Source organism: Schistocerca nitens, chromosome 6 (genome assembly GCF_023898315.1).
Source record: "Schistocerca nitens isolate TAMUIC-IGC-003100 chromosome 6, iqSchNite1.1, whole genome shotgun sequence".
NCBI classification, from domain to species: Eukaryota; Metazoa; Arthropoda; class Insecta; order Orthoptera; family Acrididae; genus Schistocerca; species Schistocerca nitens.
This window is the reverse complement of record NC_064619.1, coordinates 96,532,873-96,677,051: the sequence shown is the minus strand read 5'-3', so window position 1 is coordinate 96,677,051 and position 144,179 is coordinate 96,532,873.

Below are 144,179 nucleotides of genomic sequence, written 5' to 3'. Positions count from 1 at the left end.
AGTCAACGGGCCTGATGGTGGCGTAATATATCGCCGAAATTTATAGCCCTATAAACCAAAAATTCGGACATTTAGACTGTTGAAAGATTTTTGATTTGCTAATTAAAACAGTTGTGGGCTAGATTGTCTCAGAATAGAAGATAACAGCGTTGGGACACCTTGCCATTCCATTCAGTACATGTTTTGTAGCCAGCAGGGCTACAACATCATACTGATAATTGAGCTCATATTACAATATTTCTGTAAAGGTAATTACATTTCGTAATCCCTGAAATACAATGAAGAGCCAAAGAAACTGGTACACTTGCTTAATATCGTACAGGGCCGCCACGAGCACGCAGAAACGACGCAACAAGACGTGGCATGGACTCGACTACTGTCTGAATTAGACCGGAGGGAACTGACACCACGAATCCTGTAGGGCTGTCCATAAATCCGTAAAGGTACGAAGGGGTGGAGATCTCTTCTGAACACGTTGCATGTTCATGGCTGGGGAGTTTGGCGGCCAGCGGAAGTATTTAATCTCAGAAGAGGTTTCCTGGAGAAACTCAGTAGCAGTTCTGTACGTGTGGGGTATCGCATTGTCCTGCTGTAATTGACGACGTCCATTGGAATGCACAATGGATACGAATGGATGTAGGTGATCATACAGGATGCTTACGTACGTGTTAACTGTCAGAGTTGTATCTAGACGTGTGAAAGGTCCCATGTCAGTACTGCTGCCCCACACCGTTACAGAGCCTTAACCAGCTTGAACAGTCCTCTGCTGACATGTAGGGTCCATGGATTGATGAGATGCTCTCCATACCCGTACACGTCCATCCGCAAGATACAATTTGAAACGAGATTCGTCCGACAATCCGACCAGGCAACATGTTTCCAGTCATCAACAGTCCCATGTGGCTGTGGACTGGCCCAAGCGAGGCGTAAAGTTTAGTATCGTGCAGTCATGAAGAGTACACGACTGGGCCTTGGTCTCCAAAAGCCCATATCGACAATGTTTCGTTGAATGGCTCGCACGCTTACACTTTTCGATGACCCAGAATTGAAATGTGCAGCATTTTGCTGAATCGTTGCACTTCTTTCACGTTGAACGAATCTCTTCAGTAGTCGATTTCCAAGTTCTTGCAGGATCCGTTTCCGGCCGCAGTGATGTCGGAGATTTGATGTTTTACCGCGTTCCTGATTTTCACGGTACACTCATGAATTGGTCGTACGGGAAAACCCGATTTCATCGCTACATCTAAGATACTGTGTCCCATCGCTCGTGCGCCGACTATAACACCATGTTCAAAGTCAATTAAATCTTAATAACCTGCCGTCTTAGCAGCAGTAACCGATCTAACAATGGCACCAGAAACTTGTCTTATATAAAGGTTCCATCAGCAGCGCCGTATTCTGCCTGTTTACTTATCACTTGTATTTGAACACGCATGCCTATACCCATTTCTTTGGCCCTTCGGTGTTTAATCGAAAACCCTTTAAGCCTGTGAAGTTCCATTTCATTACCTCCTCCCCTTCAGAATCGTTCGTTCTCTTAAAAGAGAGCTAAATCATCGCTACATTCGGTATAGGACCTGAGCGAGATTTCGCCGAGACCTGGAGCTTTCTTCAGTTTTAGCAATTTCTGTTGCTTCTCATCATTACTAGAACTAATATCTATATCACTCATCTTAGCAACGATATGAGAATTAAACTGGGGTTATATGGGAAAATTTTCTTTTACAAAGGAACATTGGAAACTGAGATCAGCGTTTCTGCTTTTGCATTTTAAGCCTCAGTTTTGGAAATCAAGCAAGCTGTGACCTTTGCTCCTTGTTTGTAGGAATATGAATGGATCTCCAAGTGCTACATCTGATGACTGTAAAGCCCCTGGTAATCCAGCCACGGCTAGGACACAAAAACTTAAATGATAAAGCCGGTGACCTCTCAGATACGCAGCCCGCCGTAAATCAAGGACTAAATGAATTGTCTATGGCGCTATTTGTGAAGATCATTATTTACTTCTAACAAATAAAGTAACGTGAATGCCAAATAAATTATTTATTTGTTGAGAATGTTTTAACAAAACTGGTGCTACTAAGCAAATCGGAAATTAAGCTCTTGTTATTGCGTAATTTGTTGTGTTGTTGTGGTCTTCAGTCCTGAGACTGGTTTGATGCAGCTCTCCATGCTACTCTATCCTGTGCAAGCTTCTTCATCTCCCAGTACCTACTGCAACCTACATCCTTCTGAATCTGCTTAGTGTATTGATCTCTTGGTCTCCCTCTACGATTTTTACCCTCCACGCTGCCCTCCAATGCTAAATTTGTGATCCCTTGATGCCTCAAAACATGTCCTACCAACCGATCCCTTCTTCTAGTCAAGTTGTGCCACAAACTTCTCTTCTCTCCAATCCTATTCAATACCTCCTCATTAGTTACGTGATCTACCCACCTTATCTTCAGCATTCTTCTGTAGCACCACATTTCGAAAGCTTCTATTCTCTTCTTGTCCAAACTAGTTATCGTCCATGTCTCACTTCCATACATGGCTACACTCCATACAAATACTTTCAGAAACGACTTCCTGACACTTAAGTCTATACTCGATGTTAACAAATTTCTCTTCTTGAGAAACGCTTTCCTTGCCATTGCCAGTCTACATTTTATATCCTCTCTACTTCGACCATCATCGGTTATTTTACTCCCTAAATAGCAAAACTCCTTTACTACTTTAAGTGTCTCATTTCCTAATCTAATTCCCTCAGCATCACCCAACTTAATTTGACTACATTCCATTATCCTCGTTTTGCTTTTGTTGATGTTCATCTTATATCCCCCTTTCAAGACACTGTCCATTCCGTTCAACTGCTCTTCCAAGTCCTTTGCTGTCTCTGACAGGATTACAATGTCATCGGCGAACCTCAAAGTTTTTACTTCTTCTCCATGAATTTTAATACCTACTCCGAATTTTTCTTTTGTTTCCTTTACTGCTTGCTCAATATACAGATTGAATAACATCGGGGAGAGGCTACAACCCTGTCTCACTCCTTTCCCAACCACTGCTTCCCTTTCATGCCCCTCGACTCTTATAACTGCCATCTGGTTTCTGTACAAATTGTAAATAGCCTTTCGCTCCCTGTATTTTACCCCTGCCACCTTCAGAATTTGAAAGAGAGTATTCCAGTCAACATTGTCAAAAGCTTTCTCTAAGTCTACAAATGCTAGAAACGTAGGTTTGCCTTTTCTTAATCTTTCTTCCAAGATAAGTCGTAAGGTCAGTATTGCCTCACGTGTTCCAACATTCCTACGGAATCCAAACTGATCTTCCCCGAGGTCAGCTTCTACCAGTTTTTCCATTCGTCTGTAAAGAATTCGCGTTAGTATTTTGCAGCTGTGACTTATTAAACTGATAGTTCGGTAATTTTCACATCTGTCAGCACCTGCTTTCTTTGGGATTGGAATTATTATATTCTTCTTGAAGTCTGAGGGTATTTCGCCTGTCTCATACATCGTGCTCACCAGATGGTAGAGTTTTGTCATGACTGGCTCTCCCGAGGCCATCAGTAGTTCTAGTGGAATGTTGTCTACTCCCGGGGCCTTGTTTCGACTCAGGTCTTTCAGTGCTCTGTCAAACTCTTCACGCAGTATCATATCTCCCATTTCGTCTTCATCTACATCCTCTTCCATTTCCATAATATTGTCCTCAAGAACATCTCCCTTGTATAAACCCTCTATATACTCCTTCCACCTTTCTACCTTCCCTTCTTTGCTTAGAACTGGGTTTCCATCTGAGCTCTTGATATTCATACAAGTGGTTCTCTTCTCTCCAAAGGTCTCTTTAATTTTCCTGTAGGCAGTATCTATCTTACCCCTAGTGAGACAAGCCTCTACATCCTTACATTTGTCCTCTAGCCATCCCTGCTTAGCCATTTTGCACTTCCTGTCGATCTCATTTTTGAGACGTTTGTATTCCTTTTTGCCTGCTTCATTTACTGCATTTTTATATTTTCTCCTTTCATCAATTAAATTCAATATTTCTTCTGTTACCCAAGGATTTCTATTAGCCCTCGTCTTTTTACCTACTTGATCGTCTGCTGCCTTCACTATTTCATCCCTCAGAGCTACCCATTCTTCTTCTACTGTATTTCTTTCCCCCATTCCTGTCAATTGTTCCCTTATGCTCTCCCTGAAACTCTCTACAACCTCTGGTTCTTTCAGTTTATCCAGGTCCCATCTCCTTAAATTCCCACCTTTTTGCAGTTTCTTCAGTTTCAATCTGCAGTTCATAACCAATAGATTGTGATCAGAATCCACATCTGCCCCAGGAAATGTCTTACAATTTAAAACCTGGTTCCTAAATCTCTGTCTTACCATTATATAATCTATCTGAAACCTGTCAGTATCTCCTGGCTTCTTCCATGTATACAGCCTCCTTTCATGATTCTTGAACCAAGTGTTAGCTATGATTAAGTTATGCTCTGTGCAAAATTCTACAAGGCGGCTTCCTCTTTCATTCCTTCCCCCCAATCCATATTCACCTACTATGTTTCCTTCTCTCCCTTTTCCTACTGACGAATTCCAGTCACCCATGACTATTAAATTTTCGTCTCCCTTCACTACCTGAATAATTTCTTTTATCTCGTCATACATTTCATCTATTTCTTCATCATCTGCAGAGCTAGTTGGCATATAAACTTGTACTACTATAGTAGGCATGGGCTTTGTGTCTATGTGTAATTTAATAACAATTTATCTGGTATTGACTTACAGGATATTTTTGCTCATTTCCTGATACCATAATGTAATTTACCTATGATTTTCGTATTAAAGTAATAGAAAGTACCTCCCCGTTTAATCAGTATTTCTATACTTTAGTAATCACTTACAAATCAAATGGTTGTGCCACGTCTCTCAGTCTTATTGTGCAGATACATACTGAACATTCAGAATGTAATTCAAGGATTTTTGCACATGGAGTGTCACTTAATATTATAACTTAACTCATCCTTTTGGTTAATATCATGAGTAAAAAGCTCTAAAAGTGATTCAGACGTTAGCAGGAGGCGCAAATTGAGTGTTAAGTCAAACAGAGTTCAGCTCAGTCCCAATTAGAAAGGTGACGTAATTAGAACGTTATTACTTACGCTTAACACGTAAAGGAATCAACAGAATTTTATTTATTTAATTGCCTTCCCTGAAACGTAATTAAACTCACCTTCATTATCACTTAAAACTTGGTCATAACTGAGTTAATTCCCTGCATACAATAAAAAGAAGAGTCGCTGCATGGGGATTGTGGCATTGCGCCTGATGAAAATTAACGGTCTACGTTATTGCGCACAAAACTTTGACATTAAAAGTCTGTTAAAATTAATTTAAATAAAAGAGAAGCAGGAAAACATGTTAATTCTGAAACAGGCTTTCATTGTTTTTCGAGTTAAGTGGTAGCAAAATTAAATTAAAAATTAATTTGCTCTGCCCCTTTACTCTACCAGAATTTCGCTTTCTCTATCTGATGTTTCTTTGATACAAATGGTGTATGTATGATTTAACAAAACAGCAGTCACGAGTGAAAGTCTTATCCACAAAATTTTATCGTATGGGTTTTGAAAGTAGTTTTTGTTCGTGTTTGTGTTTCGTTCCAATAGGTTTGATGCAACACCGTTTTTGAATATTTCATCACCAACAAAGTTTTGTTGAAAGCTGCTGAATGTAAAACATGTGACTGCTACAACTTTTTGAACAGTTGAAAACTGGTTTAAGGAGTTTAATCTTGTTGTTCTTTTCTTGAACCTGCTTCAAGCCATGCGCGAAAGGGAAACTACAGAAGAAAATGGAATAGTGAGCAATACTATACTTGTGTATTAGCAGTTAAAGTTGTACGTACTCGTGGTTGGAGAGGTTAAGTACGAGAAAGCTTTGTGTGCAATCAAAACAATGGATAGCAGTGGACAGTTCTACCGTAAATATAGTCCCATCAAAAATCCAGAGAATTGGCTTATCGAGAAAAGTGCTTTGGAAGTAGGAAAATTATGCGCTTTGGGCATTAATTCTTAGAATATCCAGTCAAATTACCACAGACACCACATTATCAACATCCAACTATCCACATATTACGAAAAAAGATGTGTCTGGGATACCTTTCAAAATGCAGAGTTATTTTCTGCACATTGGCCTGTTTAGAACGCCGAACATGAAAACAAAAAATGACAAAGCTAATAGCGTCTAATTACCTCGAACTATGTCGACAAAGAGTTTAATTTCGATCCTCTTAACTCAGTGTCCCCTTGCTAGCTGGTGCAGTACTGACAGACTCATTTGGCTACGATACACGGACAGTTGTAGATAAAAACTGTATTACTGAGAGATGAAACCAGTCGTTCGAAATAAACTGATGTGTAGAAATGTAAACATACAATTAGAAATCTGTTACCCTTTAGAATGGCGAAAAAAGGTAGTCTCAAGTCCACAGTTGCTGAATTCTTACGAGAGAGTAGTTTCAGAAAGGCGCTCCTAACAGTCATATCATGCACCGAAAGTTTGTGAACATTAATCTTGGTCGTACAGTACATGTACAAAAGTGCATGCTTACTTTAAAAATAGAAGTTCGTTGCGCCTGGTGTTCAAAAGAGAAAAATTGGTGAGACAACATGTCAAGTCGAAAGGTCACAGGCAACCACTTCGCTGCCAGCTGACGTTTCACTTCTAAGTATTATGTCTTTTCATTAACTTAGTTGAGTATAAGGAATGGAAAGTTGACGCATTGCCTAAGTTGGAATAATTGTAGCTTCGTCGGGGGAAAAAGAATATTTGGGCTTTGCGAAAATTGCTTCAGAACGCCTGACATCGAGAGACATAAACATTGTACTTCGTAATTTACTCTTCCGCCATAGAAAGCGACTCTTAATATTCTTTCTTAATGTACTTGCTTGCTTGTTTGATTTATAAACGACGTCTCACAAACAGCAGATACTGGTGAATGGGAAGATTTCCAAGATGTGTTGACACAGTACCACATCATCGGCTATTAGAATACGATCAAGCGGAGTACCTCCGCCGATATGTGGTTTGATTGATGAACAGAACTCAGTACGCTATAGTTGATAGTGAATGCTCCAAAGAAACGAAGTTAGTACGGGGTGTTCAAAAGAGAAAGTTTAATAGAACTATCCCGGTGTTTGGCACATAGCGGTTGAGCCCCTCTGTGGCAAACACATCGTGATGACAAGTGGCAAATGGGGCACATGATGTTTGGGGAGAGAGGGGTGTGATGTTAAGGGCAGGCTGCCGGATGAGTCAGTATCATTCCGACAGTGGTGACGGAATTATGAATTATTGGCCGCCCGTAGTGGAAGTCGAATTGTGCAAAGTGCTGAACTTCGATAGGCAGGACTTCTCGCAAACGCTAAATGTGAGATAGGTTGAGGACTGAGTATTAGGTTTCTTTAACAGTTTTGAAATTACAATTGTAATTCTCACAGTTAAGGGCATTCTGTGATCTAGGTCCCACGTCTCTGATAGTTTCGGCGGTTTGCGTGGGGGCTCTGAGCTACCAATTTTGCCACAGTTGTGTGTGCCGAGTTTAGAAGTGGTTAGGAGTGACAAAAGTAACGCGAAGAAGGGTCTACATCGAAAGCACGTAGTTCCATCCAGCAGCGGTATCTTCAACGGCGATTCATCGTGCAGCAGCAGTTGCAGTACCACAGCAGTGGCTACGAGATCTTCAGCGTCGGCTTCAACTGCGTCATCGGCAGCAATATCGTGGCAGAAGGATCCAGCCCGACCAAGCTACGTACCTGCACTGACGGCGAGTTTATGTATAATGCTGTCGTTCAATCGCCAGTAGAAGAGGCACTAATATTAAGCAGTCGGCCAGTTTGTGCCGGTAGGAAAATACTAGCGAGCCGCTTAGCCCGAAATCGGGGTGCGAAAGCGTGAATTTTGTAGGGAAAATAGTCAGAAATCATGCAAGAGAGATGGATTTGGGGGAGACGTGACGTCGCTGTTAGTGCAGATGATAAGAGGATTGGGATACAAAACAGATTGTGTTAAAACCGATATGCTTGACGTAAATTTAAAAATTAATTCTGTTAATATGGGTGACCTAAATCTAAAAATTGATTCGGTTCAATCCGAAATAGCTTCGCTTATGGAAGACGAAGTACGTAAAATTGCTAATGGTTCAAATGGCTCTGAGCACTATGGGACTTAACTTCTGAGGTCATCAGTCCCCTAGAACTTAGAACTACTTAAACCTAACTAACCTAAGGACAACACACACATCCATGCCCGAGGCAGGATTTAAACCTGCGACCGTAGCGGTCGCACGGTTCCAGACTGCAGCTCCCAGAACCGCTCGGCCACTTCGGCCGGCTTGCTAATGGAATCGAGGAATTGATAGACGGAAAACTGAAAACCATTCGGGATGAAATAGACAAAATTTCTGATGAAATTTGGATACTTGGCTCTAAGGTAGATCAAGCGGAGAAAAATTTCAGTGATAATGTGGAGAAGATGCAGGCAGATCTGGGAGGCAACGTAAGAAATTGTATGAGTAGGCAAGATGCTCTAATGGCTGAGATGACAGAGGCTCTTAGCAACTTATCCTTTCAAATTGGTAAAGGGGAGAAAGAAGTAATAAAATATAGGAACAAGTATAATCTGGCATTAAAACTGAAAATAGTGAAGTTACAGAGTAAATCAGTGAAATAAAAAGCGAAATGAATTCTTTAGCTGCATATCAAACCTCTACAGTGGTCACTGTTCCGTGGAAGAACTAGGGATCGGGCAAATGTGTTGTAGACGACAGGAAATATCACTCACTAAATTTTCTAGAAAAATACAATGACACGTTATTAAAAAAGGGGGAATTTCCCACGAGGCGAAGATATAATTCGTGAAAAGACTTTAGGAAGGTGCTCCATAATCGTTGGCAAATATACACATTGATACTTTCACTACCTACGAAGTATTTGAAAACAAGTTATGGAGTGAAGCGAAGCAAATGCGACTCCAAAATGAGTTCCTGAATGGGCCAAAATTTAAACACGGGAACAGGTCGATGCGAGAATTTTGTAAACGTGAACTTGTGAGATTAATGCACGTGAGAGCTCCATTGAGAGTGATTCCTGAAATTACGACCTTGAAACGGGGTTGCCGGAAAATTTGCCACGGGATCAAGAACATTGTCCTAGCAACTCAATAGACGAATATTTGAACTTGTGTAGAAAAATTAAAATGGGTGTTGAAATTTAAACCGCAAAGTAAGCAGACAGCCGGCCTAAGTGGCGGTGCGGTTAAAGGCGCTGCAATCTGGAACCGCACGACCGCTACGGTCGCAGGTTCGAATCCTGCCTCGGGCATTGATGTTTGTGATGTCCTTAGGTTAGTTAGGTTTAACTAGTTCTAAGCTCTAGGGGACTAATGACCTCAGCAGTTGAGTCCCATAGTGCTCAGAGCCATTTGAACCATTTGTAAGCAGACAAATAGTTTTCACAGTGGAGATTGCGGGCTTTCAAAAATAATAAATTAAATGAAGTGAGGTGGCACTCAAATACGTACTCTCAGACTCAGAGTTGCAATATTAAAAGTTTTGGCTTGTTTCGTTGCCTAGGTTCAAAAAATTGTTCAAATGGCTCTGAGCACTATGGGACTTTACATCTGTGGTCATCAGTCCCAGAGAACTAAGAACTACTAAAACCTAACTAACCTAAGGACATCACACACATCAATGCCCGAGGCAGGATTCGAACCTGCGACTGTAGCAGTCACGCGGTTCCGGACTGAGCGCCTAGAACCGCTACGTTGTCTAGGGGCTGGGATACGTAGTTATCGCATTGCAAGCCAAGTACTGGTGATTCTACAGTATACGATAAGAATACACACATGAATCGATTGGTCGAAGGTTTTCATCACTAGACAGTTGCTAATTATGAATGTAACATATAAATTTATAAATGAAAGGCTGCAGTTAAATAAAATCTGCAGGTACTATCTTGACGACTTTAAATGATGAATACCATAGTAGAGGTACTTTTGAGACTGCGGTATATTTCTGCCAAACACTTATTGGTGTCGATGGTCCAGCAATAAAATAAAATATAAGTTGAATAACTGGTAAACAATAGATTCCTTCTGCACATAATTAGTTATGAACGACAACAGCTCATGAGATATTCACTTCTAAACGCACAAATGGTTCTGAGCACTATGGGACTTAACATCTATGGTCATCAGTCCCCTAGAACTTACAACTATTTAAACCTAACTAACCTAAGGATATCACACAACACCCAGTCATCACGAGGCAGAAAAAATCCTTGACTCCGCCGGGAATCGGACCACGGAACCCGGGCGTGGGAAGCGAGAACGCTACCGCACGACCACGAGCTGCGGACTTCAAACGCACACTATGTCTTCACTGTAGAAGCCACGGAAATCTCACAAGTGCGCAAGTCGGCACTCCAAAGTATTTCTATCCGTCCTGACCACGCACAAACCGCTCCACACTCTCCAAGTCCCTCCACGACTCAGCGTCCGTCGCGCAGTCGCGTCCAGCACTTTCCGTGTCCTGTGCCATACTCTCCAACAGCTCAAATAGTTCAAATGTCTCTGAGCACTATGGGACTTAAAATCTATGGTCATCAGTCCCCTAGAACTTAGAACTACTTAAACCTAACTAACCTAAGGACAGCACACAACACCCAGCCATCACGAGGCAGAGAAAATCCCTGACCCCGCCGGGAATCGAACCCGGGAACCCGGGCGTTGGAAGCGACAACGCTACCGCACGATCACGAGATGCGGGCTCTCCAACAGCCGCACTTCCTTTACCCCCTTCCATTCACTTCGGTACTCGCCTCCCTTAGGAACAAGCGCTATGATTGGCCAGAGCGCTCCCTCCATATCTCCAAACCAATGTACACTCACAAACATATTTAAACACTTACGAAATACTAGATTTACATTTAAAATATTGGAAACTGAATAAATATTCCTACAGGTGGACCATAAACCCGCTCTAACACCCATTATTAAATACATAAAGAAATTAACTGAACGTATATCAAAGGGATAGAATAAAAGGTAGGCCAGTAGCCTAATGTCTCTGTGCTTTTTAAAACACAGTAAATATTTAACTAATTTCTTCATGAATACGATATATCGGATATAAACAAAGACATAAACGAATAAATATATATTTATAAGCATGCTGCAACCGTTTTTCCTTGTAACTGTGGAGCACTTATGGCCGGACGCGATTGATAGTAACCGGTCACTTTGACCTCCAATAACTCCTGTACTATTGAAGTTACATGCCTACAATTCATACGAATTTAGGTTTACACCAACAGCTTTCTGAAGACCCGTCCATCGACGAAATCGGATGCAGCGTTTAGATTTTGTAAATTTGTTGGTGGGCATTATTTGTATAATTTACAGTCAGATACTAAACTTTAAACTAATAAAGGTATTGCAAATCTGATAACACTATGAGAATCGTCATGCAAATAATGGTAATGTACATGTTTCTTTTTGAGCTATCAGAATTCATTTGGATACTATTAATTTCTATACGAACTGTGAAGTTGGGCCTAGTGGCCGAGTGGTTCTAGGCGCTTCAGTCTGGAACCGCGTGACCGCTACGGTCGCAGGTTTGAATCCTGCCTCGCATATGGATGTGTGTGATGTCCTTAGGTTAGTTACGTTTAAGTAGTTCTAAGATCTAGGAGACCGATGACTTCAGAAGTTAAGTCCCACAGTGCTCAGATCCATTCGAACCATTTTCGAACTGTGAAATGTCTGCCACTAAGGTTTCATGAAGTCCGCCATCTTTGGCTCTCCCGGTGTACAAGTCTCTTTCATCGACACATCGTCACCAAGGAATCCTCAGCCACGTGCTTGCTGGACCACGCGCTGGGCCTAACCCTGTGGCTCAGCTCACGTTCTGCACCACGTGGCCGCTGCCGTACCCCGGCTTTCCGAGCGGCCCGTGCGGCCACGTCAATTCCGAACTTAAATTATTTCCAGGGCGCCACAACTCGCCAGTTACCTCACACACTTCCACTTGTTAACATTCTGGCTAGCCATAATGTTACGAAGAAGCACCCTTGAGTTCACACAAGTACATATAAAACAAATTCTCGTATAAAACAAATTCTCGTAACACATGTTCGATCTGAAACAGTAGCTATTTGCAGGTAGTTGTGGTTGCGGCAGAAAAAATGAGCATGTTAAGGGGAGCCTGAGATGGTCAAATCCAAAAAATTACAATTTTATTTTAGCTCCCGAAAATTAATTGGAACATTCCTCTTTAATGTAAACTTTGAATTATTGTTCTACTTGCCCTAGAAGCTGAGTTATTACCATTTTCCCCCACGCCTGCAGAGGAAATGGGCGGCCGCTGAATGCATCTAACGCCCTCTCGTGACTTCCTGGCGAACTGCTTGGGATTTTCTTGGCCTGTTACGCATACAGCGCCTTATGTTACGCATACAGCGAGTGTGCAATGGTTGGCTACATTGTTTTCTGTGCAAATATTACCCGTATTTCCTTACAGCTTACTCCTATTTTCCTCAGAATTTCGAACATCTTGCTCCATTTAATATTGTCGTACACTTTGGTTCTGTTACGATGCCACGTTTTAGTAACCGTGTATACAAGAAGAGGAAGAACGTAGGGAAAAGAAAATTAACACTAATGTCAAGTTGCGATACTACAATGAATAAGAGCGCGGAACATCGTCTCTTTGCTGTTTACCGTTTCGAATTAGTTCAGTGTTGCGCCTGTTGTTGGTAGTATTATACTTCTTGTGTAAAGCGGGTAATATGCAGTATGTACAAGAATCAGGAGGGAACAAGAAAACCAATGTTTCATGACTTAGCACAGCCAGAATTGTTACACAAATGTCTACAAGGAAAGACGCAGAATCCTAATGAGAGCTCGGTCAGGAACCGCGCGACTGCTACGGTCGCAGGTTCGAATCCTGCCTCGGGCATGGATGTGTGTGATGTCCTTAGGTTAGTTAGGTTTTTAGTAGTTCTAAGTTCTAGGGGACTTATGACCACAGATGTTGAGTCCCATAGTGCTCAGAGCCATTTGAACCATTTTCATAATGAGAGCGTAAAGAATTTGATTTGGAAAGTGATTCCTAAAAGGGTGTTTGTGAGCATAAAAACACTGCACTTTGGCATTTATGATGCAATAGCAACCTACAACCAAGGGAACAGTGTGAAGTGTGAAGTTCTGAAGGCATTAGGATTTACAGCTGGAGTGAACACTGTACGAGCACTAAGAAATATTGACAGAGAAAGGATAAGAGGAGCAGAAAGAAGAGAAAGGCATATGAAGTATGATGGAACAACAGGCCAGAAAAGAAGACGGAAGAGGAAGCTTTTGGAGGATGAAGACGAAGACCCTGATAATCCATCCTATAGTGCAGGAATGTATCGAGAAACTTTGATAGCCATTTCCCGTAAATTAGAATTTTTCGAATATAAGGAACATTTTCTCAAACTCCACTCAAGCTAGAGAGATGAAATTTTTATACAGGACTCCTAGTGGTCAAACTTACATTGTAACACAGCCATTTGGCAATATGTTCAGTAGTTTCATTTCAGTTTAATTATAAACCAATTATTTGCAAAAAAATTTGGGGCATTAATAAAAAAAAATAATTGGAAGGAAACTAGAAAAGGTACTCCAAAATCCTTCTCTCATAACTGCAATACTAAACCACTGTATATGTAAAAAAAATTCAAATTTTTCTATTTGGTGTTTATTCACAAATGTTCCTCAAACTTAGTGATTTTAACATGGGCAGCATAGGCACCTCCGGCTCCCCTTAAGGACTATAAAATTTTTAGTAGTGAAGATAATGTATGCTGGAAACATAACTATAGCTTTTGTATTGCGACTGTTATTAATTACTGATTATTTAATGAAGTTACTTATTAGTGTGGGAGAAGGGGTGCGTGAGAAATAATGTAGTAAATGAATATCACCTTGTCTGTTAACTGTGTGTACGTTCCGTGAGAACTGTGGATGTACAGAGTGTGGATCATAGCCTCTGTAGGTGAACAAGCCAGACCATGGTACGACAATTCACTGATTTAAAGAAGGAGTTATTTAGATATTTGTGATATTTCTAATTTTTTCTTCTTTAATAATGCTCATGAAGGCTATTAGCTTGTCATTGGTTTTATAATAAAAGACGAGGGATTTCACAGTTTAATAGTGATATCGGATTGGCTACGATGTATATCATCCAATCTGAGGACAATACATTCTTGCTTATTTAGTAGCCTAAAGAATAGTTTTATAGAGGCGAGACGAAGTTCGGAGGTCAGCCCTTGTGATGTTCAGACGCGTGTATTAGGAGCTCTGAATAAATGTGATGATTTTGCGAAATTAAACTTTACTGTGGAGTGGCAAAAGTTTAACGCAAACGTGTGTGAAACACGAGCTGGCGACACTTCTATTTTTATGTGTAAACTGTGGCTTTTGAATTAACTAAAATATGTGGCGTATTGTGCTAGACGGGACCATGAGCTGAACGTTGAAAGGGATCGAGTTGTGGAGTAATTGCGCGCACTTTCTGCCACAGACAGTCAATCCATTTTGTAACCTTTTTGGATAACTGGTTCGGCTAGATACTGTAAGTTGGCTATTACGAGTGACTGTGATCACATGTGTGTTTTGAATCTGTAACTTAAAATTAAAACGGACTTGGCGGTACTTTTGTATAAAACAAATAACAATATATTAAACATTTCACTCACAGACTGTGTATTTTAATTGCTCAGTTAACCTGATACTAGACATCATTTTATGGAAGCTGTAGAACCGTGTTGTGCGGATAAATACTGCTAGAGCTCTCTCTAACTGACGAAATAACTCATTTTCTAACGGCCAGGCGTGTGGACTGGACTGCAGAAGAAGAAATTCGCCAAAGGTGCGGGACATTATTTCTGTAGGACGAATATCTGACAGCGCTGTTGCAACTTGTACTGAAGTTACAGAGACTGGAAAATACTCAAGTCGATATGTAAAATTTCAGAAGAGGATCATATGTAATGAATTAAAAATAAAATTGAATAATACTTTTTATATATTTGAAAATAAATGTAAAGATCTTGGTTGTATACCTATCCGCTGTACCGGGTAGCCACGGCAAATAGGAGCAGGTGCCAGTAACACCAAATGACTTCAAGACATCGTATACTTAAATATGACGTAAGCAGCTTATCAGCATGATCAGCACCAGTATCCAATTGCTCGCTGGTGATATATCTTCTGTCTGCAGCAAACTGTCAATGTTGGATGATTGTAAGGAAACAGACGGTTGTTCCAGGTGGTGTAATGAATCTCTTAAAATGTGGATAAAAGCAAGATTACACTTGTAATAAAGTATTATTGTGAACAACTTGAGCGTCACATCGAACAAAGATCTAGGGCCAAAACCAAGGAAGGATGTGAAATAGGACGCACACTTAAAATCAGTATTAAGGAATGCGAATGGAATAATTAGATTTGGTGGAAGGGTTCTGGGAAAGTACAGTGTATCTTTAAAAGAAATCGTGTTCAAAACGTTTACGTGACAAATTATGCCCATCTAGAAAGTAGGCTTTCGGTAAATTTAGAGATCTACATCTACATCCATACTCCGCAAGCCACCTGACCGTGTGTGGCGGAGGTTACCTTGAGTACCTCTATCGGTTCTCCCTTCTATTCCAGTCTCGTATTGTACGTGGAAACAAAGATTGTGGGTATGCCTCTGAGTGAGCTCTAATCTCTCTGATTTTATCCTCATGGTCTGTTCACGAGATATACGTAGGAGGTAGCAACATACTGCTTCACTCCTCGGTGAAGGTATGTTCTCGAAACTTCAACAAAAGCCCGTACCGAGCTACTGAGCGCCTCTCTTGCAGAGTCTTCCACTGGAGTTTATCTACCATCTCCGTAACGCTTTCGGGATTACTAAATGATCCTGTAACGAAGCTCGCTGCTCTCCTTTGGATCTTCTCTACCAACCCTATCTGGTACGGATCCCACACCGGTGAGCAGTATTCAAGCAGTGGGCGAAGAAGTGTACTGTAACATTCTTCCCCTGTCGACCTGTGCTTTGTCTTTATGTATTTCAAAGGAACGAGATTAACTGCCGTGCCCGTAGAACGTGGCCGGGTACTTCACCGGCCGAAGAATCTACTACTGTACAGCTACATTATTGATGAGAAAAAACAGCTGGAAACAGTATCTACGGTAAAATGCCAAGGAGCTACGTTCTAGAGCGACGTTCTGTGGAATGACCACATAAAACAAATGATGGGGAAAGGAGAGACCAGACTCAGATTCATAGGATGAATCTAAAGGAAATGTAACTCACCCACGAAGTAGTGGCCTATGAGGCCCTTGTTCGACCGACTCTCAAGTACTGTTTATCTATCTGGTATCCGTAGCAGCTAGGAATGATAGAACCAATTAGGACTGATAGAAGACATAGAAAAGATCCAACGAAGAGCGGTGTCTTTCGTCACGGGCTTGTGTAGCCAGAGCGATAGCGTTACAGAGATTCTCAACAAACTCCATTGGCATACGTTACAAGAGAGCCGTGGGGAATCACGGAGAGATTTATTATTGAAATTTCGAGACAGAACTTTCCGGGAAGAGTTGGACAATATGATACTTCCCTCCACATACATCTCGCATAATGACCACGAAGAGAAAATTTGAGAAATTAAAGCCATTACGGAGGCTTAAGGACAATCATTCTTCCCACAAGCTATTCGCAAGTGGAACAGGGTTGAAGGGCTCAGTTAGTGGCACAAAACATACTCTCCGCCACACACCATTAGTTCAGTTACGGAATATGATGTAAATGTAGAAGAGTGTCGGTCGCGCTCACTCTTCAATCGTAGGCTGGATACAGTTGGGACATTTGCGCAGGTGCTACATTGCCGTGTGAGTCTATGTCGTGCCAGACCTGGAAACTTCTGCTTGGTGCCTTCTACTTTCTGGCGGTTCCTGCAGTCCAGGCCTGGATGCTGACACTGCGAAGCGCCTTAAGAAGCCAGTTAGCCTAAGTGGATCAATTTCTTGCACACGACTTAGACTGTTATGAAACTGATATTCTAGGACGATCGCTGAGGAAAAAATTATTTGGTAAGAGAGTCATGCTAATAGTTTTTTGCCGCCCTCATCGGAAAACTGGTCAGAAACATGCTCGTACTGATGCTTAACATGATTGACATATCATTTGTGTATTTGTGAGTTTTATTTAATGTGAGTGATGATGTTCCGTATCTTTCTATGGGGCGGAATGATAACTGATACATTGTATTAAATCTTTCCAATTATTACCTCAACTGGGAACCATTTACGTTCAATTGATTTTCTTAAGGTGCATCATAATTTCGGGAGTGCAAGTGCAGAATTTAATGGCTGTAGCACTTAACCGTTATTATGTAGTGGGTAGATGTTTTAAGACATGTGTCGGGCATCTCCTGTATTTTGATTGCCAGATTTTATCACTTGTTTGAACTCGCGTTTTAACTTTCTAAATGCTCAGTATAATGGTGTGTCTTTCTTTCAGTTTATAGCCCGCATTGTATGTTAATTATTACTACATTCCAATGATGCAGTGGGCTGGTATCGCAACCGCCAGTGAATCAGTAGTACCTCGTTAATTTTCTGAATTAAAAGTACTTTAATTAAACCCGTTATTAAAAGTTCTTTTTAGTTTATTAATCCTAAAAATGTCATTTAACTCGAATGAAGTATTATTAAATGTGTACGTATGTTATTGAAGAATTTGTGTGGTTGTTCTCTTAGGTCTAAGACTAAGCTTATAAACACTTCTAATGACACTTTACCACTTCCCTGTTCCCTACATGCTACCAGCATTAGAAGGAGTCTTGGTGACCATTCTGCTGACACAAACGCATAACACGTTTAGGCATTAAACGAATAAGTCGAATGCGAGTAGGGGGGCAGTTACAGAGTACAGTCGTTGTTTTCGAGACGAGCTCAGTTCTCGAATGGAATATTACAGAATATAACTAATATTTGTGTGCAGTACGTTTTATAGTGCTATTCTGGCTTTCTTGCAGGGTACATATGTGTATGCAATCACTGTGGAATTATTTCAGCCAAAATTTGTGAAATACTTTGTTGGTTTCATTTCATGAAGTATAGCACTTTAAAAATCACATGAACAGAAACTGTGTGTCTCGAAGTTGTATTGGTCCTTCACAAGGACATATTTGGTTCCAATACTGACAGCACAAGGATGTTCAAGAGCGAAATGTGTCTAGGAAGAGGGTAGTGGTATCAGCGGGTAGATTTCAGTCACATTAATAATTTCTGGAAATTCGTTGGAAACACAGAATTTATTTCCAGAATGAGATTTTCACTCTGCAGCGGAGTGTGCGCTGATATGAAACTTCCTGGCAGATTAAAACTGTGTGCCCGACCGAGACTCGAACACGGGACCTTTGCCTTTCGCGGGCAAGTGCTCTACGAACATTCCCCAGGCTGTGGCTAAGCCATGTCTCCGCAATATCCTTTCTTTCAGGAGTGCTAGTTCTGCAAGGTTCGCAGGAGAGCTTCTGTAAAGTTTGGAAGGTAGGAGACGAGATACTGGCAGAAGCTGTGAGGCCGGGCGTGAGTCGTGCTTCGGTAGCTCAGTTGGTAGAGCACTTGCCCGCGAAAGGCAAAGGTCCCGAGTTCGAGTCTCGGTCGGGCACACAGTTTTAATCTGCCAGGAAGTTTCACAAAATTTATTCATCGTAACTTATGATACTTTCTTTTTGTTTGTAGGCTGATGACATTCAGTATGGAGAAATCAGTCATGAGTATGGAAATACGTAGACGATGTTCCTGTCATCCTGTTCGGTCTCTTACCACAGTCTTAGTTTACATCATTCCAGTAGTCATATGTATCGTCTAGTTAGACATAAATCACCACATTCTTCCTTACTCCTATTGCCGTATCTGTCGTCACTAACGCGGTGAGCGACAGATTATGGGTAGATATTTTCAAGCTACCGCATTGCACTTAGATGTTTTGAGGTAGAGCATAATTCCAGAATGTGATTGATGGTCAAAGACTTCCGTCGTAAGAAGTCTCCCTCATTCTGCCAACGGCCTTGTCAAATAAGGCGAACGAACGGAAAGAGATTCCGGGAAATCACTTGCCTCTGGGGTGAGAAACTGCCCCTAAGGGCGGAAGACTCGGCAATGATCAACGGTATGAAGATGCACAAACAGTAGAAACCACTGTATTCAAGACCCATAACGTGTATCCACAGGACACGTGGCTTGTGCCAAGGTGATCTGTCCGTTGTCAAAAGATTCTAGAACAGTCTCCCATTAGGTTCTACGGAAAAAGAACTGCCAAGTTGGAAGTGACCATGAGAAAAAGACTGAATAACCAAAAAACGGATAACGTTCTACGAATTGAGGCGTGGAATGTCAGATGTCTGAACGTTTTAGGGAAGCTAGAAATTCTGAAAAAAGAGATTCTAATGCACCATCTAGATAAATTTGGGGTCGGTGATGTGAAATTAAATGAAGAGAAGGATTTGTAAACAGATGAGTATATGGCAGATAATGATATAACGGAGTTGGATTCTGTATATATAGGAAGGTAGTGCAGATAGTGAGTTATTATGAACAGTTCAGGGATAGTGTGGTTGTCATCAGAACTGACAGCAAACCTAAACTGACAACGATAGTTCAGGTATACATGCAGACATCGCAAGCTGAAGATGAAGAGACAGAGGAGGTATATGAGGATATTGAAGAGGTAATTCAGTTTGTAATGGGAGCGGAAAATCTATTAGTCACGGAGACTGCAATGCGGTTGTTGGGAAGGTGCAGAAGTCAGTGCTTACAGGAGAATATAGGCTACGAATTAGGAATGAAAGAGGAGAAAGGCTGTGTGAGTTCTGTGTTAAATCTCAGGCTAGCAATAGCGAATACACTGTTCGAGAACCACAAGGGGCGCAGGAAAGTGGAAAGTGCCGGAAGATACGAGAAGATTTCAATTAGATTGCATTGTAGTCAGACGGAGATTTCAAAATCAGATACTGGATCCCAAGGTGTACCCAGGAGCAGATATATACTCGGATCACAAGTTAGTAGTAATGAAGAGTAGGCTGAAGTTCAAGAGGGTAGTCAGGAGGATTCAATACGCAAAGAAGTGGCGTACGGAAGAACTAAGGAACGCTGAGATACGCTTGTAGTTCTCTAAGGCTACAAACACGACAGTAAGGAGTAGTTCAATAGGTAGTTCAGTTGAAGAGGAATGGAAATCTCTAAAAAGAGCAATCACAGGAGTTGGATAGAAAAACTCAGATACAAAGTAAGGAACTGAGAAGGAACCATAGGTACCAGAACAAATGTTTCATTTTGTCAATGAAAGGAGAAAATACATAAATGTTTAGGGAAATTCAGTAATACAGAGATACAGGTCGCTGAGGAATGAAGTAAATAGGAAGTGCGGGGAAGCTAAGGCAAAATGGCAGCGTGAAGCACGTGAAGATGTCGAAAAAGAAAAGATTGTTGGAAGAACTCACTCAGCACATAGGAAAAGCAACTTAGGTAAAGTTAAAAGAAAGGATGGTAACAGAAAAGCTGTAATGGGATACCATTGTTAAATACAGGGGAGAGAGCGGATAGGAGGCAAAGAGTACATTGAAGGCCTCTAAGAGGGGGATGATTGGATGATGTGAAGAATGAAGAAACAAGAGTCAGCACAGAAAAGGTGTCTGGTACTAGAATCAAAATTTAAATGACCTTTGGAGATCAAATAAGGCCATTGGAATAGATAACAATCCATTAGAATTTTTGAAAACATGGGGAAAGTGGCACCAAATCGACTGTTGATTTTGGTGTGCAGAATGTGTGAGTCTGGCGGTATAACATCTGACTTTCGGCAAAAAAACATTATCCACGCAGTTCAGAAGACTGCAAGAGATTACATGAGGGAGAATCACCTCAGTCAGCTTAACAACTCGTGCACCCAAGTTGCTGACAAAAGTAATATACGAATAAATGAAAGAGATAATTGACAATCCGTCAGATGACTATCAGTTTGGCTTTAGGAAAGATAAATGCACCAGGCATGCATTTATAACGCTGCGGTTGATAATGGAAGCAAGATAAAAGAAAAATCAATAGACTTCCATAGGATTTGTCGACCTGGAAGAAGCGTTCGGCAGTGTAATAAAGCGCAATATGTTAGAAATTCTGAGGAAAACAGGGGCAAGCTATAGTGATAGACGTGTAGTATACAACATATGAAAATGAAAAAAGGGAGTTATAAGAGTGGAAGACCAAGATCTTAGTGCTCGCATTAAAAAGGATGTAAGACAGGGATGTATTCTTTCGCTCTTACTGCTCAGTCTATACATTGAAGAAGCAATGATGGAAATAATTGCAACGTTCAAGGGAGGAATTAAAATTCGAGGTGAAAGGATATCAATGAATGGTTCGCTGATGACATTTGTACCGTCAGTGTATGTGAAGAAGAACCACAGGATCCGCTGAATGGAATGAACGGACTTTTGAGTAAAGGATATGAATCGAGGATAAATTTAAGAAAACGAATGTAATGGGATAAAGGAGAAACGAGGCGAGAAACTTAACATCAGGATTGATGGTCAAGGAATAGAAGAAGTTAACGTATTCCTCTACCTAAGCAGTAAAATAACCAATGGCGGACGGAGCAAGGAGGACATCAAAAGCAGAGTAGCACTGGCTAGGCATTACTGGCCAAGAGAAGTTTACTAGTATCGAACATAGGCCTTAATTTGAGGAATAAATTTATGAGAATGTATGTACGGGTACAGCATTTTATGATAGTGAAATACGGACTGCGAGAAAACCAGAACAGAAGAGATGCAAAGGATTTGAGATGTGGTGAATTCATAAGCTAAGGTAAGGTCAGGAATGTAGAGATTCTCCAATGATTCGGTGAGGAAAGGATTAGATAGGGTGCTTCCGCAAGAGCGTGCTAAATTTAAACTGGAATAGAGGGTGCTCCACTGAACAATTTGATACTGGGAACTTCGGCTCGCAGAAGCCAGCTTAAGAAGATACTTCACGTTACATTTTTGCACTCTCTTGCGGGAGCATACTGTGGGGACAGGATGTCAGAACATTTGTTAACACATGAGAGAATAACTTCCATGGTACTAGATGGAGCTGTAGAGGATAAAAACTGTAGAGGAAGAATGGACTGGGATACATACAGCAAACAGTTAAGGACGTAGGTTGCAAGTGCTACTGTGAGTTGAAGAGGTTGGCACGGGAGGGGAATTAGTGGCGTGCCGCGTCAAACCAGTCTGAAGACAGATAACTCAAAAAAGGAAAAAGAAATGAACATATTCGTCAAATAGGTCCGAAAACGTTAACCACCTCTCGCAACTAAAACTTATCGTGTGCCGCGTAATAGATAAAAATATCGATTTTCTTAATCCAGTAGGTGAATTCACAAAACAATCATTTGGAGGAGCCAAATCCAGACCGAGGCAGCCTGATCCTATCCAGCGAAATCAGTGCAGAGACGACTCTTTTCATTCGGTTGGCGCAAATACCTCTCTCCAAGGGGAATTACGCCACGTCTGGGAGCGTCCAGGAAGAACCTAAGAAGTCTCCATATTTTCGTAGACTGGTAAATAGATAGGACTACGCGCACCCTAGGCCTTGCTTCACCGCTCACAGCTCTTCAAAGCTATTTATTCGAGTGGACCTTTGTAAAATTTTTGTGGAGAAATCTTCTTATAACGTAATGTGATAAGTGATCAGGCACACGGTTACTTGCTCATTTTGTGTGGTGCCTAATTGACTGTGATCTAAGCGTCTTTTGAGTGATAATGTTTTTACTTTTATGAAAATACCTAAAACAACATATGATGAAGTAATTTTTTTTCCAGTTGTCTTATATAAATGGTCCGGGAACTGATGAGGATTGCTGATTATAAAGATTCGCTGTGTATGAATTTTCAACATGCTGTTATCAGTGACTTTAAATGTCACATCATTTGATCAATGCTGACGTAGTTATTTTTGTGTGTTGTGACGCTCTAACTGTTTTGGTGTGAGTCCACAACCTTTATTGAGTTTAATGTATCATCATACACAGGTTTCTGCGCATCCACTCCGCCAAGAATGTACGATTGGGTACATGTCAGACGAACCTGTAGGCGATGGACGTTGTGGGATCATTCTTTCTTCAAATCTATGCTAGGATATGCCTCGCCACATATGACATGGCCTTGATCTGTTGATATAGAGGATGTCACAGGAGGAATGTTCAGTACTGAGGGATAAGACAGTAACAATCATTCGAAGCAGTGATGACTCTAAAACACGTGCATTGAGAAGTATGAACACTTCTTCATTTTAAACATGGGCCCTGAAAAGCACCTTAAGAGTAATGAATACTCGTTCAGTAGAAGAGATGTATTTCACAGTAGTGAAGACAAAAAAGTGCTGATTTCTCTCGGGCTAAGCATTTTGTATCCCGTGTTTACTAGACTCTTTTGCTTCGAATGATCGTTCCTGTCCTATCCCTGTGTACTGACGATTCCTTTTGCGACGCCCTACGTAACAGGGTATTAGGAGTATGACTGATGATATTTCTATTAGTGACTGAGGGCAGTGTATTAAACAACATTATGCCAGTATTTACTTCATCTGCAGACTAAAAATTACTAGTGTCTTTTTAGGTTGGATAGTATCTCCAAATACCCGTTGCAACAGAAAGCCACTAATGAGTGTGTGAATTCCTAAGGGACCAAACTGCTGAGGTCATCGGTTCCTAGACTTCCACACTACTTAAGCTAACTTATGCTAACAAGAGCACACCCACCCATGCTCCCGGGAAGACTCGAACCACGCGGCCACTCCGCGCGGCGCCATTAGTGGGTGTTTTCACGTGGGCAGCGGTTTAGATGTTGAAATGTAGATGTGTGGACGCATAATGGTTAGTCTATACCGTAGTCCACTTAGTGGTGCAGTTACTACAGGTACTAATTTACGCGAAATGTCCTTGGAAGGACTGTTACAAATAGAAAAGAAGCTAGGGCTATACTTGCGGATATCCACAAAAGTGACAAGACATTGCTGTTTAGCTACAAACAATATTGTGTTTGCTAAAGAATTCATTGGTTCTTATACAAGAAAATAAAATAAAGTTTTCATAATATACTCTTTGTGAGACATTCACAAGTGTTAAAAAATTTTTCATGATGAGTAATGTATTCTTATTGGAATATTTACCATATTAAGCAGACGTAAATAACATCGAGCTGAAAAGTATGTAAAGTAATTCTTAAATCTGAAATTATGGAAAGTAGTAAATCCACACTTCGATTTCCTCTGAAAGGTGTAATACCACTGAACTTAAAAACATGTGTTTCGAATGAAGGAAGGAAAGATTTGGTTTAACGTCCTATTGATATCGAGGTCATTAGAGACGGATGTTTCGAAGGAAAATGTAGCTAAAAAGTCTTCATCAGTACAAAGCTGTTTTCAAACAGTGTGAAATATGAAAGTGTTATGGGACTGATCTTTCCTAAAATTTATTTTTCAAACAATAATTAAACCAAATGTCTTTACTAATACAAAGCTAGTATTAAGCAGCGTAGAACAACACTTCTCACGATTTCTCCTGACAGAGTACAATGTAGAACGACTTTACTTCTTCAGGTAGGTAGGTCAACATTGACAACAGATCTTTCTTCTTTTCGTCAGTGATAGTACTCCAACACTTCAGAACAAGTATTTTACCTTTCTGTGTACCTGTCAGGTCTTTCCTCTTTCCAAGACATGAAAGTTTCTCCAGTCCTCTGTAGCCCTGAAAGTTGTTTCCATTAAAACTTTTCCAGGATACGTCGTATCTGCTTGGAAGCAGGAGGCTTTTGCTATATACATTTCGTTAAATGAAGCACATTTAGTATCATGGATGGACGACATGTCAGGCGAATGGGCAGGCCATGGAAGCAGTGGTACCCGTCGTTCTCTGACAAAGGCCTGCACATTTATCGCCCTATGTTTGTGCGCGTTGTCCTGTTGAAATATGACACGTGAAGTAACCTGCGGTAGAGGCAATGCTTCGTGCTGTAAAACATTCCTGGTGTAGTGGTAGCCGTTCAGTTTGCCTTTAAGACGTAGGCTTTTGCTATATACATTTCGTTAAATGAAGCACATTTAGTATCATGGATGGACGACATGTCAGGCGAATGGGCAGGCCATGGAAGCAGTGGTACCCGTCGTTCTCTGACAAAGGCCTGCACATTTATCGCCCTATGTTTGTGCGCGTTGTCCTGTTGAAATATGACACGTGAAGTAACCTGCGGTAGAGGCAATGCTTCGTGCTGTAAAACATTCCTGGTGTAGTGGTAGCCGTTCAGTTTGCCTTTAAGACGTAGGAGGCGATATCGGGTGATAGGCAAAGGAGACCCAAACCGTTACACTTTGCGTTTGCCCGCTATGCCGCTCAACAATACGGTCGGCCAGATTACGCTCACCACCGTGGCGCCCAACACGTTTGCAGCCATCACTGTGGTACAAGGTGAAGCTTTCTCCGAAAACACTACAGTTCGCCACTCAGCAAGCCAGTGCTGGTATTCAAGTATCTATTGCAGTCTGCGGTTTTGGTGCGTTTTCGTCAGTCGAAGCCGACGCAATGGCATACATACCATCAGTTCATCCCGCAGAAGACAGCGTCGAACCATCGATGCAGACATGTCCACACCCGTTGCAGTGCTCCAACGACGAAGCTGTTCTGTCCGTTACGGCCAAGCTGACACTCTAAACTCAGCTAGCGCTGTGGTCACATTGTATAATATGGTACCAGCGCTGAGTCACTTTTTACAAACAGTAGTGTATTTCGTTACTTCCTCTGTTAGCAATACATTCATACCATAAACACATATAGGAAGTGTGGATGTCGCGTAAGGTGATGCAGAAGTTAAAACAGATTAATTGGCGGCGACGAAACATCTCAGAATTAGTATGGCGACAAAGATTACTTGCTGCAGCCCCATAGGATTAGTAGATAGTACATATTTCACTTGGAGGAAGAGAAAATGTGCCTTTCACCTTGTTTGTATCACCCTCTGCTTTGTGTGAGCAATTCTGGAGGCAGTTTTGAATGGCCCTTTGTGGACTTTTCCCTCGAATTTCGCATATGAGTTTGTCGCAATTATCACAGATGACTACACTGGGGCGACGGAATTTCACTTGAGGAAAACGTTTTTTGAAGACCTTCTTATGGTGTTTGTATCCAAGTTTGTTGTTTGGAAATATTTCATTAAAAAACAATTTACATTGAGTGGATATTCAAGTCTGGACTTACTTTAGCCGTTAAGGAATGGCTTGCTTCCTTTGGAAGCAAATTAATGTGATTTTTCACTCTGCACTCGTCATAAACTGTATACTTAGATGGTGCATTAGGTTTCTTGTTGTCATTGTATTTTATAGTAACCTGTTTCTTTTTAGAAAATATGACTTCTGTTGCTTTGAGACCTACATCATACATGATCATGAACGGATTGTTCCAATTTTGAATCATGTTACCTTTCCGATTTGCGGCACTGTACACCGCAATATCTGTCGCCTGCTGGTATCTCTACTCTCGTTGGAAAGCTTACGGTGTCTGTGGACCTCTTCGAGGGACACATGTTGCATACGATCTAGCTTACAGAGTTAAATGCAAGCACGCACATTTACAACTTTCTCGAGGTGTACGCATTGGAATTTGCATTTACATATTTCCCGCGAATATAAATTATCAGTGATAATATTAGTGTGGAGCTTAACACCTTACAAGACGTCATTAATGCTAACGCCGTTTCAACTCGAAGATGACGAAAAGGAATAGAGAGAGGAAAATGGCTTTGGCTTAAAGCACTTTCTGACGAAAAATCATGATTATGAACATTTTGGAACTCAACACGTTTGAAAATTTTACTCTGCAGTAATTGGGCTGAAAATGAAGTGAATACATATATAACGTTATTCAGCACCCTGCCCTCACTCTTCAAGAGAAATATAAAGAGAGAGAAGTAGGCGAGGGGTGTGGAGGGGGGGTGGAGAGGGGGGAGCAAGACGGAATAAAACTCTTGTGAACAATATTATGGAGAGAGCAGAGGAAGTTCTATGTAAATATGTTTCATGTAAATGTACAAATATTCATAGTAAAGTGTATGTAGGAAATTCTTTGTTTTCAATCAAAAGTACGAATACATTACGTTTTTGTTGTGGTCTTCAGTCAAAAGACTGGTTTGCTGCAGCTCTCCATGCTACTCTATCCTACGAAAGCCTCTTCACCTCCGAGCAAGTACTGCTACTTACATCCTACTGAATCTGCTTGCTATATTCATCTCTTGGTCTTCCTCTACGACTTTTACCCCCCATCCCCCCCCCCCCCCCCGCTGCTTGCTTCCAATACTAAATTGGTGATTTCTTGATGCCTCAGAAAGCGTCCTACCAACCGATCCCTTCTTCTAGGCAGGCTGTGCCACAAATTTCTCTTCTTCACAATTCTAAACTGTACCTCTTCATTAGTTAGGTGATCTCCAATTTAATCTTGAGCACTCTGCTGTAGCACCACATTTCGAAAGCTTGTGTTCTCTTCTTGTCTAAAATATTAATCGTACATGTTTCATTTCCATACATGTCTACAAACCATAAAAATAGTTCCACAAACGACTTCCTAACACTTAAATCTATATTGGATGTTAACAAATTTCTCTTCTTCAGAAAATACTTTCTCTTCATTCCCATTCGACATTTTAAATCCTCTCTACTTCTACCATCATCAGCATTTTGCTCCCCAAATAGCAAAACTCATCTATTGCTTTAAGTGCCTTGTTTCCTAATCTAATTCTCTCAGCATCACCTGGTTTAATTCGACTACATTAAATTATTCTTTTGCTTTTGTTGATGATCATCTTACATCCTCTTTTAAAGGCACTGTCTATTCCGTTCAACTGCTCTTCCAAGTCCTTTGCTGCCTCTGACAGAATTAAAATCGCATCGGCGAAAACTTACAGTTTTTATTTCTTCTCCCAGGAGTTTAATTTCTTCTCCAAATTTTTCTTTCGTTAACATCGGGGAAATGCTACAGCTCTGCCTCGCTCCCTGCTCATCCACCGCTTCCTTTTCGCACCCCTCGACTCTTGTAACTGCCGTTTGGTTTCCGTACAAATTATAAATACCGTTCATTGTACCCTTACAACCATAGGAATTTGAAAGAGGTTATTCCAATCAATACTGACAAAACCTTTCTCTAAGTCTACAAATGCTATGAACGAAGATCTGTCATTCTTTAAGCTAACGTGTATGAGAAGCCGTAGGATCAGTATTGCCTCGCGTGTTCCTACATTTCTCCTGAACCCTTACTCATATTCCCCGAGGTCGCCTTCTACCAGTTTCTCCATTCTTCTGTAAAACATTCTTGTTAGTATTTTGCAACCATGACTTATTAAAAAGATAGTTCGGTAATTTCACACCTGTTACCACATACTTACTTCGGAACTGTATTTATTGTATTCTTCTTGAAGTATGAGGGTATTTCACTGTCTCATACTCCTTGCTCACCAGTAGAACAGTTTTGTCATCCACAGGACACGTGGCCTGTAACTGAAAATTTTTAATGATGATCTCACCCTTGGCAAAAGAATCCGGATTAGACTCCAGTTCGGATCTCTGTCAAGGGACTGCTCAAGCGGGAGGTGATCACGAGTAAAATATTGAATAATTAGCTAAAGGATAAAATCAACAGCAGCAGAAAATGGTGAAGCGGGAGTAGGATACGCTATTAATAGGAAGGTAGGACAGGAGAGTGAGTTTAGTGATAACGCTGTTCTCGTCAGAATCTATAGGATGCCAACACCGACCACTATGGTTCAAGTATACAGGACGATGTCTCAAGCAGAAGATGAAGGTTTTGACTAGCTCTAACGGCATCTTTCCTCCTCCCGGGGCTATGTTTCGACTTAAGACTTGATTTGTCAAATTCTTCGCTTAATATAATATCTTCGTTCTCATCTTCATCTTCAATTTCCGTAATATTGCCCTCAAGTACATCTCCTTTGAATTGTGCCTCTATATGCCCCTTCCACCTTTTTGCCTTCCCTTCTTTGTTAGTACTGGTTTTCAATCTGAGCTCTTGATATTCGTATGGATGGTTCTCTTTTCTCCAAAGCTTTCTTTAATTTTTCTGTAGGCAGCATATATCTTACCCCTACTGATATATCCTTCTACATCCTTATATTTGTCCTCTAGCCATTCCCGCTTAGCCACTTTGCACTTCCTGTCGATTTAATTTATTAGACGTTTGTATTCACTTTCGCCTGCTTTATTAATTACATTTTTGTATTTTCTCCTTCCATTGATGAAATTCAATATCTTTCATGTCACTCAAAGATGTCTACTAGTCCTCGTCTTTTTATCTACTTATTGCTTTCCTGCCTTCACTATTTCATCTCTCAAAGCTACCCACTCTTCTTCTACTGTATTCCTTTCCCCTGTTCTTGTCAATCGTTCCCTGATGGTGCCTCTGAACTATCTGCTACCCTAGGTTCTTGCGGTTTACCCAGGTCCTGTCTCTCCAAACTCCTATCTTTTTGCAGTTTGTTCGGTTTTAATCTCCAGTTCATAACCAATAAATTGTGGTCAGAATCCACACCTGCCCCTGGAAATGTGATACAATTTAAAACCTGGATCCTAAATCTATCTTACCTTTGCATAATCAATCTGAAACCTTTCAGTGTCTCCATGTCTCTTTCAAGTATACAGAATTCTTTCGTGATTCTTAAACCAAGTGTTAGCTATGATTAAATTATTCTGTGTGCAATATTCTACCAGGTGGCTTCCTCTTTCATTCCTTTCCTCCAGTCCATATTCACCTACTACTTTTTCTTCTCTTCCTTTTCCTGTTGTGAGACAGCGGTATATAGAATGAGGCACAGCTGCAGCTCGCCGCAGTTGTTAGGAGTGCTGACGCGAAATGGAACCAGCCAGTAAATTCCTACGCCGACTGCCTTCGGCTCAAAGGCCCGCCGGCTGTCCGAAACCACTTCCAGTGCACCGTACTAAGCCGATGGCGCATGCGTGAATTTTGGCTTCAGTCGAGTGTAGAGTGTGAGTGAGTGTACGTGTACCTGTGTGTATGTGTGTGTTCCTTTTAGCGCGCCTGCACACACGTCGGAGGGGACCAGCTGCCGGCGCCTCGGAGCCCGCCACGCCCACGCGGAGGCTTGCCGCTTTCCGCAAAGTGCTCTCTCTCTCTAGGGGCGGCAGCCCGTTGAGTGTAAAGTCAAATAGAAACACGTCCGCCGCTCACCACGCGCGTAAAGCGACGGTAGTTGTAAGGGAGTGAAAGTAAATTGCACTTGTGAATACTGAAAATGGAACCTGCTGAAGGGAAAGGAACTCGACAACTGAAACTGTATCGTGTATTCTGTTGACTTACAATTTACAGAGTGAACACAAATTCTACACTTATTAAAATATTTCGGGCTATTATGCCGTGGTCGGCTAAAATTCTAATTGAAACCCAACGTTTCGGTCCCATCTGTGGTGGCTATCTTCAATGGGGTTGTAGCTTCTTCGAAGGCCCGTTGCATACCCTGACTGACTACAGTAAAATTCAGTTTCCGCATGTATGCGCACAAAGGCGTGACGTCACATGATCTGCAAATTCGAGAGGGACTGGGCCACGTCAGTTGCAGTCGTACACTATTGCTATCACCCTATGACGGAAAACTGGTATTTATCTTCTTCAGCACTGGCATCCAGATACCATTCAGCTTGACACATTTCTCTGGCCGTTAAAATTACTGAACTGTTTAGTAATTTCTGTTGCCTCTCTGAATAGTTATTCGTACTACCCGCTTGTGATTGTCGGTACCAGAACCTGAGGAAGCAGAGGGTGTTGCACTCTCGGTTCAGCAGACAATGCGCATATGACGAGAGACAAAGGTTAGTAGTCATTCGTACATCTATGTCGGAAGCATACAACTACCAGCGTCATACCTTAGCAAAAGTTCTGGCCGAGAAATTGAGAAAATTCTGATTCTAAGTAAATTCGCGAAGCAGGTCTAAGGCTGCCATTCTGTCACTCCTTGATCTTACTGGGATGGCAGTAGAGAAAGTAAAACGAAAGACGAAGATTTAAATTTTGCCTTTCAGATATCGTTCACACAGGAGAGTGATACAAACATACCGTCGTTTGATGATCGCTCACAGTCCAGTATGGACGACACAGTAATAAGCATCCTACGCGTAGAGAAACAACTGAAAGAGCTGAGAACAAATAAGAAGTCAGATACAGATCGAGTCCCATTTTGGTTTAAAAAGAGTACCGTACATCATTGGCCCCCTACATAGCTTGCATTTATGGCGATTAGCTCGCCGTGTGTAATGACCAAAGCGACTGGACAGAAATGCATGTGACTCTCCTTCAAGTAACGAGGATAAGAACAGACTTGAGAAATTTCAGACCAGTATCCTTGACAACGGTTTGCTGCAGAATTTTATATCATATTCTTAGTTCGAATACACTAAATTTCCTAGAGGGCAAAATTTTTGTGCCGACGGATCAGCGGGGTTCCCAAAAGCATCGCTCGTGCCAAACTCAGCTTGCCCTTTCCTTACATGACATACAGTGAACTTCGAATGAAGGGCAATAGGCAGATTGTATATTTCTAGATTCCCGAAAAGCATTTGACACGGTAAGCCACTGTAGATTGTCAACGATGGATGTTACGTACCATAGTGCTCAGAGCCATTTGAACCATATAACCGACATTTGACTATATGATATGCTTTGTTACACGATCTAGATTTCAGCCTATTTTCAGTTGCTGCATCTGCAATAAATCAATACACAATCGAAGTACGAACACCCGATATTAGGGCAAAAATTTAATTAATGTACACATAACGTGTCCCATTTAACAAATATTTTCAGTTATATAAACCTGACGCACCGCAAGTAAAAGTGAGAACATTATTGTGACGTGTTAACGGCCTGGCAACTTGCGAGGCTTATTAACGGGATAAGGCTGTGAAAGTAAGGGACGAGAGAGGCAATTCAGACGTTACGGCTAATAATGGAAGCAAGGCCAAAGAAAAATCAAGACACTGTCATAGAATTTGTCGACCTGGAAAAAGCGTTCGACAATATAAAATGGTGCAAGCTGTTCGAGATTCTGAAAAAAAGTAGGGGTAAGCTATAGGGAGAGACGGGTCATATACAATACGTACAATAAACAAGAGGGAATAATAAGAGTGGACGATCAAGAACGAAGTGCTCGTACTAAGAAGGGTGTAAGACAAGGCTGTAGCCATTCGCCCCTACTCTTCAATCTGTACATCGAGGAAGCAATGATGGAAATAAAAGAAAGGTTCAGGAGTGGAATTAAAATACAAGGTGAAAGGATATCAATGGTACGATTCGATGATGACATTGCTATCCTGAGTGAAAGTGAAGAAGAATTAAATGACCTGCTGAACGGAATGAACAGTCTAATGAGTACACAGTATGGTTTGAGAGTAAATCGGAGAAAGACGAAGGTAATGAGAAGTAGTAGAAATGAGAACAGCGAGAAACTTACCATCAGGATTGATGGTCACGAAGTCAGTGAAGTTAAGGAATTCTGCTACCTAGGCAGTAAAATAACCAATGACGGACGGAGCAAGGAGGACATCAAAAGCAGACTCGCTATGGCAAAAAAAAGGCATTTCTGGCCAAGAGAAGTCTACTAATATCAAATACCGGCCTTAATTTGAGGAAGAAATTTCTGAGGATGTACGTCTGGAGTACAGCATTGTATGGTAGTGAAACATGGACTGTGGGAAAACCAGAACAGAAGAGAATCGAAGCATATGAGATGTGGTGCTATAGACGAATGTTGAAAATTAGGGGGACTGATAAGGTAAGGAATGAGGAGGTTCTACGAAGAATCGGAGAGGAAAGGAATATGTGGAAAACACTGATAAGGAGAAGGGACAGGATGATAGGACATCTGCTAAGACATGAGGGAATGACTTCCATGGTACTAGAGGGAGCTGTAGAGGACAAAAACTGTAGAGGAAGGCAGAGATTGGAATACGTCAAGCAAATAATTGAGGACGTAGGTTGCAAGTGCTACTCTGAGATGAAGAGGTTCGCACAGGAAAGGAATTCGTGGCGGGCCGCATCAAACCAGTCAGTAGACTGATGACAAAAAAAAAAAAAAAAAAAAAAAAAAGAGGGCTGTGAAATAAAGCGAATGTCCAAATATTATAGGTCTGCACTTAGTTTCACTGTGTCTAAGCAGCAACCAACAAAAGCATAAGTGAAACTATAGCTAAAGATCGTTACAGAGACATGATAACACCAAGTAATGTAGGTTAGGAAACCGCGGTATAGGCCGCATTCCGATCGGCTGCACTTTGGAATACGCGCTCCACCAGCCACGCCACTGCGTTGCCCGCAGCAGCCACCGCGGCATGAGGGCGCTGTCACGAACGCTTGCGCCGCTGCCAAAGATACACAAGCATCCCCTCTATGGAACTAAAGCGGTGGGACTACTTAAGTTTAAACATCGATACCCGGAGCTCATTTTGTGTGATTCCCAACTCGTAACATTTACATACTTTAACACCAGTCAGGCTCGTCATCTATGGGATACTTGGGGGTTGTTTGGGGAAGGAGACCAGACAGCGCGGTCATCGGTCTCATCGGATTAGGGAAGGACGGGGATGGAAGTCGGCCGTGCCCTTTGAAAGGAATCATCCCGGCATTTGCCTGGAGAGATTTAGGGAAATTACGGAAAACCTAAATCAGGATGGCCGGACGCGGAATTGAACCGTCGTCCTCCCGAATGTGAGTCCAGTGTCTAACCACTGCGCCACCTCGCTCATTCGTCTATGGGATAGTCACTGTATTGAAGACTAAACTATAAACCATTGTATCGGTGTATATTTTTACTTTCAAATGTACTGTTAGCAACTGAGCTTCAACTAAGCACGCAAATTTATGTACTACTTCTACTATTCGATATTAGCGCTAGAATAAATTAATTCTCTGTCCACGAAACGCTGCTGTTCCTCGCCCCTTCATCCACTACTCCACCAGACAGCTTTCAATGGACAGGGGCCAGGTAGCAGAACTGCTTGTTTAACGAGCTGGTTACGTTTTCTTGGCAATAGGTATGATATGCAATTGTTTACATTGTATGGCCTGCAAAGTTCTTGATATACGCTGTCGTAATTTAAGAGATACTAGAAGTTCAATCGTATGATATCGTAATTTTTTTTATATATGGTCCGTTATAAAATTAAATAATTCTAAATATAGTTAACGATAACTTCATTGTACAAAATAATGAGTATAATCATCGTTAAAAGTTGCAACCCCATTCACTCAAAAGCTTTAAAGGCTCTCATAAAAGATCAAGTATTCAGGAAGACAATAGGGAAAAAGTGTGGAAGGTGGCACAGTATACAAGGATAAAGTCCAGACTGGACTTAACAGAAATAAATCATAAGTAAGGGACACGGAAGGGGTGGAGTGTTGTGGGTGATGTGAGAGGGGCCGCCGTAGTGTGGGGTAGTGTGGTTTAGTAGGTGGAGAGAAGGGTGGAAAAGGAGGAAACCAATTCAGCCAATGTTAACAGTGTTACCCGTATATACAATCTATAATGCAATATTATTCAACTATGTGTTGAAGAGAAAAGATAAGCTTCTTATTGTTCGAGGGCTAACAACTGCAATGAAGGTACTAAAACTTGGAAACATAAAATGTATGGGACAAGTATCAAGGGCAACATTTACTTTTCAAATAAAGTTTCACACACACCACACACACACACACACACACACACACACACACACACACACACAAACACACACACACACAAACACACACACACGCATTCGTATGTATATTATATATTCTGTTATTGTCCTTTTCAGAGAGGTCCATAAATCTTTATGGCAGTGTCTACAATACCAGAGACCTTTATTCATGTCCCTCCATGTCGCAGTACTTCTGCATCTTTCTCTGCCAAATTGTGATCCGAGTGTAATCTGCCACTGGGTACATATTACAATCCAATATCTGATTTCGTAACGTCTGACTGACCATGAAATCTTTCTGTGGCTCCAGGACTTTTACACGTATATCTCCTCCTCTTGTGATTTGTGATTGTTGAACAGACTTTACGCTATTACCAGCTGAAGTTTACTGCTGAACTTTATTAGTCTTTATCCTTCTCTTTCCTAGTACCAAGCCCATATTGCACTGCAACCCTTTGTTATTAGATTTTGATCTAACTTTACAAACTGAACTAAACTTTCATTATCCTCATATCATTTCTCCATCTCTTCATCTTCTGATTGAGACATCGTCCTGTATACTTGAACCATAGTGGTCGGTGTTGGCATCCTATAGATTCTGACGAGAACAGCGTTATCACTAAACTCACTCTCCTGTCCTACCTTCCTATTAATAGCGTATCCTACTCCCGCTTCACCATTTTCTGCTGCTGTTGATTTTATCCTTTAGCTAATTATTCAATATTTTACTCGTGATCACCTCCCGCTTGAGCAGTCCCTTGACAGAGATCCGAACTGGAGTCTAATCCGGATTCTTTTGCCAAGGGTGAGATCATCATTAAAAATTTTCAGTTACAGGCCACGTGTCCTGTGGATACACATTACGCGTCTTTAATGCTGTGGTTTCCCTTGCCATCTGCATATTCGTGCCGCGATCAAGGCTGACTCTTTCACCTTAAGAGGCAGTGTCCTACCGCAAAGGATAGAGAGTACTATGAGGTTCTGTCCGCTCCTCCGCCCTCTCTCACAAGGCCATTGGCCGAATGAAGATGACTTCTTATGCTGGAAGTCTTCGGTCGCCTTTGCTGATGATTTTCATTCGAAATTTAAGCCGTGGCAGGACTAGAACCCGGGACCGAGGACTTTTTCATTTCAACTCAAAGATGCTACTCCTAGACTTCGAATTTAAAGACAGCGACAAGATTTCTGAGATCATTCAGGGATAACTTCTAAATGTTTTGGTATGAGGAACCGTGGTCTCCGGTGGCTGATTACAGGATTCTTGTCTCACCTCCTTTTGTCTTTTTTGTGATCTAACCTTCACAACCGTTAAAAGACCTTCAGAGCTGAATCACATTAACATTCGAAATGTAGTGATGCAACAATCCTCTTAACCGTGGTATGATAAAGTGTTCATTACTGTTGTCAGCTGCGATATTCGCGTGTAAAATGAACAAGTTGGTTTCCAAGGAAGAGACACGATGCATGTCGTCGATATTTGCACTCTTGTGTATACATTTTCAGTGTAGTACGGGTATAAAGATGTATTTGGTTAAGAAATGAACCGAAATGTATTACACTGTAACGAGGCACACGTTACCACGTGTTTCTTAGCCAAAATACGCAAAAAATATCTCTGAATATATTCCAAAATTATGTTTGTGGAGTCCGCAGCTCGTGGTCGTGCGGTAGCGTTCTCGCTTCCCACACATGGGTTCCCGGGTTCGATTCCCGGCGGGGTCAGGTATTTTCTCTGCCTCGTGATGACTGGGTGTTGTGTGATGTCCTTAGGTTAGTTAGGTTTAAGTAAGACCTGAGTTTCTCCTGGCGTATACAACTAAAAAAAATAGGTGTAAGTAGTTCTAAGTTCTAGGGGACTGATGACCATAGATGTTAAGTCCCATAGTGCTCAGAGCCATTTGAACCATTTTTATGTTTATGGACTTCAAGTTCATCCTGCTTACAACAAGAGAGCAGGACACACACGCACAGCTAGACTTCCACAACACTTTCAGGACCTACATACCGCGCACTTACACTCAGATGCTACAGTTTGGGCATAGAGGCGACGAAAAACGTGTCGAATGTCAAAGAGGACGAACATTATCGACGCTATCTGGACGTATTGTTACATTTCGTTAAAACATGTTGCCAATAAGGTAAGCTAAACGAGACGCCATTTCTCACGTTAAATTCGTGCTCATTTCCCGTACGGACTTCTGGATCATAACGGCTGCAACTGTTTCCAGCTGCAATTCATTTATTTCAAGATATGACATCTTGGTCACTTTCCTCATAACAACTTTCTCTAGCTAAAATCTCCCTCTTGTCGTGAAGTTATAACACCGCTATATGCCGTTCACCTAAATCCGATGAACATTAAGACCACGTACCTTGCGTCTGGGTTTCGTATTTGCTTATAAACCAGTACTATGAATGGGACAGGCATAAACTGTTTAACTATCGGTGTGGCTATATCAGGTAATAATTACTATGTTGTAATTGTACAATAGTTATTCATCGAATAATTCTGAAACTAGATGCAACAAGATTCTTTTAACTACTACACATAGTACATATTCCATTATCTCTATAGAACCACACCACAGAGTTTCTTTAAAAGCACCACAATAACAACTTAGACTCTGGTTTACCAACAGTATGAATGTTGTCACTGATTAGTACGTGATCTTACATTGAAACCTAGTTCATCAGACAAACAATAATAACATCAGTTTATCACTCGTAATTGCTTTGAAAAAATAGTTAAGTCCATTCAACATTATTACTATTAACAGATAACTGATTGTTTATCGACTACGACTTGTGCCCGTTATTTATGAATGTCACTCTCTGTAGATAACTAGGAATATTCTTTCTGTTTTCGGCTGAAATGACAGTTCGTAAAACAGATAAACATATAATTTCAATAAAGAGAAGTTACATACTTCTGATAATTCTCGTCCATCAGCTAGCTCTCAATCATATACAGTAAACGACTGTAAGATTACTCTTGCCAGTGCCAAAGCATCAGCAACGTAACCAGTACTATCATCCGCTATTACAAACAGTGTGAACTTTGAACTGCTTGACCTCTCGAACTTAAGGAAGCCAAATAAGCAAAGCAGACGAAGCAGACAAAGAAATGAAAAATAATCGTATTACCACAGCTTATGATGTACTGAACGAACTACTTTCGTTATGTTATCATTTGTGTCATGGTACTTATCCCCCTTTGTAGTGGCACTTCACAAAATATTTTACATACATTTACTTACTCTTGTTATCCTTACTACATTTGGAAAATGTCATTATCGTTATATGTAAGATATTGTTCTCATATTCGGACATAGACATATATGCCCACATAGCTCATTAACTATAGTAAATAACAATACCTAAAGAGTACTGATTGCCAATCAGTATTTTTCAGTTCATTGTTTCTGTACCCTCGTCCCTGTCTTTCTCTTACGGTTCTTCTTCGTAATCCTAGGGCCTTCGAATTGTATTGCAACATACTACTCCTTCGATAAACTCTTCAAAATTAATGAAAACGTTTTATAAAAGGGAGACGGATAACCGAAAAATCACCGTCTGGCACTCCTGACTGTTCGTTAACATAAACAGCCACATGTGTAATTGTCTCATTAATGTCACGTCACGTTTAATGTGCAATCCGACATGTAATATATACTTTATTCACTGTCAGACGTAAATACTGCTATTTTTGTCGCTGACGATGGTGACGGCGTAGATATTGGAATTCGGTTTTCAAATCTGGCCTCGCTTGCGCGATATTCACCAAATACAAATTAAATCCCCTATCTCGACTCTCATATACGTGGCTACATTGTGAAAGTTCAATTAGCATGACAAGAGATTGTATGATCACTACACCAGCAGAACAAAGACTGATTTGTTGAGGTCACAGCTACACAGAATGTGTTTGCTTACATTTAGCACAGCTGTTCGTTTACGGCAATGGTCCTCCTCAAAGCTGGCGCTAATCTGCCTTCCCTCATTTCAATATTTCATCAAGTTATATACTTACTGTCTCTCAAAGGGTATTTTTCGATGAGACAGAAATAAGTATATCATTCCATTAAATATAACAATGTGTATGCCATAATTCGCCAGCTGTAAACATTATAACAACTTCTGTATGTCATTAAATCTTCATGTTGTCCAGTTCAACTATGTCTGTCTCTCGATATATATTATTATTCTAGATAAATTTTAGGTGGCCATTTTAACTGCCAAACATATTCTATAGCCAATAGGCTACGTACTTGCTACTTTGGTGCATGAATGTTTTCTACATTTTTTAAGTTCACTACAGATAGTATTTTAATGGCACAGAGAATGGGAAAAATAAAGAAGTTCGCATGTACATATCTGAAGCATTCCAGCTTTTAAAATATTTCTATACTACAACCGACGAAACAAAAATACAGACAGTTTTTACTGAAAATTATATTCCGCGAGCATTGCCAAATGTGCTATGTAAAAAAATTCAGGGAGCTCTGAAGTGGCAGGGACGTAGAGTTGTCGTGGCCTGTACGAAAATCATTAAAGCTGATGGTTCAGTTATCTGGGGAAGACATTTTCATAAAACTGAAAAAAACCTTGTATTATTCTCACAAGGTTGGTTGGCGGATTCGGGAGAGGCGAGCAAACAGAGAGATCATCGGCGCCATTGGTAAGGGATGGATGGGGAAGAAAGTCGGCTGTGCCCTTTCGAAAGAACCATCCCGATATTTGTCTGAATCGATTTAGGGTAATCACGGGATGGCCGGACGTGGGTTTGAACCGTCGTCCTCACCAATGTGAGTCCAACGCACTGACCACTGCACCACCTCACTCGGTTTTTCAGAAGGAAGAAAAACGGATTTCTCTGCTTCATACTAAAAGGCTAGATAACAAGATCTAGATTTTCGTCAGAAGATGGAAACACCAGGACTTAAGTGACAAGTCATCATCGAAGTTATAGAACGAAATTTATGGACATGAATTAAAAATTAGTTGTAAATTCGCAAGTATAGAAAAAGCTTTTCTAATAGTTTTACCAAAAACTGTTCTAACAAAATTCAAATATAATGAAGCGATTCAGTGTATGTTAGTTTACTGAAAAATAGTATGTCAGTCGGGTAGCTTGTAAAACCGAAAATGCAGATAAAATACCTTCTGCACCATGGAAAATTTTTTGCCGTTCAATATCTGTTGATAACTTCTACTGTCCTTAGAATTTAGTATCTGTAACCTTTATTGCAGAGGCTGTATCTACCATGTGATGGAGATAATAGTGTGTTTATTTATGGCTGTATATAACCGATTGTTGTTATAACGTAAATACTGTAAATTGCTGGCTAATGTTGCTGTCGTCTTCAATCCTGAGACTGGTTTGATGCAGCTCTCCATGCTACTCTATCCTGTGCAAGCTTCTTCATCTCCCAGTACCTACTGCAGCCTACATCCTTCTGAATCTGCTTAGTGTATTCATCTCTTGGTCTTCCTCTACGATTTATACCCTCCACGCTTCTCTCCAATGCTAAATTTGTGATCCCTTGATGCCTCAAAACATGTCCTACCAACCGATCCCTTCTTCTAGTCAAGTTGTGCCACAAGCTCCTTTTCTCCCCAATTCTATTCAATACCTCCTCATTAGTTATGTGATCTACCCATCTAATCTTCAGCATTCTTCTGTAGCACCATATTTCGAAAGCTTCTATTCTCTTCTTGTCTAAACTATTTATCGTCCACGTTTCACTTCCATACATGGCTACACTCCATACAAATACTTTCAGAAATGACTTCCTGACATTTAAATCTACACTCGATGTTAACAAATTTCTCTTCTTGAGAAACGCTTGCCTTGCCATTGCTAGTCTACATTTTATAACCTCTCCACTTCGACCACAATCAGTAATTTTGCTCCCCAAATAGCAAAACATCTTTACTACTTTAAGTGTCTCATTTCCTAATCTAATTGCCTTAGCATCACCCGACTTCATTCGACTACATTCCATTATCCTCGTTTTGTTTTTGTTGATGTTCATCTTTTACCTTCCTTTCACGACACAGTCCATTCCGTTCAACTGCTCTACCAGGTCCTTTGCTGTCTCTGACAGAATTACAATGTCATCGACGAACCTCAAAGTTTTTATTTCTTCTCCACGGATTTTAACTCCTACACCGAACTTTTCTTTTGCTTCCTTTACTGCTTGCTCAGTATACAGATTGAATAACATCGAGGATAGGCTGCAACCCTGTCTCACTCCCTTCCCAAGCACTGCTTCCCTTTCGTGTCCCTCGACTCTTATAACTGCCATCTGGTTTCTGTACAAATTGTAAATAGCCTTTCGCTCTCTGTATGTTACCCCTGCCACCTTCATAATTTGAAAGAGAGTATTGCAATCAACATTATCAAAAGCTTTCTCTAAGTCTACAAATGCTAGAAACGTAGGTTTGCCTTTCCTTAATCTTTCTTCTAAGATAAGTTGTTGGGTCAGTAATGCCTCACGTGTTCCAACATTTCTACGGAATCCAAACTGATTTTCCCCGAGGTCGGCTTCTATCAGTTTTTCCATTCGTCTGTAAATAATTCGCGTTAGTATTTTGCAGTTGTGACTTATTAAACTGATAGTTCTGTAATTTTCACATCTGTCAACACCTGCTTTTTTGGGATTGAGATTATTACATTCTTCTTGAAGTCCGATGGTATTTCGCGTGTCACATACATCTTGCTCACCAGATGGTAGAGTTTTGTCAGGAATGGCTCTCCCAAGGCTGTCAGTAGTTCTAATGGAATGTTGTCTACTCCGGGCGCCTTGTTTCGACTCAGGCTAATAGCCAAGGAAAATTTATTTAAATGTATCGATAACAACGACGAAATTGCAGTAGCCATGCCGTTGTTAATCCTTGCGTGTGGAGAGTCTGTGTCGCACTGCGACCAGAGAGGAAACAGAGCAGCTTGAATCATGAAGGAGTGCTGAAGTGTTCGTCTGGCGCTCCCGCAGACTCGGTGTGCTGCTATGATACCGCCATCGTGTGCGCATCTACTTCTTTAAGCCGCGAGAATTGAGAGCACAGTAGGAGTGGATAGAGGGAGGAAGCTGCAGTTCTACGTATTGCCTGTCCCATAATTATCCGTGGGTCTGGGCACGACTCGCGGTTCTCAACCAGCAGCAACAACAGTAGCAGCTCAGCCTTGTCGTCGGCTACATACTTCGTCATCCTCAAAGCTACAACACCGTAAGGTTGATAAGTGACAAAATATAATTAACTTTGTAGAGGCACTACCCCGTGGCATTTCTTTCAGAATGTATGACTAATGTGCATAATAACCTGTAGAAGTTAAAGCCTGTGGGGCACATGTGTCGTCATTGTCCTCACACATTTTTAAAAAGTATGGTCGCTTACCTTTCCATGTAATCACCGAGTGTCGTAAAAATATTAAAATTGGTTAACTACTTGTTGCCAGTTTTGTTCGTTTGATAATGACCAGTTTCAGTCCAAACAGGAAAAAATATTTCGGTAACTGCAAGAGGGAAAATAAAATCAAATACCATGTAACGGCTTTATACCGTTGAAGAAGCTTTTATTGCGTAATTTTAGCTGCTCATTAAGAATGAGCTTCTCATTAACAATGAGCAGCTACAATTACGTAATGAAAGCTTCTCCAACGGTATAAAGCCTGTACTTGATATTTGATGTCATGTTACCTCCTGCAGTTTCCGAAATATTTTTTCTGTTTAAGTCGATTCAAAACTGTTAGTTCATTAAATATTTTATATTAACTACATTTCATGTTATACCGCTTTTCAGTTCTCTGGGTTACTCAGCTCCATTTTGTAATTCTGTAATGGCGTTTTTCAGCTTGTAAGCTGTACTTCTAATCTCTTATGTAGACAAATTGTTACAAAGTCTGCTGCTGTCAGATAAAATATTGCCCCCTGCTTCATGTGTTACACACTTCACCTGTCTATATTTGGAATGTTAAGTAGCCGGTTTGTATTTGGGCTACTAGACGGAATTTTTGGCGTAACGTTCACCTGCTCACAACTGGTAACGCGGGCGCATGTGTCTGATGCTAGCGCAGCTCAGCACGTGGTGCAGCCCTTAGTGCTCTGCGTCTATGTTTTCTATTTCAATACTGTGTGACTAAAGCGTTATTTCTTCATATTTATTTTACACTTGACATGCCAGTTTTAAATATTTTATTTCTGATGAACGCGGATTACAACTGGCCGGAACCAAGGTCAAACAAATTTCGCGACCGAGGTCTGGAATCGTTTTAATTTTACCATGTAGCGGTGTAGCTGACAACTTAGCCATGTTTAAAGCTTTATGGTGCTTACACAGTTTTCATATGTTCCAGAAGTGCATTTAATAAGACAGACTGTGTCCAGCGCGGTAATAAACACCGCTGTAGCACCCGATAACGGGCGAGCTGCAGATCCGGCCGTCTTGTAATCATTGTCATATTGCTTGCTGTTTTGCAATACAGCACTTCTAATTTCTTTTGCAAAGATTAAAAGCTTATTTAACTTAAGGTTTAAGGTCAAAACATTTTGCAAATTTGTTCACTTTGTTAAAGAAAATTTTATGGTTCAATGCTTCGATTAAAGCTTAAACTAAATTCAATACAATCTTTCAATAACCAAACGTAAATTGCCTGCCCTTTTCCAAATTTTGCATTACGTTACACTGAGGTTACTGAAAGTCATATTTTACACGACAACGTTTCAGTTACAGCCAGTCATTTATTTAACAAGTAACTTCAATTAACCTTAATATCAAAATAAAGTGTTTCAGATTAAGTAACTGCAAACTCAGTGCTTTCTGATTCATTAACTTTCTCGTGATCTGTTGTGTTGTGAGAAAGCGTAAGAGCCTTCTGTGCCACGCCAGTGATTATTTGCTTTAATTTCTTCGGCATTGCCATTTTTAAGATTCTGGATATTCATTGCCCTAGTGAGCTGGGGACCGCTTAATTATCCTGTTTTCAGGCATCAGTAGTTTTTGTATTAAATATTTCGTAGCACCCTTTATCCCCCCCCCTCCCCCCTGTTCTTCTTACTAACCGGTATTATTTTGTTTCGACAACGATACACTCAACACTGTAAAATTTCAGTATGCATACGCGATCCCGGTCGGTTATATCGCAGTACAGTAGACAGATTAGGAACGGAAGGTTACAAGATTCTACTAAATTTCACCACATTATTTACAATGTCAGAACTGAAACATGAGTCACAGCTTGAGGCTTCGTATCAATATGACTCATTCTGGGAAAACCAAAGAATACAAACTAGTGGAACGTATCTGAACTACCTTAGTCTTGAGGAGATACTTATTGCCTCAAGTGGATATATCTTTTGGTGATGAAATGGAGAACTTAACAGAAAAAGTTTGAATGTCTGGTTGTAAATCAATTATTTAAACGTAAACAAAACAATTACAAGAAAGTAAAATAGGTTGTAATCAGCACATCTGAAAGTAAATAGTCAAATTAACGCTGAAAATACTGAACACATGGTGAAAGTGTTTAATAGAAAATTATGACTCCACGTCAAATAAACTAAATAGGGTTTTCAATATAATGTTTCCGAAATGCTCGAAAATTAATTTTCTTCAGTTCTGATTCAGTGGAATAAAATATGGAAATGAAATGAGGAAATCATTCAAATATCAGGTGCTAGGTGGATACAAGGTATTCGAAAATCTTTTTAGTTTTATTTTTATCTTTGGCAACTCTTTGGTTGACTCAACAAACGATTTGTATTAGACAGCCAATTAACTGCTATAACTTCTGAGCTGTGGTCACCAATAAATCTGCCAATATCCTGCTTGTAGACCCTCAGGCGGCACGAGTCCTTTTCACAAATACACACACACACACACACGCACACTCACAAACAGACCAGCACGCACACACACACACACACACACACACACACACACACACACACAACTCTCTTTATTCGCTTCACGCCCCTTCGCTTCCGAGTTATTGCTTCTTTCTCCAAAGCTCTTCGCCGTTGCTGTTACTAACCGTTTCCGCTGCTCTGTGCTGTCACTTGATGCTGGACCTTTTCGTGCGGCAAATGCTGATCTCCAGTGCTGAACTCCGACGCTGCTCGTAACGAGTAACACAGAGGCACGTTCTGGTAACGGTACGCTCGATGCTTCTTTGTCAAACCGTAACTTACAGAATTAGAGAGAGCATTGTTTTTATTAGCATTTCATCTTACCAATTCTATTATGTTTCATTATATTTTATGCAAGTAAGTTAGTGTGAATACAGTTTTTTTTTCTCATTACAAATTTCCCGTATCTTCCAGGAACGGACACAAGTTTTTCATTGGCTACCTGTTAGTGTTCTTTACCGTTTATATTACGCACCGAAATTTATCATAACGCGCCACTGGTTGCGTTGCCAACTAAAGGGCGTAATTAATGCTGTAATGGAGTGGACGAGTTTCTCGAAGGTATTGTGGCAAGCTATGGAATTTGCAGGACATACCACCTGTTTGAGAACACGCGACGTATGCATGCTAGAACGTATTCACCATCAAACAGAAACTAGGCTTCATATTAAATTGAAAAATCATCGTTGCCCTTAACACGGGGGTGGGAATGGGGTTGCGTGTGAGTTCGGGCCTGGATGTGGAAAACTTTCTCAGCGATTATTCGTCTTGAGCATAGACTGTTATTTCAGAAGTATACAGCAGCACATTCCAGAGAGAGTGTCGCATTATCAGAACAAAAAAGAGAAGAGCTGTAGTGACGTGAAATTAGTGTATACTAGTGTTGATTCCAGTTGTAACACGTCAAAGCGCCTTTATTTTCGTTTCGGGTGTCAGGAGCGTTATGTTATAAATGTGGTAAGTTGAATTCCTGGGGGGTACTTTCGTTCTGTCATTGCAACTACAAGAAAATGCATGTTTTTCAACAGTTGCGTTTTTCTTTATTGAGACAAGGCACTGTCAGTGGTGGTGATTTCCTCCGGGTTTTCCACCTACATCGGTAAATGCCGTGTGTTGGCACAACTTTGGTGTTTTTCTTCCTTAGACACTGTTATTTGTAACATAATTTTTAGTTACTCTGCAGAATTATGCTTTCCTTACGTTCTACACAGAATACTTCTTCGCATACGCAGTATTAAAATAAACATCAAAAAGTCGTATGCGAGAAAGTCTGCTGTGTAAAACGTAAGAAATGCATAGTTCTCCAGAGCAACTAAAAATTAACTACAAGTGTCGGTGTCTAATGGATAAAAGCATCAAAAATGTGCTAGCAGACAGTATTTCCCGATGTAGGCGAGAAACCAAGCGGAAATCACCGCCACTGACGGTGCTTTACCTCAAAATAGTGAACGCGTCTGTTGAAAAAAAACTTGCATCTCTTTGTAGCTGCAAGGACAAAGCGAATATATCCTCAGGAACTGTAAAGCAATACGGACAGTATGGCCACACAAATGAAGAAATTAATGGTAAGTGGCAAGTTGAAGACTGCACATTACAGATTCCAACAAATTAATCTCCTAGCTTAAGGTGAAGAATCAAAGGTTGTAAGGGTATTGTCACATTAAAACATAACATGTTAGTACACTCTGCCTGACCGACACATGTCTGTGCATGTACAGCGTAAGTTACTGAACTGTGCATAGCAGAAGCAACTTCGTACCAACAGTACTGTTTTCGTGCATTCAACTATCTTAGGTTGTGTCGCTAGGCGATACATCAAAATCTGCGATTATAAATTACATCGTGTTTTAAGTTGTAATTCGAGTGTCCCCAATAAACATAATCCTTGAATCTGAGCCTGTTGGTGACCTCCGTGCCTGTGTCGAGGAGGTTCGGTGGAGCAAAAGGCCAGGTTGGGCGTACGAACGGGACGGTTCCCCATTCAGACAAGAAACACATATTGGTAAGTTGCTAGAATGTGGAAACATCGGATGTACGATTGTACTGCGAGAGAAGAGGGATGGCGTATATTAGTGTCACTGCAAATCTGCCGTGCTGGTTGCGTCGGTACGACCATCCTCCATTTGTCATCAGCTACCCTTCAGTTCGCTTACAAATGGTTCTAATGGCTCTGAGCACTATGGGACTCAACTGCTGTGGTTATCAGTCCCCTAGAACTTAGAACTACGTAAACCTAACTAACCTAAGGACATCACACACATCCATGCCCGAGGCAGGATTCGAACCTGCGACCGTAGCAGTCGCACGGTTCCGGACTGCGCGGCTAGAACCGCGGAACACCGCGGCCGGCAGTTCGCTTACAGCGCGAAGCGCTGCAAATGTGCTACACCAACTTGTTGCCAACGAAACTTTGGTTCATATATTCACCAGTAAATAGATAATCGGGAAAGAACGTGTGTGAGAGATTTAATTCATTCAGTAACATCTTGAATGGAAGAGGCAGATTCTATTTTGCTCACTACCTATTAGCTTATTCATTGTAAGACCTTGAACTTGGCTGTCCCATCTCTTAAAGAACTTAATGAAACTGCTGTGAAAAAACCTTTGAACTGGCCTGTAGACAGCAATGTAGTGTGTAACATAATTTAGTTTACGTTTCATCACATGCGTTTAAGGAACCCCCTTCCCAAGAGTTCGGGTCCTACCATTTGTTCTGACCTGTCATGGTTCTCTGAGGTTTTGGTCACTGACTGACTGTACATCCTCCTGCAAGTATCGGCTTAGAAAAAAGTTTGCAGCCGTATAATTCCCTGTGAATGGTGACATTTTCGTTTAAGGTCACCCTGGGGTAATATGCCTATTTCGTATCCAGCAGCTGTGCCGTGTTAAACTAAAAGGAAAAACTGGTGGATGGCGATGGTGTGGAGTTGCGTAAATCACATTTTACCCCAGACAGCATGTGCCTTGGGCGTCAGTTGTTACGGCACTACGTCTTGCCAGTGTATGCCGTGTGTGAGCGGCACATTGGCCATTTGTAAATTTTTCTGCTTACGGTGTATGCCTCCTGCTACACTACTCTGTAAAAAATAAGTACGATATAGTAAAGTAACATAACATATTAGCTATCCGGTGGAAATGAATGGAAGTGCGGAAGCATGGTGTAGGGTCAGCGCCAGATAGGGCTGATCCCACAACACGAGACAGTTAAAGAAACGGGAAAAGGAGTGTGCGTCAATCGATGAGCAGTTAAGGTGCACTACAACATGACCTAGATACGAAATGTGGATGACTCTACACGGGGAAGAATGATCGAGAAACTGAAATAAGGACACAGTGTGACGACTGTTGTTCAAGAGTTCAGTGTTCCTCTAATCATTGTTTCATATGTATGGAAAGGGTTCCGAATCACAGGAACTGTTGACCGAAGGTATGGAGGTTATCGACCACGGTAATCTGCAGCAGCAGAACACATACAGTGTGCAACAGACAAGAAGAGATCCACGTCAAACGGAAGATGTAGTCGAAATCACCTTTCAGAGGACTGGAAGCACGCAATATCACTCTCCTCAGAGCATGGCGTCACCATGGAGGTGACCTCTTTGTGAGACATGGACCAGTGCGTTGTGCTCCGTTGACATACGCATACTGGCGCAACCGTTGGCAGTGGTACCAAGAGCATAGGGTGTGTACCAACGATGATTGCGGTCGCGTGCTCTTTTCGGATGAGAGCATGTTCAGTTTGAGTAGAATGCTGTAACACGCAGAGATGTGTGGGTCCGTGAGTTAGCACATGTTGAAACACGTATGTTGTGCGGCAGCGATGCTGAGACATTGTAGAATCTCTGACCAGAGCAGTTGCGCTCGACTCGCAGTAGCGAGCAGTTAGTCAGTCTGCAGTAGTCAGTCCTCAGTAGTGCTAGGAGTCTGTGAGTAGCAGTAGTGGAGAGCAGTCGGCGGGCGTCGGCACCGCAATGGTCGAGATACAGGATAAGGTATATTGTTAATCAGCCTCCCGCTCAACTAGCAATATTAATTAAGTGTAATTTTCTGTAAAAATCGCCCCCAATAATAATTTTGATTTTTTTGAAAGCAATTTTTTAACAAAAGTATCATTTGATTCCCTTGCATTTCCTTAAACAAAAAATTTCAGTTAACTTCAAAAAAATTTAGTTATGGCGATACATCTATTGCAAGCTGTGCCGCAGAATAAGAGCAGAATTTTGACATGCAGTTTTAATAAGGTAAGAAATTTATTCTGAATTCGCACAGGGCAAACACCGACATTTCGGTTTAATTGACTTTTGGTTATCACTGTAGTTTCATTGTCATGAGATTATCGTTCATTATTTTATGGGAACTTGTACTTGAGTCAGATAGCGAGCTTTCATTTAATTGTCTTTGCCATTAATATTCTTGTGGGGAGTTCACACTTAGCTGTGGCTCCATTTCTAATAAATATAGTCTTTCGAATTTTTTGTGGGGAGGTTACACTTGGCGACACCCAGTCCAGGATCGTATTTCGTGAGAATCTTTTGTAAAACAGTCAGATATCTGCTCTTATTTGCTTAAATATAATTATAATTTGGCGCAACGCTTTTACTAATTTGTGACTTTCTTTCCTCAGATCATCGGCAATTCGTTGCTCTGTTGTATTTGTGTGTTGATTTTGCATTGTGTTTATTTGTTTTGTGATTAATTGTGACTATTATAAAAATGCCGCGAAAAACTGTGAATAGTGTATCGCGAGGTATTTTGAATGAAATTTCCGACTTAAACAACATGACCGATAGCAATTGTGACACGCAGAATAGTGATGACAATGCTGCGTTCACTAACAGTCAGTGCGTTCCAACCGCGAATGACGACTTTTACCTTAATGATGAACAAGCGAACTCAATTGTCTCCTCTGTTAATTTGACGACAATTGATGACGCGGGGCGCCCTATTATAATGAGCACTGCCCAGCTTAATACATCCAGTTTGGAAAATTCAAGTGACGATCAGACAAATTTTTCGAATGAAAATGATCAGTGTACTGAAAGTACGCCGGATTCATTTAATTCCGAAACAGTGACTGACAGGGTACATCCGATTGATAAACGTTTTTGTAAAATTCAGAATGACCAAATGGTCACACAAAATGCGACAATTCCAGATCCACCATTAAACAACACAGTGAATGGAGTAGATAATGTTACATTGGGTCAAATTATGGCAATATTGCTACAAAATAAGGAAGAGTTCAAACAACAGAGTGAAAATCTCAAACAACTTAGTGAACAGGCTAAACAACAGAGTGAAGATAACAAACAATTTAAAGACAGTTTCAGACAACTTAGAGAACAGAACAAACGAGATAACGAAAATCTCAAACAACACTTAAATGAAAAATTAGACAACAATTCGAGACAGCTTAGTGAACAAATTAAAGCCGTTGCCGCGCAGTGCCATGACACTAAGGAACAGTTACGCGAGGAAATTGAGGCTTGTTCACGAAAAAGTAGCGAAGAAATTAAGTCTGTTGCTCAGGAATTAAGGGAATTGCAAACAGCTGCAACAGAAACACTCAGAGACGAAATTAGCGGAGTCGCTAAACAATGCTCGGAAAAGACTACACAATTACGCGACGAGTTTAAAGCAATGACGGTAGAACTTTCGCGCTCAATGGATGAAAAGATTGACGCGAAATTCGAACAACAGAACACTCAAATTAACGAACGTCTTAGTCTTCACATAGAAAACAGTGATACGCGTTTCCGCAGATTTATTGATGATCAAAATAAAGTAAAACGTCAAGTAATGGAAACAATCACTGCTCAGAGACAGGAAGACAAACGTAAGATGTTTGCGAAAGCGAAAACATACGTGGACAACAATATTGCTACAGTGTCCGACAAAATTAATACCATCGAACAGTCAAACACAGAATTACGTGACGAAATTTCTGATCTGAAATCGAAAACAGACACATACATAACAGATTTTCAAACAGTGACGGACAGACTCGAACAATTAGAACTAACACAGGATTCCGATGTCGTGAAAGCTGATGTTAAAAAACTGAACGAAACTACACGTAAGTTGCAAAAACAGATTAACGCCTCTGATTCTAAAACCGATGATCAGGTTAAAATACTGACTGAAAAATGTGATGAATTGGCCAGTCGTATTGACGTCATTGAAAGTAATGACAGTAAATCAGACGATACTTCACCGGTTTCATTTAACCAAACACCTGAATTTCAAAATTTACAGCAGATAATTAATGAGATCGATTCGTCTAATAACACCTTGCGTAGAAAATTGTCTAGTTTACAACAGGAAGTAACAGAAATGAAAAGTATTTCAGTTAATAACGCATCACAGCAGACGCCATTTTTCGAACATTTGCCAGACTCACGCAGCGCGTGTAATTTGAGTAATCTACAGAGAGTACGGGACTTAGATTCCGAACAACCACAGTTCAACAGATTTTCTTGCAATCCTGATCCCGTTCCATCACACAGAGACGATAATTTCGATTACAAACATTTTCTGTCAGTAAGAAAATTTAAAGTGTTTAAAAACGACAGAACACAGATTCACCCGCTAGATTGGATCCAACAATTTAGCTTTGCTTTTCCACCGACTTGGCCTGTAACGCACAAACTGGAATTTATTTGTAGCTTTTTGGAAGGCGAACCGGCAACTCGTATGAGACCGATCGCGAGACAATGTTATTCAGTAGAGGAATTTCAGAATGCTTTTCTATCAGCGTACTGGTCGAAGACGACACAGCGCGGAATTAAAGATCAGCTAATTAGTTTACCAAATTATGAGAACTCCAATTTTCCCAGTGTTACGCAATTTTTTGAACACATGGTGCAACAAAACCAGTATTTAAGTGAACCCTATAGTGAATCTGCACTTATACAATTATGCATTTCTAAATTGCCACGATCATTAAGAGTTTCACTTCTAACCGGTCAGCAAAAAGAAAACATTTCGGCATTCAGGGATCTGCTGCAGCTTTTAGAAGTGCAGCAATCTGATTATTCTTTTGTAAACAAAAATTTTTCATATAACAACCAAGGCCAACAAACGTACAGCAATTACGATCAGTCACGTAATTTCAATAGTAGAAGTAATAGACGTTTTAGGAATGACAACCGACCGAACTTTAATAACAGGCAAAATTCTCATTATCAATACAATCAAAATTTCCAGCAACAGGAACCACCTTTTAGTAACAATAGACGTTTTCCACCACAACAGCATGAAAGTCAACCGGTTAGCATACCTAACCAACAATGGAATGCACAAGGTCAACCAGGTTTTAATGTTTCGCCGCGTGCACGTACAGTCCCAGGTACAACAAATAGTAGCACACGGCAGCAAGGAAATGACTACGTACAGAGAAGACAGTTTTTCAATTCCAATCGCAATGCACCGTATAGGAATGACTATTACGATAGACGTAAAAATAATGACGATAGTTTTCAGCGTATATCTAACAACAGTCGGTCCTACCAGCAGCAAAATGATCAGCAACAACATATTCTTGTGAATGAACCCGACAGTAGGTATCATCCAGAGCGTAATACGTCTGGAAGAAGTAATAGGACAGTTCAAATAGTAGAAATGCCACGGAATCCTCCTGATAATAATAACACGTCAGATAGAATCTGACTAGATACTGTACAGGACGCATCTTTCAGTAATACAAACACTACTTTAGACACGCAGAAAGTTGTTCACGAGAATGTAATTACCTTTGACGATATTAGAGACACTCTTTTACAGGAAAGACCAGTTGTTCAGAAAACTATTTCACACCCTGTCATCGAAATTAAAATTGGTTCATCGAAATTTTCAGCAGTAATTGATTCCGGATCACCTATGTCAGTAATAAATGAGGAAACTTTTAATGAGTGCAACAAAGAGAATATTTATCCTACATTACCTTTAGGCAAAACGAAAGTAAAAGGAGCAGTATCGAGTAAAGGAGTAGACGTTAAATTACAGACGCATTTATCATTTTGTATTGCAGGTCACACATTTCACTCAAATTTTTGGATTGTTCCTTTATTGACAACAGACGTTATTTTAGGTACTGATTTTCTCGTACAACACGACGCAGTGGTTGATTTTCAGAATTCTTACTTAATGTTAAAGGATGAAAATGTACAACTTGCTTTAGAATTTCAGCACTCATTATCTGCGGAAGAGCAAACAATTAACCGCACAGAAGTCATTTCCGCAACACGTAACATAGACTGTAATTCCACATTGTTCACGGATACGTACGTACATAACTATAACACTCCAGACGAAGCTGACTACGACGTTATGCAGATGATTTCAGATAAAGTTAAACAAAGCAGTGCAAATACAGACGACGAACGAACGCAATTGCACAAAATTCTTTTACAGCAAGCTCCAGTTTTCGACAACATTCCTGGTACTATGTCCGGATTTATGTATGAATTTCAAGTCAAACAGCACGACACATTTAAAGCTAAGCATTATCCTATTCCATATATCCACAGAGAACAAGTTAAAAAAGAATTGCAGGATATGCTCGATCAAGGAATTATAGAACCGGCAGTTAGTCCGTACATAAACCCGCTACATATTGTTAAGAAAAAAGATGGCTCACTTCGCCTTGTACTTGATTCACGTCACATTAATGACATTATTATTAATGAAACAGATCGACCACAGACATTAGAGGAACTTCTACAGAAATTTCACGGTACAGCTATTTATTCTACGTTAGATTTGAAATCGGGATTTTGGCAAATTCAACTTCATCCGAATTGCAGAAAGTACACAGCTTTTCTCTGTTTTGGTGACTGTTATCAATTTTGCAAATTACCATTCGGCTTAACTATTTCTTCTGCAGCTTTTATTCGCGGTTTGAACACAATACTTCCGACAGAACTTAAAGACAGAATTACGACGTACGTAGACGACATTCTTATTGCAGAAGCTAACTGGTCTGAACATAATCTGATTTTAGAACGACTATTGCAAACTTTCCATGCACAAGGACTTACAGTTAACCTCAGTAAATCGCATTTTGGTAAAACTTCTATAAAATTTCTTGGACACGTAATTTCAGCAGAAGGCATTGCGCCTGATCCAGAAAAACTTCAAGCTCTACGTGACATTACTGTTCCTACAACAAAGAAACAATTACGCAGTTTTTTGGGCTTAATTAACTTTTTTCGTAAATTTATTCATCACTCTGCTTTAGACACGCCTAGATTATGCCAATTAACAGGTAAAAACACTATTTGGTCATGGGACAAGCAAGCACATTCTGAATTCGTGAACCTGAAACATGCTTTGTTGAATGCTCCACTTTTATCGCACCCAGATCTTACCAGAAATTTTTCCATTGCCACCGACAGTTCCAACACAGCTTTAGGCGTACATATTTTTCAGGAAATTGAAGAAGATGGCTCAATAGTAATTAAGAACATCGCATTTGCAAGCCGCATTTTGTCACCTGCTGAGCGGAATTATTCCGTTACTGAACTAGAAACATTATGTGTTGTATGGGCTTTTACGAGATTTAGGCACTTTCTTTATGGCAGACATACCACCGTTTACACAGACCACAGAGCGATACAATTCTTACTTTCGGCTAAATTTACTCATGATAGATTAAGCAGATGGAAACTGTATTTACAGGAATTTAATTTTACGATTGTTCACATTCCCGGCACACAAAATGTAATAGCAGACGCATTATCCCGTTCTCTCAGCAACAATCAACAAGACGTAGCAACCAACTTCTGCAAAGCAAATTTCAGCGTCATGTACATTCAGCAAGTTGCATTTGAAAATTTTATCTCATCGTCATTACAGGACATAGCACGAGAGCAAAGCAAAGACAATGTGTGGAAAGAAATTAAACACCTTTGGCAAGATAAGAATAATGTTACGATTAGGAACCACTACACTGTACGCAATGACATTCTGTTTCGCCGCACTCATCCAGACAGCAACAATTGGTTATTATGCATTCCTGACGAACTTGTTAACAAATTAATCTGGTACACTCATTTAAGTTATGCACATTACGGAGCCAGAAAATGTTTTCTTATACTGAGACAGAACTGTTATTTTTCAAACATGGAAAAACGTATACGACGAGTTTTAGCGTCATGTAAAATTTGCCAGAAAGCTAAGTCAGACACCACTTCACACATTCCTCCATTATATCCCATTATACCTGTTAAATTAAGACATATGGCCGCAGTAGACATTTTTGGTCCAATTCCGAGAACTAACAGAGGTTTTTGCTACATCTTTGTCGCTGTTGAACTCACTTCAAAATTTGTTACCTTCACTCCGTTACGCAAAGCTACTGCTAAAACTGTTTCGAAAGCATTTGTAAAGCATTTCTTATTTCATGTAGGGCATGTGATGAAAGTAATTTCTGACAATGGATCACAATTTCGTTCTGCTATATGGACACGCATGTTACGAGCTAGAAACATTTCTCCGATTTATATATCCAAGTACCACGCTTCTTCGAACCCTTGTGAACGATTAATGAAAGAAATTGGTAAACTGTGTAGAATATACTGCCACAAAAGACATGTTAATTGGGACACACACATACACTCATTTCAAGATGTAATTAATTCCATTCCAAATGAATCCACTATGCTATCTCCGTCTGTTATACTGAAAAACGTTGAACCACCAAACAAAATCAAAGAATTAGTAACATTTCCTACATCTCGTCGATTACGACACCACGAAATAATTGACATTGCGCTGAACAACATCAAACGTGCCGCAGAGCGCCGGAGAAGACAGCAAAAACAGGTTTGTAGACACCGAGACTTTCACATTGGACAGAAGATACTAGTACGTACACACTATTTATCCAGCAAATTAAAAGGTAAGTGCAGTAAATTTGAACTTCTATACGCAGGTCCATATCGGATTCGCAGCATTCCTCACCCCAATGTTGTACACGTCGAAACTCTGAGAACCAGAAAATCGAAAGGCAACCATCATGTGTCAAACATTAAACCCTTTATCGAATGAAACCACTTTACGATGTAACATGCTATGAGGCCGTTTACACATTTTATGACCACTTATGCAATTATATTCACATGACTAATTACTGATGATTATCGTATTTTTTCTTGGCAAGTGCCCGGCAAGGTAAGGTTAGCAGGTCGCTCTTCTTGTCGTTACACATCAGACCGTGCATATTTTCCAGATGAACTTACACATTTTATGACCACTTATGCAATTACATTTATGTGACTACCTATTGATGATTATCGTATTTTTTTCTTGGCAAGTGCCCGGCAAGGTAAGGTTAGCAGGTCGCTCTTCTTGTCGTTACACACTAGACCGTGCATTTTTTCAGATGAACTTACGCATTTTATGAATAATTATGCAATTCTCTATAATGACGCATTAATTTTATCAAATTCTCTCTCCATTGAAGTCTTTAATTATCGCATCTATTAACTACACTACATATAAGCTGAACACAACGAATGTCACATTTTGTCTTTCTTATGTATGTACGATTGTTTTCATGTTTTGTTTGTATGCACTGTGAACTAGTTAAGGTATAACACACACCATTTGACTTTGACATTTTGCCTTGTGATATCTCAACATCGTGACTGTTTTACATTTTCCTTTTTTGCTGCTGCATTACGATATTCTCTGTACACTTTTTGCCTTTAAACACTGTCTGTGCTTTGAGATATTACGTTTTCTGTCATGTTATGTTGTATGCTTAATTGAGTCACCATTAACCAGTCACTATTTAATGGGTATATGATTTAAATGCAAGACATTAATCTTTGTTCATCAATTTCAGAAAGAAATGATGCGTAAAGGAAATAAATTGAACAGAAATGGGAATTTCACCTACGGAATAAACGAAAGAAGATGCAATAAGCTAATGAGGACGAGTAAATGGATCAGAATTAACAAGCATTAACCAGAATATATTATACACATCGCAGAATAGCAGTCTTAACTAATTTTTTCTTTCAGAATACAAAGCGATTGATGCAAGCTGTCAGACAGAACTACACATTTTAGTTTTAAGTGATGAAATATGCTAGGGATTAGGAATAGTTGTGTGATGAATAATGAAATGATTTTTGCAGATGATAATGAATGCTGATAATGAACAATGATGAAGAATATGGTACTATGAATAATGAAGTTTTTGTTTACAGGTGATGATAATGATGGAGTTATGATGATATGAATAATGAAGTTTTTCTTTACAGATGAGGATAATGTTGAAGTTATGTATTTATGCTATGTAGTTATTTAAGTATTTGTTGCAGTTTACTTTGACAGCAGGTGTTATATTGCGTAGTAGGATGACTGAAGGTTTTGGAAAGGACAGCTATGGAACACATTTTTTATACACATTTCACTACCTGTTAATTCGAAGTTCACTACTTTTCAGCATAGTCTGCGTTTCTTCTTTCAGCTCAATAATCCATTTTGTATTTTTCTTTCAGGAGAAGCTTTTTATGATACTTACTAAACTTGTTACCTATTATACCTGTTCTAGTACTTGCATTTTTTTTTTTTTTTTACCCATTTGTGTCTATCATTTATAAATGTGATAACCTTGCTACAGCTGACTCATGACGAATGACGTTACACAATCTTTTCATTTATAGGAACAACCTAGAAGCAATTTTTTCTCTTATTTCTTCTTGCTTTCCCTTATAATTACCCAAAGCAATGCATTGCTAGCAAAAAAAAAAACAAAATGTATTAACAGTCCCAGATAATGTCACTAGTTTATGATAATTCTGAATAACACTGATCAGCTCTGAATAGTATGTCACTTGAATAATGACTTCTTAATGATACCAAAACATAATTGCCACTATCTATTGTAATGAGAGTACTTATTATGCCCATGCTTATTAATGCTACTAATGTTTTGTACTATTCAATACTTGCTGGCCACTGAGTGCCCATAATTAATGTAACTTATAATGCCCATGATTATTAAGGCTATGACTGTAATTAACTGATTTTTAATAATGATTTCTTAATGATATGAATAATACTGAATGATGAATAATGTTTTATACTATTCAGTACTTGCTGGCCACTGAGTGCCCATAATTAATGTAATTACTTATTATGCCCATGATTATTAAGGCTATGACTGTAATTAACTGATTTTTCTAATAATGATTTCTTAATGATATGAATAATACTGAATGATGAATAATGTTTTATACTATTCAATACTTGCTGGCCACTGAGTGCCCATAATTAATGTAATTACTTATAATGCCCATGATTATTAATGCTATGATTGTAATTAACATTTTTCTAATAATGATTTCTTAATGATATGAATAATACTGAATGATGACTAATGTTTTATACTATTCAATACTTGCTGGCCACTGAGTGCCTATAATTAAGACTTTTTATGAACATGTTCTGTAATATTAAAATACATGGTACAGAAATGTTCAATGAATAGAGTATGGATACCGCAAACTACTTATGTAATCACTAATCAAGACTTGTGTGTTAGTTAATGTCCTTCACCTTCTGACTTAACTACCTGAAATTATTGTAACATCCATTTGTCTTGTCCATCCTCATTATCATGGAGCACTATATTTGGTTTTTGCACTAATTCTACGTTGGTGTGCCGCCTCTTAAAAGCGTGGTGTTGACACGACATGCTGTCCACCACTGTAGGCGAAGAAACTACTTATGTAATCACTAATCAAGACTTTGTTATGGAGCACTGTGTGCCGCCTCTTAAGAGCGTGGTGTTGACACGACATGCTGTCCACCACTGTAACCGATGAAGACGTTATTCTGGTCCCACTGTTTGGTGTACCTGGTATACTGCCAAATGATAGTATGGAATACTACTACGACGTTTCACTGTCTTGATACGCTGATAAATACTTCTGGGAACGGAACTGCAGATTGTATCACTTAGTTGTGATTCTGTAGAAAGATATGGACTTTCAGTGCAGCTATGTGCAAACTAAAGTGCTACAACCATGATGTAATCCTTCCTTTCCTATCCTAATGGTGAAAATCTCTTTTAGCTAACATCATTTATGTTCATGGACTATATGTTTTTCTCTCGATTTGTTGAATTCCAGTGCGAGTACACTTATGTCACCTGTCGACATGATTTTTTGCTATTATGTTTATTTATTGTGAAAATACTAAAGACATTTTTTGATTTGTTCTGAAGTGCAGTATGTGTGCACTCTTGTCATCTATATTGTATATACTTTTTGTGATTTGATGATTTTTCTACCCTTGCGTTTATTTGTTATAAAAAAATGTTCAAAAGCTTTCAGTGCATGTGCACTTATGTGAATATGTTTTCAACTGAACTCCAGTACCTGTGCACTCTTCTTATTTTTCAACATGATTTGTGTTTTTCTGTACACTTTTTATGATTTATGTCAATTGTTACTCATTGTATATACATTTCGTCTTTGCACCTTGTTATTTGTCAAATAATCTGTATATACATTTTTCTGATTTGCTGATACGCTCTCTACTCATTGTACTTATATTTTGTTTTGTCTGTAATATTTTGTAATCGGTGCATGCGCACAACATTTAATTCATGTATTACATCCAAAAATTTTGTAAATGCTAATTAATTAAAAGAAAAATTTGTTACGATGGCAAGTCCAAATGACTCACCATCGCTGCCAAATTTTTGCCCCCCCAGTGGAGGGTTATGAAACACGTATGTTGTGCGGCAGCGATGCTGAGACATTGTAGAATCTCTGACCAGAGCAGTTGCGCTCGACTCGCAGTAGCGAGCAGTTAGTCAGTCTGCAGTAGTCAGTCCTCAGTAGTGCTAGGAGTCTGTGAGTAGCAGTAGTGGAGAGCAGTCGGCGGGCGTCGGCACCGCAATGGTCGAGATACAGGATAAGGTATATTGTTAATCAGCCTCCCGCTCAACTAGCAATATTAATTAAGTGTAATTTTCTGTAAAAATCGCCCCCAATAATAATTTTGATTTTTTTGAAAGCAATTTTTTAACAAAAGTATCATTTGATTCCCTTGCATTTCCTTAAACAAAAAATTTCAGTTAACTTCAAAAAAATTTAGTTATGGCGATACATCTATTGCAAGCTGTGCCGCAGAATAAGAGCAGAATTTTGACATGCAGTTTTAATAAGGTAAGAAATTTATTCTGAATTCGCACAGGGCAAACACCGACATTTCGGTTTAATTGACTTTTGGTTATCACTGTAGTTTCATTGTCATGAGATTATCGTTCATTATTTTATGGGAACTTGTACTTGAGTCAGATAGCGAGCTTTCATTTAATTGTCTTTGCCATTAATATTCTTGTGGGGAGTTCACACTTAGCTGTGGCTCCATTTCTAATAAATATAGTCTTTCGAATTTTTTGTGGGGAGGTTACAATGTTCAAATGCTCATTACCATTTAGAAAGTGCCCTTTTCGAAAGTGATAAATTTAAGCTAGGTGAGCAGAAGCTACGTTTGCTTGTTATGAGGAAACCAAACGATGAACAAGTTTAGCGATACTGTCTCTGGCAGTCTGCTTGAATTTTCGCCCGCGACGACATGATTGACTAAATTCGGTGCTAAATAACTCGGAAACAGTTCAACGTATCCAAATTTTCTCTCTCCAGTGGTACCCTTAGAAACTTTTCCGGCTGTTTCTCAACGTCCTTCATAAAGATGGTATGACAATTGAAAGATCCGTCAGACTGAGCTTTTGTAGTGGCATAAACTGCATGTAACGTTAAAATGTAAGCTTGGATAAACAGGTCTGCTGTTTTGCTCGAAATATTTTGTTACAGTGAGAACTGTCCGCCCCCGGTAGCTGAGTGGTCAGCGTGACGGAATGTCAAGCCTAAGGGCCCGGGTTCGATTCCCGGCTGGGTCGGAGATTTTCTCCGCTCAGGGACTGGGTGCTGTGTTGTCCTAATCATCATCATTTCATCCCCATCGACGCGCAGGTCGCTGAAGTGGCGTCATCTCGAAAGACCTGCACCAGGCGAACGGTCTACCCGACGGGAGGCCCTAGCCACACGACATTTCAATTCATTTCACAGTGAGAACTATTTTTCAAGCAATTCCTTCATTTCATATCTTACGCAAATTGTAGAAATATTATACATCGTGAATTTTAAGACTTGAAAAAAAGGAAAAAGAAAACTCTGTAAACAGGAGGCACTCTTATCACTGCTGGCAGCAATTTTCGCCTATTTAAAGTTCAACATTCACATTTTCCTCTAGTAATTGATGCAACTACTTGGAAAGCGACCGTGCTGACTGTTTGTCAGCCCTATACATTTTAAGGTGAACTATATACCACACGTTTCTCTGAGAGATGAAAAATTTTGTTGATCTTTCGATCAGAGAATCTAAACTTCTTTACAATGATCGCTAATAACAACGTTTATTGTCGACAGCCGGGTTCGGTAATCAATGTTACCATCTTCTGATCTTGACCGACAGGTTATTTCGTCAACTTTTGTAGTCCTGTCTTCCTCAGTTGCGTGTAATATTACGGTATATTGATAATTTTTACTTATGGACCGTCTGACAGCAACTGAATAAAACATAATTTTAGTGCCATACGCGTTTCGCCTTTATTTTCAGCAAGTCATCATCAGTGGCCTGGAATATGTACATATGATAGCTATTTTATTTACATTTTTGTCACCGTGCCTATAGGTTATAAACAGTTCTGGTGGTTGCTACTTCCTATTAAGTAGTACTGTTTTGAACTGTAGTTACAGGTTGCGTGGACAATTTCTTATATATTACGCTCCTGTTACATTTTTGGTGTTGTTCTTTTTCTTATGACCGCCAATTTGCGGTTATTTCCACTTTCCACAGCACTATGCACTGTACGCATGTTTTAATGCAATGTTTTGGTTTCTGTTGTCGACTGTCAACTGTTTTTGCCAAATATCGAAACTTATGAGTGTAATTATTGAAGTATCTGTGGTCTGTTCGTGTATGCATTTGTGTGTGCGTTTGTGTATTTGTTTGTGTGTTTGTGTGTGTGTGTGTGTGTGTGTGTGTGTTATTAATGTGATATTAATTTTTTTTGCGCTGTGTGTGTGTATGTGTTTTGGTGTGATATATATTTTTTATGCTGTGTGTGTGTGTGTGTGTGTGTTTGTGGTGTGTGTGTGTGTGTGTGTCTGAATTTTGGTGTGGTATAATTTTTTTTCTTCTTTCTCTATTTTTTCTTTTTTTGTATGTGTGTGTGTGTGTGTGTGTGTGTGTCCAGATGGTGTGGGGAAGAGTTTTTTTTTGTTTTATGTTATCATTTCCTTTATTAAGTGTAGTAGGGAGCCTATGCTGATGTGTGTTTGTTCATTTATCACATGTTTGTTTTCTGATATGGCTTTCTGGATATGGAAGTTTTCTTGTGTTTGTATAAGATGTTTGTCATGGTTGCTTATTCTCATTATTTTCATTTCTTGTTCCATGTTTGTAGGATGATGGTTGTAGTGTTTTAAATGTTCTGCAAATGTGGAATGGTTTGTTTCATACTTGCAACATCTGATATGTTCTTTGTATCTTGTTTTAAAATTCCTGCATGTCATGCCTATGTATACTGCATCACAACTTTGACATTCAAGATTGTATATTCCTGATTATTGGAATTTGTCCCTCTTGGTAGCTGGCTGGCTTAAGTGTGATTGAAGGATTTGCCCAGGCTTATATGCTATTTTGAAGCCCTGTCTCTTTAGGATGTTTGCAACTCAGTGTGTTAGTTTATGTGTGTAGGTCATGGTGTACCATCTGGTTCTTTTCTGTGTGGTGTTGTCATTGTGTGTGTTTGTTGAGTGTGTTTGTAAGGTTTCAGCTTGTGAGTTCTTTTGTATTCTGGAAATGTTGTGTTTGTTTTTTATTTGTGTTTTTATTTTTTGATTGAGCCTTTGTACCACATGTTTGTCATACCCGTTGTTCCTAGCTATTTGTATGATTGTACTCATTTCTTGTTCATAGTTTCTCTTGCTGACTGGGATTCTGTTTAATCTATGTAACATGTGTCTTGGTGCTGCAAGTTTCTGGCTGTGGGGGTGGTTGGATGTGGAATGTATTATTGTGTCTGTGGCTGTTGGTTTTCTAAAGATGTTAAATGTATGTTTGCCATTTTCTTTTTTAATTGTAATGTCAAGAAAATTTAATTGATTTTCTTTTTCTTTTTCAATTGTGAATTTTATGTTCTGATGAGCTTTGTTTATTTCTGAATGGAGTTCATCTATTTTTTCACTTGGCTCATCTACCAGACAAATAATGTCATCCACGTATCTGTACCAATATACGATTATGAAACTTTCAGTTGTGGTTATCTTTTCAAATATCTGATTTTCTAGGTGACTGATGAAAATGTTTGCTAGTGTTCCTGATATTCCCATGGGCAGTCCATCAGTTTGTGAATAATATTCTTTCTCAAACTGAAAGTAGTTTTGTTCAGTTGTCAGTCTGAGCATATCTGTTATTTCTTTTATTGCGTCTGTGGTGCGGTTGCTGTGGGATGAAAGATTTTGTTCTATGATTTCTATTGTTTCTGTGATAGGGATGGAGGTATACATATTTTCTATATCGAATGAAATCAGTGATGTTGGGTGTGGTACCTGTATGTTCTATATGTTTTCTATTAGGTTCCCTGTGTTTATCACTGTTCTGTTGTTTTCTACTTTATAGTGTTTTGTAACTAACTTTTGGAGGTGTTTGGCTATGCGGTATGTTGGGGCTTTCATGAAGTTGATAACAGATCTCATTGGCATTCCGTCTTTATGTACTTTCGGTTGACTGCGGAGTGTTGGTGCTTGTGGGTTTTTCTGTGTTAAGTAGTATTTCTGTTTGTCTGTGAGAGTGTGTTCAATGTTTTTCAGTGTTCGTTCCACATTTGCCTCGAATCGTGTAGTTGGATCTGACTTCAGTTTTTGTATGGCATTGGTGTTTATGTATTCCTTGGTTTTGTGATGTATTGCTCTTTATCCATGAGTACTGTTACATTTCCCTAGTCTGCTCTTGTTATTAATACGTTATTGTTTGTTGACTTTTGTTTCAACCTTTTCATAGTGGCTGCTTCTGTTTGGTTGTTCTTATTGTGTGTCTGCTGTGTTTGTTTTATTATGCCTTTTATTTCTTCTTTTACTAGTTCTCTTGTCAGTCCTATGTTTATTTCATAATTATATCCTTGTTCTTCACGTGTAAGGATGTATTCAGTTTCTACTATGAGATTTTCTATGTATTGATTGTTCACTTTGCTATTGGTGCAGTGTTTCAAACCTTTTTCCAACAGCATTTTTTCATTTTCGTGTAGTTCTGTCTCTGTTTGGTTAACTAAGCGTGGATGGAATGTGTGTTGGTGTTTATGTGGTTCCACATTTAAAATGTAAATGTATTTTTGCGTCTTTTTTACTGTTAGTTTCATTATCTTCTGTTTATGTTTGTTTTGTAAATGTTTCATTGCTGTGTATATGTTGTGTTCAGTTTTTTCTATTAGTGCCATGAAAACTGCGGCGTTTCCTACGTTTTTTGCCAATTCTAAATGAGTCTCATAGGGCATCATGTTAAGGTGCAGTTTTTTTCGAATAGAGCATCTTAATTTCATGTAGTAACCAATATCGTTCTGCAAATGATTTCGACTTTTGTGCCACTGTAGAACTGTATTTAACCTTTACATTAATGTAACTTGGAATTAAATCGTTCTTTTTGCATGTTTCGTTGAATTTTATGTGCTATATCGTCTTATGGAGTCTCAGATGTATTTTCTTGAACCTGTTGTACACGTTGACAGGGAATGCTTGACATAGCTGTATTGACAACTTCAACTTTTGTAGTCTTGTCTTCCTCAGTTGCGTGTAATATTACGGTATATTGATAATTTTTACTTATGGACCGTCTGACAGCAACTGAATAAAACACAATTTTAGTTCCATACGCGTTTCGCCTTTATTTTCAGCAAGTCATCATCAGTGGCCTGGAATATGTACATATGATAGCTATTTTACTTACATTTTTGTCACTGTGCCTATAGGTTATAAACAGTTCTGGTGGTTGCTATTTCCTATAAAGTAGTAATGTTTTGAACTGTACTTACAGGTTGCGTGGAGAATTTCTTACACATTACGCTCCTGTTCCATTTTAGGTGTGGTTCTTCTTCTTATGAACACCAATTTGCTGTTATTTCCACATTGCACAGCACTATGCACTGAACGCTTGTTTTAATGCAATGTTTTGGTTTCTGTTGTCGACTGTCAACTGTTTTTGCCAAAGATCGAAAATTATGAGTGTCATTATTGAAGTATCTGTGGTCTGTTCGTGTATGCATTTGTGTGTGCGTTTGTGTATGTGTTTGTGTGTTTGTGTGTGTGTGTGTGTGTGTGTGTGTGTGTGTGTGTGTGTGATATTAATTTTTTTTGTGCTGTGTGTGTGTTTTGGTGTGATATATATTTTTTAAGCTGTGTGTGTGTGTGTGAGAGTTTTTGTGTGGTGTGTGTGTGTGTGTGTGTGTCTGAATTTTGGTGTGGTATAATTTTTTTTTCTTTTTTTCTCTTTTTTCTTTTTTTGTATGTGTGTGTATGTGTGTTTGTGTGTGTGTGTCCAGATGGTGTGGGGAAGGGTTTTTTTGTTTTATGTTATCATATCCTTTATTAAGTGTAGTAGGGAGCCTATGCTGATGTGTGTTTGTTCATTTATCACATGTTTGTTTTCTGATATGGCTTTCTGAATGTGGAAGTTTTCTTATGTTTGTATAAGATGTTTGTCATGGTTGCTTATTCTCATTATTTTCATTTCTTGTTCCATGTTTGTAGGATGTCAGACGGTCCATAAGTAACAATTATCTATATACCGTAAGGTTATTTCGTATTTCTCAGAATAGGTGGGTACGTAACAGAGTAGAAGACTGACGAATAGACATGTCAAAATTAAGACAACTACATACACGGTGATGATGATGATGGCGTGTGACGAGGGCCTCCCGTCGGGTAAACCACTCGCCTGGTGCAAGTCTTTCGATTTGACGCCACTTCGGGACTTGCGCGTCGATGGGGATGAAATTATGATGATTATTACAACACAACACCCAGTCCCTGAGAGGAGAAAATCTCCGACCCAGCCGGGAATCGAACCCGGGCCCTTAGGATTGATAGTCCGTCGCGCTGACCACTTTTTTCCTATCTGTTTTTTTTGTTTTTTTATTTTTTTGTTTTTTTTTAATAAAGAAAGAAAATTACCTCTTCCACTTCAGGCGTTGGCCCCTATCACCCATACTACCCGCAAAAACCTATCTAGCCTAAAAACAAAAACAAATCTAGTGCCACCGCCACTTTCATCCTAAAGCTAACTAGGACGGCAGTTCGCCACCACTTCAGGTTCTGCCAACGAACAAAAATTAAATATGCCTCTGAACTTTGTATAAAAAAATGAAATAAAAGGAGAGAGGAAAGGGTATAATACTTTATTATATTTTATTTGTTGTTCATTTTGTTCTTATTTTGTTCTTGTGTATTTATTTGGATTCGAAGGCAGGCCTCCTGCCCACTTTTTTTAAATCTTTTTTTTATTTATATAGATATCAATGTGCGAACAGTCATGGTTAATCAAGCCTGGAAAACTAAAACAGAATGAAGACGCCATCGAAGATATGAACATAAATAACATGAAAAGAAAGCTACCACGTCGTAGTGAGGCTTCCCGCTACTGCGCCCACTGATAAAGATTGTTCAATATATGCTCCTTTCCAGTTCGTTCTGACCTCATCTGCCACTGCCTGGAACATTCCAGCTGGACGGCGGGCTGTGAAAGGCACTCCATAGGTAGTTTGCGAAGCACTGTCGATATCTGGTATGCCCGGAAATAGCATTATGTCTTTCGTGCAAATAGAGCCAGAAGTCAAGGAAATTCTTGTGTCCGTCACGACAGATGTAATGGACTGCATGTCCACGTACCCAGGTGACAGAGTTGGTTCGAGTCTTGGGGTAGAATGTCTCATCCGTAAAGTGCATGCAGATACATGCTCCGGCCTAACTCGCAAGAGGTAAGCCAGCATCTGCCGCACTAGGTGCCAAAACGGTTCCGCCTTTCCACAGCTGAGGCGGTGCTCGTCAGAATCTACTGTATTACAACCCACACAATTGGGAGATTCTGCCATGTGGATATTGTAGAGACGTTCTTGCGTCACCAGCTTCCCATTAACGACTACGTACCATTGGGAAACAACATCGGAATCAAGCATGGCATCGCGTACAGTCTTCCACACCACGCGCCACCGTACGTCAGGATATTTTAGTTCGACCATATTTAGGGGGCGGCGTTGCAGCATGTCATGATATAGGCGTCGAGTTGTGGCCATGTGTGGTGTCGTGGGCGCGACACAGCAATAACTTTATTTCTAAAGCCAGTCAGCTACCGCGGGCGGACGTTTATTCACCACGTATATGTCTTACGCCACACACAACAGAATACATGACGTGGTACGAAGGGGTCTACTTTAAGGAAACGACTGAAAGCTGTAAGGTGAAATCATTGTTTTAGGTGTCTCCTTGTGCAACGTCCAATATACAAATACTTTGGCTATGTTCAAAACATTCCGATTGTATGCAGCATTTTCGTTTAGGGCACTGTACCAACGACTCTGGGACCATTGAAAAGGACTCTGTCAGACGAGCTGAAAAAGAATTAGCAAACCACGTCAGGGATCTTGATGCTAGATTGTGCGGCATCAGCAGGAAGCATCTCATGAAATTGGCATATGAGTACGCAGATCCTAACAAGTTGGAACGCCACTTAAATAAGTACACAAACGCAGCTGGACAGCACTGAGTTCAAGATTTCTGCAACAGGTACCATCTGACACTTCAGACTCCAGAGAAATACAGTGTAGGCATTTCCTGGATCCAGTGCATTAAGTGTGAGACAGGGTTCCACGAAGAATGCTTTTCATTTGAGGGTGGTAGTGTGCTCATTTGTGACATTTGCTAAATGCGTAGCTTTGGACATGTTTTCTGTACCCTTAAGAGCAGGTGAACGAGAGAGCGCGCATTTCACATTCTTTGGATCTTCTTAAAAGTACAAAAGCAGTATTGCTTTCAGAATGTATAGATAATGGTTAATAAATGTAAACATAAAATGATGCTGTTTTCCTATTAATAGCAACCCAGATATTAAGATTATACCTAAACTGCCCACTCTTAGATATGGTTCCCCTACATTCCTGCTTACACGCCAGGGTAACAGTCTACTAACAGTTTGAACATCGCTAGTATGTGCCACTGATACTGATATCTACTGTATCCAGAGCCATTTACCGAAAATCTGTGAACTATTTCGCGGTTCGAACCAATTCTCTTTGCGGGTCTAGAGTCCAAAATTAATACTGGTTATGGATGCTTTTAGTAGCGTTAGATCTCCAATTCGTCAAGGTTGTTTTCCTGTAGCAGTGAAGCGCACAAACTGCTAAAATATGGCTTACAAAACTGGCTCTGAGCACTATGGGACTTAACTTCTGTGGTCATCAGTCCCCTAGAACTTAGAACTACTTAAACCTAACTAACCTAAGGACATCACACACATCCATGCCCGAGGCAGGATTCGAACCTAAGAACGTAGCGTTATGGCTTACAGATATTATTTGCATGTACCTGATCCTTACCCATCTGATAGCGAAATAATAGATGCTGTCTCTGCCAGTAACTGTGAAAAAGCATTTGTTACTAATTACTGAGTACTTATTGAATGATTTCGCATGAAAAGTCAATATCGCAGCAGTAAGCCAAATCTTTTGACACACGTAGACGTTAAACTCTCCGTTTCATGTAATTGGGAAGCTAAATTTAGGAACCCTTCACTTTATTACCAAAAGCGCTCGCTGCCATTTTAGCCCTTGTCGGTATCTGTTTGTTTCTCTTGCTCTCTATCCAGTCTAAAGTGTTCAACGGTTGTAAATACAGAATCTCATCAAGTTAATGTGCGGCTACGTGAGTAATAAGTACGTTTTTCTTTCCATATGACAGCTCTACATTGTCTCCGTCGTGTTTTAATTAACTTTCTGGCCTTACTTTCAATTTTGCAGTATTAATTTCTTTCAGTCTTTACTGAAATTAACCTACACTGGAAACAGACACTACAATATCGCCCAGAAAACGAAAATAATTCGATGAGTTCGATTAATACGTATTAGGTATATGGTTCCCCGTGAAAGGATCTGAAAATCTACTTCTGGGCCTGCTAAAAGTTGTTGTGGTGATATAAGATCGCCTTGCTTAATTTAGTTACGAGCTTCTCACAATCCTGACAAAGTCTAATGCAAGCAGTGGTAAACAAGGTGACCTAACCCCCACTACCGCTGCCGTTTTATTAATCCCGCAATGTTATAGCTGGAAATTTGAAATTTTAAACATGTTATTGGCTGCGATCCAGCAACCGTACCCTGTTTAACTACAGAACGTATCTACAGCCACTTCGTTTGCACGAAATTTGTCAACTGACCACAGTTTCGAGTGGACTAGAGCAATCTTCAGCACAATAGAAAGTTACATGGAATACATGTAATCATACCATGGCTTAAGACTTTTGCTCAGACGTTTTAAATGGTGGGTTTATTACATGTATGTCATGTAACTTTTTTTTCTGATAGAGATTGCCCTAGTACAATCGAAACCGTGGTCAGTTAACAAAATTTTGTGCAACCGATGTGGCTGGATATACGTTCAGTAGCTATAGTTGGATTTCATAAACCACAAGTGAGTTTTTCTTATTCTCTTGCTTGCTGCACACAGATTGTTAGCCACACAGCAAAAATAAACAGGACTTTTTGTAGGGAATTTAATGTCTTAAAATTTTGTTTTCTCACCTATTAATTTGTAGTGGGGAAATTAATATCACTTGCTACAGCTAAGGTAAATGCGCTGCAGGAAAGACATGCCTTGGGTATTTAGTCCGTAATATATCGTGTCTAGGGTTCACGTTTTCCGTTCTTAGCTACTTCTCTTCTCGGTAGTGTAAGAATTCCGAGGCGCCATACGCGCGAAAATTAAGAAAATCTCAATCGCTCTTCCTTTTCGCTCGCTGCATTACGAAAAACATTATAAAATACTATGCGGCCAATATTACAGGCCCCATTCTGCTTATGTCCGTTGAAAGATCAATACATTGAGGTACATGTCTCGCCTAACGATAGCCAATCGAGCGCATAGTATTGGTGCGAGATGATGAACTTGTACGGCTGAATGCTATTTGGTCCAGGTCTCATGAGACGGCGAGGAAGTTCTGGATTCCGGTTAGATGACCAGTACGAGTGAATCTAGGTACAAAGTCTCGTAGCGTCACCGGAAATAAAGAAAATCTCAGTACGGGGAACTTTGACGGCTGTCGCTCGCATTGCCTTTGTGGTGGAGACAATGCTTCGAGACAATGCTTCGAGACAAAGCATTGTCAGACAATCTTAAAGGCGGCTACGTTAAAGCTCTCATATAGTTTATAACATTCACATTAAGTAGTAAGGCAAATCTAAATAAATCTGCGATCTCAGATTAATCAGGCGCATCCTATGACAAATAGATAATTAAATATCTAAAACTACGGAAGGTAATATTTTACAGCGAATAAAGATTTTCACAGTGAACCTCTGAATTGACAAATGTTCAGTAGTTCATGCGATTTCAAGAAACGATATCTCAGATGATATCAATCCACTACATCAATCATCCCTAAAAACTACATATCTGTAGCTATTTTATTTATTGATTTACTGCGGCTTTTATATCTATTTTGTTATGCAAATGTTTCTCAGAAAATCATGTTTTTCTCGTTTACACAGCAAATAAACACAATCAGTCATTTTGTCATACTTTTGTAGTTATTGAACGAACAGTTTACTATTCTGCAAGTAACTTTACTTAAATGTTGACTGCAACTGCTATTAAAAATCTTTACTAATATAAAAGAGCTGAATCGCGTGTGTTAGCGGGCACAAAAATGGGAAGAGAACCGAAAGACGCATCTGTCAATAAGGCATAAATGATCGTTTAAATAATGCTTAACGACAATCTGTTCTCATTTAACATGAGCGCACCTGCCCACGAATACTAGTGTATTCATATGTGAATAGACCTGTATTTATATTTATTGTGTATGTTCTGAGGTTGAACGGATGTTTATAACGTTTCTTTACTTAAACATTGTTGTACTATATTAGTTTAGTGTTGGAAGGTGGTCGTGTTGAGTCAAGTCATGTCTGTAGATCTGAAGGATGATATTTTGGTGGGGATGGCCTTCAAACATCGAGAACTAAACAGTAGAGGAAAACTACAGGAATAAAGAGAGGCTGGGATTTTCGAGTGAACAACTCAAGGAAGCGATTCTAGACACAAGACGTCGAGTACCGGGAAGAAGACAGACCCGCCTGTCGTGACGTGCGTGATTGGGACGTATAGGTGATAGATTCTGGGTGGTGAACAGCTGCAACAAAACTTTAAATTTTGAAGGGACTTCATATTTTAGAGGTCTGAATGTGCTCCAGATTAGGACTCTTAACTATATCCGACTGATTTACGGAACTGGGGACAGGAGGAGTATGAGTTATGTTTTTTGCATTCCCTGTATCAATTTCTGAATCATCATGTTGAGCTCAGAGCTGCGTTAAGCTGATGAATATTTTGTGTGTTGTTATCACGAAGTGGACTTAGTTTTCGTGTATCTTTGGTAACTGTAGTTGGGGAGTTTTCTACCATTCTCGTAACGCTCTCAATGTAACTTTACTCCAGTTGGTCAGGGTATTATGTGCGTGTGTTTTAAATGAATATCTGAGGTCCATTTCGTTTTTATTTCAGATGACGCTTCTTGAATAAACATTATTCAACACAATTCTTACACATCTACATCAATTAAAGTCTTTAGAGAAGATACCTTGTTATTAAATTACTCGATTGTCTTTCATTATTTATCTCTGTGTAATTAATTAATTCGCAGTTACAGCCAATGCCTGGACTATTTGACTGCAGGATCAGAGGTACAGCGAATTAGTTGTGGGGAACGAAAACAGACGAACGTGGCTCCGCCCTTTGACAACATTGATATATTATTTTTAAACAGAGCAGTGCATAGTTCAAGTACCTAAGATACGAGCGGTATCAGATAAAGTTTCAAATGGTCGTATGGGATGCTGTTTAGGAGAGCAACCACTAGCAGTAACTGCTGGGGTACCGTCGCAAATGGGGTTCTCTGATGCGGGTTATGAGTCTAATCCCTTTAGATTTACAACTGTAATTCCAACGGGGATCCAGGTTTCAAATCTATTGAACGATAGGCAGTTTGCATGTGGGCTCCGAGCGTAAGATTTTGTAGCAGTTGCGTGGATGAGAACCGGAAGCAAAATCTAGATGTGGTGAAGTTCACTGCGAAACTTCGAGAGAGGAAAAGAAGACTACGTAGAGACGAGCTGAGTTCGAGTCTGCAGCGGCTAGCAGCACCGGTGATCTCCACGGCGTCACAGCGGCAGTGGCGGCCACAGCAACACGGGCTACCGGCAGGGACTTCGAGTTCATCAGCATCAACAATCAGCGCAGCAGCAGCAGTACTGCAGAAGTAGAGAGCGAGACTGATAAGTACTTGTGACTACAGCCTTAATATGTGTGAACCCGCAATGCAATCGTCAGTCATGGAACTTCCAAAGATTAAGCAATCGCCTAGCTTGTTTGGTGCAGATAATTCGTGGTCCAGTTTGTCCCAAATCTGAACGTGGTAGTGTTAATAGAGACGATATTAGTCTGTCAGACGGTGTGTAGTGGCATGGTCGAAGGAAATTCCGACAAATTTGAAGTCTACAATTGCGGTATTCGGTACAGAGGTAGGTCCAATAGAAACAGATATACGTTCAGTACAGAACAGTGGGGCAGAAAGTGTAAAAGATGATGTGAAAGAAATTAAATCTGTTATAGAAGAGACAGTTGAACAAAAATTAGATGCTATAAGGGTAATATGTTGGTATAAGATTTGAGGAGACTGGTTAACACAAGAATCGACACAGTCGAAACAGATTTCGCGTACAAATTGGAAAAGATGCATCGTTAACTGGACATGGAAGTGAAACTATGTGTGCACAGGCAAAATGTGACTGAGGACGTGACCAATATAGCTGTTAACAATTTGTCAGGTAGAGTGGCAGAATGTGAAACGGAGGCACTCAATAATAGAAAACATTTCGAAACAAGATTAAACAAAGAAGCTATGCAACATGAACGGTAGTTTAAAAAGATGAGGGTAAAATTTAATTATTTCAAATCGTTCAAATGGCTCTAACCACTATGGGGCTTAACAGCTGAGGTCATCATTCCCCTAGACTTAGAACTAAGTAAACCTAACTAACCTAAGAACATCACACACATCCATGCCCGAAGCAGCATTCGAACCTGCGACCGTAGAAGAGGCGTGGTTCCACACTGAAGCGCCTAAAACTGCTCGGCCACCGGGGCCGGCTAAATTATTTAGCAGCGAGTCAAGTTACTAATTTGATACGGTTTCCACGGGTTAATTCATGCATGAAAAAGTGTTTTGCAAACGATGGAAAATACCATCTAGTTGTTTTTCTTTCTGCATGTAAGAATGTCGGAAGAGGGAAAGATCAATTTCGTTGAAAGACATATTAAGGACAACGTACGATCATGTACAAAGTTAACGAGTCCTTCATTACTATCTTTAAAGTGTTTGAGAATAGTTTCTTGAGCAAAAACGGACGTAGTTTACCACATGGAAGTAGGTCGATTCGGAATTTTTATGTGCGTGAACTATGTCGACGTACGTATATAAATGGTCCACTGAGAGTGTTGATGCTGATTATGGCGCTCGAGCGACGTCTACCGAAATTTTTACAATTGAATTTTGTCCACAATCTGTTAAGTTGCACTGACGAGTGTTCAGATTTTACAGAAAAATTAGAACAGGCGTTGAAATTCAAGCCACATAATGGTCCCCAGAATGGGAATTTCAACAATCACCAAAATAGTTAATACTCTAATAATAACTTTCACAGGTGAAAGCTGAAACGGGGATTTTCATACCGGAAATCTAAATCGGGAACGAAGATTTGAGGATAGGGGTTTTAACGAAATGCAACGCCAGAAGATTAGGTCGGGAAATTAGAGATCGCCACATCTGAGGTCCGGAGATGGTGAAATAAACAGGTGTTGAAATGTACACGTTATTTTAAAAATTCTGTGGGTGTGGTAAAGCCTACAAAGAACCCACAAATGTAGGACACAGAAATTATAACAAGTATGAATAAAATGGGGAATTAGCAGCGCAATCGTAAAGAGGGCGCACGAAGGGTTGTACAAAGTATAGAGTAATTTGATAATAAGGATACGGGGCTGAAAGTTTTATTTTGTGTAAGGAAATGAGTTATGGAATGAATGTATGTCTGCTGAAATGTTCTGAGATCAGAAGAGAGGGTGTGGTGGATCTTAATTTGGTGGATGGAATTGTAAGGAGGCACTAGTCAGTAGCAATAATTATATTGAGTAGGTGAAGGCAATGTAGATGATTCTGTATCGTAGTACTTAGATGAAGCTATCTATGAAGGCGACGACGCTGTAGTCACATCAGCTGTAGATGAATTTTGTGGTGTCTCCACGGAGGTGTGTGAAGGTGTTCGTGATTGCGGCGTAGCAGTAATCTCGTCACCTAATGATGCATTTTATGATGTACTAGCACATGTGGGTGGTTAATTGTTAAATGGTGGTACAGATGACGGTTTAGGTTCCGAAGTTGCGAAGATTGAGGACACTGATTTAGATGTACCGGAGGAAGACATTTGTGCATTTATTTCTATTGATCGAAGGGAACAGATGGCTCTTAATGAAAGTATTAATTATGAGTGGACATGGAAAGATGAATGTGAAAATGTGTTAGGCTGTGTGCTAAAACAAAGTGGCGGTGTTGTCTGAAAGTAAAGAAAATTTAACAGAGACAGAGGCAGGTTCGAGTTTCCCGCAGTTCGAGTGTACTGTGAACTCTAATGTGGAATGACGAAATGGTGGAAAATTATATGGTGTATCGGCGGTGGCTGACAGATTAATTGGTGTTCATTTCTATATCGACGGATATAATAGAGGTCTTAAGTAATGAATCCTATGACTTATCAGCAGATGTTAATAGACGTAAGTGTGATTGAGTCTGCAGTGTTTTGGCGGAAATAAGAGAGGATTTGTTTAAGAGAGAAGAGATTCTGAGCTGTGTGGTTGATTGTGAGGATGTTGCAGCTACTGATGTCATTAATTCAGAGGAACATAAAAGTATATTTGATGCTTACGTGGATGAAGAAATGACGGATTTTGAGGGTGATTAAAACCCTATAGTGAATTAGAGGTAGAGCAGGAGAATCTAGGAATGAATAACGAGATTGAGGTTGTTTTGAAGTTATAGTATGGACCGCAAATATGGAGGAAAAAAGGAATGAAGTTGAAACTGCACATCTGAGGGCGCGATGTTGGGGAAGTGGTGAAATTAAAAACTGGCAGTCTGTAAGTGAAATAAGCGATGTCATTGAAGAAAGGATGTGTGCGTTTCTCTAATCTAAAAATGGGTTCCAGCTGTTCTCACATATTTTGTCTGTGAACTTAAAGAGTCCGCTGATAAACGAGAAAAGAGGGCACGAATTTGGCTAGGTAGAAACGCCAAAGAGTGATATTCAAAAGATACGCACGCTGGCGGGATAAATGTGAGAGGAGTCGGGGGCAGAGCTGCACTTTCTGCATGAAGAATGAGGTGGTTATAGATATAAATATATACATATGAATAATTTTATGTGTAGTACGTAAGAATTCTGGAGACTTTCTTCTAGTGTAACGTATTGATGACTTTAAGATGCACGTAGGACGTATCGAGGCACAACGTAGTGCAAGAAGAATGTCGACATTAGCCGCACAATTCTTGGCACGCAGAGATCGGCTGAGCATTATTCCGTTATTTCTGTAAGTGAGGTATATGAGTTGTACAGTACGTCAGAAATGGGGGGGGGGGGGGTATTTCAACGTCTTATTTATGTGTTTCTTATAGTATCTTGTTACTCCAGCGTGATGTATGTAGTTTATTTGTAATTATTGTTCGCACAAAATTTCGGGCGTGGAGGTCATCAGACCTCATTAAAATCGTTAACTGCTTGTGGGAGCAGAATGTGTAGCTATGTGCAAAGTACAAGCAAGGTTTGGAGGTATATTTCGTTGAGTAATTCTACAACACACGTTGTACTCCAATGGTTTTTGAATAGATTTTCGTATGTTAAATTTCGCAGGTTCAAAGTTCATGAAAATAATTCAATGGGTGAGAATGTTATCATGCGAATAAGACATTGATGGATTATAATCCAGTTACGAACTGAGCTTCAATGAAAGCTAAATGGGCTTTGTCTGCACAGGGTAGTATTAATTATAAACCTCCTAATTGTATTAGTTAAAAACAGTCTTGGTTGCAATTTTAGATTTTTATTTTTCAACGACGGGTTTCTCCTTATTTAGGCATCTTCAGGTTATCTTTTCAAGATGGACGTGAGAGACACCGAGATCTGCATAACGCGTTCGAATCCACAGGAGCGAGTAGTAGAATAAGATGGGGGCTGACGTAGTAATCATTATGCATTACGCGAACGCGTTATGCAGATCTTGGTGTCTCTCGCGTCCATCTTGAAAAGATAACCTGAAGATGCCTAAATAAGGCGAAACGCGTCGTTGAAAAATAAAAAACTAAAATTGCAACCAAGACTGTTTTTAACCAATACTGTTAAGCACTGGTTTGCTGTATGCCACATATGGATTGGAAGCTCCTTATCAGACACTGTAAAATTGTCCAGTAATGATGAAATGTAGTTGATTTATGGTGTCGAACGAATTTCATGGCACGAGAGAAGTTCTTCTAGGGGAATCATGGACAGAACGTTTGTAAAGTCGATCTGAATCAAGGGTTTTGCTTATACTATAAATCAGCTGCTGCTTACTGTCCTGTTTGTGAATCTATCTATTCCACTAGGAAGCGCGCTCAGTGTCTGATCTATGGCGATTCCGAAAGTCATATGATTTTTGTTAACTGAATCACACTCGTATTTCGTCAGGTATCGTCCTTCAGCACTGACAGTGGCTCTGGTGTTGACGAATGTGTTGGGCACAGTACGTGGCTAACGGCGTCTTGAATTTCGGAAGAGGTGGCTGGCCTGCTAACTACGTAAACTTCAGCGCCAGAACACTGTTGTGTTGTGCTGGTTATGATGAAGTACCTGGATATGGTTAAAGCAAAAGCTGGTACCAAACCAGAGGATACGCGCTACAAACTTTACGAAATTTCTTGGCTGACTTGGAAGTTACATGAAAGTGATGTGTTTACTGGGCATTTAATCAATATGCCATAATTTTTGCAATTTATGTTAGATTTGTTAAATGCATGCTGGTAAGATGTTATGGCATGGTCTAGGAGGTATATGCTGTTTCACATACCACCACAAAGATACTTACACAACTGTTCTGACAAGCAAGTATGGTATTCCATTTCTTACGTTACATATGTAATTACTACGTTGTGTGCATTAAATTTTACTTTATTTAATGTGCTAAGTTAGTGAGCTAATGAATCACATTAAGTGGAAATGTGTACCGCTACACACATTTATGCCAGCTAATAGGCTACCCAGTACTGGTACGAGTAATATGAATGCTAGCCTACCTAGGTGTCAGATTGCGCCACGGTAGTTTCGGATACCGGCTAGGTGACGGCTACGAGCACATCAGATAGAAAGGCTAGCAGCTTTACCGAATATACAAAAATTTCAGTATGAACAGTCTTGGCGGCCTTCGCTCGATGGCCTATGCGCTGGAGAAAATGTTTCGAGACATAGTGGGGTGTCAGGCAATCTTATAGATGGCTACGGTTCAGCTCTTTGACGGTCTATAACAAATCACATCAAGTAGTTAGGCAAATCTGAATACATTTGTGCTCTCAGACAAATTATGCGTATCCAATGACACAACAATATTTCAGCATCACTAAACTAAAGAAATTAATATTCCAAAGCAAATAAACATTTTCACAATTAATAATCTGAATTAACAACTTGTAAACGCTTCATGCTATTTCAGCAAACGATATTTCAGATGACAGCATTGCACTACATTTTTCATTCCTGAGAACTGTGTATCTGTATCGGTTTTGTTTATTGATTTACAGTGTCTCCTACATGTGTATCATTATCCAAATGTTTGTCAGAACATCATATTAACCACATTTTCACAGCAACTGAACACAAAAGCAACATCTCATATTGTAATACTTGTGTAAGTATTTAACGAATAGTTTCCTATTTTTCCAGTACCTTTATTTAAATATTGACAGCAAGAGCTATTAAAAAACTGTGCTAATTGAAAAGTGCTTAATCGCTTGTGTTAGCGGACATCACAATTGAAAATGAATGAAAAGACGCTTCTGTCAATAAGGCATAAATAATTGTTTATATAATGTTTAGCGACAATTCATTGTCACTTAAAGTGAGCGCATCTGTGCAAGTACACTGGGTTATTTATTTATGAATAAACCTGTATTTATGTTTATTGAGAATTTTATGAGTGTGACCGAAGGTTTATAACACTTCTTTATTTAAATATTGTTGTAAAATATAAATTTAGTGCTGGAAAGTGGTCATGTTAAGTTAAGTCATGTCTGTAGTGCTGAAGGATGATGTATTTTTTGGTGGGATGGCCTTCAGCCAAGACAATAGCGGAACACTATGGGTGTCAAATGGAGACTGGGACTTCTTGAGCGAAGAGCTCAAGGGAGCGATTCTACGATCTTTTTGTCAAGTGCTGGAAGAAGACATACATTTCTGTGGTAACTTGTGTAATTTTGAGGTATAGCTGATAGATTCTATGTGGTGAACAGCTGCTACTTTACTTCAACTTTTGAAGGGATTTTATGTTTCGAGAGGTGTGAATGTGCTCCCGATTTGGATTCTATTTCCGCTAGATTTACGGGAGCTGAGAACAGGAAGAGTTTTAGTTACTATTATTTGAATCGCATGTGTTAATTTCTGAATCATCATATTGAACTCTTAACTGTACTAAGCTGATAAATATTTCGCGTATATTTGATACCAATGAAATCTGGGGATTTTGCCATCATTCTTGTAACGCTCTCAACGTAACTTTACTGCAATTGATAAGGGTATTATGTATTTGTATTTTAATAATCGATATTCAACGCAATTTTCAACCGTAGAAATCGATTACACACGTTAGAGTAGTAGCCTTTGTACTAAATTAATCATTTTTCTTTCATTGTATATTGCTGTGCAATTCTAACCAATGCCTAGTCTATTTGACTACATTATCGTAGCTACAGAATATTATCTGCAGCGAATTACCTGTCGGGCATGAAAGTAGACGCACACAGTTCGACGCTATGACTACATCGGGTTCTTATTTTTAAACAGAGCCGTGCAGGGCCCAAGCACCCAAAGAAAGAGCAATATCAGGTAAAGTCGTAACTGGTTTGTTCGTTTCGGATGCTGTGTGGAAGAGCACCACTCAGCAGTAACCATTAGGCAGTGTCGCACTAGCAAAGATCACAATGTAAACATAAAGGAAGGACGAAAATAAACTATCACTCTAACTGCGAAAAGTGTTTCATGAAAAAATTCTATACAAATAGAACTTATGGTCTTAGAACGATCTAGAATCGCATACAGTAGACAGTCGACAGTTTACTCATTGATTCCAACTATACGTATGTGTATGTTTAAACTGACCGTCATATACAACTTTTATAAACGTAGACGAATCACCTGTAGCATCTACAGGCTTATTTGGGAAGGGCACTATAGCCGAAACAAGCTTTTAGTAAAGAAGAAACTGTACTAATTAGCATATTTGCAGTTTACCTGGTATTATTCATTATAAAATGTCATATTATGACGTTGTCTACTTTGCAGGCCTCACCGAAAAAAGTATTCGTCGGAGGGGTACAGTACTACCTTTATGTGTATACTTATTTTCACGGGATAAGAAGAAGAACAATTCTTTTTCTTGGGTAATATTCACTTCCAGTATTCTTTTCAACTTCTCAGCAAATAAGCTTGCCATATTTTATCGAGCTGCCTGACATTATGACGCCTGAAATTGTTGCTAGGTTAGACTTATTACATTAGCTTCTTGAAACGTTTCATAAACGGGTTATCATCAGGTTAAAACGTTAAAACGACTTCCTGTTGCATAAACGTCCACTCACACGATTCGCAGGCCTTCAATGAGGTAGGGAAGGCGAGGAAAGCGGAGTCGTAAACCTAAAAAGGACGGTAGTCGCGTTCAATTTGCTGTTAACGGGCTTCAATAGGTTGGCGTATCGTGTATCGTACCCCGCAGTGTGTGCTGGACAGATGATGAAGACATGAAATTAATGTCTTCGCTCAGAAAAGGCTGTTTCACGACTTTCAGTCAGAAGTAACACTGACACCCAAGGTGTAAGTTAAATCAAGTAATAAGGAGGAAAACTACAGGGTGTCCAGAAAAGGACTCCCTGATTTCAAAATTAAATATCTCAAAAACAAAGATCGATAGAGGAATGCATTAAACGGTATGTTTATTGTGAAAGCTGTAAGAAGTTTATACAGCAGTTTGAAATAATAGTTACAAAAACTGCTAACAGATGGCGCTGTACGCTGTACAGCTCATATCAGCATACATAAGTGAAATAATCGTATGAAAACAATCTTTGCAAACAATCACATCACAATGTTTTCAAAATGTTCACCATTGGCACTACAGAGGTGGCGCAAACGAAGAATGAAATTCGCCATCACATAATGTAGTGTCTCAACCGAAATGGATTCACATGCCACAGAGATCGCCGATTCAAGCTCGTCCAGCGTGGTGGGATGCTTTGGGTAGACCATGTCTTTCACTGTGCCCCACAAAAAAAAGTCACAGGGAGTCAAATCCGGCGAATATGGAGGCCAATTCATGCCTGCACCAGTAAATTTGGGATATCCCAAAACAATGACTCGATTCCCGAAGTATTCCTCAAGAAAGCGAAACACTTGTTCGGTCCGATGTGGTCGGGCTCCATCTTGCATAAACCATTCAGTACCTGGTCGATCCTCTAACGCTTGCTGTGTGGCGACAAATTGTTCCAAAATTGCAACGTAACGTGCACCAGTGCCCGTTTCTCGAATGAAAAAAGGGCCAATAATGCCTCTGCTGCATACTGCACCCACACAGTAACTTTAGGAGAATACAGGGGTTTCGCTTCACACCAATATGGCTTTTCGGAACCCCACAATCGCCAGTTCTGCTTATTCACGTATCCATTCAGGTGGAAGAGTGCTTCATCTGTAAACCAGATGCAGCCAACATCAAATCCTTCACTATCAATCATTGTGAGCATCTGATAAGCAAAGGCAACCCTTTGTTGCACAGCTCGTACGGTTATGGCCTGGTGCGTTTGAATTTTGAATGGAAACATGTGCAGGCTCTTTCTCAGTATTTTCTGCCTGCTGGAACGCTTAAAACCAGTCTCAGATGCTATTCTACGGACGGATGACATTGAATTTCGCTGAATAATTCCAGAAACTGTAGCGGTATTTTCAGGCGTAACTGCGGTTTGCTTGCGGCCAACATGCCCCACTAGATCATCAGTTACGCTGCCTGTTCGTTGAAATTTTGCGAAGAGCATACGAATGGTTTTCGCATCGGGTCCTTTTGGAACATTAAATCGTGCTTGAAAACTTCGCCTTGTTGCCGTAGGACTCTCTTCTAACCTGTGGTACTCTAGCACCTGAAAAACGCGTTGTTCAATGGAGTACATGGTTTTAATCTCTTCCTTCGGTACGCTAACTTCCTTTCACGTTTCAATAGTGGAACTGATCGCTCTGGGATTCGGATTACTATTTATACGAGGCATTACGTATGGCGATTACAGAGCCATCTGTTAGCAGCTTTTGTAACTATTATTTCAAACTGCTGTATAAACTTCTTACAGCTTTCACAATAAACATACCGTTTACTTCATTCCTCCACCGACCTTTGTTTTCGAGATATTTAATTTTGAAATCAGGGAGTCCTTTTCTGGACACCCTGTATTACGGTGCAAGTTTGCTGTCGTTAACCGTAAATAATAAGCGATGATACGTCATTAGAGTTAAAGAAGCAGCGGCCAACAAATTACATGTTACTGTTTACCTGTGAATGGACACACAATGAGGTTCAAAATTCTGTCTGCATACTATTCTGACAAACGTGCCGCTCAGTACCACACATTCCTTATTAGAATCGCTCTTGTATCCTTAATTAGATAAAGTCCTTTCGCATCAGCGGAACGTATCGGAGACACAGGTTCGAAATTTATCTAAGCCGTTAGGCTTACTGCTAGACTGATTTTCAGGCAACTTCTTGTAATCGTTTTTCTGTGGCGGAGGTGTGGGGGGCGGGAGGGGGGAGGGAGGGCACCATTCTGTAAACTGAGACGATATGTAGTTCAAGGTTCACAATTCCGTGGTATGCGGTCGTCGTATGTCAAGCCACCACGCCCGCTCGTATCGAATCGCTAACAGTTAAATGAACCTGTTGATTGAAACTTGTCAGTCTTAATACTAAGATTATAGAAAAACGTCGTCTATTACTTTCAAATGGAAACAGTATCTACCTGTTCTAGTCTGAACGTATATGGTGAGATGGTGTGAACTTTTTTTAAAACTTGAAAATTTCAGTCTCGCTTAAGGAGCACCTCCCCGGTATAAAAAATATGACGCTGTATGTGTGCCACAGTACCCAAATGCCTAATTGTCAAACAATCATAAAACAGTTTGCTAACAACAAAAATATGCCTGATAATGTCGAAAGTAATTTGGAACATTGTTTATAATGTCGTATTATATTTGATTAATAACACGCAGTCGTCGTACTTCTGTACCTCTGGGGTGGTGTTAACGAAGAATGTTAATGAAGAATTAACTTAAATGAAGTTAAAACATTAAGTTATTAAAGATGTTGGAGTGTTTAATGATGTGCAATCATGTTGTATGAAATCAGTTTTGTGGGACAGTTGGTATATAGTGTGTTTCTGTAAGAAATTGAAAAATTTGAGGTATGAGACCTGGGATCGGAGAAGCGAGCTTAAGGAGATAACAGAAATAAAATCACTTTACTGTATAAGTTTTTATTTACATTAATTACAGTTAACTGCAAATACCGTCACTGAGACAATAAACATATCATTTCAACTGTATCTCACAAAATGTGCTGGAACAACATTCTGACGCACCCTGACAAATATCCCTGGTATGTTTCTAACCACCTCACAGGCAGCTACAACTGTGGCAACTTACTCTATCTCCATATCAACTGGGGATTCACACACAAATGACTTTAGATATGCATATCAAGGGGATTCAGGTAAGGTGATCTTGCAGGTCATGAAATAGGACCTCCCTTTCCAATCTAGCGACCAGAAAATACAGCACTGAAATATCTGCGGACATCCACATTAAGGTGAGGCGGTGCACCGTCAGGTTGTTTCATATTTAGTTTTCCTACAAATCAGGCTCGCCCCCCTTGTTTCCGTGCAGGAAACAAAGAACATACATGTAAATAAAAAGCGCAGTACGTGTAAACTTGTATTCATGTTAGTTGAAAATAAGATCGAAAACAGGAGTGCTAGACAAAGCAGTAGACAAGTTTACTTCCATATCTCCTGAAGCTGACTTTTTTCCAGACCCAGGTCCTCTACCTCAAATTGTACAGTGGAACATTCACTATGTCATGTTACATTTTTTCACGCTCTTACAGAATCACAATGCGCACGAGAATATCGACGAAATAATGTCTTTACTGTAAACATGCATAGTTTGTGCGCCTTTCCGGGATCTCGTTATTTGGTAGAATGGGAAAACTCATTACAAGGTTTATGAATGGTTGAGCGGAAGAAGTACCTAATTATCTGGGCTCAGAAACAACTCCAATTGGACTTAGCCTTGGCAAATCAGATAAGAGGGCAGTTCAGGCTCTGGAAGCGGTTCGTTGAGTCTCCGCACTAATTACGAGAGTCGAGAACTAGGTTCCATAGAGGAACGATGTTTTTGTAGTTGCTTTGAAAATTTTGGTTAGGTGTTCCACCATGTATTTAGGAGAGTAACAGTATATAAGAGGAACATCACAAAGTAGATACGAACATTAATACCTGCTTTTGGATATTTGTCCACTATGTATAGTGCCGAAATTAAAAATTGATTTCCTTATTAAAATCTTTATCTCGCAACGTGCAGTTGAGATGCCATTAACACAGCAGAAAATTACGTTTTGCGTTTCAGCAGATGCAATTGATTTCCGCATACCCTCCGTTGGGAGTACAGAATGGCACGTCCTACACCTGAAAGAAGTCGGCGATGGCGATGGCATAGGATATTTCAAGAAACCAGCTATGTGCGTCGTCCGCATTACTCCATAAGTCATGCCAGTCAGGAGGTAGCTATGTCTGATGTTTCGGTACGGTAGATTTGTGTTGGCGTTTTAAATCATGCCGGATTCAATTGCTACAAGTCACTCACGTTGATGATAAACTGACTTGTTTCACTATTGCGAAAAATTTCAGTTTTCAACAGAACGGAACACCGCCGAGATGGTATTTCCTTCTTAAAACACTTCTTAACAATGAGCTGTCTTAACAATGGATCAGCTGTAAGGGGCATACGGATGGTCGCGTTGTAACATTAGGTTCGAAGGATGCCAATCACACACTAGGTAATTTCTTTTTTGTGTGGCGGGGGGGGGGGGGGGGGGGAGCGGCAGAGAGAGTAATGCAGGAACTCTAGACATACTCGCAAAAGTATGTCATAAGTTCGTCCATCGTCTGGATATCTGTGCTCCGTCCAGTGGAGATAACTTTGGTCCTCTTTGAAAAGTACGTGAAAACTATGGTCCATGTTCAGAAGTATCAAATTATACTACAGTGTTTTTCAAAAGCAGCTTCTTCTTCACCTGATCTGTGTGTCGTGTTCCAAAATGTTCAATTATTTATCAGAAGTTCTGTACGCACACACACATACCATATATTGTACAATTTCATCAGTAAATTTCAGCTCTCTCTTTGTAAGATGAGATGGAAAGGGGAAAGAAAATGTTCAAACAAAAGTGCTCTATACATAAAATTTATTATAAAAGAAGTATAACATAGGAAAGAATGTTTTGAACACACTTAGATAGCTGGTGACATTTAGAGACGTACTACCTTAGGCAACGAACTGTCATAGTTCAAAATGTAGGGGAGGCTGTTATAACTTGCAACAGTTTTCAGACTTCGACCTCCATAACAGAAGTTCCATATATATTCTTATCTTATTTTGAAATGATAGCATTCATGTTATACGTGCTCCTATCTTCTTCTGAAATTACGAATCTAAATCTGGAATATTAAGGTTGTTCCAACTGTGAAAAAGTGTTCTATCGTATAACACAGTCATATACCTAAGAACAAATAATTTATTCAAATTTAAAAGTTTTGCTATTAAGACAATATTGACAATATCTATTTTAAAGTTTATGTCCTACATGAAATTAAGAAGAACTAGTATCAAAACGAGTTACAAGTTAAAAACTTTTACAAATAGAAGATATTAGCTTTAACAAAAATTTAAGTTTCGAAGATAGAAAAAAGTTTTTGTTGTTGATTTGGGGGGGAAAGTGTTACTACAGTGTTGCAGAAACTCAGTTCAGTAGCAAATATCACATCTTCCATAATAGACGTCCTTTCATTTCAAGAAGCAAGATGGTGCATGACAAACAAAGTATAGCTTAATTGCCCACACGCTTTGTAAGTAGTTTCAAAAATATACAGCATTTCACTCACCATGAAACTCTGTAAGTGAGAAGTTATCAATATCGCCAGGTAGCTTTAATGTATTGTACAGTACTTAAATATGAAGAATGTGTAATTTTTAAAAAAGCTGCAGAGATCACAACCCTATATCTCACAACAACAACAAGAAGAAATAAACAACACCAGAAACTGTTTATAGTGGTTTCTAGTGTCCATTCCTTCACTTAATTCCAGAATCAGTCACTAGATTCAAACACTGAAGAAGAAACCAGTTTTCCTATCTACATTATTATCGAAATACAACGCTCTCCCAACAGCACCTCTTACAATTCAAATGGCTCTGAGCACTATGGGACTTAACATCTTAGGTCATCAGTCCCCTAGAACTTAAAACTACATAAACCTACCTAACCTAAGGACATTACACACATCCATGCCCGAGGCAGGATTCGAAACTGCGACCGTAGCAGTCCCGCGGTTCCGGACTGCAGCGCATAGAACCGCACGGCCACCGCGGCTGGCTCCTTTTACAATTAATGTTTCACATTAATCACACATGTAATGGATAAATATACTCCAGATATAAGAAAGATTACAATCCAAAGAAAGATAACGCACACGTGGTTGACTGTGTGCTTATAAACACGATTTAGCACAGAATATTATATACACTCGAGCTACCTCAAGATACATTCAGAGTAGAATTTGTACAGTATACTTTTTCTTCCATTCAGTTAATTTATATTCATTGTTTTTACATGAAGTTTATATTTTCCCACACGTGTACAGTAAAATTGACGACCTTCATAGCTGAATCTATAGCGCCAATGCACTTGGTGCATTGGGAGCTGTGCTGAGTTCCCAGTACCTAATCAAATTAACTTGAGATACAGAGGTCTAGAAGCATTTACTCATCCTCACCGTGAGGTCAGTCTCTATCGTGTCATCTTGTCGAGGAGTACAAAATATTTTTAATCCTGAAACCATATATCTAGCTTTCATTCATTAACTGTAGAAACTACTTGCTGATTTCGTTCAGTTAAATTCTGCACAATTAACTGAACGCCACAATCCCACACATTTTGCCTTTGGTCATCAGTGGTCAACTGCTTAACAGAGATTGTTTTCACACCCCTTTCTCTGTGCCTTATGTGTTCCAACGCGGTCCTGAGTACCCAAAATTTTGCTGAAACATGCTGTAGAATTGTCTCAGTTGTCGAATCTTCCTCTGTACATTTATGTAGTACTTGCAATGGCGAGTACAGCCCTAGAAGCTTTCTAAATTCAAGAGATGGAAGTCAGTATGAGGTTAAAATCTACTTAGGTGTCAGCTGCAGGAGGTATCAGTAGTTGTGGGTATTACCTATTTGCGTAAGTTAGTGTCATGTTGAAAAGTATCCAAGGATCGGAATTATGCGCCACGATCAGAAGTATGTGAATGACGTGATTTTATATAAATTAGCGGAACAGGAAATATGTGGACGATGTTCATTTGTGTAAACAGATATCTCTCTCAAAATTGTCAAACTGACCTGTATTTTGATTAAATTATTGTAAGGATGAAAAGTACTGAACGATCTGAATTTACATAAATTGAGGTTATGATCGAAAGTATCTGAATGCTCCTAATTTTGCTCCATGTTGAGTTCCAAACGATCTCAGTTTGGTGTCATGATAAAAAGTATCAGATTGGTGTTGATTTTTGTACCTTATTTACAAATACCCAAACAATTTGAATTTTGTTTCAGTTGGCGTAAATTGACTATTGACTCAGTGCAATGTGGCAAGCACTCTGATTCCTTTGGGCAGGCAGGGATCGGCATAGCCGAACTCGCTGACAAGCGGTTTTTGCATGTTGGAACAAGTCTCAGTTTGTCCTGAGATTTCGATATGGTGATATACGATATACATGGAGAATGCGTCAATGCATATGCATAGATGTCAGCGAATTCCGTCTCAACGTAAATGGGAATATATAAGTGAATATTGTTGAAGCGTCATGGCTGTCGTTCGAAACATTGTGCGTGGGCAAGCTTATAAATCTCCAAAAAATGTAAGTCTGACATACGTATTACTATTGAAGATCTTACACCTGTTACCTGTTTATTACTTTCTGTAACTAAGCCATGTTATATTTCTCAGTGAGTGTTGCAGTGTCACTGGCGTCTGTATTACTAGATCAATGCAGTGGTCAAAGAATTCCGGTGGGTATCATGTAATACCCGATCATGAAGAAAACTCGACACGTTCAGAAACTATAAAAAAGTATGACATCTGACACATACTGATTGTTCTGGCGTAACCACAAGCGCCGGAATGAAGAGGAAGAACGCAAGACCAGAGAAGGCGGCGACCTCTGCAAGATGTGAATACAAGGGCCGCTCCTGCCCAGCCACGGCCGGACATTAGTGGTGTATTAATACGGCCTAGCAGAGAGTGCTACGATATCAGATTGTGGTGATCCGTATCCATTGATTGAACTTGTGTACAGTAAGAACTCGGATTTATGGTGCATGTCTCCCATCACTTGCGACACCTTTGTACGATAATGTTAAGTATTGTCAATCTGCTTTATAGCCGGCCGGTGTGGCCGTGCGGTTATAGGCGCTTCAGGCTGGAACCGCGTGACCGCTACGGTCGCAGGTTCGAATCCTGCCTCGGGCATGGATGTGTGTGATGTCCTTAGGTTAGTTAGGTTTAAGTAGTTCTAAGTTCTAGGGGACTGATGACCACAGATGTTAAGTCCCATAGTGCTCAGAGCCATTTGAACCAATTTGAATATGCTTTATAGAAATAAAACTACTAATATTATTTGCTTGAATTGATGTATAGCATTCCTAGAACGCAATATCCCTTAGGCACCCTATATGAGACAAGTGGGCAAGACCCAACTATGACCCTTCTTCTTCTTGAAACATTTCTGCTTATGAAGGTCACTCACAAAGCCTTTTCTAATTTCTACTGTAGGTGATTTTTATACGTGTTTCTGTTTCACTTTACGGTCCATTCGGACCTTGTCATATCAATGAATACAATTACGATGTGTTCTACAAATAGATATTACTACTACGCTTTATAACATACGCCAGCTTTTCTTCCCAGTGTTCCAGTTTCTGCAACAATCTGGAGAGAGGCAAGTGACTGTTGGTCATCGTAAAAATATACCCGTTAGTGATGAAATTTGACTTGGGCGGCAAATCCATACAAAAAATAAATTCTTATCTCTTTCACCTTCTGATTCTTCTTCTTCCTGAAACATTTCTGCTTATGCATGTTGTTCACAGTCCATTATTCAGGCATTCGTTACACATGTCTCTAAGCTGCATCCCTCGTCATATCCATGAATACAAACAATTCACATATTTATAATAACTAAGAAATAATTCTCATTCAACATTACAGAACCAGCACACAGCTGCCATTTAGTAATCCAATGGAGCAGTGGAAATCTTCAGGGATCCCTTAGTGTCTCTCCGATTGAGCAGCGGTTGAAAGAATGCAGAGATTGGTTCCCGATCGACAAAGTAGAAGACCACCGACGGAGAAGTCTACCGGTAGACTTTGAGCGTAATCTACAAATATTATTTTACTGGTGTCAGGTTCACAATAAGGGATGAACCAGCACAGATACGCACTAAATTTGATGGAGTCTGCATTAGAAGTAGAATATTTACAGGTGTCATAATTAATCGCGTTGGGTTTAAGGAGCCTAGAAATATCTCGTCTGTTTTCCTGTATATGACCGAGTTCGTCTAACGAACCAAACTCTTTAAACTGATTTTTTGATAATTTGTAAGTTTCTCTTGCCCGTATCAGTTGATGAAACGCAAATAAGTGATAGTCTAGAGCCATGCGAAATTACTAATGATTGGTACTCGACTAATGATATTGATAAGCTGTAAACGAAGAGATACCGGCATGACATTGATAGAAATTGTTTGGTTTAATGTTAACGTAAATAAAAAGTTTTTCTGCAGGACTGTACATGAAACTGTCAAAAGTGATGACATATAAACATACAGCAATGATAGTTCAGTCATATCACAATGCCAGTTTCAAGTGGTCAGTTTGAGTTGAATGTATGCTCTAAATATAAATGCAGTCTGCTTGTCAAAATACATCAGACATTTGAAAAAGATTTTGGATATAGCCTTCGCTGCAGATCTGAAACTTGTACACATTTTTGGAGAAAAAGAATAGAGGCATATATTTAAACATCTAGAGCTTCCAATATTCTAATTATGAATGCGTGACTACGAGAGACAAAAATGTAAATCTGCTAATGTTGAAGATTGCTCATATAGATTTATGTAAAGCTCATACAGATTTATGTAATTACTATACTTGTCACTGATAGCACATAGTAGCAACACAGGCCATGGTTGTAGAATGTGAACGTTTTCTGTGCTGTTTTCATTCCAAAGTTAGCTGAAAATTTAGTTGACTGTGCGCAATTTAACCCAGTCAGCAGAGCCTAAAATAGTAGCAAGAATGAGTTTGTAAAATATGCCAAGTCCAACAACCAAATGAAGTTGCCATTAGCCGTTTATGCTGATTCGGAGTGCATGTTAGAAGTAGTCACTACTTGCACATGTGTTAGTGATAATTTGCAAAAACAATTCAGTAAAGCATACTGCATACATTGCAGCTATGGCAAGGAACTTTTCAAGTATAAATCGTGCAATGGCAGCAATTGCATGGATTGGTTCACTGGTCAGTTGCATGCAGTCACAAGGACGGTGAACAACATTTTATTGCACAATTAAAAGGATGTAAGTAAGTCCCAAAGAACTGCAATTTTTCTCAGCAAAGATGTGCCTTATTTGTCGGGATCCACTTGAGGAACACGTTATCAAATGCAGACCCCACTGCTGTTTCACCAGTATATGACAAGGGGCAGGTTATTAAGTTAGCAATGTTAACTACTAACTTCACTTTACAGTCCCCATCATATTCGATAATCTGAGCTACTACGATGGCCGTTTCCAAATTATGAACACTTGCGAATAAAAGATATCATATGATGACAAATAAATTAAATTAAATCCAGATCCCCTTTCTCTTACGAAATCTAATGCGAAGAAATATAAATCCTTTATAAAATAGTGTAGCTATATTACACCAAAAACAGCAATGTAGAACAAATTTCCAATTTATTGACTCGCTAAATTAATCGACGTTCTCAGTTGACAACTGTGCAACATACCTGGAAACATCTGAACTCAGCATGAACAGTGAAACGATTTTACTGAAAGATCACCCTCTTGCAATCGAGAAGTTCAAAAAACTTATTAACAGCCAACGCGATAATAGAAGTTGAATGCCAGAGCGTTTGCGAGATATGGAATGTATTCTAGTGCAAGATCAATCTCATTTGTATTAAAAACTGACATTCTTCCCCTTGCTCACGCTTCCAGAATTTTCACAGTCTATACCTTCAATCATACGAATTAGATCCTATGCGTTACATTACTTTGCATCGATTGATGTAGGATGCATTTCTGAAAATTGATGAGGCAGAACTGCAGTGTATATTTATGATATCGAACCATTCCTGTTTGTTGAAGGAGGCATTAGAGGCGGTATTTGCAATTGTTCTTGCAGACATGCAGTTACCAGCAACAGATTCATGGTCAGTTATGATGATAAATATGATGAGTGTCGCTTCATTTAGCTTGATGTGAATACGCTGTATAGCTGAAAGATGTTGCAGTATCTTCCGATGTCCATTTTGGTGTGGCTTCTTCCATGGTGTTTTGAGACAGTTGTAGTGGAAAATGAACCGGATGATTCCAACGTAAAGTACGTTTCAGAAGTAAATCACTAATGACTCAAGAGTGTTCATGATTATCATTCAGGTTTGCCTATAAGCCAAAAAAAAAATTTTGCCGCCTTCTGATAATACTAAATAAAAAATTAGTTTCAACTTTGCATTATAAGAAATCGGTTTCATTAATTACAAATATCTGAAACAATGTTGCCAACATAAACTGATTTTAAAAAATGTGTCATCATATTTTATCGTTTAGACAACTTCTCTCCATGAAGACTGAGATCAGAACTGCCCCATTCCACGGACTGATAAAATTGTAAGGCTTCCCTGAGACTCGGCTGTGTATCTTTGTCAATTTAGCGTTAACCATCAAGCAACAAAAACACAGCGTAAGGGCGATCATAACAGGAGAGGAAGAACAAGTTACTTTCAAACACAAGTGGAAGGAATGTAGCCCAGAGGCTACAAATTTTATTCCAAATGGCTTTACATGAACTAAATAGCTGTAACTGAAAATATAATTAATTAGACGACTGTTGAACCATATTTTAGAAGAGGTGTGCCAAACACACCACCACGTACTAAATTATTGCCGCCAGTGGCTGCCTGCAGTATCATGAATTCTGTGGTTGGTTCAAATGGCTCTGAGCAGCATCGGACTTAACATCTGAGTTCATCAGTCCCCTATGACTTAGAACTACTTGAACCTAACGAACCAAAGGACATCACACACATCCATGCCCCAGGCAGGATCCGAACCTGTGACCGTAGCAGCCACGTGGTTCCGGACTGAAGCGCCTAGAACCGCTCGGTCACACTGGCCGGCGAACACTCAGGTTACATGGTGGTATAGATAACTTCTAAACCATGGAACATACATATAACAACTAACACAAAATTTTTAATGCCTGTATAATCACGGATTATGACACGCGTCCAGCTCAGGAATCAGAATAAACACACAATGGGTCTAATTGTAGCAGTTTCGAATAAAGAATATCTTCTTCACAATTTCTTGAAAACAAGGTTGGGTTGGGATGTTGTGGGGGAGGAGACCAGACAGCGAGGTCATCGGTCTCATCGGATTAGGGAAGGACGGGGAAAGAAGTTGGCCGTGCCCCTTCAAAGGAACCATCCCGGCATTTGCCTGGAGCGATTTACGGAAACCACGGAAAACCTAAATCAGGATGGCTGGACGCGGCATTGAACCGTCGTCCCCCCGAATGCGAGTCCAGTGTGCTAACCACTGCGCCACCTCGCTCGGTGAAAACAAGGCATTAAGTCAAAGTACACGGTATCTACTACTTTGTTCTGCAGTAACTACTCAGCTGTTAATTTGCTTTCAGGATTTCAAACACTAGTGGTAACAGTCCGATCGCTGCCGTGATTTACTGAGCCGATAAATCGAGGATGCAATAATTATGGACAGTCTCTATATATAAACCCCGGGAGAGTTTAAAACAATTTACAAGTACTATATCAGTTAAAAGCAGTATAGCAAAATTTAGAAGTCAACATATAATAGCAAAACCCTGTCTATTAAACGCACTCAGCACATCAGGTAATAAACACAACACACAAGAAAAGATATTAACATAAAACTAATAAAAGTCATTGCAATTGGACACAGGACGAGAAATCAACAATCAAACCACAGGCAAGGGACAGACTATATATCGTAGTCTTTTCGATGGTCACCCTTAGGCGAATTTGGCTGTATGCAGCCCCATATAAAACTTTGCATCAGGCAAAGCAGCTCTCAGCCTGAAGACAACTAAAAGCACATAACATCAATATTAGACCATATTTTACCAGCCACACAATGCCACTGCCCAGTGCAGTTGCAACGGCTGACCTAACTCGGTGCAAAGTGTAGTTTATTTCCATACGGGCCAGCGCGTCCCAATACAGGCCAATGCACGACGGGTAAACGACATTTCACACTGAAAAGAAAAGTACACTTCCACTGATACCCATTATAAACATAACATTCCCAACACAGCCGTCGTTACACATGCATCCGTAGACATTACTAGACATCGATTGCTGTCTCCCACAGTGACTACAGTTCCACATCATACCATCTATCTCAGGGATTGATTAAAGATCATCTCGCATTGGCGAGCCTGGGAGACAAAGTACTTTACTGCGCTAGTCACTCTGTTTCGGACGTTCAGGAGTGAAGGACCTGTAACTCGGTTTCTGGCGTTTTTCAGAGCCAGACATGTAACTCTCTTTCGGACGTTCTAGAGGGACCGACGCGTAACTATATTTCGGTCGTCCTGGAGGGCCGGAGAAGTTGTACTCTGTATTGGAAGTGAACAGAAAAGTTACCGTACAATTAAGAAATCTATGTGGAGAGTTTTAAAAGACAGTGTAAATTGTGAAAATATATTAACCAAACAGGATACATTAATGAGAAGTGTCGCCTACAATCATTGTCAAGACTACAGATCTTGCCCTCTGTAGACTAACCTGGGCAAGTGGCATCCCATAAAAGGCAAAATGACAGGTTCAAGTTAACAGCATAGCAGCCTCCGCCGAAGAAGGTCCCACGACCGACGAGCTGTTTTCTGCACTGGGGACACAACTTTAGAAGAAGACACGTTGGTGGAAAAAACGGTTAGAGACTCTTATTCAATCTCACCAGCTTCCAGATCTGACTTCCAGTGCATACTTAATTTGTAGTAGATATACCATACAGAAAATACTTCTTACAAAGTGTAGATTCACGTGTGTCCGCTGACAGCATTCGTACTGAACTGACAGAACGACGGTGCTGCAGAACTCAACAGAAATTGCTACCAGATGGCACGAGTGCATAAGAACAGTGGCGGTATGTTGAGCTCACAGAAATAACTGAACAATTTGATACTGAAACCAAAGAGTGCAGATCTTCTGATGATGAGTGGTCCCTGAAATGTATCAATCAATAATAATTTTTGAGCAATTCGTGAGCAGTTGTAGCGACCTACTCACCACTGTCGTAAGTCTCCCCAAGTTCACGTTATGGTCGCAGAACTCCTGCGTGACTTTATGTCACATCTTAACTGAATATTCTACTGTGTTACACCTAAATCTATATCCATACTTACGAAAGCCGCCTTATGGTGTGTGTTTGAGAGTATTATGAGTTTACCATTTGACAAGTGGATACCCTTTTCAGGTAGTGACATCACACCCATACGACATGGAGTAGTATGCTGACGTCAGGTAGAATACAATTTCACTTAGAATCACCGGGTCAGATGTGAAAGTAATTTTATCTAATCTCACTAATTAATTTAGAGGGATCCACATCAGTTGTATTAATATTTCTTTAAACTACGAACGGTTTCTGGATTTTAAAATGTCATCTTCAGGCGTATGAAACTGTTGTATTTGGTAAAACATAATATGTGGTCAGATCAGTGATAGTAGTGGCTGGCTTTCCTACCACGCGGCTGTCCGGCGATGAAAAGTTTCCCCCAACATGCAATGGCTGGAGCTCTTGCACTGCCTGCCAGGACTGCATGTTATGTATTAGCAAATATGAAAATTTTATGCACCTAAAGATGGGATTTTAAAATTCCGAAAGGGGTCAGTGTTTGAATAAATATCAATACAACTGATGTGGATCTCTGTAAATAAATTATCGTGCCTCACAGTTGCGTATGTACTAACAAATCTTGTGTAAATATCTATGCCTGCTCTTTCGCTATTTGGCTTGTATACCTGGAGGTGTAAAAGCAGGATGCTAAGCCGTCCATCGCAGATGAGAACGAGGCAGTCAGGGGCCAACTCAGGGGTCACTTTTTTGGGACATTGGCAGATTTAGTCTTTTCATAGCTGGGCGGTGAACTCACGACACGGAGAAAGTGGCAGAATGGGCTTTGACCGAATTGTAGTGCAGGTTCCATAACATGGCCCAGCCTGGCCTAGGACTATTCGGTGGGATGCAGTTACGCTGGTACAAAAGCAACTCCCCACTGCTCTCTCTAGCGCAACCAGTGTACAGCACAGAACAAAACACACCACCGTCCGTGCCATTATTGTGGGGCTGGTGACTCTCGTAGCAGACGCTAAGAGAGCAGATCTTATTTCTTGCCTTTCGTTGTCCCTCAGTAGCAAAATCGAGCATGTAGAACGAACATGCCCTTTCACTGGTAGAAGGGACGTGACTTTCGTCGTGAGATTACCTTCTAGAGCAGAGAAGCACAATAAAGAGGTCGATTAGGAGAACAGTTTTCACGGGGCTGATGGAGCTAGCAACATATAAATCATCCTATTGGCCAATGCGGAAACGGAAAATCGGTAAGGCAACCTGAGACGGGCGAACAGCGTGATGTTCAAATTAAAGCAACAATCGGAAATTTTACAAAGTTGCGTTTATTCTTCCACAAAACAATTGATAGTAAAGTAGAAACAATGTACAGAATACGGAATGTAATCAACTGCAACATGCATAACTACAGACAAAAATGTTTTTTTTTTTACTTAACGCTTTTGCACACACATTCTGACAACTGATTAATGTGCTCAATTTCGGGTGTGACCACCTCTGGCACCAATACAGGCCTGACAATGACGGGATATGGTGTGAATGACGTCATCAATCTCACGTTGCGACAAAAACACCCATTCTTCCAGCAGAGCTGCTCACGAGTTTTGGAGAGTGGTTCGTGGACGCTGACGTGATGCAACCCGTTTCCCTAGTGCGTCCCAGACATGCTCTATGGGATTCAAACCGGGAGAGCGAGCAGGCCACGCCATGTGTGCATAATCATCCATTTTTGAAAAAAAAAAAAAAGGAAACATCAACCACCCGTGCTGTATGAGGTCGAGCACTATCGTCCATCAATACGAAGTCTGGGCCAACAGCACGTCTCAAAACCGCGCATGAGACCCCAGGGGCCGACCGGAGTGGCCGAGCGGTTGTAGGCACTACAGTCTGGAACCGCGCGACCGCTACGGTCGCAGGTTGAAATCCTGTCTCGGGCATGGACGTGTGTCATGTCCTCAGAAGTTAAGTCGCATAGTGCTCAGAGGCATTTTAACCATTTGAACCAAGACCCCAGGATCTCCTCACGGTATCTGTCAGAAAGTTAAATCTTGCCGATTCACCCGTTCAACTCCATGAATAGCTGTTGGAGTGGTCAACATAAACCCTGCCCACACCATTAGGTATCTTCTCCGATCTCTTTCCACAATGTTTGGATCCAGAAATCGTGTTCCACGTGCCTTCCAGATGCGAATCCGTCGAGAACTACTCTTCAGACCAAATCGGGACTCATCTGTCAAAAGAACATTGGCCCACAATTCGACCGTCCAAGTAGCATTTTGGTGGCTCCACTTTAGACATTCCCTTCTACGAAGCCACGGTACAGGTAAACAGACAGCAGGTCTCCAACAACAAAGATCACGCTGCTGAAGCCTTCAGTAGACCGTTTGGCTCGATGTAACACGTTCAGGGGATGCTGCAAGATCAGATGCCAGTTGCAGTGCGTTACTGAGGCGGTACCGTGCTGCCTTTATAGCCAAATACCAGTCCACTCTTTCTGATGTCAAACATGGTCGATCCTGTCCTGGTCTCTGGCATAGAGTTTCGGCATCTATAGACTGTCGCATCACCCGAGAAACAACAGAACGATTTACATTAAGCCATCGGGCCACATCAATTCAGCCACATCAATTCACGACTCCCTTGCTTCCTGTCTTCCTGTGGCCCTCCAGAGGAGAGAGAGTCTGTAAGCGTCTTTTGTGTACCATACTGCATCTCCGGTGACTGTGTACACAGCGACTGTGGAAGTGGGACTACTGTGCACACACTACGACGCTTCCTAAGTGCCATGGCCTCATTGCTGGAGTGGATGTCCGTTGATCGGAACGCCATCTTCTGGGGAGAATACGATCGTAGCCACATACGTTAACAGTTTGTATGATTATTTCGTGAGTTAGGCACAGGACGAGGAAATGGCAGTTTGTTGCTTTAACTTTGTATTCAGAATCGGACGACGCAGTCAGGAAGATTAGGGATGTGGAGTTGGACGGCGACAGTGGAGTGCACGTACAACGTATAGTGACCGGGGGCCGCATCGAATTACTACGGACTGATACGAAGCAGCACAGCTCACGGTAGATTACACTGCAGCATGGATAGGCGCGATAATTTGTTCATATCGATGGAAGGGGCTGCCTCCACAAAGGTCGCTTTGCGTCATTTCCTTGTCACGTAATCACTACTGTCTGTCAGACTACTTGGTCCATCGTCCACGTCGTAGCCTTATGGGTATCAATACTCACATCCGGACCTTGACAATCAGTTATTGACGATTATTAATGTGAAGCGTCATATATTATAGGAAATGACTTTGTAAATAAAGAACGTCCCATCTTTGCAAAGGTCAGTATAGTTGATAAAACAAATTCAGAATGTTTTATTCTGTGAGTACACTTACATTGCTTGCACACACTATGCCATAGTAAAAAGTTAGAGAGCATTCAGAGAGACGCCATTCGGTGCACATTACACCAGATCACGTCACCCAAAATCCGTTGTGTAACTTCACTAAGCAGTGCAAGATACTCTACCCTACTTACACCGGGCAGATCAGACTCCTGGCGCAGGGAAACAACTGAATTAAAAATATATAAGTCGTCAGGTCGGAATGTAATGCTATATTCGGTTTTACAAAGAGTGTTCTACAGAATTTGCTCCTTATTTAGCTTATATTTATCGCGAATCTGTCACCCAGCGACAAGTCCCAGGCGACTAGAAAAACATGAATGTGACTCCTGCATAACAAGATGGGTTAAAGAAAGGACCCGCAAAACTACAGTCCAGTATCCCTAACGCTGGTCTGCTGCAGTTGTGTAAAATCGATGGTACCGAATCTGCCGATACATCAGAAAAGGCCTTGACAGATTTATTCCATAGTGAAATATCTTAAAACCCGGTTTCACTGAAAAACGTTCTTACGAATTAATGGTACTGACAGTGATTGAAGAATCTTCAATCTGTTTTAGCTCTTTTGTAGTCATTTGTTAGGAACACTACCAGTTTCATACAGTTACAGTTGCATTCTCAGGAGGTTCACTGTTCATTAGAATGCAATTTTTAGAAAAACATGTTTTAAAAAAGGGAAAAAATTATTAAAAATATTTATCAAGCGTTTATTAACTTTGTTAGAAACAATTACTTACATGGTAGAATTAAAAAATCTTGAAGATACGGTGTCCACAGTTCATTTGTATATCGAAAATGTTAATCCGTTATACACTGTTGTCAACAGTAAAATTGGCATTACGCACCAGTAGGTGGATGTCAGACTGGACATAAGGGGTGATAAGGCATAGTGTGAATAATGAGTACAGCCATTAAAATTTATAGCTAAAGTTAGTAAACAATTTTAAAAATGTTCGCATATGTGACGCCAAGTACTCATGCATTGAATTATCACTCACCATTAAGCAATTGTGGAAACGGCGATCGTTTATTCTGCGAGAGCTACGTGCTGATAACTGGTGGTGCTGTACTGGAAGCTCATACTTGTAAACAGTTATTTCTAATTTGCTAAGATAAATAATACGATTACCTGTGATGGAAAATACTATCATGAACGAACGTACGGCAAGGAACCGCTTGCGGTATACCTGGCCTACCGTTACGGTAGAACTACGCCAAGTTCCAAAATGGTTCACATGGCCCTGAGCACTATGGGATTTAACTTCTGAGGTCATCAGTCCCCTAGAACTTAGAACTACTTAAACTTAAGTAACCTAAGGACATCACACATATCCATACCCGAGGCAGGATTCGAACCTGCGACCGTAGCGGTCGCGCGGCTCCAGACTGTAGCGCCTAGAACCGCTCGGCCACTCCGGCTGGCAACTACGCCAAGAGCTATAAAAGTGAAGTAACGTTTCTTACACGGTTTTTCTTTTGAGACACGCCTTAATAAAAATCATAAAATAAGTAGAAAGCATTCCTGTAATAGATGTTTTCTCCGGAAAACGTCGAACCGTTACGGGATACATCCGCGGCACAGCTGTTGCAAGTTACGTGCCGTAGTGTTACAAGAAAATGGTTCAGTTGATTCTGAGCATTATGGGACTTAACTGCTGAGGTCATCAGTCCCCTAGAGCTTAGAAATAGTTAAACCTAACTAACCTAAGGACATCACACACATCCATGCCCGAGGCAGGATTGGAACCTGCAACCGTAGCGGTCGCGCGCTTGCAGACTGTAGCACCTAGAACCGCTCGGCCATCGCGGCCGGCGTGGTGCTACACAGTAGATCGCTGTATATATGTAATCTGTCAACATCTGAAGTACGGTCATCGTATTACAGTGTTTTGGTAACAACGCATAATTTTATTGTATAGTAAAAGTGAAAAGAAAGCCACTTTAAATGAACGCCTGGTGTAAAACTATATGTTCGTTGACTGATAGGTCAGAGGAATTGTGTACTACAATAGTGAGAGGATAGGCTCTAGAGGCCTAGTGAAGACGGCTTCCTTGGGACAGTTAACCCTTACAGGAAAATCAGGCAGTGGTGGATGGTCGTAAATGTGCAGCCCCCCTATCGAGCTATACCTGCGCAACCATCGTAAGGCGGCCAGACGAAATCTTGAAAAAAAAAAAAATAAATAAATAAATAAAAAAAAATAAAAAAAATCTGACTGATTTATTCCTGCGATGTATAATCGTAAAGGGTGCATATAATTCTATTAATTTCTTACAAAAGACCAAATATCTGGGTCTATCTCGGAAACTATGGATAACTTAAAATGAAACACTTGCCACGATTCCTAAACGAAGTGTGAAAGTCGTAGTGCAGTTGCACCTTGATTAAACACAACGCTGCTGCATTGGCACACGAATCGCAGGTAAAGCACTGATATTTTAGCTTATTTACTGAGAAACCGGTTGTGTTATTAATGGGTACAGCTATTGAGAAAGTGCGCCTAAGTTGGCGAACGTAATTATCGCTTGGCGGTAGACAATTTAACTTATACTCCAGCCGTGTTACGTGATTAAGGGCTGAATGAGTTCAGTAGCAGTAATGCCTTCGAAGCCGTCTAACTTCATAGTTGCAGAACTTCTCCACGTAAGCAGGAAGTCAGGAAAGAGAAAAAAAAGAAAAGAAACTAAAGAACGCAGCACCGGGGGAACTTTTCTTTTTAAACGCATTTAAACCCTGGGCCTGGAAACGGTTTGCGGAGTTTTCGCTTGGAATCATCTGCGAAACGAGAACACCTAAACCGCTTCGAGTGGAAACGGAGAGCCGCACCCTAAAAGCTGCCGCATCGTAAAAGTTTACTCCCGTGGAGGTGGGTGTGTTCGCAACATCACCTTGGGCGACGTTTCTGATAAGGGGCTCGTCGCAGGGCCGAGCCCTTGTGAAAGACGTGAATTATCTGGAGGCATGAGATGGCAAAGCAGAACTACCCGTTTACGAAGTGATAAAATAAATTTGACCCATAACGACACTATAACAGTACGTGCTTCAAATCTTACTCGGTAGCTCAGTGACCATCATAATTTAACGGTCGCGTGCAGGACTTGGCTTCGATATCTGACACTGTTGTCGTATCCCGAACTGTCAGGACAGAACGAGAGCCTAGACACATCGGGGAAGTTCGATTTTATAAAAATATCTGCTACACACATGTTTTGATTGGGAAGAACGCATTTGGACTGAAAATGGCTCTGAGCACTATGGGACTTAACATCTGAGGTCATCAGTCCTCTAGACATAGAACTACTTAAACCTAGCTAACGTAAGGACAGCACACACATCCATGCCCGAGGCAGGAGTCTAACCTGCGACCGTAGCAGCAGAGCGGTTCTGGACTGAAGCGCCTAGAACCACTGGGCCACAATGCGTTTGGACTCCTACATACTGTAGTAGCATGAGCATTTACAGAAAAGTGAGCTCTGTTAGCTGGAATAGTTGCGGACAATGTATATATTATAGTATGAAATCTAGTGTACCGACAAATGCATTCAAATGGTTTGGTATCTAACGTCAGTAGCATAATAAACTATGTGGCTGAAAATGACTTACAAGTTCGTGGCGCTCTGCATCGGTTCAAAAATGGTTCAAATGGCTGTGAGCACCAAGCGACTTACCTTCTGAGGTCATCAGTCGCCTAGAACTTAGAACTAATTAAACCAAACTAACCTAAGGACATCACACACATTCATGTCCGAGGCAGGATTCGAACCTGCGACCGTAGCGGTCACTCAGTTCCAGACTTTAGCGCCTAGAACCGCACGGCCACTCCGGCCAGCTCTCCATCAGTAATGTTAGAATTCAATATGGTGTTGTGCCACCCTTAGCCTTGATGACAGCTTCCACACTCGCCGACATACGCTCAATCAGGTACTGGAAGGTTTCTTGGGGAATGGCAGCCCATTCATCCCGGAGTGTTGCACTGAGGAGAAGTATTGACGTTGGTCGATGAGGCCTGGCACGAAGTCGGCACTCCAAAACATCCCAAAGGTCTTCTGTAGGGTTCAGGTCAGGGCTCTGTGCAGGCCAGTCCATTACAGAGATGTTATTGTTGTATAACCACTCCGCCACAGACCGTGCATTATGAACATGTGCTCGATCGTGTTGAAAGATGCTATCGCCATCCCCGTATTGCTCTTCACCGATGGTAAGAAAGAATGTGCTTAAAACATCAATTTAGGCATGTGCTGTGATAGTGCCAAGCAAAACAACATGGCGTGCTACCCCTCCATAAAAAACACGTCCACACAATAACACCATTGCCTCCGAATTTTGTTGTTGGCACTACACACGCTGGTAGATGACGTTCATATGGCATTCTTCATAACCACACCCTGCCATCGGATCGCCCCATTGTGTATCGTGATTCGTCACTCAACACAACGTTTTTTCACTGTTCAATGGTCCAATGTTTCCTTATGCCAAGCGAGACATCATTTGGCATATACCGGCGTGATGTGTGGCTTATGAGCAGCAGCTCGACCATGACATCCATGTTTTCTGACCACCCGCTGAACTGTCATAGTACTTGCACTTGATCCTGATGCAGTTTGGAATTCTTGTGTAATGGTCTGGATACATGTCTGCCTATTAGACATTACGATCTTCTTCAATTGTCGGCCGTCTCTGTCAGTCAACAGACGAGGTCGGTCTGTACGCTTTTGTGCTTTAAGTTGTCCCTTCACGTTTCCACTTCAGTATCACTTCGGAAACAGTAGTCCTAGCGGTGATTATGAGTGTGAAAATCTCGCGTGCAGACGTATGAGCAAGTGACACCCAATCGCCTGACCACGTTCGAAATCGGTGAGTTTCGCGGAGTGCCACATTCTGACCTCTCACGATGTCTAATGACTAGTGAGGTAGCTGATGTCGAGTACTTGGCAGTAGATGGCAGCACAATGGACTAATATTAAAAACACATGTTTTTGGGGATGTCCGGATAATTGTGATCACATAGTGTATATAACAAGACATCAACGTTTCAGGTGGTAGAAAGTGTAACACAGTATAAAGTGAGTTAGCTCTGAGCAGCGTTAGAGTATACCTACGTGCTATTACTACTAACAAGAAACAGACACCATTAGTGACTGCGATTTGTCTACGTAAACCACGATCCTGACAATATCAATAACAGTTATCATGTGCTGAGAAAGCATAAATCAATATGTACAAGGAAGATGCGCTTTCTGATTGTCAAGAAGTTGAACTGTTCAAGTACAGTGATTGGCAGTTTTGCTAGATAGGGAGTACGATATGGACGGAATGTGAAATGTAGGCAATGTGGAAAATTATCTGAGGCGAAGAAAGGGTTCCTTTCGCGCAAAGACAGTGCCACAAATCGTTATTCTTGTCAGCTTGTTGCCGATTTGTAGTTTCCAGTATTTACCGGACGTGTACGACAAATTGCGTCACATGACAAACACCTTGCATTCAAGAAACGACTGTAGCAGCCGCTCTAACACCCAAACATAAGATGCTACATTTGAGTTCCCTGAAAAACTTACATCGTGGACTTTAGGATATGACAAAGTGATCTTCAGTGATGAAGTTTAATTTCGACGGGCAAGGTAGATTTCAGTAGTATTGGCATGATTTGAGAACAGAGTAGCAGGGAAGAAAGAGCAGAATTTTAATGGTGGAAGTGTTACGATCTGAGCAGCCGTCTGCGCTAGAGGTAAATCCCACACTGCTTGAAGGACCACTAGAATGAGCTGTAACATTTACACACAGATATAGAGACAGAAATGATTAGAATGTTAGAAGACCTAGGGGACTAGAGTCTAAATTTTCAACAGGGTAATGTATTTACAGGGTGAAAATTATTGAATTATATAAAATAAATTTGTCATAACTTCTGAACGGTTTGCGTTAAGACGTTCAAACTGCAGGGTTTCCCGCGGGGCATGAAGGAAATCAGTACGGTTTGGCTTAGGGACGAAGCCCACATTAATTGGGACGGATTTGTCATAAGCAAAACTGACGGATTTGGGGGACGGAGAATCCTCATTTCGCGATTGAGAAGTCTCCTCATCCTCAACGGGTGATTGTGTTGTGTGCAATGTCCAGTCACGGAATAAACAGTGCAATATTCCTTGGTGGTATGGTGACTACCGAACGGTAAGTGAAGGTTTTCGAGGATGATTTCATCCCCATTATCCAAACGGATCGTGATTTCGACAAGATGTGGTTCATGCAAGACGGAGCTCTACGCAATCGAAGCAGGACCGTTGTGTCCTAAAGGAGGACTTTAGGGACCATATTCTGACTCTGGGATAGCCAGAGGCCACTCGCATGGGCCTCTACTGGCAGTCATATCTCCTGATCTGAACACATGCTACTCCTTTTTGTGCGGCTAAATTAAAGACAATGTGTACAGCAATAGCCCCTTAACCACTGCTGAGCTGAAAAGAGTCATTCATCAGGCCATCGACAGCATCGATGTTTCGGCAATTCAGTGGGTCATGGAGAAAATGCTATTCTTCTGCACCACATCATCACCATCACCAATGATGATAGGCATATCGAACATGTCATAACCTAAATCCGAACGTCTTACTGACGTTTACATGTTGAATAAAGTGTGTGCAAGCCGTAATTTACGTTTCTTTTACATAGTTCAAAAATTGGCACCCTGTGTGTATATTTCTGTTCCAACCAAAAAGTGTTTTGAACGTAAAGATATAGATGTGTAGATGTCTTCCCCTGGCGTGCATGTTGCCCGGATCTGAACCCCGTGAAAATTCATTTGGGAATACCTGAAAGGGGTGTTTATCGCAGGAGAAGACGGTTTGAGGCCGTAAGTGAGCTGGAAAGAGCGACTCGAGAAGAGCGGGCGAAAAATTTCACTGCAACAACACTACGAAAATCAATCCAAAGATAGTATTTGAGGCAATTAGGAAGAATGAATATTGATCAAAGTACTAACAATGCAATAACTGAACAGGACAGTGAGTGCCTTTATACCAATTTCCATTCAGGAAACGCAAACGACGTATTTAATTACTTGTATTATGTAAGAAACTATGTAATTCCGTCAAGATTGTTTAAGTCTGGTACGTATCTACTACTTTCATAGCAAATCGATACATGCATGCGCCAGAAATTTTATACTAATTCTTTCGTGAAACTTTGCCTTTATACTGATTCCCACTACTATACCTCATTCGTCTGTTCTTTTATGTACGATAAACACGTTCTACACTTAGTATCAGCAAGAGTGTGGCGCTAGGTACTTTGATACGCCATTACTCCCCTTCCACCTCGCTTCCCTCGTGGAACACACCGGTTCCCGTCAGACTACCGAAGTTGCATAACACAGAGCATGGCCGGTAATAGGATGGGTAACCGCACGGTATGTCACTTGCTGTTGGCAATTTCCTCTTTGCCTCCCCTGAAAAAGGGAGGCGGAGTGTTGGGGTAAGGTTCATCGTCGCCCGACTTTGCGCCGATATCCAGGATTAAATTCCAAATCTCTGAGCAGTGTATCATGGAGTGAAGGCACGTGACATTGTTGATGTCGAACCGTGCGTCAGATGGGGCTATTAAGCTCGACTGCCTTACTGCTCGAGGGCAATAGGCTAAGTGCCGTTACTAGATTTCAAGCTCTCCATTGTCTCATAATTATAGAATGCAAATATTACATCATAACAGGCACAAGCGTATTACAGTCACGTACACATATCAGGTACACTTAACACGCGAATCTAACACTTCGAAAAGAAAAAGAGGAATAGTGCACGAACTAGGTGAACGTAAGTGAAGGTTTTCGAGGATGATTTCATCCCCATTATCCAAACGGATCGTGATTTCGACAAGATGTGGTTCATGCAAGACGGAGCTCTACGCAATCGAAGCAGGACCGTTGTGTTAAATTTTACTGATTCTGTATCCCGTTCCGGTCACGACGGCTGCGTGATATTGAATGCATCCAATTTTTCTTTCATTATATTCTAGTAATGTTAGTTTTATGTGTCAGTTCCAGTTTCAATCGCACTGCACGAGTATTCATATGTATTTGGGTGGTGCGACTGCTTCCAGTGATTGTTCGGCAAGATTGTATTCATATAGAAACGGGTCATTCGGGGTATTTATGTACAGTAAGTTAAATTTGGTTATATTGAGGGTCAGCTGCCAGTCACAGCACCAAGCGTCCATTCTTTGCGAGTTTCATTGTATTTCGTTACAGTTTCCTTACATTGCGACTTCTCTGTAGACAACTGCATCGTTCACTCTCGTGGAGCTTCTTACGTTGTCAACTATGTCAGTTAATATATACTTTTACGTCTGAAGATACGTCTCAGTTGAGTATGGCATGATGCGCTCTACTTGCTAGGAACTCCTCCAACTTGGTCTTATATTTCGTGCACTCGCATTATATTAAGTTGGCGACAGTGCGCTACACTATGGTAGGAGTTCCGTAAACTAGGGAACACAGGTTCTATCTGGGCGCCGATATGTTCTACCTTCAGAGTCGTGGCCTGAGATAAAGCGCAAACTACACTATAACCACAGAGACTACCACACTCGCAGACAAACAAATCTTCGTACATAATCTACAGTGCACGACGGAAGTCACTTTGCGCCGCTACCCATTTCCTTTTTTGCTCCACAACATAAAGGAAGCAAGGGCGAAACATTAAGTACGAGCCCCAATCTCCGTGATTTTTCCATTTCGGTACTTACGCTAGATGAACTTTAGAGGTCGTATATTCGTTCAACAGTCTGGCGCAAATGCTGCTTCTCTAAACTTTTCCGATAGAGTTTCCCGACAATATCCCTACCTTACCCCCAAAGATTCATATTTAATCTCGCGGTGCATTCCCGCAACACCCTCGTGCTGATCTAACGGAACGGTAAAAAATACAGCAGCAAGTGTCTGATAGTTGCTTCGATATTTTGTGCTAATCCCACCGCACCGAGACCTCGAATACTAGAGCAGTATTCACGACTTCCACTTATAAGCAAGTTGTCATTTCTCACACCGAATAAAATTATTGTCAAAGTAAACCCGTCTCCCGCTACAGACACTCATTGACCGCTCTTCTCTGTACACAAATGCAGGAGGTTCTACTCGAAATTTCGTCAGCTACTATGTCTAACTTAATGCTCACTGGATGAAAGTTAATCATGAGATAGTGGTGCTTGTAGTGGCGTCCAGACACATTACGAGTCAATTACCTTTGACTGCAGTCCTAGAAAGAACCAAAACGTTCTAATAAAACGTGAGGTGTCTGTATTTATTTCTAAATTAATTTACTAAGTACATGCCTGACATGACGGTCAGTCACGCGACGGAAAGAGCCAAACGTCGTATGACAGTGTTCCACAATCTGAAGATGCAGTATATTCAGTTCGTAAGAAGCAAATATTAGGAAAGCTTCTGTCTCATATTGGTGTTTTGTGGGACCACTCACCTTGAACATGTTGTTAACGCTATATCCACTTGCTGTTATAAAATTTAAAGGGCTACTGCTGGTAAAACAGACCCATCCGAATATCGTCTAACTTCCACACATAGTAAATGTAGAACTGATCCGTTTGCCGACACAATTGATTAACGTCTTGACGAGAGGAAACATTAGTCAGTTAAAATAGAGGATGCACCGACAATGTCCAGCTGGAGGCTCAAACATCTTGACGTTGTAAGAGCCGTGACGTAACGCTCTTCTTGATGTATCGATAAAATACCACGGATGTACACACGTCTTAGGATAGGAATCCCAAGAACATGGTGCCCAAACGCTACTACGTTTTCCAGACTGAATCTTCTCTGTGTATCTGTTTTGAAACTTCCTCGCTGGTTAAAACTGTGTGTCGGATTCGGTCTGGAACCACAGTCACACGTAGCCTACACTGTGATGACGTGTTGTCAGGTGACAGACTCCAGGCAATAAGCACCTTTCGTCCGTCTGCAGCACTGCTACTGATTTATTACAAGATCTCCGAGCGGTTAACATTAGTTGCTTGTCTGGTGTGGCAGTCCAGGCGCGAATCTCGGGCCCACTGCCATCCGAAATATGAACGACAAGTAGGTGGATGATCGTTAGGCCACTCTCTTCAACAACTCGCAATAAACCATCACGCCCAGTTTGTTTGAAACGTCTTCAGTAAGTCAGTCTAGCCTTTCACCTACGGATCTGCACGTCTACAAAGTTGGTTAACGCAACAGAATTCAGGAAATCACAGACCACTTTTTCAAGAACTGTTATCCAATTACATTGAGTGGCCAAACTTCACTAGAAGAAAAATAACATGAATCGGTTTAGTGCCCGTGGCTGTGGGTTGCGACAGGCTACAACTGAACTGCACAAGTGGCATAATAACTGTTCATTAATTAAGAAACAGGACTTGTCAGCTTACTGCAGTATCGTTGCTTATCCCGAATGTTGATACTGATAGCCGCCTCTCTGGCGATCGCAAAGGCGATTGTAGGAGTAGTGCCTTAGCTTTCGTGGTATGTGTGTGTGTGTGTGTGTGTGTGTGTGTTGTGCTTGCAGAACGCGGTTTATAGTTTGTTGTCAAAGTAATTAACATTCACACCGCGGAACTTGTGTGTCTCGTATTACTGTTGACGGTTCAAAATTGTTGATTTATTTGAGATTTATAGTTCCGAAATCGAGTCCCGTGTCTAAGGGGCAATAAACACGTCGGGGTGGTTACGGGACAAGCAAAATGTACTGCACATTTGAACAAAAAACATAGAGGGAGAGAGACCAAATGTGACGAGCGTATATACCTTCGCTGGCGTATCATCAAACGGCCGCTATCGGTCTCGGTTATGCTAGTAATAATAACTAAATGCGTCACTAGAAGTGATTAACAGTAATTGCAAAGACTGCGTCACATTGCTTAAGGGTTCCAACAGCCTGTTTGAACAATAAATTTTGTGTGTCTGTGCCACCAGCACTTGAACAAAGCGATTTATATATCGACAATAGATTTCGTTCCATTCCAATGGTCTACGTGGCTAAAGAGCAAATGAACGATTTCATCTATTATAGATATATTACTTGTGAACAATGTAGCCCAAAATTTAAGGTATTTCATTATCATATTACATTTGGATCTAGCCAATCAATTTTCACTCATTATATGAGAGTCTTCCAACCTGCCACATCTATTATTACAGGGCCAGATCATTAGCTAGCAGCAGGAGGACCATCACAACATCCGCGGGGAACCACGTTAGTTGGGGTTTAGTTAAACATTCAGCTTTTCTTCCTGTGTTTACGTGACTTGTGCAGTGTTTGTTCTGAGAAGGACCTGTAATTTAGTTGTTTTATCCCTCTGGCGTCTTGAAAACACAACACGCAGTTTCTCGGAACGAGTTGTCCTCATTACATATAGTAGACTTGAAAGTCAATCTCCGACGTTGCCTGGAAAGTGTTCACAATAACGAGAGCCATGAAAGGCGTAATAAGTAGTTAACAGTAGGGTGCTGAGAATGATTAGTGACAGGCGCCAGAGAGCACGCGGTGAGGCATATCGCGCAATTAACGGTAGCCAGCAACTTCATATAGATGATGCGACAGGATATCTTGTAAAAGATGTGCTCATGTACTCCAGGAATACCAAGTAGTAACGTCTGTGGTTATACAGTGTCGCTATCGTACAGACTACGAAATACTAAGTACTCAGAACTATGTATTTGTAAACTAAACTTTAAACGTGGTGAATACTATGTCGCTTGATACTTACTGCTATTTCATACGTATAGTTACTAGCGCGAGTGAAAATATGAATGCAAAGTAACATAATAATCGTCTATGCGTTAACCTCAGAACTGTATCCAGACAGCACTCGTGAGTCATATGTTCAGGGGAAATTTTGTAAAGTGTAATGTCCCAGTTTATGGTACATATCATATGTCCTATCATTTTGCCCCTTTTCTTTATCAGTCTAGGGTTGCTGCCTCTGGATTATGCGGTCCCAGGTTCGACTCCCGGCAGGGTTGGGGTTTTTATCTGCCCGGGGACTGGGTTTTTGTTGTCCTCATCTTTTCATCAGTATCATCGTTCGTAACAATGTCTACTATGGACTGCGAAAATAATTGGATTGTGTAAAAATTGGGACTTCTTAAGGGCTCTGATGACCCCGAAGTTGAGCGTTCCACAAACCAAATAACATCATCATCATCTCTGTCAGTGTTTTCCACGTATTAATATCCTCACAGATTCTGCACAGGACCTCTTTATTCCTTACCTTCTCAGTCCACCAAATTTTAAAAATGCGTCTGTAGCACCGCATCTCAAATGCTTCGATATCTTCTGCTCAGGTTTTCGAACAGTCCATGTTTCACTGCCATACAATTCAGTGCTCCAAACCTACATTCTCAGAAATATTTTCCTCAAATTAAGGCCTATGTTAGGCACTAGTATATTTCTCTTGGCCGGAAATGTCAATTTTGTCAGTGCTATTCTGCTTTTGATGTCCTTCTTGCTCCATTGGTTGTTGGTAATTTTGCTGCCTAGATAGTAGAAGTCCTTAACTTCATCTACTTCATGACCATCAACAATAATGTTAAGTTTCTCGTTGTTCTCATTTCAGCTACTTCTCATTACTTTCGTCGTTCTTCGATTTCCCTCGATCCATATTCTGTACTCATTGTACTGTTTATTCTACTCCGCAGGTTATGTAAATAATTTTCACTTTCACTCAGAACAGCTACGTGTAGACGGCCGCTGTGGCCATGCGGTTCTAGGCGCTGTAGTCCGGAACCGCGCGACAGCTACGGTCGCATGTTCGAATCCTGCCTCGGGCATGGATGTGTGTGACGTCCTTAGGTTAGTTAGGTTGAAGTAGTTCTAAGTTCTAGGGGACTGATGACCTCAGATGTTAAGTCCCATAGTGCTCAGAGCCATTTGAACCAATAGCTACATCATCAACGAATAGTATCATTTACATCCTTTCACCTTGAATTTTAATTCCACAATGTGCCTTTATTTTATTTCCAACACTGCTACTTCGATATACAGATTGATCAGTAGGGGCGAAAGACTACATACCTGTCTTACACCAATTTTAATCGAGCACTTTGTTCTTGGTTATCCCACTCGGTTCTTGTACATGCTGTATATTACTCGTCTGTCCCTGTAAATTACCCCTATTTCTCTAAGAATTTCGAATATATTGCAGGAATTTACACTTTCGAACGCCTCTTCCACTTCGACAAATCCCAAGAACGTCTTTAATTTTTATTTGGTCTTGCTTACATTATCAACCGCAAAGTCAGAGTTGCCTCTCTTGTGCCTTTAAATTTTTTAAAGCGATACTGATTATCATTTAACACAAACTCACTTTTCTTTTCCGTTCTGTATATCCTGTATATTTTTGTCATCAGAATCTTGGATCAATGAGTTGTTAAGGTGATTATACGCTAATTTTCGAACTTGTCAGCTCTTGCAGTCTTCGGTCTAGTGGGATTATATTTTCCCGGAACTCGGATGGTACGTTGTCAGACTCATACTTTCTCCACACCAACGTTAATAGTCGTTTTGTTGCCACGTAACCTTGTAATTTTAGAAATTCGGAGGGATTTTATCTGTCCTTTCTACCTTATTTGACCTGAAGTCCTCCAATGCTCTATCAAATTCTTATTCTAATACTGGACAACCCATCTCTTGTAAATTGACTCCTATTTATTCTTCTATAACATCAGACAAATTTCCCCTCCTCATAGAGGGCTTAAGCACAAGTGCACTCTTTCTATCTATCTACTCGCTCCTCTGCGTTTAAAAACGGAATTCCCGTTGCACACTTAATGCTACCACCCTTGCTCTTAATTCCACCGAAGGTTTTTTTGACCTTCCTATTTGCAGAGTCAGTCTTTCTGGCAGTCATTTCTTTTTCGACTTCATCCCATTTTTCATGCAGCCATTACGTCCTGTCTTTCCTGCACTTCCTGTTTATTTCGTTCCTTAGCGACTTTTGTTACTGTATTCCTGAATTTCCCTGAATATTTTATACTTCCTTCTTTCTTCGATCAACTGAAGCATTTCTTCTGTTACACATCGTTTCTTCGCAGTTACCTTCCTTGTATCTTTGTTTTTCTTCCCAACTTTCATGACTGGCCTTTTTAGAGCTGTCCATTCCTCTTCAACAGTACTGCCACTGGGCTATCGTTTATTGCTGTGTCTATAGCCTTAGAGAAGTGCAAACATATCTCGTCATTCCTTCGTACTTTCGAATCCCACTTTTCGCTTTGATTCTTTTTGACTTATCTCTTAACTTCATCCTTCTCTTCATCACTACTACATTTTGATCTTAGTCTATATCTGCTCCTGGATACGCCTTACAATCCAATATCTGATTTCGGAGTCTCTGTCTGACCATGATGTACTCTGACTGAAATCTTCACGTATCACCTGGCCATTTCCAAGTTTACGTCCTCCTCTTGTGATTCTTGAAAACAGTATTCGCTATTACTAAATAAAATTTGTTATAGAACTCAATTAGTCCTTTTCCTCTCGCCTTCTTTGTCTCAAGCCAATATTCTCGTGTATACTTTTTATTTAGTCCTCCACCTACAACTGTATTTTCAGGTCCCAATGACTATTAGATTTTCCTCTCCCTTTATGAACTGTATAAACCTTTGAAAATACCGAGCGAGGTGGCGCAGTGGTTAGCACACTGGACTCGCATTCGGGAGGACGACGGTTCAATCCCGCGTCCGGCCATCCTGATTTAGGTTTTCCGTGATTTCCCTAAATCGCTCCAGGCAAATGCCGGGATGGTTCCTCTGAAAGGGCACGGCCGACTTCCTTCCCTAATCCGATGAGACCGATGACCTCGCTGTTTGGTCTCTTCCCCCAAAAACCAACCAACCTTTGAAAATCCTCATATACTTTCTCTGTCTCTTCATATTCATCTTGCTAACTCAGCGTGTATACCTGAACTATCGTTGTCGGTGTTTGTTTGCTGTCGATTCTGATAACAACAACCCAGTCACTGAACTGTTCACAGTGACACACTCTCTATCCTACCTTCCTATTCATAACGAATCCTACTCCCATATACCGTTTTATGGTGCTGTTTCTGTTACCTTATACTCATCTGACCAGAAATCTACTCATATGACCAGAAATTCTTGTCACCTTTCCATTTCACTTCGCTCGTGCCTACAATATCTAGATGGAGCCTTTGCATTACCCTTTTCAGATTTTCTAGTTTCCTCATCAGGTTCAAGCTTCTGACAGTCCATGCCCTGACTCGTAGAACGTTATCTTTACGTTTATTATTCAATCTTTTTCTCATGCTGACTCCGTTTTGGTAGTCCCTCCCGGAGGTAAGAATGGGTGATTATTCCAGAATCTCTTGCCAATGAAGAGATCAACATAACACTTTTTCAGTTACAGGCTACAAGTCCTTCGGATACACGCTTGTTTTCCGTAATGCAGTGGTTACCAATGCCTACTGCACCCTCATGCCGTCGATTGTTGGCAGTTCTTCTGTCTTTAGGGGCAGTTTTCCACCCCAAGGAACAGAAAGTGTCCTCAAACCGTTCTTGCTTCTCCGCCTTCTCTGACAAGGCCGTTGGCAGAATAAGCGTTATTTCTTATGCCGGATATGTTCGGCACTCCAATACTGTTTATTAACCAAAACTTAAACGGTGGCAGGTTTCAAACCCGGGGCCATGATTAAAATTGAATCCCATGAGCCCTCGGTCACAATTTTTAGTCCGTTGCAACCCGTGGCTGTACAGGTATGAGCAGCCCATAGTGGCTCACCTTCATGCATTCTTTCTAAAGAAATTTGTGACTAGAGCCCTTCTGGCCTGTTATTTATTTTATACGTGACATGTAAGTACGAGGGCAGTTCAATAAGTAATGCAACACATTTTTTTTCTCGGCCAATTTTGGTTGAAAAAACCGGAAATTTCTTGTGGAATATTTTCAAACATTCCCGCTTCGTCTTGTATAGTTTCATTGACTTCCGACAGGTGGCAGCGCTGTACGGAGCTATTAAAATGGCGTCTGTAACGGATGTGCGTTGCAAACAACGGGCAGTGATCGAGTTTCTTTTGGCGGAAAACCAGGGCATCTCAGATATTCATAGGCGCTTGCAGAATGTCTACGGTGATCTGGCAGTGGACAAAAGCAAGGTGAGTCGTTGGGCAAAGCGTGTGTCATCATCGCCGCAAGGTCAAGCAAGACTGTCTGATCTCCCGCGTGCGGGCCGGCCGTGCACAGCTGTGACTCCTGCAATGGCGGAGCGTGCGAACACACTCGTTCGAGATGATCGACGGATCACCATCAAACAACTCAGTGCTCAACTTGACATCTCTGTTGGTAGTGCTGTCACAATTGTTCACCAGTTGGGATATTCAAAGGTTAGTTCCCGCTGGGTCCCTCGTTGTCTAACCGAACACCATAAAGAGCAAAGGAGAACCATCTGTGCGGAATTGCTTGCTCGTCATGTGGCTGAGGGTGACAATTTCTTGTCAAAGATTGTTACAGGCGATGAAACATGGGTTCATCACTTCGAACCTGAAACAAAACGGCAATCAATGGAGTGGCGCCACACCCACTCCCCTACCAAGAAAAAGTTTAAAGCGATACCCTCAGCCGGTAAAGTCATGGTTACAGTCTTCTGGGACGCTGAAGGGGTTATTCTGTTCGATGTCCTTCCCCATGGTCAAACGATCAACTCTGAAGTTTATTGTGCTACTCTTCAAAAATTGATATAACGACTTCAGCGTGTTCGTAGGCACAAAAATCAGAACGAACTTCTCCTTCTTCATGACAACGCAAGACCTCACACAAGTCTTCGCACCCGAGAGGAGCTCACAAAACTTCAGTGGACTGTTCTTCCTCATGCACCCTATAGCCCCGATCTCGCACCGTCTGATTTCCACATGTTTGGCCCAATGAAGGATGCAATCCGTGGGACGCACTACGCGGATGATGAAGAAGTTATTGATGCAGTACGACGTTGGCTCCGACATCAACCAGTGGAATGGTACCGTGCAGGCATACAGGCCCTCATTTCAAGGTGGCGTAAGGCCGTAGCATTGAATGGAGATTACGTTGAAAAATAGTGTTGTGTAGCTAAAAGATTGGGGAATAACCTGGTGTATTTCAATGCTGAATGAAACAACCCCTGTTTCAGAAAAAAAATGTGTTGCATTACATATTGAACTGCCCTCGTACTTTCCCTGTCTTGTATTGTTTGTCGGTATATAAATTTTTATGTAAAATTTTCTTCTCCCATAAATTTGTAATTATGTTTTGGCGGCTTTCAACGCTCAAATTCTAATGAACGCACTCTTAGTAGTGTTGAAACCTGGTTAAAGAGACAAAAAATTGTGACCGAGGGCTCATTTGCTTCAATTTTAATTTATAAACGGTCACTGAAAAAGCAGCCATGTTTAAAAAACTCCGCCGCCTTGATGTTTTCATTTTTAATGGTAGTGGATGCCCCTAGACCATGGGTACAATATGTACTGAATATCTTATGCTACAGAAATAAAGAGCTACAAAACCTCGGGGTGTTGAAGCATTCGTTGTTACTGAAGGACGTTAAGATGGGTCTTATGTACCAGAAGCTACCAGAAAGAACTGATGGAAAAAATTGTCACAGTTCTTTTTTAAGTATGGAAACAAAAAAATTTATCAGCGTTATAAAGAGAGTGCATTAACCTGGATATGCATAGATTCAAATATTATGCGAATTCATCGCATGGTGAAAAAGTAGTATTTTCAATTTGATTAAATCTCATTAGTCACTCGACATCAGTTACACTCTTAAAGACTGAAAAAGCCAGTGTGTCTTTTCCAGTGAGATATCGTGGCCTTATACTGACAGATCATTGGCTGTATTGTTTCTCAGCCAGTGAGAAGACAATACGTTTGCTAGTAATTGGCGACCTGCAAGAACAGCTGTGTAGAGTCTAAATAAAATTCGGAGCTCAGTCACGATGACGGCAGAACGTGTTAATTAGGAATTCTGAATAGATCTTATAATTTTGCGAAACAATTTATTACAATTGACAGTGGAGTGCCGCATAGTAATCACGAACGAGTACTACAGAAGAACTCGCAAAATTCTGCGTGCAATGTTACAAGAATCGTGACAAAGAAGTGAACGTTCGAAGAGACTATTTTGCATGATGCAGAGCTAGATTTCAAAAATACAGAACATCCATTACTAAACTTCCCGGAAACTGGTTTGATTAAATACCGTAAGCTGGCTACTACGAACTACTCTAATAGCATGTTACTTCAGATCAGCACGAACATGAAGGTTATTCTGTAACAAAGAAATGAGAATATAGCAAGAATAGCTGTGTAGAGTCTAAATAAGATTCAGAGCTCAGACACGATGACGGCAGAACATTTTCATTAGGAATTCTAAATGGACGTAATAATTTAGCGAAACATTAAATTACAATTGACAGTGGAGTGCCGCAAAGTAATCACGAACGCGTACTACGGACGAACTCGCAAAATTCCGCGAGAAATGTTACAAGGATCGTCACAAAGAACTGAACGTTCGAAGAGACTATTTTGCATGATACAAAGCAAAATTTCAAAAAGACAGAACGTCCATTACTAAACTTTCCGGAAACTGGTTTGATTAAATACCGTAAGCTGGCTACTACGAACTACTGTAATAGCATGTTAATGACGAAAGTGTGACTTCAGACTAGCACGAACATAACTGTTACTCTGCAACAAAGAAATGAGAATAAAGTTTCATTTGCATTAGGACAAATTACTTTCATTTCAAAGACGTCACGTAACCTAGTACTAGAAAACTTCTTGCACTTTTTAGACACAATTAGTGCAGCTGGTTCTACTGTAACTTGTCCAGTCAAGCAACATTGTTTTGTTTTCTAACACGAAAGGCGTGTGAACTACTGCACAAGAATAAATCGCCGAAAGCAGAGAGGAAATTATCTGTACCAAAAACAATTAACCGAATTGTTTCAGTGTGTTCGTGGACGGATGAGACGCAAGTCCCGCACAGGGCTAAGGTCTTGTTCGGCTGACAGGGAAATCAGATTCTAGTACCTCCCGCCGTGGAAGTCGAACACGCGGCAGAACAAATGGACGTGGTCAGCCCATAGAGGGCTCCGCGTCTGCGGCGGCTATTCCGCGCAGCGGCTCTCACGCAGGGAGGGCGCCACCGCTACGCCACGTGCAGACAGCGACCAATAGCCGCTCCCTCCGTTTCGTATATAGGGACCCGCTCTGCCCTAGTCCAGCCCCTCCTCCCTTCCTCCCGCCGCTTCCCCAGCTGCCCCATGCTCTCCCCTCCTTTTCCATCCTCTCTGCCCTTTCCCTCGGCCGGTCCCACCTGGTAGTTTTATTCTTCGTCGTGTGTGCTCCGAGTGGGTTTTAAGTGTGTTGTTTCGTAGTGTTTTTAATACTGTGGCCGACTTTTAACCTGTGCCTGTGCATCTAGTGACTTCTATGTGTTTTAAGAATCGCCAACTGTGTTTTTTAACTTTAACTTTCTGGTGACTTTTTTAACTGTCCCCAATGAACGTCTACATATCAGTGTATTTTTACCTCCATTTTCTCCCCTTACTCTGTTTTATGTTTCCCCTTTTTTACCTCCTTATGTATGTATTATTTTATTCTTGTTTTAATTGTCATGTCACTCGGCTGAAGAGCGGCGGATTGTGCTGCTGACAGACCTCCCCTGCCCCTATGGGGCAGGGGAATGAAATCACAATAAAGAAAAAAAAACCTAGTCCAGTTCCTCCTCCTTGAATCCCGCCGTCTCTGCCGTGCCTTCCTCCGCACGCGTGACCCGGACACACTACGACGCCACCGGCAACTCCAGAGACACATCCGTAACTTACTCGCGGCTAAGAAACGCCGGGACGCGACAGACATGCACCCGTTTAAACTTTACCCTTGCTATCAACTCGTGCAAGTAGTGGTCAGCCTTCCGCAGCCTTACCGGATCTAAACCCCCTCCCTACTATCCTCTCCTTCAAGACAACCAACCGTTCCCTGACGCCATTAGTAAGGCCATTCACTTTGACTCCTACCTTTCCGATGTCTTTTCCATCCCCGACAATCCCCAGTTCGATTACTCCCTCTACCCAGATGTCCGCGATCGAACTGATACGTCTCTCCCTCCCCTCGCACCTGGTTTCCAGTACTAGGACAACATTGCACACACAGAACCCAATGCCCCTATCACTACACAGCATCTCATCGCTACACTCCGCACGAAACGCAACACCGCTCCTGGTCACAATCGTGTCACCTATCGCCACCTCCGTGAGGCTGCTGCCTCTTTCTTCTCCACTCGGGCCAGGCTCTACAGTGTAGTCCTGTCCACCGGCTACTACCCCGACCTGTGGAAATCCTCCCATATCCTGATGTTCCCGAAACCCGGTAAACCGCCATCCGCCGTCTCCTCCTACCGTCCCATCAGCCTTACCTCGGTCTTCTGCAAGGTCCTGGAATCCATCCTCACCCGACGCATCCACCAACATCTCCGCCAGCACCGCCTCCTTCCCGTTACCCAGTGTGGCTTTCAGCTGTCCTTCTCTTCCGATGACCTTCTCCTTCACCTCACTCATCTCCTCTCCGAACAGCTTAATTCCCGTCGTTCCGCTTTCTTCCTCTCCCTTGACCTTGAACGAGCCTATGACCGCGTGTGGCATTCCGGTCTCCTCTTCAAGCTGCAAACCTTTTGCCCTTCCTATCCACTACGTCCGTCTGATCGGCTCCTTTCTTTCCCACCGTCCTTCCTACGTCACCATCCACAACACGGATTCCTACACCTTTTTCCCCTCCACCAGTGTGCCCCAGGGTTCCGTCCTCTCCCCTCTTCTGTACCTCTTGTATACGGCGGACATGTCGCCGCCTTCACCCCCCATCCACCTTCTCCAGTACGCCGATGACACAACCTTCCTTGCCCTTGCCCCCACCCTGCAGCGCTCCCGACACCTTCTACAATCCCATATAGACCGGTTCACCGCTTGGTTCAACCAGTGGTTGCTTAAGGTCAATCCTTCCAAATCCCAGGCGATCATTGCAGGCAAAACCACCCCTTTCTTCCGTCTCCTGGATTTCTACATCACCATCTATGGCCGTCCTATCGCCATTACCCCCACCCTTAAGTACCTTGGGGTCACCCTCGACCGTCACCTCTCCTTGATCCCCTATCTCCGGACAATCCAAGCCAAGGCATGCTCCCGACTCCTTCTCCTCAAGCTCCTTTCCGGCCGTACATGGGGTCTGGACCCCTCCACCATACTCCACACCTATAAATTCCTCATCCGCCCTATCCTCTGTTACGCCCATCCTGCCTGGATCTCCGCTCCCCCCAACCTTTTGCAAATCCCTTCAGATCTTTGAATGCCATGCTCTCCACCTCGCCTATCGTATCCATCTCCCCTCCCCCACGCAGATCCTGTACGACCTCATTCCGTTACCCCACCTCCTCCTTTTCCTCGAACGGATATAGATCCTCTACACTTCCCGTAAACTCGATCCTCCTCACCCGCTTGTCTCACACATCCTCTCCCACCCCTGCCCGCTGCCGCGCCTGTATTCCCATGTCCCACCTGCTCTCCATCTATCAACCCCCTTTACCCTCTCCCAAGGTGGCTTCCGTCCTCTCCCCCTCCCTGATGATGCCCTCCTCCCCTCCATCTACCCCTCCTAACATCTTTGATCCTCCCTCCCTCTTCCTGTGTTTGTTCCTTTGGGCACCCTCCCTCCCTTCTCTCCCCCTTCCTTCCCTCCTCCCTTTCTCACCACTCCTCCCCTGGGCTTCCCCTGCAGCCCTTCCTACATTTCCTACTTCTGTCTCCTCCGCCGTTGGCATCCTTGCTCACTCCTCTCCCTCCCACTCCCCCTTCTGCCCCTCTTGGCAGGTCCCCGGACTCGTACACGCTCTGTGGACATACGCGCGCCGGGGATCATCGCCATCAGTTTCGCGTGTGTGTGCCGCCGTTTTGTGTTTTTAGTGTCCGCCGCCACGCTCATACGTTCACTTGTGCCGACAGATTCATCAGTGTTATGTGCGCCGTGTCAACATGTTTTCAGTGTCGTTATCGTCGAGTGTGAACGGCTCCGTGTTTTTTTTTTTTTTTTGTATTTCTGTGTCCATTATTTTTTGCCCATCACTATGTTTATTCTGGATCTCCATTCTGTGTTATATCATTGTCAACTCTATGGCTGAAGAGCGGCGTAGCATGTCGCTGACAGCCTACCTGATTGTACAGGTATGAAAATAACAATAAAGGAAAAAAAAACCTCATCCAGTCAGTCTGGTACTCGCTCTGGATTGCGTCTCGGCAGTACTGCGTTCTGGTCGTTGCTCATTGTTGACATTTGCCTGACTCTGGTTTCGAGTGGATTTACTGTTGGTGTTTGGTGTTGTGGTTTCCACAAGCCTCCGTTGTTTATCTCTTCCTTGTTGTGTCGCTCATAGTCGGTCGTGGTCGGTTGTTGTCAGTTGTCGTTGGTCTGTCGTCCGACTCGTCCTGTGTTTACCCGGTGGTGGGTGCTCCACCGCCGGCGGCTTCCCCGCCTGGCGGCTCGGATCCGCAGCCCAAGGCGTTCTAGCGGTTGGTTTTGGTTACTACACAGATTTTTGTAATTTTTCTTAAATGTATGGTACATGAACTTCAGAATTCAAACATAAAAGTGCCAAAGCAGTTTGATGCAACTCTCAAAAATTTACTAGACTATCCGCTCTGAACTTTTTCCAAAGTCTTCAATATTTGAAAAGAAGATCATTTTTATCAATCTGCTACATGGGTATGTCTTAGAAGATTCGTCTACTACTTAGGTGGCCAGAGTCTCATTCCTAGCCAAGGTGTATTTTAAACACATGTTCATGTTTTACGAGTATTTTTGTGAAAAATAAGAAAAATAAAAATGAAAAAAGTAATTTATAATTTTTTTTCATTTAAACAATTTTAATTAAGAATCTCTTGTGTAAGACTGGTAATTTGTAATTTCTAGTTGCAGTAAAAAGTGAATATTTGTGTGGGGAAATATGTGAATCTATTATGTATACAGGGAGTATCATAATTAATGGTGTAAATGCATACAGTTGAAAGTACACGATACGTGCTCATCTTCGCTACTTGGAAACACATCTCTGCTAATGAACAGTTGCTCATAACTTTTAAGGTATGCATTTTAGAGCAAATGTTTACTGGAAATGGTTCAAATGGTTCATATGGCTCTGAGCACTATGGGACTTAACATCTTAGGTCATCAGTCCATTAGAACTTAGAACTACTTAAACCTAACTAACCTAAGGACATCACACACATCCATGCCCGAGGCAGGATTCAAACCTCCGACCGAAGTAGTCCCGCGGTTCCGGACTGCAGCGCCTAGAACCGCACGGCCACCGCGGCCGGCTTTACTGGAAATTTTTTCTTGTTTTGGTTCATACTATTGCTTCCCAAAATGTGGAAAGCAAAGAGCTTGCAGTAGAAGAGATTTGCGTCACAGTAAGGAAGATGAAAACTTTCTGATAGTTCTTAAGGTATGTAATTTCGACCCTATTTTTGCTGAGACTTTTTAGCTTCTAGTATCTTGTACTTTCACCTGTATGCGTTTACGCCATGAATTATGATACACCCTGTATATGCATATTGAAGCGACAAATGAAAACTTTTGCCAGGGACAGGATTCGACCTCATGTGTCCTGCTCACGAGACGGAGGCACTGACCACCACCACCACGCTACCCTTGCACAGTGGCATTGTAGCACTACAGTATCTACCCTGGTACTCCTCCTTTCTCAGTCCTAATTCCCATTCACGTCTCAGCTCGTTATACTACTACTAAGGTCGAACAGCACTGCAGAGGCTCTCCAGCTGTACAGGAAAGTGCCGCAGCATCGAACGAAACAGAGGATCCTGCCTTAAAACCTGGCATAGGTGCTATGATCAAGCGAAACTATATGGTACCAGAAAACTTCTCAGTCTCGAACATCCATGATGCATGTATGCAGACTGAAAAGAGAAATGAAAATTTGTACCAAGACCGGGATTAGAATTAGCATATATGTGATGAATTTTTACTTAAATGATGTAAATACTAGAACAGAACTCAAAAAAAGAAAAAAAAAATTATGACCGAAGTGAACCTCTTTAGCAGTCTCGTGTAATACCAGAATTTCTATTAGTACTACAAATTTGCTTCCGCCGTTTCTTCTCGAAGTTCTGGGCTTTATTGTGGAAAACGTACAAAAAAAATTATGGTTCATAGTATTGCCAATCGCTGGCTACAACATTCTCCCATCTTTCGGATAGCATACGAATCCCATGGCGGAAGAACTGGGTGTCTTTTGTGGGGATCCATGAATCGATTCAATTTTGCACTTGTTCATTATCAGAAGTGCTGGTCAGCCAGTCTGTATGCCAGTGATCGAAAAAGGTGGTAGTCATAGAGAGTGACGTTACGGAGAATACGGCGGGAGGGTATGACTTCTCTTTTCACCGTTTCCGTGTATATTTTGACGGGTTTTGCGTAATGGGGTCGAGCACTGACCTGCTGAAAAATTACCTTTACGTGTCTATCGCTGTATTGTGGCCGTTTGTGTGTCAGTGCTTGGCTTCGTCTGTTTCAGAACCTACGAAAACATTCTGTCTTCCCCCGCCATGCCGGTTCAAATGGCTCTGAGCACTATGGGACTCAACTGCTGAGGTCATTAGTCCCCTAGAACTTAGAACTAGTTAAACCTAACTAACCTAAGGACATCACAAACATCCATGCCCGAGGCAGGATTCGAACCTGCGACCGTAGCGGTCTTGCGGTTCCAGACTGCATTGCCTTTAACCGCACGGCCACTCCGGCCGGCCCGCCATGCCGTCTTCGACATCAAAATCACAGTTGTTAAGGCGCTGAAAACATTCTCTGCCCGTTCTTGCAATAACATTTCCCTTAGCATTGGTCTTACCCAGCGTTTTAAGAGCCACAGCTGCCGATTTCTTCATGTTAAAGCAGAAAATTAAAACTTCGCGCGAATGGCGAGAAATGGGTACGTAAGTTGACGTACTTAATCGAGAATAACCTTATGATGCAATCACAAATCGACTAATATTTTATGGCATTATGTTTACAGATGCCTAAGCTTAGTCCGCAGCTCGTGGTCGTGCGGTAGCGTTTTCGCTTCCCACGCCCGGGTTCCCGGGTTCGATTCCCGGCGGGGTCAGGGATTTTCTCTGCCTCGTGATGACTGGGTGTTGTGTGATGTCCTTAGGTTAGTTAGGTTTAAGTAGTTCTAAGTTCTAGGGGACTGATGACCATAGATGTTAAGTCACATAGTGCTCAGAGCCATTTGAACCAGCCTAAGCTTATTGTATTACACCTATGACCAACCACCTGAACCCCACTTGCCGCTACTGCCGTCTATTGCAAAACGGCGGAATCAAAGTTGCAGGCCTAATACATCATTATGTATTTCAGGCTTGACAGTACAAAAATGCAACTATGGCATTAAACCTTTTTCTAAAGGAATTGCATCAAGTAACAATATAGATAGTCGTTTCGCCCCGCTGTATTTGCGAGTGGAACAGGAAGGGAAACGACAAGTAGTTGTACATGTTACCCCCCACTACGCGCCATACGGTGGCTTGTGGGCTATCTATGTCGATGTAGATGTAAATGGCAAGTGCGCGCCCTACACTGCATGTCAAAATTCCCTCTTTCTTTTTGGTAAGAAGACTTCAAAAACGGTTTTCTAGGGAATTTTTGAAGATTCTACACAGCGCTGAAGATTACCTTGAAGGACAGTAACAGGTACAAACATGTAACTCTTTTGTATCGGTTCGGAATAAATAGTTGCCACTATTTAAGTTCCAACGCTCGTATATATGCGACTGCAGTGTGCTTCCCTCGTCAGATGCGAATCCAGCGCTGTGTTGCACTTGATAATAACTCACAGAAGTCTAGTGAACATCGAACGACAGGTGCTCACGGTGAGGTCGAAGATGACTCTGTTTGACGGGCTGCAGATGCCACCGGCGCTGAACCCAGACTGTGCGCTGGCCGTATAGTGATCGAGCGGCTACCTAAAATCCTCCAGCGGCGATGAATACTAGCGCGGCTTTCTTGGACACGTGAATTCGCGGAAGCGAAATGATGCCCGCTACGGTAGCGCCATGTGCTGCCATATGTGGACCACGTATCGGCGAGCCTGGCGCGACACGATGCCCGCTTGAGGTTTTTCTGAAAATAGCGCAGCGAAGTGTGTTCATGTTGTCTGCTTTCTCTATGAGACCTGAGAGAGTTAACAAGCGGTAGAGGCTGTGGCTTAGGTATGATACACGCCTGTGAGAATGGTGACAGCGTGACTAGGTAGCTGACGGGCGTGGACAATAGTCGATCAACAGTTTTTGAATCCATTTTGGTGCATCAGTTCCTGTACAGTCCTAGTGATAATGGAGCGCTGCACATACAGATCGATAGTGGCCCATTTATCACCCCATATGGCTGTGTGGATGTGACATGCTGGACGTAACGTAACATTGCGTTACGTGACGTGACACAAAGTGATGTAGCACTTGTTGTCGTACTCCGCGGGGGTTCACGCGTATGGAAATATGGTCGCAGCTGTACTGGCAATTTACCACAGACGCTACTGACCCTACAAACATGAATTATTGCATATTCCCAGACAGCCTATGGCGAATCTATTTTATACCCATCAGCAACCCATAAGCAAAGCCATTTAACGCACCACCTGCTATCATGTTCATTACACTCCTGTCTGTAATCTGCAGTTCATATATGGTGTCTACATTAGTGGCATACACTGCACTTGGCCGCTATATTTGGGAAAAACGCACGGCACATCTCTAAAATACATAACACTTTCCAGGACACTGCACACTGGAATAGTCCCTTTGCTGCCAACTGCCACATTCCCTTTAATTGACTTATTCTACGTGATGTATGTAGTGGCCAGCATTTTTCTCTCTGCACTTAGGTACGTCTTGGTCATTTCAATTAGAGACAAAGGGCAGCTGTTCCGTAAGAAACGGCTACAGTGTGCTAACAGTCGGGGTCAATCATGTTCAGTGATGGTGTGATAATTTTTAAAATTTTAATTTATCCTCTTCATACTGATGATATTTGAGGGCCGCGGCTGTAATTGTAATTTTTTTTTGATGTAATATATGCTGCAACAGTGACTTGTTACTAATATTATATTAGCATAACGTGTTTCGGCGGCATGCTGTCTTCATCAGGTGCATTTACAGTTACTTTTACATACAGATTAGCGTGAAGTGAGATTAGTTTCCTTTACTGCGTGTGACACTGAGGTTATGTGCCGAATAAGGTGCTTGATCAGGAAGACAAATGTGTAATTGTGCAGCACATTGCGTGATAAGTGTGATTAGTCATTTTGCTAGTGCCTCCTGTTGATTATTTCGTTGTTTGGCACATAAAACTAAGTAACTGTCACTTCACAATTTACCGCTTTAAAATAATTTGCTTCTATCAATAAAAACACTCTTAAAAGGCAGGATAAACTAGTTTCTATAGCTAAAACAGAAGTCTACAGTGAAGTTTTAACATTTACATCTTGATGTACTGAAATCAAAAGTCGTGTGACGAGGGCCTCCCGTCGGGTAGACCTCTCGCCTGGTGCAAGTCTTTCGATTTGACGCCACTTCGGCGACTTTCGCGTCGACGGGGATGAAATGATGATAATTAGGACAACACAACCCCCCGTCCCTGAGCAGAGAAAATCTTCGACCTATCCGGGAATCGAACCCGAGCCCTTTGAATTGACCGTCTGTCACGGTAACCACTGAGCTATCGGGGGCGAACGTCTTGCTCTCCTTATGTCATGGCAAATAATAGATGAGTAGTTGGTAATTGAAGCTTTTTTCAATCAAATAGGCATACAATATTGGAGAAGTGTTCAAAAAATTTAATATTACTACTCTCATGATTACCATTTAATAAAATGTGTACGTAAACGGTGCATGAATGAATATTTTCAATTCTTGATATAAGTTCATTTTATGTAATACATGGAGATCATGCACAATACCTTGGAGTTGGTGGCCTGTGTTTTTGAGTGGGTGGCTAGCGCTGATTGATTATAGTTGTTAGTGTTAAGCATTTATATACTCGTTGTATCTTTTTTGGAAGTCTCGTACATTTTTGCCTACATGGGGGGGGGGGGGGGAGGAGGTTGCAGTTATTACACAATATTTTATAAATCCTTAAGTTTGAGCGTTTATCTACATATGTGTTACTTTGTGTCTTAGTGTGTTGCAGTGTGGTATGTATTGCGAAGGCAATGTAAATGTTTTGTGCTCTGGAAATGTTTGCTGTTTTGCAGGACAGATTTCCTGTGAAAGGAATGAAAGCAATTTACTATTTCCTGTGTGAAAGCTGGTTTAATTTGTTTGACTGTGCTGAGCTTATGCAGATTTACATATTGGTTCTGCTGGCTCTGTTAACTAATGCTCTGTATGCAGCACACTCGAGTGTCGCGGAGTGGCAATATTAGCCGTGAATAGTGGTATCCATCGCTGTTGTCTTTCTGTAATCTTTGAAGGTGTGTGAAGTGTTTCCTATACTGATGTTAATGTCTACGGAATTAATGCTACCATATTCCACCGCGAAATCGATATTTGTAACCAGTTTGTTGAGTGTATCAAAAAAATAAAATAAAATAAAAAGAACTTCCTGGCAGATTAGAAGTGTGTGCCGCGAAATGCAAAGGTCCCGAGTTCGAGTCTCGGTCCGGCAGACAGTTTTAATCTGCCAGGAAGTTTAATACCAGCGCACATTCCGCTGTACTGTGAAAATATCATTCTAGAAACTACCCCAGGCTGTGGTTAAGCCATGTCTCCGCAGTGTCCTATCTTCCAGGAGTGCTAGTTCTGCAAGGTTCGCAGGAGAGCTTCTGTGAAGTTTGGAAGGTAGGAGACGAGGAACTGGCGGAATTAAGGCTGTAAGGACGACGCGCGAGTCGTGCTTGGGTAGCGCGGGTGGTAAAACCCTTGACCGCGAAAGGTAAAGGTCCCAAATTCGAGTCTCGGGCTGGCACACATTTTTAATCTGCTAGGAAGTTTCATATCAACGTACACTCCGCTGTAGATTGAAAAATTTCATTCTATAAGATAAAAAGGCTCAAATGTCTGTAAGCACCATGGTACTTAACATATGAGGTCATAAGTCCCCTAGACGTAAAACTACTTAAAGCTAACTAACCTAAGGACATCACACACATCCATGCCCGAGGCAGGATTCGAACCTGCGATCGTAGCAGCAGCACGGTTGCGGACTGAAGCGCCTAGAACCACTTGCCCACAGCGGCCGGCGTTGAGTGGATCTAAGACTTTAATATCATTTGTGTCACCATCTACCAGGAGCAATGTATCATCAACATAACGTTTATGAAAAGTTAATTTTATCCATGAAGCTTGATTTTATAGCGAGAGTTTTTTTCTCAATGTATTTAATGTATTTGACAGTTGTACCTGCTATAACTGAACATATTGCGAGACCTCTGCGTTGCGTGTAAATATATATTATCAAATGCGAAATAGTTGTAGTTTATTATTGCACTCTATGCGACAGACTAAAACAATTCCAGCAAAATAGTATAATCACTTTTCACATTATTTTAATTGGCACCTGTTGACGGCAGCACATTGCCGAAGTGTGTTTTGCTAACAAATATTAGCAAAAAAATTGTTTCATAAAACGGAGTTTACTCTAAAAGCGGTAGGAAGTTTGACGCCGCCTATTGCGCTTAGTCTTCTCGGAATAACTGATGTGGAAATACAAAATATGCGTTGCTGTTATCTCTGGTATGCAACGCCTTAGGTTATGGGAAGCAAACCCGCCAGCCTAAAGCGGCAAGAGACAGCAACCCGGAGAGGTAATTGCCACGTTGCCGAGCGAATTCTGAAGGTGTGTAAGGCACGCACCTGACTAACAGCTTTATTACACCCACATTCCAGTCCTCGAGTAGCTTCTACAGACATCAAGGGGCAAATATTATGCTTCATTATCTCCCACACCGACAACGAGGAGCCTAGTGAGGAATGGCTTATATGTGAATTTCCTTGAATTACTGCACTAATTCGTATGTGTTCCTGAAAAATTAAATATAATATGAAAAACATCTAGTTTACTAAACAAGTAACTGGTGAAATATTCATCGTACTGAAGTGATTGTCATAACAGCCTTACACGTCTATCAAAGAATACAGAAATCAATGCATATTTGGAAGCTGGCTCGTATGCATCGACCATACCTACAAAGCCCTTGTCAGTTGCGCATGTGTGGGAATGATGTCATTGGGTATGCTCAGTACATCAGTGGGCAGGGAGTGCTGGGTCCATAAACAGAACAGCTAGACTCGGTCTTGTATTTAGCCAGACATTTTGCCCTAAAAGCGGGACTAGCTATTTTAAATAGAAATAAAATCAGTTAGGTATAGCATTCGTATATTAATACTCAGTTTTACATCAGGTACACTTCGAAAGTGGTCAAACATAAAAAAAGATTGTAAACAGCCTTCCGGTTTTAGAAATTGTGACAGAAAATAAAGCTCAGTCTCTAAATGGAGACATTGTAGTTAATTTGGACATAAGGTCTCCGACAAACAAAAGAAACGGTTATGTGTTCTTCTGGGACGAGAAACGGAACTGTAATTAATAGGAATGGAAGAATCAGTCTTGATCGAAAGATGGAAGATAATTTATACATGGTAACCGGTTTTAAGCTACATGTATCACGAGAAACTGCCTCTTGGCAGCTGTCTCGTGTTCTCTGTCTTAAGTTTGTTTGACGACTTTTCTGACGTTTCACCAGTACGACTGGCTATCATTTTCAAAGCTTCACCCTCCGTTCCTGGTGGTGGACTGGAGCCGAACTCTCGACCGTAGATTACATGTACCCGGTGCGCTAATGTCCAGGGTCTTTCCGTGGCCATTACCGGTGCGGTTACTCTCTGCAACGGTCGTTCGCTCCAGTACAGGAATCCAGGATCCGCTCAACTTGAGGCTTTCTCATTTCCTGTTTAAGCTATTCTCATGTTTGTGTATTTCTATAGCTTCTCTGAACTAGCGGATGCTATAGCTCTTCTCTACAGCGAGAACTTGAAATCTCGGGGATAGCCGGCCGTTGTGACCGAGCAGTTAAAGGCGCTTCAGTCGGGACCCGCGCTACTACCACGGTCGCAGGTTCCAATCCTGCCTCCGGCATGGATGTATGTGATGTCGTTAGTTAGGTTTAAGCAGTTGCAAGTCTAGGGGACTGATGACATCAGATTTTAAGTCCCATAGTGCTTAGAGCCATTTGAACCGTTTATTTCTCGGAAATATACCGCGTACCATACACATGTGCAAAGGTTTATGTCTGAATGATTGGACTATCAGTCAACACCAGAATCACAGAACATAAGCGACATTTCAGGTTGAGGCAGGTAGAGAAATCAGCCGTGGCAGAGCAAGCGCTGTGTAAGACCGGCGACATAGTAATATTCGCCGACACGGTCCGTTGCAGGTAGCGATTGGAGAACCGCACCGGAAATGACCACGGAAAAGCCCTTGGACGTTGGCGTGCCAGATACACATTGTCTGCGGCCACGAGCGCCACTCCAATCCACCACTATCGTTGGAGGTTGAAGCTTTGACAATGCCAGCCACTCGTGTTGGCTAAACGTCAGAAAAATCATCAAACAAACGTCGGTCGAAGGACCCGAGACAGCGGTCAGCCGGTAATTCGTCAACTAGTGACCTCGAAAGCCTAAACAGTTTTGCATACTTATCTTCAGATCATAAGGTATCTCCTGCACCTCTGTGGATCAGTGAAGGAGATGTCGTATGGCCTGAAATTCATCTGTACTGACTGAAAACGGCCACCACAAATTCTGCTTTGTGATAAACATTGGTTTTTCATTATAACTTAATTCTGATCACTGTATGTTACCAAAAAGCGCTATTGTATAGCAGTGGTCTTTTCAGTTAGACTTAGAGAAATACCGATAATCTGTAGTTCACTGTTAGCATTTCTTCTCTGAATCCAGTTTATGAAGAAGTGGCGGTGCTGACATTGGCTTATCGACCCACACTACTTTGGCTCCCTCTCTCTGTAAATGGCGTGTTTGTTACACTATGTGTGTGTGTTTTATTTTAAGCTTGAATGAGATTATTTAACAGAGCAGTTTTAGGTCCATCGCTTTTCAGCGCACTTTCGCGTCTAGTTTACCACAATATTTGGACTTGCATCCCTTCTAGCAGCAGTTTAGCGTAGGTGGCTGTAGCCATGAAGGGTATCTAGCGGCTGAAGAAAAGCGCAGGTCATTTCCGTTTGTAAGAAGCGTCATAGGATAGATGCATATGATTACAGGACTGTATCGTCGCCGTCTATGTGTTTTAGTATTATGAAACATGTTTCAGGCTTATGTATTATGATGTTTTTGGCGAACGAAAATCTGTGCTGTAAAAGTCAACAAGGATTCCGAAAAAAACAGATCTCGCGAAAATCAGCTCGCTATCTTCCTCCTGTCCTGTAGACATCGAAGCCCAGGTTGATGCACTGTTCATCGACTCCAGGAAGGCATTTGAAAGTGTCCTGCACTTCCGATTAGTGAGAAAAAACGAGCTTACCGAGTATCGGACCAGATTTGCGATTGGATTCAACTCAACGCGTCGCTCGTAATGGAGCAGAATCGCCAGAAGTAAAGGTAATTTCGGGGGTACCACAAGGGAGTTTGAAAGGACCCTCATTGTTTTCAACGTATATAAGTGAGCCAGTACAATGAGTCGGCTGCTCTTTAAGGAAAAATATTGGAAATTTGTGGTAAGGTCTAATGGGACCAAACTGCTGAGGTCATCAGTCCCTAAGCCTATACACTACTTACTCTAACTTACGCTATGGACAACACACACACCCATGCCCGAGGGAGGACTCGAACCTCCGAAGGGGGCAGCCACACGGACCGTGACAAGGTGCCTCAGACCGGCGGCTACACCATACGGCTGTTTAAGGTTGTTCGCAGATAATGTGGTTATGTAGAAGACGGTAGCATCACCAGAAGATAACATAGATTTGCAGAATGACCTACTGAGGATTGATGATTGGTGCAGAAACTGGCAGTTCACGATGAACTTAATTAAAGGTAACACATTGTGCATACACAGGAAAAGAAATGAAAAACTATACAATTATGCTATTGATGACAAGCCGGGAAAAAGTAACTGGAGCGATTTTACGTGACATGACCACGTGAAACCAATATTAAGATTTTTAAGTGTGGTTGACCATTCTGGGCGACCTACCTAGTAGGAATGGTAGAAGAGACAGAGAAGAGACAACGACTACCGACGGGTTTTGTCACGGGATCGTTTAGTCCGCGCGAGACAGTTACTAAGATGACCAAAGACCTGCATGGACAGACGCTAAGAGAGAGACATTGTACATCACGGAGAAATTTACTACTGACATTTTAAGAGAGTACTTTCCGGTAAGAGCCGGACAACAGATTACTTGCAGCCACACACGTCTCGTGGTATGACCGAAACGATGCAGTTCGAGAAATTTGAGTTAATACAGAGACTTACCGACTATCATTCTTTTCACGCGCCATTCGGGAATGGGAGAAGGAGCGGGGTACAAGTTAGTGATACCGGAAGTGCCCTCACCCACACCCCGTCAGGTGGCTTGCCGAGTATTGATGTGGATGTAGAATCTGTCGCGTATGATAAACCCCTTATACAAAGAAACAGTTCGAACAACGGAAACGTATGCCAACGTCAGCAGCCGCAAGCGCCTTCTACAGCCGACTTTCGCCACTGCCATCTGAAGCAGCAGCGAGATATGAAATCGGTGAACAGGAAGGAAGGCATGGCCAAGCTCATTATCTCTGTGCTTTACGTCCTGTAGACGACCAGCTGACAATCACATCGTTACTCTGGTCCACGTACGACGCCACAGAGCTGCTGCCAGGCATTATTTGCTTTTAGACATCGATTCAGAAAAGCATTTCGGTTTTATAAAGTATTTCCAACTAGATTGCGTCAGTACAAACTTAACTTCATCAGTTCTGGTCTCCATTTATAAGCGAGAATTGTCATGGAAATATGTAATCGGCGAAATTGTATCCGCTGAAGATGATGATATACAAAAGTATGGAGTGTGCGAGTCACCTATTACACAGAAACACGTCAGTCGCCTAATTTCAAGTTAGGTGGATCTTTCCGGCAATGGAATCTTTCGTAATTTATTTATTTATTTTTCTTTTACGTTAATGATTTAATAGGTAAAGCAGTACATCTACACCTACATCTATAATCCGCAATCTACCTTACAGCGCTTATCCTATCCTGTTCCACCTACAAATATAACCAGGAAAAAACATCTATCTATATACCTCCATATGAGCCCTGATCTCTCGTATCTTATCTCCGTATTCCTTACGCGCAGTTTATGTTGGAGGTAACAGAATCGCTCTGCAGTCAGCTTCAAATCCCAGTTCTTTAAATTTTCTCAAAAGTGTTCCCCGAAAAAAAGGTCGCCTTCCCTCCAGGGATCCCCATAACTTGCGTGATGCTCGAACATACCTGTAACAAATGTAGCAGCCCGCCTCTGAATTGCTTCGAAGTCTTTCTTTAATCCAACCGGTTACAGATCTCCGATCTCCAACACTCTATCAGTATTCAGGAATAGTTCGCTCCAGGGTCTTGTATGCTGTGTCCTGTACAAATGAAGCACACTTTCCTAAAGTTCTCTCTTTTCCACCACCATTCTCACACGCTCTTTCCATTTCATATTGTTTTGCGAAGTAACGTCCAGATCTTTAAACAACCTGTTTGTGTCATGCAGGACACTACAAATACTGTACCCGAACATTAAGGATTTGTTTTTGCTACTCATCCGCATTAACTTACATTTTTCTATACCTAGAGCTAGCTGTCATTCATCACAAACTATAAATTTTGTGTAAATCATTTTCTATCCTCCTACTGTCATTTAACCTCGATACCTTATTGTACTCCACAGCGTCATCAGTAAACAACCGCAGATTGCTGGTCACAATGTCCACCAAATCATTTGTATATAAAGAATGCTAGTGGACCTGTTACACTTCCGTGGGGTTCTCCACACGAAACCTCAGTCTCTAGAGAATCAGCACTTGTTATAGAGGATTACAACATATGAATGCCACGAACGATGATACAGAGCTCTTTATGTGCCTAGACGTGTTTCTATAGACATTAAATATCTGGAGTTTCAGGCACGACGCGGGATTGGTACCACATGGCCGGGATGCTATTATTGAGCGATGTTGCCTCTATTGCTCACATTCTTTGAATCGAAAAATGAACTAGAGTTATGAGCGGTCTTGCAAGTAAGTCCGAGAAAATATTTGCTTCCTTTTGGAAATTCAGTCAGCAAACCATCTCCTTACATAGTTGTGCACTAGCGCAAATGTAAACCTTTGAATTAAAGGTCAGAACATGGACTTACCAATTTAAAATCGTGTCATCGACATCAATACTGCTATAGCAGTCTATTCATCACGTCGGTACTGCAACTGTCCATAGGAGTCTATTCACGATGGAGAGGTTAATCCCGAAATACCTTTTTTAACGGAATGCGTGAACTTGAAGAACAGTCTGCTAAAGCGGACAGAATTATTTAACTGGGCGCAGGTACTGGCTTAAATATAGATGGGGAGTGGGTGCGAAGGGTATGGGCACAATACAGACGACACTTTAGATTGTCTTGAAGTGTACGATAAGGAAAATGATAATATTAGTACTGGATACCAAGAAGCTGAGGATGGCATTAAATCTTAACTAATACTATTTAGTAACTTACAGTAATGCACGATGGAAATGGCCACGGCAATACAAGCAGCTAGTTAATGATTAAATTTTTCCAATGTAAGTATGTTAATTAGCATCTCGCTATTTTCTCCCTTCGCAACTTGCAGGAAACCGACACCAGTGTCTGGTCGGGTATAGGTGCCCTTATCGCTAGTGAAGGCGAAGAAATTAGAGCACTTGAGATCACTGAACAGGCACCTCCGCATTTAAAGGGCGATTAAAGTCTAATAATGGTGGGCAATTGGAGTGGTGTATTAGGGGAGGAATAGCAGACACAGTTACGAGAGAATACGGAACACTGACAGAAGATAACGTATCCTTGACGTCCGCGATATATTATAGGTAGAACCAGAATATATCTTGTTCAAGAATCACGTGAGAAAGAAGCATAGATGGAAAAAGTCTTGAGGCATGGGATGACACCAGACGTATTACATCATCTTTAGACAATTAATGCGAAATCAGATACACAATTCTAAAGAGCAGCCAGGAGCAGATACGTACTCATCTCACCTTAGCTGTAGATAAAGTGTTGGCTGAAGGAGAAGAAAATAGGAAGAATCCCTGTGTAAGTAGGAGGAATTCTAAAGTTTGAAGGTACGATGATATTCTCTAAGGTTACCGATACTCTGTCAATACCACAGTAGGAAAATCAGCTGAACAAGTGTGGAAGTTCGTAGAAAGAATTATCACACAAACTGGAGAAATATAAGTGCAAGGAAGATAACTGCGAATAAATATTTGCTAATAGACGTACGAGTACTTCATTTTTTAGAAGGAACTAGTAAATAGCACAAATGAGTAAAAAAATGAATACATCAAAAAGTCACTGAGGACTGAAGTCATCAGTAAATGCGGCGAAGCTAAAGCGAAATCGCTGAGGGAAAAACAAGGAGTCGAGATGACGAATGATCGTCCGGAAGGAAAGGCGTAACATATATTTCGCTGAAATTAAAAGGAATAACATCAACATCAAGAGTGCAACAGGAATTCCTCTCTCAAATGCAGAGGAGGCAGCAGATATATGAAAAGAGTACAGTGAAGGCATCCACGATGGAAGTAATTGTCTGCGACGTGACAAAAGTAGAAACCAGCGTTCTATGGGAAGCATCGAGAGTTAAATATTACAGTCAACGTGGGGCCAAGCTTTGCATGACTTGTGATCAAACAAGGCAGTAGGGATGAATAATTTTCCTTTGTAATTTCTAAAGTAATTGAAGGAAGTGTCGGCTAAGCAAAGAACTAGTAAGTGATCGAGTTTTGTACTCTGGAGACATCTATTCAGACTTTCGAAAAAATTTTGTCCACAGAACCCGCAAGAATGCGATGGATGGATAAATGCGAAAAATACCGCACAATTAGCTTAACGGATTATGGATTCAAGTTGCTGACAATTATAATATAGAGAAGAATGAAAACTAAATTGAAAATCTTTTACATGTCGTTAAATATGGTTTTAAGAAAGCTAACCATAGAGGCGGTTGTGTCGCAGACAGTATTCATGTCCATTTCTAGGATGTTTGAGAATGGATCATACAATCTAACGTTGGAAAATATATGAATAATACAACTCCAACTATAATAAGGGCGGATAATTGCGAGATTCGATGCACAATTAGAATAACAACCCATTCGTCCAAATGGCTGGCTAGAATAATATACAGAAGAAAAAGAATGAGCATCTATGAATAATACAACTCCGACTATAATAAGGGCGGATAATTGCGAGATTCGATGCACAATTAGAATAACAACCCATTCGTCCAAATGGCTGGCAAGAATAATATACAGAAGAAAAAGAATGAGCATCTATTTGCCTTCGAATAAGGTTAAGCTTCCATCGAGGGTCCCCATGATAATGGAAGAAAGATTGAAGACACCCCTCTATACTTAACAGGATTTGCCAACGAAGAGAAAGCGTTCGAGCATTCAGCACCATGACGTGACGAAGGATGTTTCTAGTTCTGAGGAATATATGTATAAGGAACTAGGAAAGCCAATTAATATACAATATATGCAAGAACCAAGCGTGAAAAATAAAAATAGACCAGTCCTCGGAATAAAAAGAGCGTAAGACAATGAAGCAGTCTGTCTCCCCTGCCCTTCAATAATTATAACTAAAAACAATTGTTCAAGAGTCACTTTAAATTAAATTGTGTATAGGTCTAGACGACAAAACTTGCTGCCTGAATCGTTGGCTGTGAAAATCAGGGAGACTTAGAGGAACTTATAAATAGAACGATCTTTCCGAGCACATATTATGAGTTGAGAGTAGTCTGATAAAAGATGAAAGTAATGAGAGTAGTAAAAATGAAGCTATTGATAAACTTATCTTCACAATTGGGGACTACGTATTAGACTAATAGCTCTTTCTGAGATGATCACTCCTCAGTGCAATCAGATATTAACTAGAAACCACTCCCTCCTTCCTCCCCCCCCCCCCCCCCCCCGTTATCCCGTCTCTGTATCACCAACAACCTTAACACCTAACAAACATATCGAAAGAAAAACATTTCTATGAACATTTTAATTTGCAAAATAACGAAAGTCAAATGTTATTTAATTTTAGTAGGTTTTGTGTCAAACTACGAATTAATGTCAATCAGAAAATTTGTGAGCGTCATTTTTAACAAACTTTTGTAATCGAATAACGATGCAGTTCTCAGTGCATTGCGAGTGTTACTTAAGACCTCATATCAGAAAACTCAGCTCACTATCGACAGGTAGTCAGAAGTTACAGAACATGCTACGTTTCTGACACCCAAATCCTACACCCCCATTTGAAATCAACCACATTAAAATGTATGCACTATATTTAGGCCTACTGTTTATAAATCGCTTGATTGCTACAGTTCTTATTTATGGACTGGCAGATTTTGCTTTGCGGTTGACCCTTGCAACTAATAAATAATAATAATAATAATAATAATAACAGTGATACAGTGTAGGCTCTATATTTATGTATTAAATGTTACTCACTTGCTGTTGTGAGACAATTAGTTAAGTTTCGTGAAGTTAATAATGAAGCAATTTATGGTCTATTAAGGGAGCTACCTACAACATGGAAAAGGTGTGTTCAGGAAATGTTTAAACACATATGATGTATACGTCTGACTTTTGCTGTTGAGTGTTCATAGTACAAATTATGGGTGTAGTGGGCGGACAATGTGCGGAAGATATTCATACGTAGGTTTCCCAAACTACTCGTATAACACCCCCAACATGTTACACACTAATATTGTTGGTTATTGGTAACTTGTGTAACCTCTGTTACAGTCCTAAGAAAGTGTGATAGTAAAAATGATCTTCTGAAAGTAATTTATATTTGCAACCGAAAATAAATTGAACTCTTTGGTTCCTATCCCTCGAAACATTGTATTTCATCCCTTAGCGGTAATTAGCCCAAGTTTGGAACCACTGTACTAGGCGGTGTGAAGAATTTCTGCCACATTGGACGCGAAATAATGCATGTCAGAAGTAGTAATGAGGACAGAAGAGCGAAACTAGCAGAGGCAAGGAGGACATTCCACCTAAAAGACATTTGCCAACATCAAACACTGGCCTTATCTAAAGGAAGTTATTACCGAGGACGTACGTTAGGACCACATCATTGTACAAAAATGAATCGTAGGCTTTGGGAAAACCGGAAAAGAAGAGAGTCAATGCGTTTGAGGTGTAGTGACACGGAATGATTTTGAAAATGAAGGGCACTGAAAAGATGTTCTTCACTGGATATATGAAAATAGGAAAATGTAGAGTAGCTACTACAGGCAGACGTAGAGTGGGAGACACAAATAAATGATGGTGTCCTACGTAACTGCTATTCTGACACAAAGTTGTTCCCACAGGAAAAGAAGTGGTGGCTGGACGAAATAGATTGACGACCCAAATAACGTGTTTCAGTTTTTTGGCAGTTCTAATAGTGGGTGCTGTTATCACGTATTTCACGAGTATGAGAAATAAAAATAGCTGGTGCCACAAAATGTTGACATTGGTCATCTAGCCAGAAGAATAAATGTCCTTGCTGCATTTGGTGTCCTTCGTTTTCGTGGCAGAGTTCAATTTTTTCAAAACCATATTATTTCTTCATTCATATATATAAATTATTCGTTGACTACAATTGTTCATAACAAATATTCTGTGTGTTTACTTTAATAAAACTTCCAAAATTTATCACCTATAAAACGTAATTTATTTACATATTATTAGCTGATTTTACCGCGACCTGGAGCCGCCTCGAATAACATTGTTGTATTTAGTGTAGCTACACATACGACTACAACAATTTCTCAGGTGATATACATGTCATCAAGTCACAGTCCAAAACAAACTGCGCAGTTCCGATTTGAGCAGTGTCAAAGCCAAGGTATATAGGCAACTGAAACCTATGATTTAAGTATAGAAAACACTAACCCTGTTGATTGCGCCTGTTTATCATGACTTATGCCAGCTACACACCATTATTGTAACACGAATGCCAAATTCATTATGCACCTTATAATGCGGTCCCTTGCACTGGCACTTACGGCACAGGTTCCTTAATGTTTTATGACACATTTTTATGGTCTGTAAAATGTTGTGACATTATTCCAACAGACTCCATCTGCAACCATTTGGTACCTTAAACGAACGAGACGAAGAAAATGGGTGAGCCGTGGTAGGCTTGCGTTGATGCCGTTTGTCTCTTTGGCATTTTGTCACCATCGAGTGGAGTCTTATTGCTCCCTCAATTACTACCTGAACGAGTTGCTCTCTTGCCTCCGTCAGTGGCAGCATCGGCGTATATCGATACTAGTACTGCTGTACCTTCTTTGATGTGGCCGCTGTATTTCCGTGTCGTGGTGTGTGTGAGGCAGTTGGTCAGATGCGACGGAGCAGTGAGGAAGTCTAAAAAATGGTTCAAATGGCTCTGAGCACTATGGGACTCAACTGCTGAGGTCATAAGTCCCCTAGAACTTAGAACTACTTAAACCTAACTAACCTAAGGACAACACACACATCCATGCCCAAAGGCAGGATTCGAACGTGCGACCGTAGCGGTCGCGCGGTTCCAGACTGTAGCGCCAGAACCGCTCGGCCACCAGCGGCCGGCAGTGAGGAAGTCTACGCGGTGTGAGGTTAGGCCGGGGCCACTGGCGGCGTGTATGCGAGGTCAGAGTTGTGTGGCACTAGCTGCAACAGCTGAAAAGTTCGTCGCCCACAGAAACTGCATACTGGAGTAATCAGGAACCTGTTATGAAATTTCAACTGCAGTGACATCTCTTCGTTGATAGCTGGTTGTTGCTTCCTGGACTGTTCCCACAAGCAGCAACGTGATTGTGCTGGAGTTGATAAACTCTGGCAGCCGTCTTCCTGTATGATGTTTAACTTCTGAAATGATTATAATTTATTAGTGAAGTGCACCAGTGGTATCTTCTGCCTTGTGGCCACTAACGTTGTGGTTACCTGCCCTGGAGCGTAGTTTACTGGCAGTGTGTTTTCCTCGCCATGTTGATGTTGTCTGGCACAGCATGTAGTTCAACAGCTTCTCCATTTTTCTTTGAGTGGTAATTGTGCCTTGACTGTGTTTAGACGTCAATTATTAAGCCATAGTCCGGCTGAATCCTCGTCCTCACTTATATTTTGGTAGTCATGCCGTTTGTTGGGTGGAAGGGATTTGATTAGGTTTTGGTCGGTTCTTCAGCCGTCCTTACGTGATGATGCCACCCGATTATTTGGTGTGACGCTTGGCTGCCTGTTTCACCTAAACGGTTGTTAGAGTTTCCACCCCAGGCCGACCCTTGGAATACTTCGGAGCACCACTGTTCTGTTGTTTGTGATTGTGATTTTCTTTTGTCGGAAGTAGAGTGCCAGGACTTCAGCCATGTATTAATTTTGTCTGTTCTATGTTTAGTATATGGCCTTCAGCGCAACCTTATGTGAAGTATTTTAAGATTAGGGCTTCAACCGTGTTTTATTTAAAATTATTGTTTGCTCTTTATTTAGGCCTTCAGTGGTGTTTGTTGTAATATTTGTGGTTTTCACCCATAATGAGCAAATTCCTGTCTGTAAGGTTTCTCTTTAATTATCTTGAATTCTTAAAATAGCCTTCAGCCATTCTGTGTAGATGCTTCTCTTAAGATTTGTCTTTGATTATATTGAATAATTGTTTGGGCCTTCAGCTGTCAAGATATTTCAAGTTTTCTTAAGATAGATTTCGGTTTTACTATGTCAATGCTTCTCTTTAAAGTTTTCCTGTTATTGTATTGAGATATTATTGGGCTTTCAGAAGAGGAATTAATTAAAATATTCCTTAATATGGATTATAGCCGAAATTGGTAAATGATTGCCTTTTAAAGAATTTCCTTTGCTGATCTCAAATAATATTTGGGCCTTTAGCCTAGAAGATATTTTAATTTTGCTTAAAGAAAGGCCTTCAGCCGTTTGTATAAATTTTTGTGGTTTAAAAGGAATAATTTAACGATATTTTAATTTTACTTAAGTAAGGCCTTCATCAGTTTCTCTAAAACCTTGGGTTTTAGAAGGAATTATTGAAATCTTATTATTGAGACGTTACTTGTGCCCTCCGCCGAGAACTGATACTTGTTGTTTTGAAGAGAAACTGTGCATTGTGTTTTCGAGGAATAAATTTCTGTGCTCTTATATAACTAACAGTAACTGATGTAGGCCCCTTGCCACAACCTGATCCGCTGAGTCCTGCGAAACCAGATTTCAATGGGAACCACTAGACTGGTATTCATGAGGTTGGTTATATTTCGATCCTTCCCCCAATTTCAGTGCACAATTTGTAACTGCTTTGCGGTTGATGAGACGTTAAATCCAAATAGTTTCTTCTCCCGCTCTCTATGACGGCTCCCACTGCAGATTCATGTTGTATATCGATTAGCAAATATAGACAAAAAAATGGTTCAAATGACTCTGAGCACTATGGGATTTAACATCAGAGGTCATCAGTCCCCTAGAACTTAGAACTACTTAAACCTAACTAACCTAAGAACATCACACACATCCATGCCCGATGCAGGATTCGAACCTGCGACCGTAGCGGTCACGCGGTTCCAGACTATAGCGCCTAGAACCGCACGGCCACATCGGCCGGCTAAATATAGACAAAACGTATATGTAGCACATTTCATTTTGTGGCGGTTTCATATTCTAAATCAATGTGCTTATTGGTTCAAATAGTGCAGTCTTAGTGGTGTAGCACTCGCAGAAACAAAAGAGATATATGTAGGAATACATCGAATGGAGCGAAAGATCTGTTATAGAGAAGGGAGATTTTGTGCAAACGATAATAGAATATGTCGGATCACGCAAAGTTGTAAAATTCCGCCTTACAGCCCTACACGTACCTGTTGGTTCCGACCAACCGCGACGTGATTCTCTGCCAAAGGTGTCATGAATACGGTATGAAGCACACCACTCTCCACGACGTTATCGGGTTCTTGACATAGAAACCCCTACTAATCACTCGAGTTGCTCCTCAGATGGCCTCATGAGGCTGACTACACCCGTACCAGTCTTCCCATTTCGTAGAAGTAATGGGAATCGAACTCGGGTCCTACAGTTGATCACTCTCCTACTAAGTGGAATCGAATCACTGAACTATGTGAAAGGATGCAATAGAGTAAGAGATATAACTGACACAAATGAAAGTACGAAGAATATTAAGTAGTTATTTGCATTATCTACAAGGCACAAAATACAAAACGAAACGATAAAAGAAAAGGACATAAACAGTAAGCGAATATAGAAAATTAAGCAATAGCATACTTTTGGTAAACACGACAGTTCTACAGTGATGACGGCAAATAACAAAATTATTAACAACAGAGACAAAATTGTACAATAATTACAACATTGCATTAAAATAAATGCTAAATGTAAGCTAGTACAGAAATTAATGAAATTCAGGAAGTCTTGCCAGATATGTCATATAAGGTCGTTCCAGGGACAAAGATATAAAAGAGGATCTGGAGATGATGGAGTTTCGAACGAAACGATTTTATATCGAGGAAAAGTACACAAGATGAAACTTGCAAAGTTACTTAGAGTGACAATGACTCAATGATCTGTTATTCAAAGGAACAAAGTAAGAAGACGTATAAATATAAATGCACGAATATTCCCTTTGTAATGAACAAGAATTCATTAAAATTATCAAAATACTCATAGGTAAGTGATTGTGATTGGGCCACGGAAAAAGCTGACTTTACAGTAGATATAGCACAGGGGATCATTTGCAAGCCATGAACGAAAGAGAACGTAGCAATGTGCATGAGTCACAACTGTGTGCCGAAATCATAGATTTTTAGAAAGTTTTTACTCGTTTTCATCTAAATCTCCAGTAACAACCAAAGAAATAAAAGGCTTTCACTCCATCTATGTGAGTGTTCTAAGAAATGTGTGTCAAAGCTGTCGCTACCATTAAATTTCATTACGTGGGACACATGTAACTGAGTGTGAAATCATGCAAGAGGGTTCCATGATACCAAAACTAATCACAGTATGGGTACCTGTTGTTTTTCGGCTATCTTGTTTTCGGGAATGTCGACCATATTATCGAATCTTTTTCCAGACATCGCTGTTCCTCTTATGGGACACATTTGCAGTTCTATACACTGCATCACTTAATTTTCATCTTCCACCCTCCACAGTCGAGGCCATGTGACCTCGATAGTTGGTCATTTTTACTCTCTCAGTGCTGCTTTATAACAGCAAGAGAGTGCACTCCACTTCCGCACTGCATTACAAATTTACAATCCAGTATGCTTCACTAACAAGGAACCCCATAGGAGCGAGGCGCCAAACGGCCAGTTATGTTTAGAGGATTCGACACCCCGCATATTCCCTATCATGCAACCACAATATTGGTTACTAAAGGCAACGGGGTGGGGTACTTAAGGTGTCTAAAGGTGAGCACAGCATGAGGCTACAGAGCGTAGCTGTACTCTTAGTCGACAAGTAATTCACAACGAATCTACATTTCAAGTGGTGTTGATGTAAAGCACAGGGAATAGCCAAAATAATGTGAAAATTGGTAGTGATGGGATGTTTGTGTTTGACAGTCAACAACGCAGGTATGGCACTTGTCGTGCTGGACTGTGCGTGTTCAGTAAGGACTAGACATCAGTGCAAGTTGTTTAAGAGTAGTGCACACTTCGTATTCACATTTAGATTCCGAGGTTGACAAGCAATGAAAGACCTGACTAGTTACCACAGCTGCTAACTTATTGAATGTTTCAAGAGCTACTGTACCAACAGTCATGACATCATACACAAAATATGGAAACACATCATCGTGGGCGGAAATCAAAACTAAATGACTGAGGTCGTCGTACACTAACACGAATAAACAACACAAAACTACGGCGGCTAAAGTGACTCCATGCTCAATAGTGATCCTCGAGATCCCGTCTCTATCGACACTGTCCGCCGAGAACTATAAATCGAATATCCATGGACGACTTGCTATACCGAAACCATTAGTGACGATAACCATCGCAAATATAGGTTTCTTGGGGCCAGGAGCATAAATCTAGATGGCTGATCAGTGGAAACACGTAATCTGGTCCGACGAGTCAAAGTATTCGTTATTTCCATCATGGGGCCGGTTTACACCTGGAGAACGCCAAAGGAAGCTTACAGTCCTGATTGCTTGATTCCAGTGGTTAAGTATGGAGGTGGAAGTGTAATGGCGTAGGTATCCGTATCATGGTACTCTGCTGGTCCCATCATTACTCTCAATGGCCGTGTTACAGCCGACTATTATGGAACTTTTTAGGTGATCAGTTGCACCCGATGTTTAAAATGTTGTTATCCAACAACGATGCCATATTTCATGACGATAATGCACTCATTCACACTACCTGGACAGTGCAATCGTGATCGTGATTTGAGGAGCTTGCAACTGAATTTCAGCCTCTTTCGTTGCCAGCATACTTCCCGGACTTGAACGTTAACGAACTTTTGTGATCGGTACTGGAGCGCAGGCTCCCGAGCAGATTTCCACCACCCTCATCACTACAGAAGAGGTTCAGATCGGAAACTGGCATAACATTACACTGGAGGCTGTACAATCAATATATGCTAGTATTCCAAGAAGAATCGCAGCTGTGTTACGGGCAAATGGGTGTAAAACCACTTATTAATAATCCATTCCTAAGCAAGTACAGGTGCCCAGATTACTTTTCCTATACCCTGTAGAACAATGGAAACGAACCTAGCATTATATCTACAACAATTGTTGCCGAAGTTGGCATTTCAAGGAACACGAAGGAATTTCTCAGGGTGCGAATGAAGCGGCAGTTGAAATATTAACGGTTCTGCAAGATGAGTCAGTGGAATGTATGGTGACATATACGCTCGACTGTGCGGACACTGTACAGGAGGAGTATAATTATGACGATATGTGCTTAAGAAGCAACACTTGTTTCGGTATCAAACAAGTGTCGAGCCTTGTAGTTCAACATCCCTGTCGGACAGGGAGCCACAAATCC